The sequence below is a fragment of the Ammospiza caudacuta genome, chromosome 9, assembly GCF_027887145.1.
Source record: "Ammospiza caudacuta isolate bAmmCau1 chromosome 9, bAmmCau1.pri, whole genome shotgun sequence".
Taxonomy (NCBI): Eukaryota; Metazoa; Chordata; class Aves; order Passeriformes; family Passerellidae; genus Ammospiza; species Ammospiza caudacuta.
In genome coordinates, this window is record NC_080601.1 from 18,444,907 (window position 1) to 18,562,472 (window position 117,566).

At 43.7% G+C, this 117,566-nt stretch overlaps 1 protein-coding gene across 5 annotated transcripts; it reads left to right on the forward strand.

Annotated features, from left to right (window-relative positions):
- The first annotated feature begins 370 nt into the window (after positions 1-370).
- CAMK2G (calcium/calmodulin dependent protein kinase II gamma) lies at positions 371-116,169 on the forward strand. 5 transcript variants are annotated; one of them, XM_058810258.1, is made up of 23 exons: positions 371-599; positions 2,456-2,550; positions 52,584-52,643; positions 67,710-67,764; positions 68,334-68,399; positions 71,177-71,249; positions 74,405-74,507; positions 75,382-75,465; positions 76,337-76,431; positions 79,033-79,155; positions 81,440-81,523; positions 82,165-82,207; positions 90,045-90,085; positions 98,641-98,673; positions 102,539-102,607; positions 104,210-104,254; positions 104,900-104,948; positions 106,977-107,090; positions 108,758-108,883; positions 111,346-111,421; positions 111,906-112,000; positions 113,060-113,305; positions 115,818-116,169. In XM_058810258.1, exons 1-22 carry the CDS (start codon positions 535-537, stop codon positions 113,290-113,292), a joined length of 1,827 nt encoding a protein of 608 aa, XP_058666241.1. In that variant the 5' UTR covers positions 371-534; the 3' UTR covers positions 113,293-113,305; positions 115,818-116,169. The 5 variants fall into 5 exon arrangements, with proteins under 5 accessions (XP_058666241.1, XP_058666236.1, XP_058666238.1 ...); XM_058810253.1 differs by lacking the exons at positions 98,641-98,673; positions 108,758-108,883; XM_058810255.1 differs by lacking the exons at positions 98,641-98,673; positions 106,977-107,090; positions 108,758-108,883.
- Positions 116,170-117,566: the final 1,397 nt, after the last annotated feature.

Below are 117,566 nucleotides of genomic sequence, written 5' to 3' on the forward strand. Positions count from 1 at the left end.
GCCGCGGCTGGCCCGGCGCCCCTCGCGCGGGGAATTAAGAGAAATACCCGCGGTGCCCCCGGCCGGGGTCGGCTCCCGGCCGCTTGCGGAGCGCGTGGGGAGGGGGCGCGCCCGCCGCAGTCCGCCCGCCCTTGGCGCGGGGCGGGGGCGCTCACTGCAGTGCCCGCTCCGCGCCCGCGGGCGGGGGGAGCGGCCGCGCCCCGGCTGCAGCCCCCGGCGGGCGACGGCGCTGCGGGCGCCCCGGGAGCGCCCCCGGCGGCCACACCCCGCGGCGGGCCGGGGCCGGCGGAGGGAGGGGGCCGGCGCGGGGTGTCTCCGAGCCAGTTCTCGCGGTGCTGGCCAGGCTCAGCCTCCTTCCCCTCCCCGGCGAGCGGTGACTGTGCACGGCGGAGCCGGGAGCGCCTAGCCGGGCGCCGCGGGAGCCCGCGCCGCCCCGCCGAGCCAGGAGGAAGGCCGCCGAGCAGCGCGCCGCCCGGCCCGTCCCCGCCGCCCTGCCTCATGCCCCAGCGACGCTGAGCCTCCCGCAGCCCGAACATGGCCACCACGGCAACGTGCACCCGCTTCACCGACGAGTACCAGCTCTACGAGGAGCTTGGCAAGTACGGAGCCTGCTGTGCGCCCCGCGCCGCGCCCCGCCGCCCGCCCCGGCCCCGGGACCCACCGGCGCTGCTGGGAGCACTGTGCCGGCGACCCGGCTCTCCCGGGAGCCGGAGAAGGATTAGCTGTCGCGCTGTAATCCTGTTCTCCAGCCCCCCGTCCACCCCAGCGGCGTAGCCGCCGGAGGGGAAGGTGTTCCTGCCCTGCTGGGTCGCCCCGCCGCAGCGGGTGTCCCTGCAGCCTGTCTCGGGCTGCGCGCTCCTGTTGCACCCCGAGATTTTCTCTCTTCCCTCCTTTCCTTCCTCAGGACCCGACTGCCCCGTTCTCCTTCCCGCACCGTCTCCCAGCTGCACGTTGCCGTTCCCTGCAACTGTTTCTGCGCTGGGACGCGGCACTGTTACAGCCACTCCGCGATGCTTCAGTCCCCACTTCCTTGTCCCTGTGAAAGGACCAGGTGCTGCTGCACCGCGCTTCTCTTCCCTCCCCGCTTCCTCGCTTCTTCCCTCCCTCTCTCCGCACTTGTCTCCGCATTGGCAGACTTGCTGCTGCACCCTAGGACAGGGCTTTGCAGGGGAGCGCAGTTGGGCAGGAAAGCAGTGCGGAAAGGGCTAGAGTAGGATTATGGGGACAGTGCTTTCGTGGGTGCTACTGCTCGCTCCCTCCCTTCCTGCACCAACTGCTGGGCTCTGCTGCATCTCTTCTCTCCAGCCCGGTGTCCCTGTCCCTCCCAAGGCTGCTGCAGCTGTGTGTCACCAAGCCTGGGCCCGAGTGCTGGTGCTCACCTTGATGCTCATTGGTTTGTATGTAGAGGTTGAGGAAGGGGATAAAAAGGCAGGACTCCGCAGTATTGGAAGAATTCAAGCTATTTTAGGCTCCCTGTAGGACTGACTGACTGTGGGGCCCTTGTGCAGCTTCTGTTCCCCTCTCATAGTTGAAACGTGGACATTTGTCCCTAGACATGGGTTTGCATTCCTGATCTGAAGGACTTGGAATTTTCTGCTAGTTTTCTCATATTTGTCCTTTCCTCTTTTCAGATCTTTCCTGTAAAGCTAGTAGTTCTTTACCTGCCATGGTGGTTTTTGTTTTGTTTTGTTTTTAAAAAATAAGGGGCTGTTTCCAAGTGCTAATTGTGCAGTCGTGTAGATTTTCAGTCTGTCTTTCACCTTGGTCTCTTGTATTCACTCTTTTTCCTCACAGAAATCCTTTCCCCCCCTCTCTCAGACCTCTTCTCCAAGAGTAATTATCTTTGGAATAGTTATAATAATGTCAATAGTTCCAGCTTGAGGAAATGTAGAAAGCCTTATAGTTTTCTCCTCACTTCATTAATAGGTACATGTGTATCCCCATTTTGCAAGTGGGTTGAGGAATATAAGAGAACTAGTAACTTCTGCAAAGTGTTGTGATGATTTTGTGACAGCTTGCGCTTGAGCATGGGAGACACGAGTCCTGGGTTTGTGCTGTGATTGCTGGGGATGCTGTCTCTGGGAGATGGCCTTACCCCAGCTAGTGTTTGCAGCACTGTTCAGGGCTGTTGGTCTCTTGTTCATCAATCCCTTCATGTCCTGTTTCTGTGCCCATATGGTCTCTCTCTCACCACACAATGTGCTCTTCCTACTGCACTGTCTGTGAGGAGTGGAGCCCTGGATTGAGGAGTCTTCAGGAGGCTTGAGTACCATATAAACTTAAGTTTTATGCTTATCAGACAGCATACATTGTTCATCAGATTCTCAAGTGTTGTGTCCCTCCTCAGTATGTCTTCTGCCCTCTACTTAATCTGGTCCACTCTGAGAACAGGAATTGTTGCTATTATAGTTTCATTTTCAGTTTCATAGCACCTACCCTCTTTATTTTTTTCCAGGGGAGCCTTCTCTGTGGTCCGCAGATGTGTAAAGAAAAACTCTTCCCAGGAATATGCTGCAAAAATCATCAACACCAAAAAACTGTCAGCCAGAGGTTAGTGTCTCTATCTATCTTTCTTCCCAGTATTTGTAGGAAAATACTTCACTGGAGTTGAGGCTGTAATAAATTTAAGGGATCTGGAGTTGCTTGTTTCAGTCATTATTTTTAGGCATTTCAAAATAATTGAATTGTGTGGCAAAGAGTAGCTTGAAAGAAGGTAGTGTGGGATGATAGAAAAATCCCTGTGTTTGGAAATGGATACTCTGTAAAGTGATGTTGTCTTTTTTCTTCTTGAGATCTTTCTTCTTCAACCTGAGCTAGAGGTAGATTCATCTATGTGTGTGTCTGTACCAATCACTCATAATAAAGAGAAGTGTTGCAGACTTATTTTGCTGAATGTCTTTTTTACCTAGGAGATCTGTCTTACCAGAACAGATGTGATTATTTTTTTGAAAGATAGATGTTATATGCCTTGCTCCTTTCGTGCTGTAGTTAAAGGTGGTGTGTTTGGAAGCTAAAAAGTCTGCATTCAAAGGCAGAAATAGGATGGAGAAATCTTGCCAATTTGACTTCTCAGCATATTAGAACAAGGGGCTTGTGCTTTCATTACTCGTGGAGACTTACAAAACCTGAAGCTAGACTGTAGTGTTATGTAAAGAGAAAAATTCTAACTCTTCCAAGCTGTGAGTCTTTTGCTTTCCAGGGACACAGGTATGCATAAAGGGTAGTAGGCCATACAGAATGAGGGGAATGTGCATCCTCCAGTGTGTAGGGAATCACTACAGGGATTGCGTGGGTGGGGTGGAGGGGTGAGGGGGAGAATGAGGGAAATTGACCTGCAATGAAAGATGCTGAAAACAGGGAGTGCGACAAGTTGAGATGCCAGAGGCAACTCTTTCTAGAAAAGGTGAGCAAGGAGAGTTGTAAGTCTTTAGAGGCCTTTCAGATTTCACAAAATTAATGTATGAAGCCCTTGACTATCTTGCTAGTTGAGTGGAGGCCTTAGTAGGGGGGTTGACTGAGAAATGGAAGGGAAAAGCATGAGGAGAAAGCAAATGATTTTGAGAAATGGTTTAGAAGTGAATAATGTTTTACCTAATCCTTACAAAAAAGAAAAATAGAATATGTATTCTCCTTTTTGCCAGAACATGAAATGTGATGATAAGAGCAGAAGACAGCTTGAAGAATAGTGAAAAATTTCCATTTACTGTCGTTTGTGTGGTTTGTATGAAGAAGTAGTATCAGTGGTAGTGTGCTGTGAAGCAGTGATTTTTTTCTTTAGTGTTGTTGTTGTTTTTGTTGGTTTTTTGTGGAGTTTTTTTTTTTTTTTTTTTTTTTTTTTTTTTTTTTTTTACTTCTGGAAGCAAGCATATCTGCTAAGGTGTTTATTGTTTAGCCTGCGTGAGGTGGTTTTGGGGGCCAACCAGTGGAGCCCTGGATTGTTAATGAAGTGGCTGCAGATCTTCTGAGAATCAGTGTCCTCTCAATGGTCATGTGACAGTGCCTGCTGATGTAGGTGGGATATTCAATCTCTGGAGTTCAAAATTAGTTCAACTTAATATGGGAGAGGTCTGAGGTCTGAAGAGTGGCTTTGCTTTGCTGACGGCCATTAATGCCTTGTGTGCTCCCCAGACTTCCCTGTCCATCCTGTGGTGAGGACTAAAGCTCAGGAGAGCCATTTCTCAGACACTAGTGGACACCAGGCTGCTTGGAGAAGGGAAGGGCAGTTTGATAAACTGATCATCAAGGTTAAACCTTTATCGTACAAGGGATGGGGTATTGAAGTTAGCTGTGGAGATAAGAAAAATGGGAAAAAAATGCATGCTGAACATAGTGGAAAATTCAAAAATATGTTAGCTGAAGGCCAAAACTCTCGGAAAACCTGATTGAGTCAGTTTTTAAGTGTTTGGTCATTTAATGAGTTACAGAGGGAGAAATGCATAGATTCTAATTGTTTTTTGTAGTAAGGTGATGACAGTTTAATGACCCAACAAGTAGGAAAAGTAAGTATGGGTGAATATAGGCTATGTTTTGATCTATACTTACTATTTAGATTTCATACCCTCCTATAAATAAAATACATTGAGGCTGCTAGCCTGGTCCTTAGCTGCTCAACTCGAGGCAGCTGGCAATGATATACTTTAAAAGGTACTGGTTAGGTAAGGGTAAATGTGAGGAGAACCAAGAATGAAAATGTGTTTCTGCTACTACAGGGGAGTATCAGAAACAAGGTACTGGTCAGGTTATGTTGAAGTTTTAACTGAGAACTGAGGAATCTGTGAAAAGTGGATGGTGACTTTAGCTGAGTATGTGGGTTCCTCAGTTATTCCAGCTGTGTTTGCTGAGAGCTCAAGGGGTAAGAACAAAAAGTACTTATAGTAAAAGACTTTAGTATTTTGATAGGAAGTTAGTGAATTCACCTTGGAATAGGTCTTTAAAACATCGAAGGAGAAATGTGTGCTATTTAGACATTGCAGCTGTAGATCAGTGATTAGGGAGATTCAATTCAGCTACCTGAAAAAGAAAGTCTTGGGAAAAGGCGTTTTAGAAAGCTGTCTCCCTAAGGAGCAGAATTATGGTGTTAATTCTGCAGCATCTTGGATATGTGTTGTCTGATGTGTCCTTTCCCAAGCTGGCACTTCTCCTGGGCTGTCCATGTCTCTGCCCATCAGTACCTCTTTCCAGGGCTCTCCTGTGCACCCAGCTGCACGCTGTCCATTGTGCAGGGTAACCCACCCTTCTGACCTTCCTCCCACACTGCTGGTTTTCTTCTGGCTTCTCTAGAGAGCCAGAATATTCCCTTATTGTGGGGATAGCCAGCCCCTGTCCAATTTAAGCATAGGTACATTTAACATTTTATACTATCTGTAGCAGAATTTGAACCAGTATGGACACCTGATGCAGTAACTGCTACTTGAAGTGTCAGCATCTTGCTGCTGCTGCAAGGTATAGCCCATTGCTGCTTCACAGAAGTTTTGCCTGCTGTAGTGCTTTCCTTGAATCTGTTCAAGGCAATGGTAACAGAGCCTTGCTCTCCTCCTGCAGTACTTCTTGTTACCTTTGTTTTTCAAGACTTGTGATGAAGAAATACTAGATAACTAACTGGGAAGTGCTGAAAAGCTTACTGTATGTGGCTGAAAAGGAGGAAGAGGAATGCTTCAGGGTGAATTATATGCAATGAAAAACTTGAAGAGGTATGGTGTTTCTCTGTGAAAGCAAGGAGGATGGACAGAGTGCAGGTCTTAGCAGCTTCAGTCTAGTAAATGTCACTCACCAGAAAATGCCAAGTCAACAGTTGAGAGGAGTCTCTTTTATATTGTCTGTGATTTTTGGATGCCTATTCTCTCTTTTAATAAGTTTTGTCAGTAAGAGCTGGTCTAAATTAAAATTCATATTTTGGCTTTAGTGAAGTATTTGCTATTTTTCATGTTGTGTTGATGCTAAAGTCTGCCCAGGGAAGACCATGCCAAGAAGTGTAATGTTAAATAGGGTCCAAATGCTTGTGGAAAGGGAGAGGAACTTCACCTTAGTCAGCATTCAGCTGATACATAAGAGCAGTTGTTATTACACATGGAGGAAATACAATGCTTCGTTCATCTGAAATTCCTGTGGGATTGAATGCACAGACTTTTACCGGCACTACGGGTTGAGAGAAGTAATAACTGTAATTTTTTGAAAGTTGTCTTGTGGCTTTCACTAGAATACTTTCTGAACATGAAAATTCATAGCAAGTAGTGCTACAGTGAAGTTCAAATAAAGTAAAATTACTTGCAGTGATCAAAAGATCAAGAGAGAAGCAGCAGCTTCAGTAGCAGTAGGGAGATATCCCAAATTTAACTTGCTAGCATATACTTCAAGAGAGAGTATGGCTTTTGAAAGGGGTAGGCAGAGCTTTAGGATTTGATAATTTTTAGGATGTTTTTTATACCAAATAGTATTTAGTGATCCTGCCACCACCTGTAGTATTTCTGCCCTTTTTTTTAGGTGCGGAAGGAAAAATCTCTGTGTATTACCTCTATTGCTAAATTTAATTTACTGTTGAAAATCTCTATCTTTTAACTCTGGCAAGTGACATCTCTTGATGAATGAATTAAAAACAGCTGTCTTGTAAGTTAGTCCACTTCACTGTCCTTACTGTGGCTTTGCTTTTGACTGTGAAATAGAGGTGTTTTCTCTCCCTGTTTTTCATCTTTCCAAATTTGTAAACCAGATAAAAATTTGCAGTCTACCGAGTTATTTTGTTGTTGTTCCTGTAGGAGATTATATGGATTGTGGGAGGAGCAGGGAATTACTTCTGTGTATCAAACCCCAACAGGATAAAACCACTCTTTATACTTCCAACTCTGCTATTTTCCCACACCACTGTTGTCTGGGCTTTTGGTTCTGTAGTGGTTGCAGATTTGGGCTTTACAATATGTTTTGTTGAAAGTGTCAGCAGTAGTTCCCCTGGACGCTAAAACCTTGAGCTTGAATGCTGCAGAGGAAGTCTAGCAGCATCAGTCCCTAACATCTCTCTTGATCTGGTCTGTATGTGTTCCTAGCTGCTGCTTGCATTAAAACTCCGTTGGCCTGCTCTTGGGGCTGCCAGGTTTCCAGTGTCCGTGGAGCAGGGCAGGCTGCTGGAATTGCTGTGTGCAGGTGTGCAGGCTGCTGCACTGCAGCGGGGCCGCCGGCTCTGCCGGGGCAGCCGAGCCCAGCACCCGCTCACCGGGGGCTCAAGCGCAAAGCCAGACCGCAGAGAAATGTCCTGTCATGGGTGTCCTCTATGTGCTCCTGTGTTTGCAGGCTGAGGACAAATGTCCTGTCTTGCAGAGGATGGCAAATCAAACTGTCTGCTCAGCCGTCCTTGCTGAGCAGCCAAATCAGGTCCAGTCATTTGGTTTGGGAGAGAAGCTTTCCTTCCTGCAGCATGGGCTGAGTGAAGAGCTTCCCTGCGCCCCAGCTCCACCCCGTGCCTCCCCTTTGCTGTGTGCAGAAGTCTCAGAGATGCTGGGAGCATATATAGCAGACCAGCTGCAATGGGTTGGAAATTCTCTCCATGTCTTTGCACACATGGAGAGAAGCAGAGAGCAGAGTACTGCACACCCCCAGAGCAGTGTATGAGGCAGGGAACTGCCTGGTGAAGCAACTGTAAGAGTCTGGGTGCTTGGGATGGGGGCGGCAGGGGAGGAATCAGTTGGTGGAGTGGGCTTGCAGGTAACAAGCAGCTGAACTCTTCACTCTGCACCACAGCACACAAGTGTGGCAGGGGCTGGTGGTGAGGCTGCTCAGCTGATGTTAAGAGCAGCAGCCCTCTACCTCCCACCAGCTGCCTGCCTCCCCCTGTTCTTCCTACCTGCCTCTGCTTGCAGTCCCCTGCACAGGGGAAGAGGAGTTCAAATGGCATATATACACCAGTATGGGAAATTTCATTGGAAGAGGTGTTTGGAGGAGGGCTTGTGCCAAAGAGGAGGCCCTGACCTTGGAGGAGAGGCTGGACCTGGGAAATTAGTGGGGGCTGCTGAGGGTCGGCTTGGCTTTTTGCCTGCCCTAACATATCAGTACAGGCAGGAAAATGCCCTGGTGTGAGACCCAGCAGAGATTGTTGGGGTGGTGAGTGGTGGAAGCCTTGCTTTACTGTGGCTCACTATGGCTAGAAGCTGGCTTCCTCCCACTGTGGATGTTAGTGATGGTTGGGGTTACCCCAGGTTGCCTCTCAGTTTACGCTGTATATTTTATAAAGGAGCTGGAACAGAGCAGACAGGATTTCAGCTTGTGTCTGTCTTCTCAGTGGTCACATTGAGTATTAAATTTCCGGCATTAACAATGGGGGGGGGGGGAAGTGGGCACACAGATTGGGCAGGAATTCCTACTGCCTCTGCATGAGGTTAGAGAAAGGAGCTTGGTGAGAGAGTCAGGTTTCTTGTTTTCCCAATATAAACTGGATTTGTGTATGGCAGAAATGTGATTAGACTAACTCCTGCACGTGTCCCAAAGCCCTTGGCTCTAGAGCATTTACTCTGATCAGCCAGCCATGGTTGAAATATTTGTATTTATTTGTATATATGTAGATGTCCCTACGGTGAAGAGCAGGGTGTTGAGCAGCCTGTAGATATTTTGCGTAAGGGGAGCTACTTTGGGTTCTTGTAAGAAGGGTCCAGTGAAAAAACTATTTGCTTTGTTTGCAGTGTATCACAGAGATTTCACTGTCTCCAACTTTAATCCTTCTCTGGACAGTAGCAAAATCATCATTAGCAGACGACGATTCATCTGTGGATCAGAAAGAAATTTTTAGAGTGCCCTCCTTCCTAACAGTGGGTTAGCACCGTTGTTCACTGCTTTAAGGGAAGACTATAACAATATTTTTGTTCCTTTCCACGCCCTGCAAGTATTCTAGTTGTTCTTGCCCTCCAGATTGGGTGAAGACAGTTTTTAAAAGGGAAGCATGCTAATGCAAAAATTTCTCTCCACTGTGCTGTTTGTGAGCACAACCCTGACAATGAAGGCATCACCTCCCACTTTTTCTGACCTGTCACCTGTTTTGGGATTTCAGATGTTTCTTTTTGTGTCCTTTGTTCTTGAAATCCCCTGATTTCTACTAACATAACAGATGTAAAAAAACCTCACATTCATATGCCAGTGTTTGACTATAAAGTGAACTATTGCTGTTGGCTTGGTCGGGCGAAGAGGGCAATATTGCCTGGCACCAGGGTCACCAGCACAGGAAAGAAGCCTTGAATGCTGTAAAAAAGAAATGTGAAGTATCTCACATCATTGTGTGTTTGCCTGCAACTGAAGTGATGTCAGTGCTCAGAATAGTTATCTTCAAGACAACAGAGGTGCAATGATTTCTGATGGGCAAATGCATCCTTAAAATTTTGAGTTGCTTACTAGGTGTTTTGGGGTTTGTTTTAGTGTGTGGAGGAAATGTGACCCTGTAACTTCAACCGCAGTAGTTGCTGCTGATCCTTATGACAATAAGCTTTAAAAATTGGGGCCCTATGAATTAGGCTGACATAATGTTCCTTTTTATACCTTATTAAATTTAAATACCACTTTATACTTTGGTAACATCTCCCCAAACATTCTGGTATTGCTGCTTGCATGATTTTTGGAGAACAGTTGCAGAATACCTCTGAACAAATGGGCTGGCAGTATCTTAGAAGTAAGCTTTCTGAACACTAAGGGTAGCCAAAGATAGGTGGAGCATAGATTTAACTTTCTGCTGAAACTAAGTCTATAGTTGTTAGATTTTATTTCCTTGTAGCTTTTTTCACTTTTTACACTTCATCTGCCTTTCTTTCCTTTTTAATTTTGAGTTCAGTTTGAATGTTCATTTGTTTCTCATGGATCAGTTACTTTAACCTATAATTATATTAATTTATAATGCTTTGATTGAAAATAGCCCTTTAGTAATGCTGCTTTCCTCTCTTTCCCTCCCAGAGAATATTGTACAATTTCTGTTGCTCCCACAATTTAGATGACCAGACTGGGAAGTGTGGATGTTGGTGCAAACGGCTGATTACTCATGTCTGAGACTAATACAGAGATGCCAGGAGAGCTGGTCAATGTTGTACATTGCCTTTTTCTGATGGAATCAGGAGAGGAGGAGATGACCATGTGGCTTTACTTCTGGTGTCAGGATCTGTCTCACTCTGCTCCTGGCAGAGCCAGAGAGAGAATTCCCCATCTCTGAGATGTGAGTTGAGTAAATGCGATGACATTTCAGAGAATGTGTGCACGTATAACTTTTGCGTTCTGTTCCTGAGAGCACGAGTTACACGTCTTTCTGGTGACCCCCTGTCCTGCTGCTCTGTCCAAAGTTCCTGTCCTGACTTAGCTGTTGTCCAAGCCTCCACAGCCATGAGCCCTTGTCCTCCCTGTGCCTGGAGTGTGCTTACCTGTGATGCTGGGACAAGTCCAGGTTAGTGTGGTGCTTCAGAGAAGGTTGCTAGCTAATCTTGTCTCTTTGCTAGAAGCCACAGGTGATTTCACTGTTAAACACAAAACTTTTCTTTCTGGGACAGTAAAGGGAGCATCTCTTTTAGCAAAGCTATTATTTGTGTGATTCTGTCAAGAGTCCCAAAAATTGAGCGGAGAATTGTCTCAGGCATTGTGGGAATGAAGACACAGTTAATTTTAAAGAAAAACAAAGGCCATGCAAACTTATCTCTAAAGGAAGGACTGTGCTTGCGAGGATGAGCCTGGGAGCGGCCACAGCTCTTTGAAGGCCTAGGAGCCAAAGGCTAAATGGCAGATCAGGCAGGGAGTGGCAGCCTGCCTGCGGTGGCAGGGCTGCTGGGTTATCTCTGGGGGCTGTTGCCATGATGACAGTGGCAAACAGGGACTGAAAAATTTACCAGATGCATGTGAGCCAAAGGATTAAACTTTCTCATAGGAGAAAAGGGAGGGGAGGAGGTGAGTGATGAATTAACGGACAGTATCCTAGTGAGAAATACCAGGCTCACTTTCCTATACTACTGGGATGGCAGGGGGGAATGCAGGCTGGCATTCCTTCTCCAGTCTAAACTCTGAGCAACACTGCCCTGATAGATTTCCTCTTTGAAGAGAGGGTGAATGCACCCTCCTTTCACTGCATAAGTCATTGGGATTTGCATTGCTTTGGCAGGTGGAAAGTAAGAAGTGGAAAAAGATGGTCTCTCTTTTTTAGTCTTTTTTCTTCCTATTCCCTATACTTACAAGTAAGTCTAGTTCTTTACTTTGTTCTTAGAGATTTTCTGCACTAGAGTTCGTGGAAATCAAGTTTCAGTGTTGCCTGCAGGTTGCAGACTATCAAACATGGTTCTAACCAGCCTGCACTATTGTTATCAATGGCACAAGACTGTTGTCATTGAAAATGTCTGATGCAAAACCATACCAGCTAGTAGTGGTCTTGACCATGCATATGCTTTTGTTCCTTTCCCAGAGCTGTGGCAGTGTCCCTGCATAGCAGAGTTGATAGCATGGTGGGCAGGCAGTGCATGAGAGAGGCTAAGCTTGGCAGTTTTCCCTCCTGGAGTCTGAGGAAGTCCTGCTACAACCCTGTGCTGCAGCCTCCTTTGTGGAGGCTGACAGCAATAAGGACTGGTTCTAGAAGAATTAGTGATTTGCAGCTGGCTGGGGAGCACAGAGCTGGTGAGGGGGTCTCTGCACTCAGTGGCCAAAATCTCAGTGCTCTTATTTTGCTTAGCAAAATGTGGTATCACTTCGTTGTTTGCAGTACTGCAAATTATTATGATACCTACTTGCAGGCAGCTTCAGGAAAGACCTACTTGGCTGTGCCTGGAAAACTTCTGAACAGCAATATACTAGTATAAAATGTTTGTCTGAAGGCTTAGTAAGATAGAATTGTGGTAATAAAAACTAGTTTCATTCTAGAAAGCTTCTTCAACTTCAAACATTTATTTATAGAATGAAACACTAATATCTATGGAAATTATTGATATAGGTCTTTCCCACCTGGCCAAATCCCAGTGGACTTTTTAAGCTCCTGTGAATACAGGCCATATGTGAGGACAAGGATTTTAAGCCTCCAAAGCCAGTTCCTGAAAGCCTATGGAAAGGATTCTTTTCTTTCCTTCACTTCTACTCCTCTTCTAGGCACTTGAGTTAGCTGGTGTAGGCTGCAGCTTGTCTTATGAAGCAACTCAGTGTTTGGATGGGCTTTGTCTTCTGCAGTTACTGTGTCATCCTCGATAAGTCAGTTGGTGTAGACTGTGGTAAGTGATAGCTGTGAAGACGGAGATGTCATTTCTTGATGTCGAAGACTACTCTTTTTTGAAAGAGGTTTTCTCAATCCCAGGGGACCAGTGAGAAAGGGAGAAGCAGTCTGACATAGCCTCATGTCTGAGGTGAAAAAAAGGAGACTGAAGAGCTAAATCCTTCAACTTTAGCGTACTTCCTCTGTTCCCTGTTCTTTTACAGGCACCTCTCTTTCACAAGGGGTCTCCATGCCTGTGCAACAGAATTTAGTCTGTAAAGTTTCCTGCAGCTCTGGAGATGGGTGAGATATGTGTGTTTATCCAGCTCTGTTTGCTGCTACAGACCTGATCTCATACACCTGACTTGAAATGTGACTTCATAGGGGACAGTCCAGTGCTCTCTCTGCAATGCAATTTCAATATGCACATTTCAAATTACATGGGTACCCTGGAAGCTTTTTCAGGGAAAAAGCTGGTTAAAACTCATCCTATATTGGTCTCCAGTGCCAAATAAACTTTGTGTTTCTACTATATTAGGACAGCTGCCATTTTGAAAATGTCCATGTGTATCTTGGTTGGTTTTTTCATTTTTTAAAAAACTTTATTATTTCCTCATATTCTTTTATGTCAAAGCATATAACATTTCATGATTAATGGGCCAAGAAATTGCCCATTGACTGGAGGGAAAAAATAGATGTAAAAGGAGGAAGTTGTCTTTACTGGCCCCTGGAACGTTTTTCTTGAAGGCTGCTAGAGAGAATGGCCTGGTGATGCCAAGCAGGACTTTTCTGTTGTTTGCCAAAAGAATTGGTGTGCTGTTAAGTTTAATTTTGTCTGCCTCAGGGCCTATCCATGTAAGCTTTGGGTATCAAATGTCCTCTGTTGAGATTGTGTCAGAGAGATTAGGAGCACTGAAGTTGCACAGCTTTATGTTATAACTGGTGCCTGTGCAGAGACAAAGCTTGTGATTATGTGTTTCTTCACTACAAGTTAAAGTAGTGATTCATAGCTCCTGTGTTACTTTAAATATTCCTGATTTTTGGATTGCAGATTGAAAAGTGGCTTTCAGCTCTGCCCATTTTTGTTTGACTTGTGTGTCATCTGGCCTACAATCTGCCAGCTCTGCAGATTAGGATATTGTGTTGTGTCTGCCGCTTGTTATGAAGTTGCCTGGATTAAAATTTTCAATGCAGAGCAATGATCCACAGCCTTCTCTGTCTGTCTGAATTGCTCTTGCACTTAAGGATGATGTAGAGGACTCAAGTGTTGGTCAGCTTGTCCTTTGTGTGGAAGCACTTCTGCAGTAGTAGGCTGGGAGTTGAGCTCTCATTTGTCTTCTCCAGACAGCCAAGTTCAGCAAGAAGATATGAAAAAAGAGATCCAAGGCAGTTGGCTTTTTTGATAATCTTTATCAAATATTGCTAACAAGTTCAGGTGACTCTGGTTGCTGCTTGCAGTTTATGTTGCTGCAGACCTGGTTACAGTTTTAAGGAAGCACATTATGCCTTCTTAACTCTTTGTGGCTATGTACATTTAGTTTCTTCAGTAGTTCTGAAGCTGAGCTTAAAAAGCTTTCCCTCCCACCACTTCACAAATAGTCAAGAAATTTCTTATCTCCCTGATGAATTATGAAATGTTAATTGCTGAAGTTTTTTCTCAGCTAAAAGAAAGCACAGCTAAAATTTTTTCCCTGTCTTGAAAACAAAACTTGGGTCTCATGGTTGCAGTTACCTTATCTTAAAGGGTGGCAGGGGTTGGCTCAGGAACAAGGCAACGTGCAGCTCGATTGAGCCAGAGGAACTTAAATTCTTCCTTCTGCATCGTTGAATTCCTGGATCCTGCATTGCAGTGACTTGACACTGCTGAGATCAGCCTCCCTGTCACACTGTTACCTTGTCTGCTCACCAGCTGTAGTCTGATACTTACTGAGCTGCTTCATCCAAAACCACAACACCTGATGTGGTCAGCTGATGGGGAGAAGAAGGGAACTTATGTCCAGAAATAAGCTCACTTGGTGTGGTTTCCCTTTGTTAGGCTGTGTTCTTCAGGACCCTCTGTGCCTAGTAAGGCAGAGCTGCTGGAGCTCTTGCACATGTACAGTTGCTGTGAATGCAGCAGAGAAGGTGCTGATATGGCTGTGTTGCCTTTGGAGCAGCTCTGTGTCCTACTGTCTCACTGCGTGTCCACTTTAAGAGAGTTCATCTGCAATGCAGCTGTTAGCAGGGAACTTCTGTAAATCAAGAGGGAGTGAGTGCAACTGAGCCCAGTGTCTGCAGTTGTGGCTGGGTCCTCCCCAAAGCACAGGGAAACTTGTTCAGAAAGGACTTTTTGCAGGAGGAGAAAGGGATGGCAGCACAGTGCTGATGGTAGGAGCCCCTCCCTTCTGTGCCTGTGTATGCATCAGCTGCTCAGGAGCAGGAAAACATGCAAAAGCACAATGGGAAGCAATCCTAGAACTGGAAAAGCCTGTCATGCTTTTCCCCTCCTCACTCTGCCACAGTCTAACCAGGTATTTGCTTAGGGCCAGTCCTGTCAGGATGTCTTTACAGCACACTCCCTTCTTACACAGGATGTCCTGTTAGAATTTGGAGCTGGTTGTGAGCTTCTGCATGCCAGTCAGAAGTGCACAGAGGCCCCATGGGTTGCAGGTTTACAACTGTGTTGTCTTTTATTGCGTGGCTGTCAGAGAGACCGTGTGCTGGTGCAAAGGGACGATGGCAGGGAGAGAGCCCACAGGGGCAGTCAGCTGGAGTGCCCTGGCTGTGCGGGTGCTGCACCTGGCAGGCTGGCTCTGCTGCTGAGTGACTTGCTGTGAGGGGAAGGAGGAGGAGAGCCATGTGTGCAGTAGCCCTGCTACAAGGGGGGTAGATGAGCTGTCTGAGGGGAACTCTGAGAGGACTGCAGCCCCTCCAGCACATGTCAGGAAGGCTGGCTGGGGAGCTTGTGGCTTTATGCATGTGGCTGAGGAATGGACCACTTGTTCTGCTCTTCCCCTGCCTCTCCTCTGCTTCCCCAGGAATTAGAAGCTCCTCAAAAGACTGCCTGGCTATCAGCTATGATAGGAGCACTTGTACAATTGCTTCCTGGTTCCCCATCCACAAGTTTCTGAGGATTTTCTGGTGAAGAAATTCCTCTGTAGCTCACAGGGATTCCTAGGGCCCCTTAGGCCATTGCTGGAGAGGGCTCTAAAGGACCTTCCTCCAAGGTGGCTGCAGCTTATGGGGAGTGCATAATGCTTTTCATTCTGGTGCATTCTGGCAAGGCTTCCTCCTTCACTGTATTTAAAAGTATTCTGGGAAGACTTTGTTCTATATTTCTATTTCAATTTCTTTATTTCCACTTGGGAAATCATTTCCAATTGACAGTCATTGATGATGCAGAAAAAAATTGATGTATGATTCACCACCCGCTTTTCCTCCTCTGCTTCCTCTCTGCCTCTCCTGTTTTCTGGACATTTGTTGTCCCTCTCGTAATAACCAAATTGCTAACTGTGTGTAAGCAATGTTCCCTCCCCTTTTGCTGAGGGACCGTCTGACTTGTTGTAAGAAGTTATTTTTAGGGTTTGCTTCCTGGGATATTCTACCCGTGGCCAGTTATGGTGATGAAAATGTCACTGAGATGCAGAAAGGACTCCCAATTCATTGATAGCATGCCTGATCTTTCTTTTGTAAGGGTGCCCATGGAGATCATGAGTTCCTTACAAATACATTGCCAGCACTCAGGGACACAGCCCCAGTGACTGTACAGCATAACTCCCTGTTAAAAGTATAATGGGCTTCTGAATTAGCCCAGGGGAGAAGAAGAAAACAAGAAAAAATAAATTAAAAATAAGTAAAGCCTTTCTTTGGTTGCAGTGGAGTTTGTTTCTGTCCTTTTTATTTTTTCTATATAGGGATGTCAGTGCTGCAGAGCTGTGTGTCAGTGTATAGGCCAGTCCCTCACAGGCAATTTGCTCCTTGTACTGGATGTATTATGTTGCACTGAGTTGCTGCTGGTCTAGGCTAGAGGAGAAGGTGTGTGCTTACTCTTTTGAAACACCTCTCCCACCCCTCAGGTCTGTGGCTTGCAACACCCAAAAAAGTTGATCTTTATGGCAGCTAAAACTAACAAAGCGTGAATGTAATAGAGGCAGATTATAAAGCTCAACTGACCAAGGCTGTGTGCTGACAAATACTTGGCTCAAGGAGCACCTGTGTCTTCCTCTGAAGATGTCTGTTCCCTCTGTATTGCAGCACATTTCTTCTCCTTTTCAGTCTTATGCCTTGAATCGGGAAAACACGTTCATTAGAACCATTCAGTAAGGAATTATTGAAGTGGTGGGGATGGGCAGTTATTTGGTCCCTGGGTAGACTGGAGATCTGTTTAGATCTTCATATTTCTTGGAGCAACCGTAGAAGGGGCTGCTTTAGTGTAGCTCTGGAAACCAGGATCTTCTGCAGCTGGGTCTGAGAAAAGTGCATGTGGAGTGTTATGTTGGTGATGTCGAGATGTGGAAATACCTTTTGTGTGCCTGTATTGTGCTCCTGGAAGAGAGCATAGGAAGCAGAGCCCCTTGAGTGGCTTGGGATCAAGGTAACAGAGAAGTTAAACTTGGTCTTCAGGCCTGATGCTCTTGGGATCAGGCAGCTGTGTGTCTGCAGCACAGGGATGGTGGCAGCAGTCTCAAGTGGGTGGGTGCTGTGCCTGTGCAACACAGACACTTGTGAGCTGCCTGCAAGAAAAACCAGTTACAGAAAGATTGGGGGAGACTCCTCCCTGATTAGATAGCATCTTCAAAGTTATCAGTGCTTAGAAACTCCTCTTTATGCTTTTACATACAAGAGTTTCTTTCTATGTGTGTAACATACATGCATTACCCTGTGTATGTTTTTAAGTACCCTGACATTTGAAGTTGTTTTAGTGAGTGGTAGCTTTTATTATGTCGTCTTGCTTCCATACAATACCTTGAAGAGCCCGAGCACTTTAAATGAACAGGATGAAGTTCTTGGACTCTTCAGGAGTCAGAGGCAACCACGCTGTCTCTTTCCCTGCTGCCACATGGATTTACTGAGACATGGTGAGCTTTGCTCTTTGGTACAGAAGTATTTTGGTGGCTCTGCTACTACAGGTGGTATCTGCTGTGGCACATGTGTGCATTTTAAGTCTTCTCTCATTGAAATGTCTGGTTAGCTGCTCTGTATTTACTGCTTGCTCTGCTTAATTTAAAGTTCTCCTAGCATTGCTAGGGGAACTTAGCCTTAAAATAGAAGGTTTGACCTTTTTTTTTTTTTTAATTATTCTAATCCCCTGAGGCTTGATGTTCCTTCTTGTCAGAAGAGCGTATTTTAGCGGAGGTATTATCTCTTTCGGAGAGAAGTCATTCAGCACTGGGGTGCAGTGCCATTCATCTGTGCCTTTAAGAAGATTTTCTTTTTAGTTTACTTCTCTCATTCATGTCTCTCAAATATCAAATCAAGGCAGCATTTCCAGCATCCTTCCTTCTCCCAGCTGGCTGAAATAGCTAAAAAGAAGCAAAGGATGTAAACGTGGTGTTGCATGGACACAGGCCCCCCAGCGTCTCCTGCAGTGAAGGATGGCATTATGCATTGAGCAGTGATGCTCTGCTGAATACCAGTACTAGGAGTATGCAGAAATTCTGAGGTTTTGTTTCCCTCCTGAGTGTCTGTCATTTTCATTCAAGCATAAATTTCCTTGGTTCATTCAAAATAAATCCAGCTGTTTGGTGACCAGTGGCTGCATTATCATGTAGCATTTTATTCAATAGCCACATTGTACAGCTGTGTCATGGGAAAACTGGGACTGGATGCAGCAGATGTGCAGGCTAGGATAGCTGTGACAGTGATGGCAGAATTGGAGCACATTGGGTTTGAGAAGGAGCTTTTGTAGCCCCTTGTGCACAGGGGGAGCATTATGGTTTCTGTTCATATGTTGGTAAAGGTGGAGTCAGTGACAGGAACTTCCTCCTCCAAGTAGGGTTTCTCTCAGGGCGCTTTCACCTGTGGGTGTTTAGTCTTGTTTTCCAGGAGCTTGGTTCTCTTTGCCCCCACTGTTTTGTTCTTCTAAAATTTGTATTCCCCTACCTTTAGGAATGTCATCATTCCACTGCAATGTGCTCCTCTGCACCACCAGGAAAGAGTTCCCTCAACTTTTCTTAACCATGTACCCTCAGTCTTATTTTGTTGTTCTCCCTGTCAACTATGTAATACATCAACAGGTTTCATTAAGTATCCTTGATCCTCGTGGTACTACTACTGGGCAGGGAAGTATTAGCCCTGCTTTACACTTGGGAATACTGAGAAAGATGCACATTTTCAAGTGCTTTCCAGAACACTTGGCAATGAGCCATGATGAGTTAGGAAAAGAGTCCAAGTCATATTCTTTGCTGTAACAGTGATAGGAAGAGTGTAGGTAGAAAAAAACTTGTGGGCATTTGGCAGAAAATAACATGGGCTAAAGCATGAGTAGTATGAGGAGTTGTGGTATAGTTTGCTGGTTACAGGAATAATATTTTGATGTATTTTCTGTACTACTTTTCACTCTGATTTGCTTACTGTTTGTGTAATACAGCTTCAAAATATATTTGGTATGCCTTTGGACTCTCTCCCTTTCTGTGATTTTTCCAGGTGAAGAGGATTGAAAACTCAATCAGAACTAACTACTGTTGGTACAGAAGACTCTTACATGACAATAAACACACAATGGTTTTGTGTATGCATATGTGTGTGTGTGAGTTTGAAGACCAATCAGAAAAATTAAAGGAAGTCACTTAGATGTAAAATTATTACCTGGTATTAGTCATAACTACAGGGACAGTGCCATCTGCAATAGTTTATTTTCTGAAGTGTGTTAAAGTAAGGTGGCAGAAATGAAAACTTAAAGCTCTAAGATAAGCAACTGTACCTAAGAGTTAAGAAAACCCCAATTTCATGACAAGAATTTAGGTAAACTCTAAAATTGTCTGCATTTTGAGATCTAAGTAATTGATTTGGTTGTGAAAATTTGGATTATGGGGTGCTGTCAGGAAACTCTTCCTGCCCTGCTCTTGCTATGTCTTTTGCTAATAATCTGTCTGTTAGTCCAGAGGTTTCTGCCTTCCTGGAGAATTTAGAAGCCTCCATATTAATGCATGGTTTAGGCATTTGAAGTCTTTCCCCAGGAAACAGCTGTAGCTGCACAAGGTATACTACTGCAAGCCCTCTTGACCATATGATAATGTCAAACTAATATGAAGTCTTCAAGAGCAGAACATGCTTTACCACCCAGGGAGGAGTAAAATCTTGTGTGTGTTTAAGAAGATTACTGTTAGCTCATTGGAAGGAATAATGAGAAGTTATGGGACAGAGCTGAAGACCTGTCATTAACTGAAAGCCAGGCCAGGGGAAGGAATAAAAACCATGAGGGAATGACCAGAAAGCAATTCTACACTTAATAATGTGTGTGCTGGGGATGCTGCTTACTTTTCAAATAGGGTGATTCACGTTTTGTTTAGAAGACAGTTAGAAACCATACCAGGGCAGTGCTGCAAGGAATAGCCATATAAGAGTAGAGGGAAAAGGAAAATAGTAGGGAGAGGTGGAATGTGATTAAGGTTAATTAAAGTGTAGTGTGAAAACTAGTTAGAGGCTCTGGTCTGCCCTTTCTGTAATAAAAACAAACGTGGTTATGCAATGCATGGAAAATTTATCTTTTCAATAATTAATTTCAAACTTGTTGCCTTTAGACAAATATTGTAGATTAGAAAAAAAGAATGAAAAACTTGTGTGTAATTTAAGTCAGCATATTAGAAGAGGAATGCTTTTAAAAAAGGAAAGGGTTTACAGACTTATTTCTTCAGGTTGTGTTTTGGACTGTGAGATTCATCCGTTTTTCCATTGTACAGGATGACTGCCATCATCCTGAAACATGGATACTTGTCTTTTTTTTTCTTTTAATTGACAGTTGTTTTCATCATAACTTCAGCAAAGAATACAGGCTTCCCTTTGGAGAGAAAGGTGCTCTCCTAACACGAGAGCAGGAGAGTGAAAGATAGAGGAAGGGGTGGATGTTTGACTCCAGTGCTGGGAATGATTCATCCTATGTCTTTATACAAAAAAGCCCAAACAAACAAGCAAGAAAAACTGTGAAAACAAAACAAAACAACAACAGCAGAAAAAAAGCAGCAATGTACATCCAGACACTATCCTTTTTCAGTCTGTCCTTTCTGCCATCTGGCTGTCCCAATGTTCCGGCATGTTGCAAGTTGTATTGTTGCTATTGTACCTGAATTAGCAGGTTTCAGACACCATTGGTTACTGAACACAAGAGAAAATGAATTAGAGGTCTGGCAATGAGTGTATATTAAATTTAGGTACTGCCTGTCATGACTTGACTTTCTCCACTTTTGGAAATTGTATTTGTCTTTTTGTGCTTGAGCTTTGTTTTCATCTTTAGCAGGTTTGCATAGTGTGTACTGCTGCTGAGGACTAATGCTCATGCATGGACCTGTGCTAGCACTATTGCACATAATGTTTTGGCCTCCAGGTTGCAAAGAATTTTTCTGCTAGTTTGTTGGGTTTTTTGATGGAGGACAGAGGAGAAAAGAAAAGCCTCAAGAAAATGTAGCATTCCATGATGCTGTTTTTAGAAATTCTGTGTGGTGCAGGTTTATATAAAAGACACTTAAGAAGCATTTCCCTGCCACCCCCAGTTTTTTACCTCCTATGAATAAAAGAATGTTAATACTGTGAAGGAGGATGTGAAGCACTATTCTTCCAGGCTCAGTCCTGTGAACAACCTCGATGTGGTGCATGGTTGGAATTAACTTTTTACACTGGAGCTATAAACATTGTTCTGCTTCTCTGTGTGGATGATGTGTTGATCACCTCCAAACAGGGTGTCTGTTCATGATTAGAAATTCACTTTGAGTTAAGCATTATTTGAATTTAAAGTGTGAAGAGCATGATGTCAAGCCGTCTTCGTGGAAAATGATATTAAAAGTTGCTAGCTGTTTCAATGCACGAGTTGTAGTGGTGTCAGTTATATTACTAACTGAAAGCCCTGGTGATTCTAAAGTTTTGTGAAGCTCTGAAACACTACAACAAGTAGGGAAGGTGCTTCTCTGACTCTTGAGTGGGTTTCAACTTTCATGCAATCACAGAGTCATAGAATGGCCTGGGTTGGAAAGGACCCTAAAGATCATCTAGTTCTAGCCCTCCCCTGCCATGAACAGACACATCCATCAGAAGTCCAGGCTGTTCAGAATCCCATCCAACCTGGCCTCAAGCGCTCCCAGGGATGGGGCAGGCACAGCTTCTCTGGGCAACCTGTGCCAATGCCTCACCACCCTTACAGGGAAGAATTTCTTCTTAATATCTAATCTAAACCTCTTTCAGTTTGAAGACATTTCCCCTTGTCCTGTCACTACATGCCCTTGTAAATAGTCCCTCTGCATCTTTCTTGTATGAGCACCCTTCAGATGCTGGAAGGCTGCAGTTAGGTCACCCTGAAGCCTTCCCTTTTCCAGACTGAACAATCTCAGTTCTCTCAGCCTTTCCTCATAGGAGAAGTTGATTAGATCCCTCTAATCAACTTGCTGGCCCTCCTATGGACTGGTTCCAACCAATCAATGTCGTCCTTGTGCTGGGCGCTCCAGGGCTGAAGGCAGCACTCCAGGTGCATGCTGTTGGCTCATGTCCAGTGTCTCATCCACCAGCACCCCCAAGCTCTCGGCAGGGCTGCTCTGGATTGGTTCATACCCCAGCCTGGATTGATGCCTGGGTTGCCTCTGCCAGTGCAGCACCTTGCACTTGGACTTGTTAAACATAATGAGATTCCCATGGGCACACTTCTTGAACTTGTCCACGTCCCTCTGAAGGCCAGCCTAGGCTGGCTCTTCTAGAAAGAAGCCAACTTTCCCTGTCCTCAGTAGTTCTGTAGCTTCATAAAAGTGAAATTCTTATTCAGGCCTCTCTTTGGGCTTCCAAATACACATATTATTCCAGACTTCCAGCAGAAGTGAGAGTTCAGTGTTCTGTCTGTATGTGAGATGGGGGCAGGGGGGAAATATGTATTTCTTTCTTTAGGTTGCTTATGTGCCTGAAATTTAAGGGTGTGGTTGCATATCTTTATAATCCTTGATGTGATCATTAACCCCAGAAAGGTGTGTAAGTTTGGCTTGAGTAAAGCTTCTGTTTTAAAATGAAGTATTGTTCATCTTTAAGTCATGAGGTATAGCTTAAAAAAAAATTGCAAACTGGAGATCTTTAAAACCATCCTCTTAACTGTCTACTAATTTGAAGTAACTGTGAACCTAAATGAAGAAAAAATAGTGCTTGGGTTTGAATTATTGGTATTTATGGAAAGGCAAACTGTTTCCTTCCCTCCTGCCCTTGCTACAATAAGGGCATTGCTTTTGTGCAGTGTAAACTGCATTTAGTAATGGTCTTGTGCTTAAGAGCTTCTAGTTAATGAGACCTATTAACAATAATGAAAAATGGCATCCTTAAAGTGCAGAGCTAGTCAGAAAAATAATTCTTCAAGAATGACTGGATGGCTGTGTACTCTTTCTTGGCTTATTTAATTTAAGGGATGGGGGAGGAGCACAGTCTTGGCTCTGAAACTAATTATTCTTCTACATATGTGCCCGTGATCTGCGGTTGCTGCTGGGGATTTGCAGAGCTGGGGCTTCTAGAGCTGAAGAGCTTCCCAGACTGAGCCTAGCTGAGACTGGGGCATGTAGGCTTGGCTTTGCTTTCCCAAAAGCTCCCAGTGTGAGCAGCAGTAGTAAAACGCTTTTTTTTGTCTGCTCAAATGAACACATCTGAGTCAGCAACACAGAGCAGTTGCATGGAGTAGAAAAGTGATTTTTTTACATAATTATTCATCTGGCTATGTTTGTATTGTAGTGTGTTGCCACCTCCTCATCATGTGCTGTTTTAGTTAGACAGGATATACACTGCTTTTCAATATGTGAATAATCCTGCTTAAGGAAAGGGAAGGATTGGCAATGATTTTATTGGATTTGAGATACAAAAAGCCCTACATTCCTGCTTAGGAAAGGACACAGGGAGACTGCCTGCATGATGGCTGTTCGTATGAATAAATAGTAAGGCATTACAGGGAAAGTCTAGAGAAGTGAAAGCTACCTATATCTCTGCCTTGGTGTCCTCCCACTCAGTATTGCACTCCCATGTGCATTTTAGTAATTCCCTTTTCAGCCAGGACAGCCTGTCATGCCAGCCAGCAGACTTGGAATAGCTTCATTTAGTGTTGGACCACCTTGTCCATCTTTGCTGAAGAGGATTTCTCTGGTTCTGCTACTGCTCTGTTTGTGCTAAGATTTTCAGCTTTTTGTGGTTATAGCTTCTGTATATTGGGAGAACTTCCATGCTGTGGGACAAAGTGGGCACATTTTAGGACAAAGGAGAGATTTGCATGTAAAAGGGATGTTTCTTCTCCGCTTTGGGGTAGCGCTGATTAGTGAAGACAGACTTAATTTCTTGGTTCTGTACCCTGGCTGCCAACTAAAGCTAATGGTACCACACCCCTCAGGGTTTTAATTGAACATCTTCTAAGAAGGCACCATCCTATTAACTGCCATCTGTGGCAGGATCAGATGCTCAGAACAGTCCTAGATGGATAGACAGTGTCCAGCTCAGTGGCATTTCTTCTGTCTCTTTACCCTCTGGTACTAAGCAGAAAGGTGTCAGTGTCTGCTTACAGAGGAGCTGTTTCTGTGCTGTAAAGAAAGCATTTCAAACCATTTTGTCCTTGCTTCTAGCAGGTTTTGAGAGGTTCATGTAATTTTCCAGGAAATTTTATATGCTAATGTATGTGTCCTTTGTGGAAGAGAAGAGTTGGAGTGTTTGCCATAGAGCACTCAACCCCTACTGTAGAGACTGTTGAGCCATCTGGGGGAGACAATCACCTTCTTGAAAACAGGCTTCTGAAGCTGTTTCTGTGTGGAAATTGGAATCCAGTGGATACCTAGGGCATGTAGGAGCATTGGCTAGGAGCTTCCTTTAAAATGGAGCCAACAAATATGCTGTATGGTGAGCTGCTGCTTCCCCAGTGAAGCTGCAAGATTGTTAGACAGGAAGCAGGCCAGTGCATGGAGAAGGAGGTGGCTGGCAGTGAAGTGGGGAGCAGAGCACTTGTGGAGGTGTGCAGAGTGCTGCTCTGTAGGTGAGAGGAGAAATTAGTTCTTGGTGAAAAGTGTTTTGTGGCCTGATGGCCAAGGCCACTCACCAGTGCCGGTTTTGCATGCACATTTGGCCAGATTTTCTTTTCCAGATCATGCTCTCTCCTGCTGTACACTGCCACAAGTCCAAGATTTGTGAGTTTGACCCAGAATTGCAAGGATAAGTCTCTGCTCTGTTTTCTTAGACTGGTGTGTTTGAAAAGATTGGGATTTCCTTACAGAAAAATCAAAACAAAGATGATTTCCCCTGGAATTTCATATCTTCTAATAAGGTGTTAACAGAAGGAAGGGAAAAAGTAATTCAGCAAACCTGAATACCCTTATTTAAACTTGTGCTAAAACTTGGACTTTATTAATTGCCTCTTGCTCTCCTTAGCTTGTCTGTTTTTGAGGTGGAAGCACTGAGCACCCATGCTTCTACTGGGCATAATTTATCTTGACATTCCCATTGTCAAGCATTCCTTGGGATCAAACATCTGTTCATGCATTCTCTAATCACATCTATGATGTGGCATCACGACCAATTTGCATAGACAATGTTAATTCTGCTATTTTTTTAATTTCTAGGTATTTTGGAATAGAACTTAGGTATTCCATTTTTAAAAATATGTGTTTTGCCTACTGGATCTATGTAAATATTCTTCCTCTTTCTCTTAGTTGACTTGGTCATTCAGTGCTGCAATCCCATGTTTTATTATTCCCACCCCCAGGTTAACTGTTGGCTGGTAGGGAAAGAAGACTTCTACATCTATGAATCCTTTGCTGGGAGATCATGTCTTTTGCAGTACCTGCCACTTCTCCTTCTATCTCCCTTTCTATAGAGAGCAAAAGAGCATGGTGAACAAAGATGCAGTTTAACACAATCTGCCATCATTTCCAAGATGTCAGGAATGTCTTTTGACTACAGTGAATTGGGATAAATGGTTGGGTGCCACTTTAAAGTGCATTTAATGTTTGGATGTTAGAGCATAGTTTCTGTGTAGCTGGTATGAAAGAGGAGACACCAAGAAGTGCCCTTTATTAGAAGCACCTATAGCAAATGGGTATCTCTGGGGCAATATTGTCCTTTTCCTTAGAAACCTTACTCATAGCTTGTGTAATAAGGTGATTAGGCAGTCATTGCATTTTGGTGTCTGCTGAGGTTTGGTATTCAATTCAGACAGAAAGCCCAATACCTCCTCTTTTTTTTCATCCTTTTCTCTCCTGTCTCCATTCTTTCAGAAGTAGCTAATGTCTGGTCAAAGCAAGTCAGATTGTTGGGCAGGCATCATCTGTGGAAAAGCAGAGAGTCATACTGGGCCTCAACCTTTTAGAATGCAGACAATTTTGAGTCTTGGATTGTGTTTCTGTAAAATGGCGTAGTCTGTTATGGCTGGAGCTATTAGGTTAAGTTAATTGCTGTTCAAAGCATCTGAAAAACTAGTGCTGAAGTTGTCATAGGAAATGCTGAGTGTTCTTTGTGCAGCCAGTATGAAATGCTAGATCTGTATTTTGTTTGAAGGGTGTTTCAAATTCTTCTTGATGCTTTATCATCACCTGTCTATATGTTAACATCCATTTTCTACATAGTAAATACAGACTTAAACAATTTACGTGCTGAGCAGAAGGATCTTTCCTATAACATGAAATATTTGCTAATAAGCTGTCATGTTTTGGGTCATTCTGGTCTACTGAGGTAGATGATTAGAGCTCTTCTAGTGATGCCCTTAGAGCTTTGCTAATCAGAATCTTATGAACTGAACCAGGAGCAAATATTTTATCATTGTAATAAAATTTCATAAGCTGAGGGATCTCAAAGTTGACAGTGGTAGTGGGACCACTGAATTGCTCATAGGCTGGGAAATCACAGAACAAAGTTGTATCTTAAATGGGTGCTGAATCTGAATTCTCCTATTGCATAATTCAGACGTGGTGAAGACAGTTAACATGTTGGAAATATGATGGTTCAGCATAAAATCAGAATAAATAATAAAGCTTTTTTCTTGGAAGGGGGGCAGTGGTGATAGTTATTGCTCTTTTAAAAGTATGAGGAGCAGAGGGAAGCAGCCTTGCACTGACGAACACAGGAAGACGCAAAATAGAGATCTGGTGTATTTTTGCCAAAATATGACTCATTGTTTCTCTTGTCTGACTTATATTCCTGGGAGCATCTGATCACAGAGTTGCAAACTGATTTTGCCCGGTGGTTAAGACTAAAGGATGCATTTTGTTATTATGAAGGCAACCAAAAGTTCCTAAGGACTGTCTTTTGTCGGAATAGCTGGATATGCCAAAATATATTTACTCAGCAGGAGGCAGAGAAGACTGGAAAAGCACCTTAGAAGAGCAGACATCTGGTTTTCTGAGATATGTTGCCCTTTTCACCTCTGGTGGCAGGAAGCAAACTGCCCCAAGTTCTCCTATATGAGGACCTGCTTATTTGATAAACAAAGCAAACTCTTCAAAATCCCCTCTTTTCCTGGTAAAATGGGTGTTTTCCCTCTCAGGACTCTGCTTATCTTGTTTTCTGTCTGCTGCAGATCAGAGAGGCCAAGACAGGTTTATCTTAGCCCACAGCAGTGCAGCCTGCCATCAGTGAGTCTGGCACAGCACTTCCTGCCAGCCACGGCTCTTGGTGGTGTCACCTGGCTCTTCCTTCTGAAATGCCTTTCTCCCACATCTGCCTGGGCTGTTTGGTACCTGCTTTCCCCAGACATGTCTTCCTTTGTTCCTGTGGAGCCATCTTAATGATTTTTCTCTTAGTGTGCAGATTTATGTATAGGCTGTAGTAAAGAAGAGCTTCTCACAAAAGCAGTCACTGATGTGCTTTTCTGGATAAGTTGTTGTTCCCTTGAAGCTTCCATTTCTTTTAGTTGTGGAGTCAAGTGTCCTATTTCTCTAATATTTGAATAATTCTTCATGTGTGCCTCTGTTGTTGTCAGGCAAACTGGGAAGATTTAGCTGTCTCCAGTTTTAACTTTGGGTGCTGTAAATGCCTCAGTGCTCTGACCTGGTGGTTTCCTGACCATCTAGAGCTAGAGAGAGAATTGCTCTCTATGCTTATGGGCATAGGAGGAGATGCTGCTCCTTGCAAGCTTTCCAGTATATTTAATGAATGAGAGGGGGCTAAATGCAGATTCAGGAGTTGGTACACTGTAGTTTTCGCTGCTCTTGTTAAAGAGCAGTAGGCAATCTGAGGGATATCATGCAGTGTCTGTTCTCATGGGAGAGGTCCTTGGTTCTGACAGTAAGTAGCCAACTGCATAATTACTTCTTAGGAAATCACTGTGTTTCACTGACTGCTGAACAGCCCATCTCTAAGCACTGCTGTCTCAATAGCAATGTCCTATTTGCCTTGACACAATCCAGATTGCTTGTGATATCCTGGTATTCTGTGGATGGGGTTTTATTTCTTTCTTTTAGGCACAGGATCTGACTCCTTGCAAATTTCAAATAAATTGCTATATTCTCACTCTACTTTTTTGATCTCCAGAACTGAGTATTTTTCTTCACTACATGAAGTGGGGATGGCAAACATAGATATTCCCTTTGTACTTATAAAAATGATGGCCTCTTTATGAGTGGCAGAAGTGATGAAGGGTGAATATTAGGGGAGGTCTGAACAATTTTCTGTTATGATGGGTCAGAAACTAGGGGTAATTCAGTCAGGAGACTAGAACATCTCATGGTCTGATGTGAACTGTATGTGAGCAGTATCTTGGAGTATCACAGCAAAGGGTAGTTAACTGTCCCTCATAGCAACATGAGCAGTCTCAGCCAGCATATCTATTGCTGCTGAAAGAGGCAGCCTTTCTTCTGGCTGTTCCCTCCTTGCACTAGCACAAATTCTTTATATAGGTGTGTGGTGAACCAGGTTAATGATGGATCAGTTCAGTTATCCAGTTCAGTGCACTGCTGCACAAGTGCTTGCGTCAGCATCAAAAGTAAAGAGGATACAGGGCCATTAGCAAGAGGCAGGGGAAGGATGTGACTGCTGTGAGTGCCAGCTTTGCAACAAGGGGATCTCCTTTACCTGCTCTTGGACAAATCTGCACCACAGACAGTGCCAGAAGAGCGATTTCTTTTTTTCCTAGAGAGATTAAAAAAAGTCTGGCTTTATCTTATCTGTGGCCTTTCAGGGGAGGAAGTTGGGCTACTGCATCAGTGCTGTAGTGGGATGTTAACTACTGCAGCTATACCATTGAAACACTTCATTCCAGTAGCTTACATAAAGAATCTGAAATAGCTGAATTACTAAAATACTATCTGATGGGCTTTTTTGGAGGAAGTGTGATGTTCTTTAGGGTAAGCACTGTCTTGCTGTGGTGCTAGCTTTGCTGATATGCACTAGCCTTTGCTGAAGGAACTCTTCTAATGCAACATCCTGGAATTGCTTATGCCTATGAAATTTATTTACTGGTAGACATGATCCAGACAGAAAGGAAGACCAGCAGTGGTTAGTATCACCTCTAGCAGGGAATTTTAATGTTCTGGAAGCATAGTCTTGATGGTGCTTTCTATCCCCTCAAGCCTTTGTGTCAGGTGCTGAACCCAACATTTGGGTCTGAGATTGGTCTGATTATCTACTTAAAGCTACTGGTGGTTGAAGAGAATGTCATACAGTCTAAAGATCACTTGAATGAAGAGATCTCTGTGCAGTATGTCCTTTGTCCCTGTGGCGAGCCATTTCACACGGCAGAGGAGCTGGGCTGCGGGAGGGTTATCTGCGTGATCCCTCGCGGTGTCATTGCCCACACGGTGAGTCACTGGTAATGCCCGAGTTCTTATTTTTAGTCCTGTTGCTGCCATCGTGCTGAAACCATTGGCCGGTAAGAGACTTAAGCGAGGAGATAAACATGTTAATCTCCCTAGACCTTCCCCCTCAGCTGCTGCCTCTCTGCCTTTGTGCATCTCAAGATGTAGCCTTTCCTGGACTATTGGGCAGAATGATATCCCCTGTGTACCCTGGTGGGATGCCACTCAAATATTTTCACAATTAAGTGCTGGAGCTGGGAGGAATGCCTTCCATGCGCGTGGGTTTGCATGTGCAGCTTGCCACTGTGCTGTGTCAGCAAGCAAAGCAGGCTGGGCAGGCTATCACTGTTCACCCAAGCACCTTTGCCATCAGGGCTTTACAGGGAGCATCCACTTTTTCCTTGGGTTCTGTCACCCAAGGGCCTTTCCCTCAGTTCCCTCAGAAGAATTCTGAAACAAACTTAACAGGATTCTTTGTATAAGCTTGCTGTAACAATTAAGCAAGTCTGTACCTTTTGGTGAGTTTTTAAAGTATCCTGTTGAATTCTTGGGCAAGGCCACTGGTCTCTCTGATATTATTTTACTCTAATAACTGTTTTTGTGTTTATTCTTAGGCTTCCTATTTTACTTGCTTTCTTGACATGACAAGATAGAGGATATGGGAGTATGAGTGACTGCTTCTTTGCCCAGCAGTTCGCTGGTAGTGATGCAGACTGAATAGAATGTTTTCTTCTGTCCTGTCCTTCTTGTGCTCCCTTTCCTAGATAGGTCTGATCCTGCAAAATTAACTAGTTTGCAGATCCCTAGGGGTCCAGCTAGTTGTTTTCTGTGGTTAATTTTGTTAGCATGTGTGTCTCCAACTTCGAGGACTCTTAAACAGATTTACACCATGTGAATTTTAAGGGAAGAAAGGAGTGTGTTCAGCCGTTCTACAGTTTTGTTAGCAGGGTTGATTATTTCCTTAAATTATGTATTTTGAGAGTTTTGCTTGGTGAAGAGAAGTAGAGGAAATACAATCAACTGGTGGGAGCTTGCTCTTGTTCCAGCAATAACCTGAGCCCTCGTGGACCTCACTGTTCCAGAAGTCCCCAAACACACATCCATAGTTAGTAGCACTGTGTGGTTTTGGATGATCTGCTTCTCAGTTTCTTTAACTCAGTGGCCTTGGGTAGCCAGCTGCAGCTCGTAATTTGAGTATGGCTCAGACTCCTGAGCTCCTGGCAGCATGTTGGTGGTACAACAAGCGCATGCTTAACTGGGATGGAGTTCAGTCCTGTTGATGATGGCTCTGTTGGTGTCATTCTTCTGACCTTCCTGGTCCAAAGCCTCTTTGAGTTCTGTACTCTCATTTTTGTTCCTGTCTGTGTGCCTTTGAGGGTGGCCCGATCTTTTTAAAATTCAGAATGATAATTTTGAAAACCTCTTTTCTTTCTGATGCCTGCCTTTTGGAAGGAAAATAATGCAGTGCTGGGTGATTGAGGCCTGGCCTCTTGTTTGTTTGTTTGTTTGTTTGTTTGCAATTTTTTCTGTCAAACCTGGGAGAACATTAACTCAACCTAGGAAAAGCACACTCAAGTATACAGTTGAGCCATAAATTGAACACAGTAACTACCGGTGCTGTCCCATCCTGCTGGGTGACGCGATGTAGAAAGGCAAGTGAAGGGAGCGATCACAGTGAATGAGGAAGTAGTGCTGCCAGCATGCTGAGAGGGGGAACCAGTCCTGTGTGTGACTGAACTCACCTGCAGCTCCTCTGGAGGCTGCTCATTGCACTGAAAATTAAATTGACCATGGACAGTGGAGTTGAGAGACAGGAAGTGTAATCACTTCACCCACATGTGCCGTGAGTTCCTGGAGCTGCTCTTCATGTGTCTCTCCCTTTGGTGTGTTTTTATGTTATTATTTATTGATTTATACAATCACTATTCTTGTGTAATTTTGTTTCTGGATGTGCTCAGTGTTTGAGAGTGAAAATGCGCCGGACTGGACAAGCAAAGCACAATTATTAATACCTCGGTGTCTGTATTTTCTCTCAGTCTCTCCCTCTGTCCATTTCTTTTACTGTGCTACTCCTAGTCTAAACACAAGAACTAAACATCTGAAGCTGATGAAGAGAGAGCTGAGTTTCTGCTGGTAGTGTAGCAGAAGGTGTGACTGCAGCATGAAGGACGCAGTTCACTAACTTTATTCCCAGTGTTGTAGAGATAACAGCATTGCAGCCCCAGTGATATAGATTTCAGTGGAGGCTAGCAGCTTAGGCACATATGTAAGTCCCCAGCAGGCCTTACAATTTGTGTTCAAGTTTATGAATCCCACGATTACTAGTCTTGCTAGTGAGGACTAACATGTGCTAACATGGATATGTATGCTCATGCTGTGATTAAACCTTTGATTGTGGAGTAGACATCTCCATAAAGATTGGAGCTCTTTTACAAGGACAGAAGGTGCCCAGCAGGAACAATATCAGAAGCTGGGTGTCTGTCTCTTGCTCATGAGTGCCAGTTCCAGAGGAAATTGTTATGCAATTTGCTTATCACTTCAGTTTTACACCATCTCTCTCTCTGCTGCTGCTGTACTTTTAAAGTGAAGGTCTTGGCTTCTCAGAGGACAGCTGCTCATGATATCCCCTTGCACAGGGTCTTGTTCACTGAAGCCCAGCCTCCTGGAACTTCTCTTCTCTCTAACCCTATGGAGAAAAATCTGCATGATCACTGGAGTCCTTATAGGTAACAGCTTGTCCACGATGCTGGATTAATCATCATCATGGGATCCACGGGACGGCTGATTTCTGTCCCCTTAGTTGAGGTGAGGGAGCAGATGGATGGAAGACACTTCAAGAGCCATCCATCTGTCCTTTCATGGCACAGTAGCAGAGAGGGTTCTAGAAAGCCAAAGGATTTTGATAGCCTGTGTCTGTGCTAGCTGTGGTGTGGTAGGGATGCTGGTGTTTTTAATGTCCCGGAGACCATGAAAGTTAGTACTAATGCTGTAGTGTGCATGGGGAATTACCATGACTCTCATGGCTTATGAAATGTGAAAAAGGGATCTAAAAACTACGAAAGTGACCACAATGCCTAGTAACCTATGTGTGCTGCAGTATACCTTACTTTGCCTCTCCACTCACCTTTCCTGCCAAAGGAATGAAAATGCAACCATGGGAATTATTAGCTATGTTGGTGTCTAAGTTTCAGCAATGGGATTGTTGGGTTGTGGTTTGAAGAGGCCTTAGTTTTCGTTGTTTGTTTGGGGGTTTTTCTCCCTCCTCCCAAAGCTCCAGAGAAAACTGTGTTCTTGGAAAGGTGACTCAACTCCGCCCTGTGGAGTGGCCGTGTCAGCCCTAGAGCTCCCCAGGGCAGATGCCTTGAGCACTGCAGTAAATAGGGGAGAACTGTGGGGACGGCAAGGCTGAAACCAAGATTACCTGATTCTTGAAATCAAAATAAGAGATACCTGCTGCTTCCCTGCATGCTCTGGGTGATCTGTCAGATCTGGTGACAGGTTCTGTGAATTTCATTTTTCTGATGCTTGGCTCTTGACAGAAAGTTCAGCAGCAGTATTGACTGTGATCATTGCAGTCATGTCCATGCAGAAGTTACCCTGTTGTCCCTGCCAGAGACCTTTCCCTGCCACCTGGTCCTGTGTCTGTTATATGCTTCCTCCAGTTTGCCAAGCAATTTTCAGAATCTTTCCTCCTGTTCACTTGGAATCTCCCCAGCTGTAGATCTGTCAAGATGCTCTTCTGAATCAAGGTTGTTTCCCCACTCTAGATATCACCATGGATTCATGGATATATTCAAGGCTGCTGTTAGCATCTCAGGCTCTGTGGAGCAGGAAATGGACAGTGGCGGTCATTTATCATTGCTGGATGGGATGCAACTTTCCTGTGTCCCTAAGTGTGGTCAAGTAATCACTGTGAAAATCCTTGCTGACCTGTTCTTCAAGACTTGTGCAGCCTCTTTTTCTGGGTTAGACAGAGACTCACCCAGCTTGCATGTAAACTGATGGCTCAGTCACCTTCTGTTACTGCTTTGCAGTAGCCTTACCTCCGTTTGAGCGGCTGCTTCTGCTGGGCACTAGAGTGAAATCCTGTCCCTCATGGTGCAGTTTCCTCCCCCACTTACTCTTCCCCAGGCAGACATCCACAGATGCTCTATGCTGGCCATGCCATGCACTGCCTCTCTGAGCATTCACTTTTTCACTGTTCCTGCTGCTCCTCAGCTGGACACAACTCTGGATACACTGCCTGTGTTGTCCTTCTTTGTTGTGCTTTACAACTAGTTCTGTGCTCCAAACCTCAGTTGTACTGATGCAGGGAGTTCCTGTCTCTGTTCCTGTGAAGCTTTGTGGCAGGAGATGAGAATTATCATCCAGCTTCTGAATGAGGATTCAGGGTACAGCCAGAAGGGAATTAGCCTCTGACGTATGGTTGAAGGGACAGTGAACGCACAACATCACTGATGCCATGTGGGCATAGGTTAAGAAGGTCAGCAAAGCAACATCTGCATAATCCCTTTGCTATTTTGTGTGAAGATGAATGAGTGGCTGGGCAGGGGAAGGAGGCAGCAAAATCACTGTTGGCAGGGCAGACTAGAGTGTGGTTACAGGTTTGATTTTTGTGTTTGTTGGTTTTGGTGGGTTTTTTTGAGCAGGAATGAACAGGTTTTTGGTATAGTAGCAGTAAAACATGCACTGAGCTGGCAGCCCTCATCTCAGGAATTTGAGAACTTCCTAGAATTGCTGTGTGAACTGGAGGCAGATTCCCCACAGCTCAGAAACTCTTGAAGAGTTGATAACAGCTCAACATTTGAAGGGACAGCATACCTACTCTGTGACTATTCTTGCATTCCTCGGCCTGCCTGACCCTCCAGCCCTCTGGAATGGGAACCTCTCTGCAGGCGCTGGTGAAGCACAGCAGCAGCATTTCCTTGGTGCTCCCTTCACGCTGAGAGGCATGTCCTTCTTGCTGCAGCCTTCCTTGCTGGCTGCAGCCAACACAGAACAAGAAGGTGTGCAGGAAGAGATGATTCCTGTCTGGCTGCTGGGGAAAAGGTGTGCTCCAAAAGCTGGAGCAGGCACAGAAGCCGTGCACAAGTACAGTGTAGTTCAGACAACTCAAACTGCCCTGGCTAGGGGAGAGTCTCTGTGTATTTTGGGCTTTCTGCAGCATGCTGCAACTTTCGGCAGGAAAAGAGGAGTGGCTGTCTTTTCAAAACATGTGAATTGCTTGCCTTGCACTCTTCCTTTGTGGATGAGCTTTCATGAGAACAGTGACAGCTACTAGAGAAGCTGCAGCCTCAGGATTTTCCTGCGTCTTCCTCCCACCAGAGCTGGCGGTGTTGTTTTGATGTATGTTTAACAGACCAAGCCTTGAGACAGTGTGGGCCAATGCCAATTGGAAGGATCCATTTTCCAGCTGCATCTTCCTCGTCTGTGTCTGAGAGAGAGCAGAAGGCAGTGCCTAGATGAAGGGATATGGAGACCTTGTGGCATTATGAGCACTTTCTGGAAGGAAATGTGCAGCAGCTGCGCTTTGGGGCATGGAGGCCTTGTCTCCCATGGAAGCTGAGAAGATAGAGCCCTCCTCAGCTTCCTCTGGAAAAAAAAAACCAGTGGATAACTAATGCACTCTTTGTAAATACAACTTATCCTATCAGTGACTAATGAAGGCTTTTTTCTCCCTTCCCCTCCTATCTCACTAATATAAATGCAGTTACTCAGAGCTCTCTTTTTTCTTGTTTTGTTTTATTCTTATCAGTGGTGTAGCAGGTGATGCAGGTCTTTTACAAAAGGTAGTTTATTGCTCCTTTTTCTCATGTGATACTTAATTCTAGAAGGTACTTTCTGTATTCATTTTTAATGAGGGTCATGGTGCACTCCTGAAGTGAGTTTTTTGTTCCATATGCTGATCTTTATTTCTCATATTGGAACCTGTGTCATGTCTACAAAGCAGGAGAATCAACCCTTTCTTGAATTTTTTTGATTGGACGTGTGACAGCATGCCGTTAGTCCTGTACATTTGGACTGTGCTCAGACACTTGCTCCTGATTGCACACCTAATCCTTGTGATGGGGCAGCCTGTTTTTTTCCTGGCATTCTACTAACAGACAGCTGCCAGCCTGCAGGTTAGGAAGCCTGTGGGCTTGCTAAAAGCTCTTGGAGAAAGCTCACTGTGCTAGTGCCATGCTGTCTGGCCCTCGCAGATACACACAGTATGCTAACAAGCTACCCTAAAGAACCAGAAACAGTATTCACCAACATGTCTAGGGAGATACAACTCATGTGGTAAATGCATTATGAAAAAGAAGGACTTGTAATTCAATAGAAAGCTTAGTTTTAGGTGGAAATGGTATATCAAATAGAAAAATTGCACACAGAAGTTTTCTGAACCCTGCTCTGAATTTTCTCCATGGTCTCAAAGGTTATTCATCATTGGAGACAGATCTGTAAGGGACTTGGAACAATAATGTTCTTGAGTGCTGTCTTGGATTTGGCAAGCAGATTCCATAAAAGCCTATCTGACTTTGTCACATTGACCTTTTCTGAAAAGAAGTCTAGAAAACTGCTTGCAAGTTGGGTCAGGTTGTTTTGCACCTCAGATATATTTCTATTTTCAAGGCAGCAAGGACAGGAAAAGATATCTTAATGCTGTCAAATACCATCCTTCTAGCTCTGCCTTGTGAACCTTCTGGGAAGAGCAAAGAGGAGCAGCACTTGGAAGGGCCATGTGTTTTCTTTTGAGGAGGCCATGGAGTGTATCTTCTTCCTTCCCACTGTGCAAACCAGCCTGTGTAACAGTCCTCTAGCAGTTTTATGTTGCTAGAGTAGTTAAACTGTCACTGCAGTGTTACAAAGAAGAATTTTTCAGATTTTTTTCTTTTGTCCTTTGTCAGGCAGGATCATGCCTCATTTTCCTCTCTATTTTGCTCTGCACCTCCCATCCTGCCCTTCCCTCCACCAAATCATGACTTGTTCTCTTTGGTTGCTCTCTCTGCCTGTCCTGGTATGACACCAAGTCTTCACTGCAGCCTTTCCCCACCCTCTCTTTATATCCAGCTTATAACTGACCTCACTTGCTCCTCCTGTGGCAGGCTAGCTGCTTGCTCTTGCCTGCACTTGTACTCACAGGTCTCTGGGGTGCTTGTAGAAGTGAATCATAGAATCACTGAATATCCTGAGCTGGAAGGCGCCCACAAGGATCACTGAAGCCCAGCTGCTGGCACTCAACAGGACCATCCCCAAGAGTCTCACCAGGTGCCTGACAGCATTATCCAAAGACTCCTTTGACTCTGTCAGGCTGGTGTTGTGACCACTGCCCTGGGGAACGTGCTCCAGGGTCCAGCCACCTGCTAGGTGCAGAACCTTTTCCTATCCAACATAAACCTCCCCTCAGCTTCAGATCATTTCCTCAGGTCCTGTCACTGGTCACCAGAGAAGAAAGATCACTACCTGTCCCTTTGCTTCCCATCACAAAGAAGTTTGAATTGAAATGGGGTCTCTCCTCAGTCTCCTCCAGGCTGAACAGGCCAAGTGACCTCAGCCATTCTTCATAAGCCTTCCCCTCAAGGCCCTTTGCCATGTTCATAGTGCTTCTTTGGATGTTCTTTATATGTTTCCTTAAATGTGCCCAGAACTGCCCCCAGCACTCGAGGTGAGGAGGTGAGCAGAGCAGAGCAGGACAACCCCCTCCCTTGCCTGCTGGCCATGCTGTCCCTGATGCCCCCCAGGATGTACTTGGCTCTCCTGGCTGCCAGGGCACTGCTGACTCATGTTCAGCTTGCCACTGCCCAGGACCCTCAGATCTCTTTCTCTAGGGCTGCTCTCATTACCCAGTCTGTACAGACAAGTGGAGAAAGTGGAGATAGCCAAGTCTTATGCTCCTGTCTGACTTTCAGAGGTCACCACAGTGGCCCTCAGCTGTCTTTTGGGTACCTTCTAAATTAAGATTTATATGAAGTTACTTGCTACTTTACTATAAAGAGCCAAAGTATGGATTTTCTTCTATAAGCCTTTTGAGTTTGTTGTTTATATTTCAAAAGGAAAAATAGTTTTATTTATAAGCACAAGTCTATTGGTTAAAATGTGAAGTAAGGAAAGAGTCCACAATTACGGTGAGATGGAAGGAATATAAGAGGGGAAACTTGGACTTCAAAAGCAAGAAATCTGTGCTGGAGTCAATCACACGTTTATCCAAACTCCAGTCAAAATGGAAACACATTTGCCATATAAAAGCTAGCATAGTTGCTGGTAGCAGCAAGCTGTTTCTCCTAAAAATGTTTCTTTCTCCAAAGAACATAGACCCCTGCTTTATCCCACACAGGTTCAACAATCCTAGTGACTTCCTCCTCCCACAGACCTTTTATCTCTGAGTTCTTGGTCTCCTTGACAGCTCAGTGAGCAGTCTCTTGCCTTAGGCTTCACAGTTAGGCTAAAGAAATGCCACTCTTAAATATGACAAAGTGTGATTAATTGCACAAGCAGGACCTGAGCCAGTTGATATGAATCTGCTTAGGGAAGTTAAGCAGGGATTACTTTAGAATGGTATTGGGTGGACCAAGCTGACAGACAGAAGGAAATAAAGAAGTCTTCCCAGGTCTCCAAGTCCACTGGTTTATTTGTCCATTGCTGTACTTTTACATGAGCTCAGTATAATGGGAAGATGGTTTCCTCTGCCTCTCCATAGTTCATTGAGTCCCTGGACCATTTTATTCTAAAGCAAGGATTTGCTGTTTGAGGATACCTTTGCTAGGGCTGGGTGGAAGACAGAACTTTTTAAGGCAGGACATCTTGGCATTTTCAGGAGATTTTAGAATCCTCATGAATACATCAATATCTTGGGTTAGCCTGTTTTTTGGCACATTGGCATTGCTAGCCGGGTGTTTTCTTGGAACAGGCAGCAGCATTGGGTGCTTCAGAGGAACCAGTGTGCTGGAGTACCCAGCTGGAGACTGGACAGAGTGCTTGTGACTACTGTAAGTCAGTTTGCTTTGCCTGTCTTGGGGTACAATAGGCAGTACTTTGTGTCTTGACCACTCGTTTCATCCATTCTCTTGCTGTTTTTCACTGTGTGCTGTGTTGGTCTGAAGGCTGTAGAAATGAGCATCTCTTTCTTCTTCACTTCCAGTAGCGCAGTAAAGGAGCTCAGATATGCTTGTCTTGGCTGTTTCATTAGACAAACCTGGCATCAAAGCTTTGAAACAATTCCACCTGCACAGGGAGCAGATATAAAGACTGCACAAGTAGTTTAATCCATTGACCTTTTGTCAGTATTTAGTTATATTAGTGACCCTTTATGGAGCTATTGCAGGTGTGGGTACTTAGTAGGGTTTGTTGTTAACGTGCCCTGGGTTGAGGTGGGTGCCCTGTGCAGCACCTTACTTGCTGCCTTGTGCTGCTCTCTCTTCTTCCTATATTCCTTGCTTTTAACCATGTGTGGCAGCACTGTAGTCCCCCCATCCATGTGTCAAAAGTTGCAGGCAGGAAGTTTTACAGGTGCATCTAAAATGACTGGGGTTTTTTTGTGATAGGGAGTGGGAAAATCGCTGTAACATTATCTTCAGGCCCAAGGGAAAGATGAATTAGATGAAGGATAAGCTGTTCTTTTATTTCTTTGGATTCTATGAAATACTTATGATAATGATTTGGAGGAGACACCAGTGCAGTCTTGGTCAGTTTTAACTGTGGGTACAACTGTGTTTTTCCCAGGGTTCCATTTGTCTTGTAATTTCACAACCAAGAGTCATGAGGGAAGTTTTCAGAACTGTGTGACATAGAAAGTAGAATTTAGAAAATTGCAAAATGTAGCATCATTAGCCTGAAACTTGGAGTTTGTGGCCTGACCTTTTTTTCTTGGTATGAGTATCAGCTAGCCAGCTTCTGTTTCTGAAATCCTTAGCATCCAGTATGTACATCTGTAGATGCAGCTAATTGAGACTCTGCTCCTTCAAGGTTCTTTTCCTTTTCTTTCCGTGTTCCTTCTGGTATATTTGTACACTTGGGAAACCAGGGTAAAAAAATCTGTCACATTCTCAGGGCATGAGGACAGTTTAAACTTCAATAGCTGTGCCACAGGGATTGCACTGGGCACAGGACTTACTTAAACTCCTTCATTCTTAAAACAATGAATGACATACTGCAGAATTTGCAGCTGTGGTGCCTCAGTATTACAGCATTTAGGGCTTTGTCTTACACAGATCTAACTAGCTGGAGTGTTTTAGACCAGTTCCCTGACCTTGGTGCATCTGTAGTGGAGATGTTACATGTGGTATAGATTTGATATGATTTGCTCTTAATTCTGATGCATTTTGTGCTTTGGGTAATTCTGCCTTCGTCCTAAACTTCTGCATCAAGGTAAGGCAGTTCTGATATGATCCACTAGGACTTGTTGCTCAGATGGTACACGTGAGCATCCTGCACTGTAAACAAACTAATGCCAGTGCAGAGACTCAGAGCAACATCCTACACAGTGTCTTTTTTACTATTTTTATTATCTATTTGCTGTCACATTTCTTTCAGTATTTTCCTTGTCTAAATGGGCAAACTTTATAATGCATCCTCATCTGCCTGAGATCTCAGTCCTTGAGGGACAATTCCTGAAATCAGGAGCAAGGGCAAGAAGAGACATAAAGGTCAATCCTAGCCAAATGGGAACACCCGAGCCCTAATGGTGATTGCGACTACCTGTCTTGCTTGCCCACTTGCACAAGGATGGTGCTGTTCAGTGCAGGCTTTGTGCCCACCAGGAGATGAGCAGCAGGGATGCTGTGGGCTTAAGAGTCGGTTTGCAGCACCCATCACCGACTGGCAGCAGCGTTTATCTAGGCCAGCAGGGATGCAGGGAGCGAGTGACTCACTCGAGGATTCATGCGCGCTTTCCCCTCTCCTCCCCCACCCGGCGCAGCTGTGCCTTGGTCATCAGCCATTTGGGAACTAGCAGCTTTATTTGGTTGCTGTTTGCAGTGGGCAGTTTCTGTTAGGGTTGTTAATTTTATCAACTGCTTTCAAAGCTAACTGACTTCAGAGGAGACTTAAAATTGCCTTTGCTGCTCTCTTCTCCTTCCCTGCTCATAGGGCTGTCACCCAAACAGCTGATTTGGCACTGAACTTGGCAGAGGAGGTGAGAACAAGCAAATGGGCTGGAGGCAGAAACTTGCTGAGCTGATCTGCCAGCAGCATGGTCATTGTTTTGGATGGTGGCTCTTGTGGTTAGGCTGAGTGCCCTCTCCGGGCACCTCCTTGGCTGTGAGGACTGGAGGGTCTTATGGCTTTGCTCCAGCACAGAGAAATGTGTTTCAGTGTGTGGTGGAGGACTGAATATGGGTACAGTGTGAAGAACAGGAAGTTGTTTAAATAATTGTAAAATGAAAAACAGATTAATTTATGATTATACCAGTTGCTAATCAGAAGTTGCCAAACTTAATTTCTGTTGAACTGTGGGTGACATGGTCAGTAAGTCTGCTGATGGCTATGGCCCATGAAGGAGAGCAGCCTGCCCTGGGCATCCACTGTGCTGCCTTTTGCTCCCATTCACCAAGGCCAACAAATCACATCTCTGAGTTGGGCCTTCTCAGTTCACATAATCCCATTTTCCTTATGCTGCCCCTTTTGGTGGGTTCTCTGTCTTTCCCATGCTCCATACATGTGGCTTTGTCTTCCCTCTGGATACTTCTTTAGTTGTCTTTGTCTCCTGTCTCTCTTCCTGTCTACAAGTGCCATTAATGTTTTTCTTTTAGAAGCACATTTTATACTTGCATTTCCCAGGGCCTGGAGGACATGCTTCCTAGGCCTTCCTGCCCACTGGCTGCTGTCACTCCAGATCCTGGCTGTGTTAGATATAAGCAGCTTGGGAGACTTGCTGTCCCTAAGTCCTGAACACTGCTGCTTGCTCTGCCACTGCTCCCCTACTCTGCTGGGTCACAGAACCCAGGAGCCTCTTTTTCTGCAGAGACCAGTCCTACAGCACAGGTGACTATTTAGTTATTTATTTTAGGTAATGGGCCATACTGCTTTTTTCCGTGTTCCCCGTGTCTGTGAGCCTGTGAGCTACATATTTCTGTGCTGAGGCTGCAGCAGTATCTTCACAGTATTTACCTGTAGTTGTCCTCTGCCTGCTGTACTGGAGGACTGCACTATTTGGATAAACTTCTTGACAGAAGAACTGAAGAAAAGGAAAGAGGCTTAGGAAGGGGCAGGGATCACCTTTGCTAGCATTGCCCTTGAAACAAAGATGGCAGCTTCAGCGATAGGATGAGCAAGATCCCAAATCTTATTTTGCTAGACCAGCTGTCCAGGTAGAGATGGCAAAAAAGTGAGCATAAGGACACATTTTTTACTGTGCTGTCTGCTGCCAATGGTGCCTGTTCAGAAGCTGCTTCTACCAGGGAGTGCTGCAGTCTACAGCCCACCTTTGTGCTCCACAGATCTCATACTGGACTGTGAAGACTCCTCAGGCACTGGGCATAGACAAGACCATGATCTACTGTCTTTATTGGATTTGAAATTCAAACTCTTTGTGGAAATAACATTTGTAGGGCAGAAGTGTTCCTTTTAGGTCAAAGCTGAGGCTGCCTGGTGGGTAATGTGGAGAAGATTTTTCTGCCACTCTTCTCATTTATGTGTTCTGTAGACAAAGGAGGGTTTAGTCTTCAGACGTGTTGGCTTGACATCTTAACCACCACCTCGTTAAAACTGAATCTCAACAGAGAAAGTTCCTTTGTAGCCATCACTGTTAGTGCTTTAATAACTGTTTCACTGCATCTTCTTTCTCCATATGACGCACCCCCCTTTCCCCTCTCATTTTTTGCCTCAGATAGGCAGCAATTTACAGAACTGTGTGCTCTGAGATAACATGAGGGCTACGGTTTCAATCCCTCATGTTCAGTCTTTCTTTGGGGCGGGGTGGACTTCATCAGTGAGAATGTTCTGGGTGTGTTGCCTGTAATCAGCAAATCTGACCATCTCTTGAGATTCAGTAAGTGTCTGTTGACTTGATATGGTGCTGTGCAATTCAATGCCAAAATGTACCACATAATTTAGATCCAAATCACAGCAAAAGGCTTGGTGTGGGGGAGCTGTAGATGACCTTAAAATTGGTATTACGGTAATGGAGCAGCATTAAATGCCTCCAGGCAAACAAGATCTAAACTGATCTAGCCAAGAGCATTAAACATTGATCAAAACAAGAAATTAACTTAGCTGGAGAATAAATCAAAACTGTAGCATAGCAGCTGCTTTTTTGGAAAAAGGTGCAAGTCAGGTGCCTCATTCCCTGAGAATCTGAAAGCAAGCATGGTAATGGAACAGGGTGACCACTTTAAAGCTGTTGTGCACACCAGATTGTCCAAATCTGGAGCTTTCATGTGAAGGAAGCTATTTTCAGGCTGTGCTCTTGTCAAGTGCAATGCAGTCTTTGTTGGGTGGCTGTTCCCAAAGAGACTAAATGTGTATTTTTTTAAAATAAAAATATTTTTTTTCCAATTCTGAACACCAGACCTCATAATAAAAATTCCTTAGGTCCTAGCATGCCATTGAAGTCAGATTTCAGGCTTCCCAGAGTGAGACATGATGAGGTATCACAGCAGTACTAATGCTCCCCCTATCAATTTTTGCTTTGAGTATTCAAAATCCATTAGATCTGAACTGCATTGTTTCTATCTTCATTTCTCTTTCTGCAGAGGGATGAAAAACAGCATAGTGAAAGGCTCAGGTTCCAAAGATCTGAGTTTGTTCAGACTTGTCACTGACATTCTCTGGTTTCAGTACCTCTGCTTTTCTCCTCCAGCTCTTTAAGGTAGAGAAAGAAACCTCATGCTTCAAGGGTTTTCTGGCCTTATAGTAAATATTTGTTACATACCTAGAGATTCTCCAGAAAAAGATACTATGGAAGTAGTTGTTAATTTATGAGCATATTTTGTTTATTTTCTTACCTTTTTTCCCCCCCACCATTTCATTCTCTGGTTTTTAGAAATTTGCCAGAATTTCTGTTTTCCCAAATCTCTGCTTGTGCTGTGTAGGTTTAGGGGCAATTCAAGCGAGGTGTCTAAAGGGCACCTAAGGAAATACATTATTGTACAGCTCTATGTGAGCTAAGAGATGCTGCCATGCATATTATCCTGTCCATGTCATTGCAGAAAGCATATGGAACCCATGTAAAATTTAGACTGTGGATTTTTTTAAAAAATCAGTTATCCCCTTCCCATGTCTCTGTGAGAGCATGTTGGGATGCTCTTTATTTAAGCATGCATCCTACAGCCAGCCTCTTGGATCTAAAACATTCGCTCTCAACTTTCTAGCCAAGTATTGTGGTGTGTTTGTGCAAATTAGCATTGGTGCTGCAGCCTCCTGCCTCAGCGTCTCCTAAGCCACAACTTCTCCCTTTCTCTGTGTGGGAGCCATAACCTTGGTGGGAGAGATGAGCTCCTTCAATGTTTGCCTTCAGTGGGTCCACTGGGATGCAAAGCTGGTGTCCCACCTCTTTTAGGACTTGATGGTTGGCTGTAGGCATGTGAACTGCCAGATCCCCCTGTTGTGCCTTTGCTCTGCAGCTGTGCTGTGAGAGTGTCAGGGAGAAGGGGCTGTGGTAAAGGAGGGGTGTGGGTGGACTGACACTGCTCTTGGTCTTAGTGAAGCTTCTGGTAAGCCGGTCACATGAAACAAAAAATACATCAGCTCCCTTCCCCCATGCACCAGTGTTTCTTGGCTCTGCACCCAAACTAGCAGCTGATCACGTGATTTACTTGTAAAATGCAGTTTTTTAAAAAAAATGGTGCCCTTGCAGATGGGAAGCTAGGGATGGCAGAGCTGGGCTGGGGCTGCCTCTGTGCAGCTGGGGCTGCCATCAAAGGGAATGGGGACGTCTCCCTGCTGAGTTGCTGAAACTGGGGGATGTGGGGCTGCAGAGGAAAGTGCAAGCTGCAGGAGGCAAAATGGAGCAGAATGTGCTGAACCACAGCCTTACTGGGGAAGGAGGAGGGCGTGCTGCATGTGGGGCAGGCACCAGGAAAGGGAGGGATCTGTTGCACGTGGTGTGAGGGGCTGTGCTTTGAGAGTTGGGCTGCACAAGTTCTCTGAACTGAAGGTCTTCTTGCCAGAAACAGTCTGAAATGATTGTGACAGAGAGTTGTAGTCATTTTTGTTCTGGTTTGGTGCAAGAAAGGGAAATTTGTTTGACTATTCACAGCTGGGGAGCTCAGTGTTTTCTGTTTTGAAAACTTCATTCATTTTGCTAGTTGTGTTTGTACCCTACAGTTCTTCTTTTCTCTGGGATATAGGCTTTTGAAAGCTTTTTAAATTACACTAAGCTAATATACCCAAGAAGAGCTAAAATAAACTATCTCACACTTAGTGGGGACCTTCAAGCAAATGCCCCCAATATGCCAGGCTGGCCAGCAGGGCAATCACACCATTCTTAGGGGGTGTGCAATTGCACCACATTTCTTCCTGTGTCAGGGCTGTGATGGGTGCACTAATGCCCCCTGGCCACAGCAGATAATATTTGTGCCCTTTGCTATGCTTCTGTCAGCCTGACAGAATTTGTGGTTGGTGATCTTCATTGCTTCAGATTAGGAGGAAGGTGGCTGCATTTCTGTTCTTGTCAGCTGGAGGATGTATTCCTTCAGAAGGGAGCTACAATCTGCTGCTGTGGGAATGGTTGCCAGGATCTCCCACTGCAGCACTGATTTTCCTTGTGTTCCATCCCACCTGAGCAAGGAAGAAGTTCGTAAAGCAAGAAATGGCATTCTTTGCAGTAGCCAATGGAACAGGTGGAGTTGGTGAATGATGGGTAATTTTAATGGTCAGTTTGTAGAATTCTTAATTATTGCAGCAGACTGTAGGTCCCAACTTGGTGGCTGTAGGTGCTAATCTGGCACACAGCTTTGCAGGCAACCTCTGAGCTGAAATATTTCGTTCCTACTCATTCACCACCAACCCTGGAAGGGTACTTCCTTCTATGACTCGCCTCCATCGTGTTGACATGAAATAAACATGATGGTTAGCAGGAAAAAAGAGGAAGAATGAAATTCAAGTCAGAGGCTCTTGGAAATTCTTCATTGGTTTTTAACAACTAAAGTAAATATTTGATGGGAAAGGCAGATAATAAAGCAGAATAAAGCAGAGTTGGCACAGGCCTTGTGTATCCCACTGGTGGCATGGGAAAGGTGGCTGGGGAGATGGAGAGATGTTTATCTTGCCAGCAAGAGAGACTGATATGCCCTGAGAAATGTGGACCACAAACAGGGCTCGTGCATGAGATGGCATGTATGTCATGTCAGATTTTATTGAAGACTCTGACTGGGGTCTCAGTGGTGCTTTGGCTTCTGTCAGTTGTTCTGTAGGCAGGTATCCTGCACTCTCCTAATGCAGTCGTGCTGCTGGCTCATTTGTCAGTGGCTGCTTTGACACCAGGACTTCCAGCTGAATCCACTGGGCTCTGCTTGGCTTGTTGCACTTTGCTGAGTAAGACTGGGAACAGTAAAGCTTTTAAAACAGCCTGAAGAGCAGGGCTGCAGGAGCCTGTGGCTAGTGGGGAGGGGGCAGTGTGTGGTGTAGAGGGATGTCTCATGAAGGGGTTTACAAAATGCTTCCCTGAGTGCTGTAGAAAGGTCAGAAGGAGTTCCCTTGCCCAGATTCTGAGTTTATCTCAAGTTTGAAGCCAAGGACTATGTCTGCAGTGGATGGCTGGGGTGCTTGCTCCCTCCCCTTCCTGAATGCCCATGCTGTTGTATTTTGTATTGCTTTGCAATGCTGGCTTTGGTCAAACTGTGGGATCTTCTGGAGGTGAGAACCTGCAGAACCTGGTTATCATACTCTCTGAGGTAGTGAAACACACATATGGCTTTATCTCTGCCTTTGTAGGCAAAGAATGGCATGTTAGGCTTGAGCACACTTAATCTGCTCACATCATTAATTGTGACAGAGATCACTCTCACCTGTAGCAGTGACCCTGTGCTGATTCACTAATTTGACCTCCTTTGATTCTTGAAGTTCCTGGAAAGTTGCTGGTGGCTGTGAGAGCCCAAGCTCCCCACTTCCTCTTCATGTGCACATTGGTGTGCTGCTGGTTTGCTTTGTAAGGTGTGAAGTAGGTAATACTCAGGGTATGTGTTCCTGTTGAAAACAAGTGGATAGGAATTCTCTTTCTTTTACCAGGTCCACCTGCTGGATAATTCAAAGAAAAATTTTCGACAACTTGTTAGCTGATAAACTGAGAAATATACATGTGAATAGAAAAGGCAGCTTTGAGTGACACCAGGTGTAGAAATTGCAATGTCAAAGGTGCACACTATGACTTTTTTAAAAAGGTTCCTCTCTTCTAGGTATTTTTAATAGCTTTTTTGCTTTGGCCACTGTTGTACATATATTAATATCTGCCTTCAGTCAGATTATCTTTGCAAGGTAAGTACAAGGAAATGAAATGCAGGAAAAGAGAATAAATTGCCGTGGCCCACTCTTCAGGGTGCTCATTTGAGATACAAATAGAATTACTTAAACCATCTTGATTGTGAACACACACTCTGTGGTGTTCAAAGTCTAATTTCTGTGTTACTTGAAGAGAAAAGTAGAGACTGTGCTAAGTTTATGTAGGGTGTTTATTTTAATTTGTTTTAGTTTCTCTGTACAGTAATACCTAAGGGTTCACAGATACTGGTGTGTGTAAATAGAGCTTGTGACCAATGGTGTGGACTTAAGGTTGTCTTTAAGATCTGTTTGTATATGTACTGTTAGGGGTCACATTACACTTTTACACATGGAGTTGTTTGTTTCTGGGAAGTAGTGAGAGCATGGGAAAAGGCTGTTACAAGGTGTTGATGTTAGTGGTTTTACTGAAGGAAAGGCTTTCAGAAAATATGTTTGCCAGCATTTCTTGAAAGAAATCTTATATTTCTTTATTGTGTCATGTTGGCACTTGAACCTCCTCCTTCTGTCTGTAGCTGATGGCAAGAGATGAGGATTTTGCCACTGTCTTGTTTCTCTAGCTTTCGCTGGCTGAGAAAAGTGGAGCTTGGCTCTTTCATCCTCACATGTGGCTCCAGTCATGTGTTGCCCTTGGTGACTTTGTGACTCTTGCACAGTTGCTACCACAGAGGTGCTGGATGTGCTGTTTGGCTGTGGGAGCCCCTCTGCACTTGCACTTGGGACATGGTGGCACTGGGATCATTCTGCACTGAGAGGCTAGAAAACAGACTCTGGCTTTCAGAAATGTTGCCTGCAATGGCAGTAGTATGCTGCTACAGATTCATTAATTTGAGCTGGTCTTTGAAATGGCAGTGTAGAAACACTGAAATGAAAAGGAGAGAGGAAGGGGTCATTATATGCTTATTTTCTTTGCATTTCTTTTTAGGCATCTGCTCTTAGCTCTTGTCAGAAAGGATATACTGAATTGATGGGAGCCTCTAGTCATTCTTAAGGCCTAGGATGATTTTTATGTTTGTTTCTACTGATTCTGCAGATGGGGAAGTGGTGTCAGTGTAAGACTTGCTGGTATCCCTGTTTAAGGTGGTGGTTTGGTATGGCATAGTGTCCTCTGCTACCCTGTTGCAAATGCTGAGACATGTCAGTCATTCTGTAGTGCAGTCTTGCTGGAAAAAATGAGAGAATATGGGGTGAAGTCTGTGTCTCGAAGTGCAGGGTGAGGGAGCTAGTGCTTTTTTGCTGGGAATATCTCAGAGAGGAAGTTTAAATTTAAACAAGCATGAAGGAACCTGAAGGTTCACACTAGTCTCACACTACAAAATGTATTTGATGTAAATTCGATTTCTGTCTTGAAGCAACTCAAATGGTATCTTAGCAGCTGGCACCAATTGACTATCTCCCGGAATTGGCATGATGACAGCAATCAAACTGAATTTATTGCTTTGAGTTTGATTCTTCTTCCGGACTCTTCCCATTCTCAGAAATGTAATCTAGAATGTGTTCCCACAGGAATGATAGTTGTAAGCCTCCTTTAACAGCAAGGACAGAGCATGGTCCTAATGCAGGATGAAGACTGTTGGAGTGCAGTATTGAGCACCCAGATTGTATATTCCAGTTGAGAATAGAAATATTATGCATTTGTAAAGGGAGGAACACTTTTTTTTGTCTTCATGACATACATTCTTATCACAGAGCTGATTCACATCTAAGTGTTAGTTTTCTTGATGCTTCTTTTTACTGCTTTAGGAAAGAATCCGCCTTTCCACTAAAGTGGCTGAAATTTAGGCTACTAAAAGTTATCCCCTGCTCCTTTATCTTTTTCCTTTCTTAAGGCAGGTGTACTAAATAAAGAGTGAGCTTTAGCCACAAGACCTGCTGAACTTTGATGCATTGTAGAAAATCAGGACAAACTATGATGATTTTGGTCTTCTGTACTCAGGCAGGGTTGTTGTTTTACCTTCCCAGTTAGAGTTTCTTACAGCAGTGACTTTACTGGTTGTGCTGATTTACACCCGTTTGTGTCCATCCATTGTGCATTAAAAGTCCTGCCTCAGTGAGTGGACTGCATATTGTGTTGTGTGCTAACACAGCCATTCTTATTTTCTATTTAAGTTAATTTAAAATCAAAAGCCATCCCAAAGAAATCCCAGTGCTTTTAAAAAGCATTTTCTCGTCAGGTATGTTCTCAAGAAACCCAGGAGTAATGTCACTGAAGTGACAGTGCTATGTTTGCAGAGCAATGATGTTAAAGGTACTTGAGTTAAATGTAAGTTTACATGCTGAACAGAGATAGAAAAATCATACTATATAAAGGACTGATAAAGATAAATAGATATTCACACTTCAGTTTGTGTATCAAACACAAGTAAGTTTTGTCCTTTTTTTAAGCACCATCTTAAGCATTTACACTTCAAGTTTTGCTACAAAAGAGATACATAGACTGCACTTTCCTGTCTGTATAGATACTCATTGCTTCAGACTGCAGATAGAATAATTTTCCAAATAGCAAGATTATTTTTTTTTGGCTGGAAAACAGTAAATGAATATTAGATGAGTGTTTGTAATATCCTGTACTTAAGTTTTAAGCATCAGCTATTGTTCAGGGCTAGACAGCTCTGTAACGTAGCGGGAAAAGAGCTTAATGAAATCCAATATTTGGAAGCAGGAGGTAGATGAATTCAGACTTGGAACAGTAGTGCCGAATTTTAACAGGAAGGAGAGCTAACATTTGCAGTAATTTCTGTGGGTGTATGACTTTATTTATCACTTGTATTCTTGAATGTGAACCCTTATGCTTTCTAAAGGATATACTTTGTTTTAAGCAGATTATGGAAATTACTGGTTGAATGTCACAGTTTTGTGAAAGGTGAGAAATAGGCCCAACCTAGAATCCCAGGCCCAGAATCCTGCAAGGTAGGTCAGATGTGTTGTTGTGCTCCTGTTAGCTATGAGGTACAGTTCCACTGTGCATTAGGAATAAACACCTCCACTCCACAAATGACCTGCAGAAATAAGTTTTATCTTTAGGGCAGAGGGAGGAGAAATTATTTCTTTGCAAGCTCTTGGTAAGGAAGGGGTTTTTTAATTGTTATTTTAATACAGTTAGGACTAGTTTGCGTTTTCAAGTTAGACAGATCCTGTATGAGAAAAGTGTTAAAGCCAACCCATTCACTGCTCTGCTGGACTCAAAAAATACTGGATATTTTGTCTCCTACTGGGAATAAACCTTTGTTAGAGCAGATAAGGTAGAAAATTGAGGTTCTGTGTTTATTCATTATGCATTTGGGTACCAGGTTGTTCCCCATAAGTACTGAATTGACTCTGGTGCTGATTTGGTAAGAGTCAAATGTTTACACCGTGCCAAAGGCCACAAGGTGCTGAAGACCTTTGGGGATGGAGTGTTTACCAAGTCACTGGCTGGGCCGTGTGCTGGAGCTGCTGCAGGAGCGGGAGCTGTGATCCTGCAGGGCGGGCGGCAGGAAACCCGCCCAGCCTGACCTTTCGCTGCTCCCAGTTGTGGCGGCTGACTGCTGCGGGCTGGTGCTCCCAGGGCTGGAGTGTGCTTTTTCTCTGTGAGTTGTGCTTGAGTTGGCCTGTTTTGTTGCCCTGGAGACAGAAGAGTGTGGTATGCTTTCCCCTCGACCAGAAATAGTTTCCTGTACCTTGTGACCGGAGTGCTGTACTCCTCCTCTGGTCTCCGGCCAGGCTGTGTGGTGCTGGAGGGATGGAGTGTGGGGTGGTGACCTCTTGTCACAAGTTCTGGTGTGGCTGCTGCCCATGAACACTAGCTGCCCTGCCAGCTCCCCTCCCTCTGCACGACGGTGTAGTATTTCAGGGGAGCAATTGCTCTTGATTTACATCTCCCATGGCATTTTGATGGTTATGTCATTTTGTTTGAGCCTTGCTCCTGTCAGCTGTCTGTCCTGACTGTCAGGACTTGGGATCTGAATAGCACGTGGTGAGCTCTTGCCTCTTCTTCCCCCTTTGCTCAGCTGTTTTTGCTGTCTGCTTCTCTGTGTCCTTGTACTTGGGAACAGATTCTCAGCAAGTATAGCTGTGCACGAGGGCAACGTGATCTGAGCAGATGAAGGATCCCCTTCCGTAGGAGTTCCAAGTAGAGCTGAGAGGGAAAGTGGGGAATTTGTGAGGCCAAAGCACGCAAGCAGGCTGTGGATAGTTTATCTTAAACTGTTGTCCTGCTGTGAGAATCTATCCTGAGTGCAGAGTGTGCAGCACTTCTGTTACTTTGCTACTGTGTTTTGCAAAACTTCATTTGTGAGAGATGCTGCTAAAAGGGAAGCAAAGACACCCCCACCCCTCCCAACTAATGCAGGTGAGAAAGTGCTTGCACTGCACCAAGGCCTCAGGAGCATGGAAGCTCTCCAGGCTTTCTTGCTGCCTTGTGTTTTATTGGAGAGTGGTTCTGGCACAGAACTCTAAAATATATGCAACAACAACAATAATTTCCAGGACTGAGAAAGAAGGAGAGATGAAAGGAGTAATTTACCTTCCCCCATCCCTGAACAATAGCAGATGAGGATGTAAGCACATCTCAGCCCTATAATGTATTAATTGGGACATTTTCTATAGTTCTGCAGTGGAAAAGAAGACAGGAATCGTGCAATGCCCTGAGCTTCTATTCCCAGCCTGGGAGACAAAATTGTTCTGTGCTGAGATTTGGCTCAGTCTCAGTCTTCTGCTCATGGGGAAGAGAACAATTGCCCCAAGCCTCCTTTACAGAGAGAAGGGAAGATGATGCAGAGACCAAGTAGCTGAACAGTCAAATTTCAGGCCGAGTAGTGCAGTGTAGCTTTGTTGAAGTGGGTCTCCAGTGGGGTTCCTATAAATCAAAGGGTGCTGCATTCCTATCACTATTCCATTCCTATCACTACCAGTGATCTGCTGAGTAGTCCAACCAGACAAGGATCCTGCTTACTCCTGTGAAGGTCTGTTTGTTACAGGGATAGAGAGTCCCACCTGTGCTGAAGATCTGCTAGAGGGGAATTGTCAGGAGTGGGCAGGTTCTGCTACTTCCCTTTGCTATGTTCTTTAGGTGGCTGGAATGGGAAGTCCAAGGACTGGACATTCTTACTTGTCTTGTTCTAGGCATCTGCATCCACAAACATCTAGATTTTAGCAGCTGCCAGGGCTGCCTAAAATATTTTGTCTCTCTCAGTTCCTTTCAGTCAATCTGTGCTTGTCCAGTGTGAGCATTTCAAAGGAGAAGAAGGGGTTGTTGTAGTGTAAATTCAGGAGTCAACCACTGCTGTAGTGAAAAGTCTCAGTGGCTACAAAGCCTCCTGCTTCTTGGCTGAGGAAGGCAGTGTTGTTCTAAGTCCTTCTCCTTTCCTTGAACTCACACATGGGAAGAGAAACCATTTTTTACTCTCCTTGATATTTTTCTTTAATCCAGATGAATTTCGTGCTTGAACTGATATTGCCTTTGGGCTGGAATAAGCATACTTAGCATTTGAGCAGAATTTCTTGCCTGGAGATTCCTAAGTGCGTGATCAGCGTTTCACCAGCGAGTCTGTCCATGGGTACTGAAGTATGGTTACCTTTACAGTTCACTGAAGCTGGCAGAGTTCTCTACTTCATGTGATGGCTGTGCACTAGCAGGAGCTGTATTTCTCTCTCCTACTCTGCCCTTCTTTCGCAGTGTTTCTTTGGAGTGGAAGCAGTTCCTTTTCCCATTTCATGTGTGTTGTTTCTTCTGAGACTTTTTCTCCGACTCTCCAGCCTTGGAGAAAGAATACCTCCCAGAAAGGGTCTCACTGGAACTGGCTTTGCATATTTGAGAAGCTGATGGAAGAGCAGGGCCTTTCATTCTGCAGCTACTCACTTTGAATCAAAGGGTGCAATACCAGTTTAGTGCTGGCTCTGTAGTGTGAGCAGCAGTCCTAGTGCAGCCTCAGCTGCATAGCCCTCTCCTGAAGTGCCTGTGAAGTTTTGGGAGACAGACATGTTCCAGCAGTTCTCAGCCTTCAGGATATCTGCTGGGTCACTGTGTTCCTCTCTGTTGAATATGAGCAAGAGCTTAATTCAGAGTTGTGGTACCTAACACCTTGTTTCTTATTCTCTTTCAGATCACCAGAAACTGGAACGTGAAGCTCGAATTTGCCGACTTCTAAAGCATCCAAATATTGGTAAATTTATTTGGTCTCAGAGGGGTAGGGGTGAGACAAGAGTAGCAGTGTGTCTCAGCTAGCATGCTGTAAGAGAACAGATGTATTCTGAATGTTCACAACAGCTTGTCAAAGTTGAAATCACCTCACTAGTTTATCTCTCTGTCAAATTTTGCATCCAACCCTGTCCCATGCCTTAGCATCCTGCCCCAGGCGTTCACCAGAGAGTGCAGTGTTCCTGCCTGCTCCCCCTGCAGAGCTGTCCCTGCTCTTTGGGTGAGGCATGACTCTTGTCTGCTCATCTGACATTCTGCAATGGAAGTGAGGTGTTGTGTTTGTTTTCTCCACAAACATACTCTGTTTGTTCTCCTTGGCCCTTACTGACATGTCAGTTTAAATGCTGTACTCAGAGACAAGCATGGGCTAATACTTCAGCTCCTCTCATTGTAGTGGCCACTTACTCTGAAAACAAGGGACCAAGACCGAATTGCCTATGTTGAAGGGGGGAAAACAAAAGAGTACTGGAGCAAAGGGAACAGTTTGTCTAAATATAAAAAGGAAGGCAAAATAAGGCACAACATTTAAAAACCTAACTTATTTACTGAAATGTAAAGAGAGGGCATGGATTTTTATCTAGTTCCAAAGCACCATGGAAGCTTGGACCATTAATAATCCTCTTTTTAGCTTTTTTAAATAAATAAAGCCTCTAGGATCCTAGCTACAATCTGATTTGAGCTAATTTATTTAAGAAAACATTAGGAAATACCAAACTGCCACTTGTAACAAAACCACAGTTAAATATCAATTCCTGGGAAGACTGTGATTTATTACTTTGTATTACTTTTGCATAAATCAGTCAGTGGAGATAATACTTTAAGGGCATCTCTCTGGTCTTCTGACTTTCAGCTTTGTAATCATTTGCTCCTGCTCTGAAGCGCTGGGAGAGGAAAGGTGCCTTAGAGCATCCCCCATGGACTGGCATCTCTACTCTATTCCATGTGTGATCAACAAGCAATTTCCAGAAGCAAAGTTAACTTAATGCAAAGTTCCTTAGCAGCAGCTTGTAATCAGAAAGAGTTTTCTTGCATCTGAGTGTAGCTGTGATATAGGTATGGCTTGAGAGGACCAGGGGCCCCCTTCTGCAGTAATTTGCACTGATGAATATATTAGCCAGTAAGTTTATTGCTTGGCAGTACTCACACTGACTAAAACTCTAGTTATTGCATTTCATTTGCCCTGTAAGACTTGCTATACTTAGTTTAGTAGGTGATGTCACTTTATATTTTGACCTTAACTTCACTTCCATAATCTCTCCTTTTTATAATTTCTTACATCTTTTCTTTCCAAATCTCTCACAGAGTAAATTTGATACACAACAGGAAAGCCACTCTTATAAGTAAACAGCAGGGAGAGAGAAATATATCACATTCCTGTTTCAGTTCTGCAGTTGTAATGAGTGGCAGTGCTTGTCTTCTGTTGTGGTTTGGAAAAGGCAGTTTGGGGGAATGTCAGTGGTCCCTTGCATTTTCTACAGAGAATTTCCCACCTTCCTAGAAAGAAGAGATTTTCTTTTAAGAAAAGGAACTAGTCATTGTAAACTCAATGAGTGCTTACAAATAAAAATAAGGGAATCAATTTTTATGCCTACAACACAGAATCAAAGTGCATTGAGTAAGACCTCAAGAAGGCATATGGTTCATTCAGCAATCCTGTGAAAATCTTTTATACCTGGCTGGTTCCAGGCATGTTTGTACTTAAAAACCTTTAATCCTTTTACAGCCCCTGGTGGCAGTCTTTCAAATGTTTCATTTTTCTGTCAGTTAAACATTAAAAACATAATTTGCCTTTCTCTTAGCTTGTTGTTTCTAGTTGTATCTGGAGTATCTGGGGAAAGTAGTTTTTCTTTCTTGTAACAATCTTTTACATATTTGAAGACTGTTATCATGTCTCTTTTTAGTCTATTTTTTCAGACTAAACAAACCCAGTTCTTTCAATCTTTTCTCATATGTCATATTTTCTAGACCTCCAGTCCTTTTTTTTCCTTTTCCCCCTCCTCCTTCTCTGGACTCTCTCCAGTTGCTTCATATCTTTCTAGAAATGTGATGCCCAAAATTGGACATGACTGAGGTCATGTCAGTGTTGTCCAGAGGGGAAGGAATTGCTTCACCTGTCCCACCAAAGATGTTTGTTTTGTACATCAACCTTTGAAGCTTTCATTTAAATATATTGTTGATGCACATTTGTTTTTTGACACATTATTGGTCCAGACTAGTTTCTGCAAAACTTCTGGCAAGCACATATTTATATTTTTTTTCTTGTATAAATGAGAATCCCTATTGAACTGACTGTATATTACCTTTATCTTTATTTAAAAAGAGAGGAAAAAGAAGAAATCTGGTCTGGGGGTTCACCTCTCCCAATTTGTCAAAACCATTTTGATTTTTCTTCTGATAGTGTAAAAGGGTTTCAGGTCCCACAGGAATATGGTCTTTGATGACAGTGCCATGTATTGAATCATGTAGCTAGTTAATAACACTGTTGAGTACTGTTGGACTCCAGTCAAAATCTTGAAGATATCACTAGATTCATTGTTCCAGTTTGACAATGATAAAATGGGAGTATTTTTTTCAATGAGTTGTAAACACTGTTGTCAGCCAGTTCTGAATACACATTTTTTCTTAATTGCTTGTGGAAAGAGCGTGTAAGATGCTGTCAGAAGCCTTGCTGAAGTCCAGATGCTACATGCATTGCTGCTTCCATGTTCCTTGGACTTGTTAGTTTGTCATGGAAGCGAAACGTTGCTCTGATGTAGTGGTTTTTTTTTTTCCTCAAAATGTGTATTAGCAGTTAGTAATCACCAAGTTTCTGGTACTCCATGTTGTAAACTCTTCTGAGTGAGTACTTGGTGTGTTGCCTCAGTGTCAGCTATGTCAGTAACACTGCACAACCCAAAAAGAATTCTGCAGCTTTTGCACTTGCTTTCAATTTCAACTTCTGTTGTTACTGTTTTTGTTGCAAACTGTGTTGCAGCAAATCAACGGGGACCTGAGCCTGTAGCAAGTCTGGGCAGAAGACTGAAAGTTAGAACTCTGTGAGGCAGGCTGCTTTTCCCTCTTGCCTGTACACAGGATATAAAGCAAGCCTGCTGTTGAGTTTGTGGTCTTAAGCATTTACTGCAGGACAGTTGATTCTGAACTGCAATGCACTGACCATAACACTGCTACTCTGATAAAATAAAGATTTCTCTAGAGACAAAGTAGAAGTGATATTCCTATTTGCTGTTGGGTTTGTTTTTTAATGACTGCTTTCTGAGTTATCCTAACATGCCTTCATCAAATATCAGCTCTAATTAGAGGCTTTGGCTCTGTAGCTGGGTGTTTGGCTTGTCTTTAGATGCACATTATGGCCAAGGTAATCACAGTAGAGTAATCCTTCGAAAAGCTTGGTGTTGCAATAAGGGTTTTTTGTCTGGACAAAAGAAAGTTGACTTAAGGCAATTTTCTTCTGATTTCCATCTTATGGTATGCATGATATGGAATGTGTCATTATAGCTGGTCAGACTTCACTAGAGTAAGGATTTCTTTCCCTAAATTTCAGTTTGTTCTTTCTCCTTCTGACAACTACTAGAGAACTTTGCATTCTGGCCCAGAGAGACATTTGCCAGCCATGGTCATCAAATACAGCAGAATTGGACAGAGATCAGTCAGTGATCTGTTCTTTTCAAAAAAGGCACCCATTACTGAGGATATGGATGTGTAGAAGAGGCAGAAGACAACATCATTAAAACTCCACTGTCCATAAAGAGATAAAGTGCCTGTGGAAGTTGGCAAGAGTTATGGCTCTGTGGGAAATTCCACTTCTAGAACAACTTAGTGTTCAGTGATTCACTTAGGTATAGATCTTGTGACATTAGACATGGATGTATTTGTGAATGTGTACAAGAGAATGATACAGCTGCTTCCTCCTTAATCCCTGTTTTGCTGGAAAGAGGTAGATTTCTGTAAGAACAATCATAGCCCTGACTCTTCATTTGCAGATGCTTTGCTGGTTGTGCTATTGAAAATTGTGCAATTACTAAGATCAGAGCTAAACTTACAATGTCTTGAATATCAACTCCTGCTTAAAGGAAGAGCTGTTTGGTCTTCTGCTTAGTTGAAAACTTTAGTCAGTCTGAAAATCTGAATTTGATTTTAAGTCCTGTAGTTCATCCACTACAGACACTATCTTTGTGAAACATTCATTTTTCCCTCATACTTCCTGCTACCTATCAAAGGTTTAAAGCAGTAACAGAGCTGGGAACCCTAGAATATTCCTGCAGGTTTGTTCAATGCAGATATGAAGTTCAGAAACATGACCTTTCCTGTCTTATTTCCCAAAGCAATAATGATGCAAAATTCAAAGTCATCATTCATAGTTTTGAAAAGTCTTTTCTAGCATTCTCCTACAAAGGTAGGGTTGTGACTTGTTCAGTGTACAGAGCAGAAGTCTACTCTATGTGTGGGTTTTGTCCACTGTGTTGTTAGGTGTTGCTCTTCTCCTAAATTTTCTTTGTTATGGCAGTGTAAATATGGGCCTCTTTTCTGGATTTGTCACCACTTGATCTGTATTTTTTCTTAGAGGTTTTTAATCTAACTGTATAAAAGAAGTTCTTGAATATCTTTTGTTCATAGTTGGAACTGAGCACTTCTGGTTGGTCATTGTGCCCCAGCTCATGGCAGCCCATTGCTGTGAAGAACTGCATGCACTTAGGTCTAGAATAATAAAACCATATGTTTTAAGAGAAGTTGGTAGTAGCCCAAGAGCCAGAGCCAAAATATTTTCCTGATTTCTGCCTTTGTATCCTCTGCAGAATGCTTCAGAGTTAATTTCTTTGAGGGAATTTATAGCAGTGGTGAAATGCTGTCCTCAGCATCTATCAGAATTATTGCTTTTTCAGGTTTTTCCTACTTCAGACTTCTCCAAAATATGCTTGCACCTGAATTCTTCTTATTTTAACTGCTATCTGTTGGCTTTTCTCAGCACAAATCCACAATTTTGGGCATGTCCTTATTTAAAATGGGGAGAAAATGGTATAGAAATCTCCTGTGAATTAGAAGAATTTCTTTTGATCCAGTTGAATTCCATTTCCTTTGACAAGTGGTCTGTCCTCCTCCTACCTCTGAGTTGTGGGAGTGATTTTGATGGATGTGTATAAGAAAAGGGCTCCAGTTTGTGTGACCTTAAATGATGGTTATAGATGAGGTGTGAAGTGGGGCAAAGACAGAAAGAAGGATGCTGTGCTTCTATGTCCAGCCCAGCTGGATTATCCCACAATAGCAAACCTTTGTGGGAAACAGGGTGTGTGGGTCACATCTGCAGACTTAATACTGGACTTGTTGTCTTGGTGGTATCAGCCACAACTTCAGGTTCACTCATTCCTCATTTTAACATACTAGTCTTGATTAGAAAGCCTTCAGTATTTCTCCCCTGCTGCCATTTGAAATGTTTTCCTATCACCTTTTCCTTAACAAGAGATTTGAATTGCTTCCTTAGTGAACAAGAAAAAAAGTGTAGGCTGTGTTTTGCTGTAAACAGCAGATTTCCTTGTTTTCATTTGGCTGCAGGCATCCAGACTGCCTTTGCATTTGGGACAGAAAGGATGTAATGTGCAAAAAATAGTTAAAATGCAGGGGATTCTCCAGTGTTTTGGCCATGATTGCTCCCTATGGATACTCAGGGGTGTTCAAGTGGGATGCTCCCATGCATGGCTGGCTGTTTAAATCTGCTGCCCTGCAATTTATTGTTGAGGGACTGTTTCTGGTGCAGAGGGGATGGTATGGGGAAGGTAGAGTAGGGGGAAAAGAGACCTTGTAGTAAGAGTTATGCTTTGAGACTTTCTCAGTTACTGAGCAGCTTTTCCTTGGAAGTGTTATGGAGCTCTCTGAGAGGACAGCAACCTGCTGAGCTTCCTAAGAGGTCAAACAATAATATTCTTGGACTTAAACCTTTAACCTGCTCTCCTCCTACCCTGCCGAAACAAACAGAAAAAAACCAAAAAAACCCCGCCAACAAACTCTCAAAAATCCCTCAAACAGACTATCAGCTGAAGTGACTTCCTGCTACAAAGTTAGGGCCCTTGAGCTGCAAGTTACCATTTGTTATTTCTAGTTTCTGTACTGTTAGAGATTCAGGTGAGTTCTCATGCATGTTTGCCTGATGGAATGCTCTCCAAAACCCCAGGCAGTCCACCTTTTCATTTCTCATTCTGATTTTCACAGTTAATTATTTCACTACTATTTATATCTGCATATTTTCTTCTTTTACTGCTATCTCTTCTTATAGGTTTTCCTCTGATTTTAAGAAAACCGTTTCTACATAATCCATCTCAGTTTGGGAATAGAGTAATAATTGCATTTTTTTCCTTGCCAGGGGACATATTTATTCTTTATGTCTCTCTGGTCTATGCTAGAGACATATTTGGATTCCATTATTCATCTATTTAGCTGTGAGATTTATCTGTGTGCAAGCAATCCCTTAAAAAAATAAGTAGTGGGATGAGGGCCAGATTCTGTGCACTCAGAGGTACTGCAAAACTCAGAGGAGGATTCCCCTCCATTCTGCCTTCCCCCCCACACTGAGGAATGGAGAGAGCCTCTTTTGGGTCCCTCTGCCCAAGGCCTGATGGCAGCAGGGGGTGGCTGCACTCTGGTCAGATCCTGCAGGCGACAGGCGGCCGTGCCAGGGGCTCCTGGCTGCGCTGGGCAGTGCCAGGCAGAGCCGAGAACATCAGGCTGACACAGCAAGGTTTGGGGATGGCAGGCACAACACCTGCCTGCAGGGATTCAGCCCTCATGGCAGAAATGCCAGGATGCAGAGCATTGTGTGAGAGAGCTAAAATTTGTCGTGGCCACTATCTGTATTTTATTAATTTTAATAAAGTGGGTGTTCTCTGCTTATTTTCTTTGAGACACCAGTGAAGTTGGCTTGTTATTATTTTGGGGGATTTTTAGAAAAAGCTCTCATATAATACTAGTGGTTATCAGAAGTACTTTGCTTATCTGCTATGTGGCTAATAGGAAATTATTAATAACAATTCTGGATGGTCATGATTGCACTGTTATCAGGACAGCAGGAAATATTCCTGTGAAATATTCTTTTGGCTCATCTAATGTTTAACTAGGGCATTCTAGATGATATGTATTGTGTGCTGAACTTCAGCTTTTCAATACAGACATTTAAAATCAAAGGAAGAATAGCATTTAGTTGGCACTGAAATATTTTTTAAAAATACTTTGTGGGTTGTTTTTTTTTCTTTTTTACTTTTGCTTTTTACTTCTGCAGAAAGACAGGTTTCTTAACAGGAAAGGTACTGTTCTCCCTGCAGCTCCTTTCTAGGCTGTGAATTTCTGTGCATAAGGGAATTTCCCAACTGGGCACTACCTTAGTCTCATTTTTAGGGCTGGAGAGTTAAAAAGGTTACAGTGAGAACAGTGGTGAGGGGGACAGGAAATCCACCTCTGTGCTTGTGGGCCTTTTCATACTTCCTTAGCACTGTTCCTTGCCTTTCTTTGCAGAGCCTGCAGCAGCTTGGTTCTGCCTGAACCTGAGCAGAGTGTTAACAAATCCTCCTTCTCTTCCATTTTCCAAAGCTTTGGAAGTGCATTTGGTGTAAAATGCTGTGTGCTTGGGGGCTTTACAGCAAGCTGGTGTATGTCCAGCATACCCTGACCTCGCTGTGTCGGGTTTGGGAGAGGAGGGAAGGAGAGCACGTTTCAGAGGGGCTGGGGAACAGCAGCCTGCTGTGTCCTGTTAGCTAACTGTCCTGCTGCTGCTGGTCACTGCTCTGACAAAGCTGGGCATTAGCTGCTGGGACAGATGATTTCTAAAGGATTATTTGCATTACACAATTTAATGCTTTTTAATAGCAAATTTTTAATTAAAAGGAGAGTCCTTTTGGAAGCAGCCTAAGCAGCTGCAACTGAATTTTGCGTGTTCAATGTAATTAGAGAAACAGCTGGGGTGGGAGCTGAGCACCCAGCTCACTGGCAGGCACAGGTTGGTGGTGGCTCCTCGTGGGACAGACATCCTGAGTGATGTGAAGCGTGCAGGAAGTGTCCTGGCACACAGCCATGCTCGGAGATGGTGGGACAGTTCCCGTCTTGGCTGCCCAGGCTGCTGAGCAGCTGGGGAAGCAGGGAGTGTGGGTGGTAGCCATCTGCCTCAGTTCACTTGTCACTTGTGCTGCCATGGACAATAGTGCTCAGTTTGCAGGCTGTCGGGCCATGTGTGTTTGTAACAGTTTCAGTACCTCCTGGCACGTTGCAGAGTATCCATGGAAGAGGAATCAGGTAGACTTTACCCTCCAGTTTTATTCTGCTGCTTCTGGTATGCAGTGTGTCTTGAAATAAACCCTTGCAGCATCTTTAACCTCCTCCATTTCTCCATGATACAGGCAGATGTCTGATGTCTGGTTGAAAGTTGCTGAAAAGTGAAGCTGTGGTTTTTCCTAATGAGTGGCTGATGTTTAAATAACATGACTCAGTCCAGAAGATCCCAGAGCACTTTTGAGTTTGCACTACTAAGGCTGCATGGAAGAGTTCCTGGGTTGCAATTACCATGACCCAGGAGACAACCATAAACCTCTGCATTGTCTTTTATTGGCTCTGCAACACCAGCAACTTAATTTGTGAGCCCTAAATACTGCATTATGCACTTGATGTGTGTTGGTGCAGAGGTAGTTGGCTGATACTGTCCTTTATGTGCCCATAGTATCAAAAATTAAAGCTTTACACTTTGGAGCACCATTGAACCTAGATTTAGCAGACAAGATTACCTGTAGCTTGAACACTTTCCCTAAGGACAGGCAAAGACTACTGATACGTAGGAGCAAGCAGATTTCATCCTATGTTACCTTCTCCTGAGCAGAGATGAGTGATTACTGCATGAAGATAATGGGAATTGTCCTGTGAAATTCTGCTTCTGTACTTACTTTTGTTGCAACTTTGGAAGCTTCTTTGCTTTACGATATTTACTTGCAGCAGGTTGCCAGAAATCACTCTGTGTTAACAAGAGCCTGCCTGCCCCAGGCATGGGCTAAGCCCCTGTACAGCCCTGCTCTGCTGTTTCCTGTGGATATGGGATACAGGGAATGTTCATCCTGGGGCTTACGTGGCGGGCACAAATCCTCCTGGCCTGTTGTGCTTGACGTAAGAGTAAAAAGATAATAATATTCATCACACTGGACAGAGTGAAAGGGAGATGTGGGTCAGAACTGGGCTAGGCATATTCTGTGCTTGTGACCCCAATACCAATTAGCATTATAGATGTGACCTTTTAAAGACGAGATACCTGTTGCTTTTCAATGTCTTATGTTCTTGTAGTTGGGGTGGATTTTTACAAAATTTGATAGCTATTTTCTGATTTCTTCATTATTCACTTCAACTTTTGCATTCACAGAGCCTTGCTTTGTGTGACTCAGCAGGAATTTGCATTTGTTGTTAGGCTGGTGCAGTTTGTTATGAGGGAGATTTTCCTCTTATGTTGGTTTGTATCACACTCAGGCATCAGAGAGCTGAGGCTGTCTGTACTGGGTCGCTTTATTCAGGAATGGAATGCAAACCATATGGCACAACTGTTACTGCATTACTGCTGTTTTTTACAAAAATGCCAAATTTTCTCTCATTAATATAATAGCTTATTAGTATTATTTCTTTCTAAAATAAAAAAGGTAAGTGCACAAGGATTTTGGAACACTTTGAAGTAGCAGCTTGAAGTTCTGTTCTTGAGGCAAGATTTCCAGTGAGACTCTGAAGACAGCAGGCAGGGAAAAGTAATATTCACAGCAGATGTTCTTAGAAAGTGCCTGAACTCCAGACCACAGCTGCTGTGAGGTTCAGTGACCGCAGCATGTCCCCTTGAGCCACTCAGTGTGGTATCAGGCTCTGTGCAAATACCCTGGATTGCATTGGGGCCTTGGACCTTGCACGCACACCCACACAAGACAGAAAAAACTTGCCCTAACTTGCAGAGTGTGCTGAAGATCTGAGTTTTTGGGGAAAGGGAGCCATTTGGTATCTTTGTTTTTCTGTTGTTAGTTACTGTTCCAAAAGACCAGTCTTGTGGGAGATGCTTCCTGTACAGGTAAAATAAGTTTACATAGGATAAGGCTGAAGGGAAGACTGAGCAAAGAAAAGTGTGCTTAAAGCAGTTAGCTAGGTTGTGTCTTGTGTGTGTCTCACAGCTCTTTAACAGTGCAGTTACGTGTGTGCATTTAAAATTGGAGGGACAGCTTTGAGTAGCAGACCCTTGGTGTGGAGTACCACTGCAGTACCACATTCAGGAGATACTTTAAAAACCCATTAGGCTTTCTTTGTGGCTTGCTGAAAACATTGTTTCATCAAGATGCTGTATTGAAACCTCTGCTTATTCCTCCCAGAATCTATGTGCTTCTTGGCAATATCATCCAAGTGGTGATGCACACTTTTTCCTGACTGAGCAGCTGGTTTTGTTGGAAAGCTTTCTACCTACCAGTCTGTAATTGATGCTGCTCCTTTGGACAGCATTTGTTCTGGCAGTGCTTACTAGTGCTCTGTGGTTTTTTAGATATTATTTCAAAAGTTATCTGTAAGACTTGTCAGTCTTACAAAATTAGATGTGCTTGTGAACTCTACAAAACCTCTTTGTTTTTTTTTTTTTTGTGTGGATGGGACCTTTTTTTTTTCCCCTGAATAAAACTTTTGGTGAAGTCTTTCACCATATTCTGTAATTGATTTAGTGCCTTTTTGTCTGTCCTGCTTCTTTTTTCTTTTGTACTCCCTTCTCTCTCTGTTCCTGTGAACCTAACCATTGTAGTACATCCATCAGAGATCTTTGAATGGGAAGAGTCATCAGGTGACTCCAGCTGTGAGTGGTATTGGCAGGGTCTAATTTCCTACATCTAAAAGAATCCGTGTGTTAAAAGGGTTTGGCTAGGAAGGAAATACAGTTTGAATTGCTGCTTCTTGGTAACAGAATCAGCTGATAGAAATAATCTACCTCATCTTCTGGTGAATAGACTGAGATGAGCAAATACTGATCTCTTTTTTAGTTTGGTTGCATTTTGAAAGACGCTCTGTTACTGTTGTGCAATTTCCCTCTTACTGCAGCTTGAGACTCCTTTTGTAATGTGTGCATTTGTCTAGCCTACCCTGCTAGACACATGCTTCACTGGTCCCCTGATGACAGAAAAAAACATAGTACTGCAATATTTTTGAAGAAAGGTTTATCTGGATGAATACTTTTGTTTTTATTTCTCTGTTTTTCTTGTTATGGATAATCACATTTCAGGAGTACTTTGCACTCCAGTGTCTCCATATAATTATATTTTTCACTCTCTTGTAACCTCTGTCAACAGGTTATACAGATATGAGCAGCTTTTGTGGGCTCTGCTCAACCACTGTGTTAAAGCTGAATTTATGGTAGTAAAGGAGCTGATAGTGTGTCAGGACCAGCAGCCTGTGGAAGAAATGGGATCCTTTTTTCATGGGAAGATGTTTGAAACAGAGGACAGCCCAGTACTTGAGTTTTGTTCTTGGAACTGGGCCATTTGGGAACCTGTGTTTTGCCTTCAGGTGGAGGACATTTGCACAGGTTATCTTTAAGCAGAGAGGGCTCTATACTGTCTGGATGGTGCAGGTATCAGATGTTTGTGTTTCTTCACAGTGAAGATTCACACAATGTGGATCATATTTGTGAACCACCAAAGTGGAGAGAAGGCACAGAAACTTATACATGTTTTTTATCATTCAGATATTTCTAAATATATGCCATTTTGTGGACTAGATGAACAGTTTTGGAAAAGACAGGTCATGTTTTTTAGCTAATTATCCCTTAGTTAGGGATGTTAGCACTGTAGTAGAAAGCAGGGCATTTTAAATTTACATGTCAGCAGAGTGAACCATGGCTCAGAGCTGTCCATTGCAGACTCCTTGCTAGTCAGGAAAGCTCTTGAGGTTCTGCAGGAGGATAGGTAAGCAAAACTTTAGGATGAAAAGGACACTAGGTTTTATTTCTGTTCTGCTACTGTGTATTGCTTTTATTTCTTTGCATCAGTGTGAAGGGCTGGAATTGAGAGTCATGAGAGTTTTGGTATTTTCAGACTTTTATTTTGATCCTTTCTGACTCCCCTTGTTGCTGTCCCGCTCCACACTTAAAGCCTATTCTGAGCTGTCACTCATTATTCCTGTGCAAGGTGGTGGTGCCCAGTGTAGTTTTTCTGGATTTTGCTTTCCTACCATTACTCCCTGAGCTTCATTACCTCAGCAGATGAAGTCCCAGGCAGATTTTATTTCAGCATCATTGTGGGCTGTTGTGAGGAGGCAGCTCCCTTGTTAAGTTAATGACCTGTGTCCTCCTTCAAGGCCTTCTTTTGCTTGCAGCCCTGGGGTGGTGCACAACGTCAGTATTTATGAACTGTCTCTGCTGTCTTGTCATGGTTCCTCACCTAAGGACACAAGTAGTGTTTTACTGTCCTTGAAGGCTCTTTTTGCTGCCTCTGCCAGTCTCTGCCAGCTGAATTGCTACTTCCTTCCCTTTTCATAATGTAGCTGACAAAATTGCTTTCCTTGGGACAAAGGAATAGCACCAATCAGCTCATTTGTGTTCTATTTTCTGATGTAATTTGCTGTCCAAATCTTTGGATCAAAGTTTATCCTTCACCATTCCCCACTTCTACCTGCCAAGATGTTTACATGTCTTTTTCAAGGCTGCTGTTCTCAGCATGCTGGTGGCTGTACTTCTCCATTGTGATATCACTCATGCCACTCTCCTCTGTGCTTGGTGGTTCTTGCACTGCTTTGGTGACCATTCAGGTGCCAGAGGAAGGAGAATGCTTCTTCATGCCCACTGTGCATCACCAAACACGCCCTTGTTAGTACCTTCAGCTTTCCTTGAAGAATCTCCATCTGTTCATAACATCTCTCGGCAGACTTTTGCCTGTGTTCTGGGTTTCAGCTCTTGTTGATGTGCTTTGTCCTGGTTTCACCTCAAGCAGTCTTCACTGGAGTGCAAACTGCCCTGCGCTGGAAATCCAAGTGTCTCTTTCAGCTGCTTTCCATCCTGTTTCCAATCTTGAATGGAAATCTTCTCTCCTAGGAAATACCTTCTCACTTGTGTTTTTGTAATTCCGCCTCTGCTGCTTTCTGCCAAGTGCTCGGGAGGCAAGTTTTCTTGTAAACACAAATTTGCGTTACAATAAAGTTATTACAAACCCAACTAAAACTGCTTGCTTGGAAGACTCTTTTGTTTGCAGCAAGTGATTCACAGGACATAGTTGGTCAGGGTGAGGTGTCTGTTTCACACATTAGGAGCAGCATGTTGCACCTGAATGCTGCCCTGGCTTGTTCACAGCATTTTGGTGGATGGAGTGCTCCTCCCAAACCCCTGCAGTTAGGTATGCAGTAGAAATGCTAAGGAGAGGAAACTGGCCAAGGGACTAGGTCAGAGATAAAGGGAGAAAAAATATGGGAATCAGCAGGCAAAAAGAACAAGGAAATAATTAAATCCTCTGAAGAAGGGTACTGGTCTCTGCACGTCAGTGCTACTCTCTCTTCTGGGTTTGAGTGTGTTTGCATGCACATGGAAGGGTGCCTGAACAAAGGAGAGTTGCAAGGAATAAAGAAGAGCACTGACAACATGTGCAAAAGCTGTTCCAGTGTGCCCAGTGCTAGTTTGAAATCTTCCCAAGACAGTGATGATGGTAGCTGATGTCATGCACTAATAAGAGGTGCAAACTGACTTCTTGATACTGACAGAGAGAAAATCATGATGCTGGAAAAATCAAGGAAGGTCACCTACGATGTATGTGAAAGAGAATGGCAGATAGGGAAGAGAGGCAAAGGTACCATTGAAGTGACAGAGCAGGATAATGAGATTTTTCTTGTAATGATGAGAACAGTCAACTCTGCTTTGGTCAATACTCAATTACAAGGTGTTAAAGTGACTGAGACCCAGTCTTGTCTCAGCTAGTTGCTTTACTTGGGCGAATCAATAGACAAAGATTATAGATGGTCATATGAAGAAGACATCTTGTTCTAGTCAGGATGTGAAGGCTTAGGAATCAAGTGAAAGAGAATTGCTAACGTGTGGCTGATTGGCAGGGAAAGAGTGATGCTCTGCAGCAGAGGAAAAAAGCAAAAAGTATGGTTTCTGTAGCCATATGAAGTTTCTCCTCTTGGGTTACAATAGTGCCTAGGTATCCAAGAATGGTCAAAGAAATGGAGATTTTGAATCAGGCAAGAGGAAATGGCACTGTGCTGAATGCATAGATACAATAGTTACTGCCTATGTGTAACATGGGGAAAGGAGAACAGAACCTCAGAGATCAGAACCTCAGAGATCCTGAAATATTAGGGGATAGTGGCCCATCATGAGCCTGGGACATGGAACAGTAAAAGATGAAAGTTAATTTAGGTAATAGGAGCAGAATTAAGGAGGGATAGCTGAAGGTGGATGAAATTTTGAGAAGCGGAATGTGATCAGATATGCCTGTGGAAACAAGCGGGTCAGAAAAATGAGACAAGAAACTGGTTCTGAATTTTGGGTAAGGATTTGCAGTGTAAATCAGAATGAAGTGAGGAAAAAGAAATAACATAAGAGAACATAGTTAAGCCTTACAGATAAATGGCAGAAAGGAGACCGTTGTTAGTGATATGCCAGTACAGTCAGAGTTAATTTATGGATTGAGGGCTTGTTTCAGGACTTGGGAAAAAGGTTTGTTTTACGAAATAATGGATTGGGAGAAATGCCAAAATATGAGCATGTAGGATAAAGTTGGCAGATGTGAAAGGAGGGTACTGAAACATTAGAGAAGAAGAATGAACAGGAGATCAAAAATACTGAGAGCTTGTTTTGATGCTGGAGAGGGGTGAACGTGTGTACAGGACACCCATCTGTTTCTTTGAGATAACAGAAGAAAATAGGTCACTAAGGGAGCACACAGAGTAAAGGGCATGGGGAATTAATAGACTGAGTGGGCTGAGGGAGGACTTGGTTGTGTGCATGAGTTTGATTTGTGAAGTGTCATATTTGCTACATGCTCTGTAAATCTCCAATTCTTGATTGTTTTTGCAGTGCGACTCCATGACAGTATTTCAGAAGAAGGTTTCCATTACCTCGTCTTTGATCTGTAAGTGTCTGTCTCTGATGCTTCACCAGTGATGCAGTCACATTGGCGGTTGACTAAGAGTGGAATAAATTACTACTGCATTAGTAGCATTCTCCCCTTCTCTTTTGAGACCTGTAAATACCTCTAATAGACCTCTGGCCTATTTGACAAAAATCCATTGACTGTGTGGTGGGGACAGACCAGGAAAGCTCCTGGCTCCTGGCACCAGGTGTAAGTGTGGGATGGCAAAGAATGTCTATCCTGTGTATGGAGACTGATTTTTGTCTCTGAGGCAGCCCAACAGGGGTCCTTCCCAAGCTCAGCATGCACCTCTGCTCAGCAGGGGTGTGTGGGCAATTCGTGCACAGTGTGTCCACAGTGTCCTGTGCACTGCTGGTGCAAAGGCAGTCCAAGGGCTCAGTCATGTGGATGTAGCAGTGCTGGTGCCGTGGTGGTGGAGCTCTGCCCTGGTTCCCCTGGAAGGCAGTAACCCATGCAGGCTCTGGCCAAGGGCCCAGGTGGGTGGCCTATACATCCTTTAACTTTACAAGCATGGGCTCTGTAACATCCTTTGTTCTTTTGCACTCCAGGGTTACTGGAGGGGAGCTCTTTGAAGATATTGTTGCTAGAGAATACTACAGTGAAGCAGATGCCAGGTAAGACTGTTTCCAGACCCTTGCATGCATGTTCCTTGTACATGTACAAGTGGAATGAGTTTCCTGATCTGCGTGTGACTGTGTTCTAACACTCTTGCCCCTTGTCTGGATAAAACAAATCCTCTTTCTGCTATTAGCATGAACTTAATTGTCACCAGACAGCCTGACTCAGTACAGCTCTAGCCCTTGCCCACTTAGAGACATTGCTGTCTCTGCCACTTGCAGATGCTGTGCTCTTTGCTGGGAGATCCACTGTTAGCAGTTTTGTCTACCTGGCCTTTTTGGTGACAGAATGTCCTTACAGAGCAAACATAAGGGAGAGCTGGGAGGGTGCTGCCTGCTTGGCCCTTTTCTTCTTCTAGCAGGGTTTCCAGTGAAGTGCCACTGCTGTTGGGCAGATCCATTCAATTTGCCTGTGTCTAGGTAATGTTTACAAGACAGTGAGGAGAGGGGGCTTTGAAGGCTGTGTTTCTGTGGAAGTCCTCTCTGACTGTCAGCTGGTCAGTGCAGTGACAGAAGACACAACATGAGAGACCAGCCTTCATATTTTGATGTTAAAAAGATTCAGTTCTGTTCAGCCCTTCTGTTCCTGAATGTGTCCCCTCTCTCCCACTTGTGAGTTTCCTGAAGTGGCACGTGCATGTCCCTGTTTATACAGGGTGGATGTTATGTGCAGCAGTAGCTGAGGGTGTTGTCTGACCCATCCATCTGCTGGACATGCAGCATCTGGAATCAAAGCTGGGATTAGGCCACTCCTGCTCTGCTTTTGCATGGCCTCAGAGTGGCCCAATGGTGACATTTCACCATGTTCTTATCCCATAGTAACCCTTGCTGAAGCAGAAATCAGGGGAGCCATGAGAAGAGAGGACTAAGAAGGAAGTAGTGGGTACCATGGCAGGTTGAGCTTGGTAGGCAGTACTTTAAGGACAAAGATACTGAGTGCAGGGAGGGAAAGAGTGTGGCCTGGGGTGTTGGTGTAGGTACTGCTAATGGAGTCTGCAGGCACTTAAGTGCTTTCCCTGTGGTTCATTTACAGTGTGTGTCTTCTGGTCATTGCAGGCTTTCAAATGAGGCACTGCCCTGTGTGCTCTGCCAGGAGCCATCTGGTGATTGGGAAGGCCAGTGAACTCATCAGCTCTGCTGGAGCTCCTGGCAGAGAGGTCTGAGAGCCCCATAGGTGTTTTCAGTGGGGTGTACAGATCCTGTAGGCACAGCATCTCAGATGGATACACAGTCAATCATGCCGCTCTGCCTTGAAGTTGGGAAGTTTTGAGGTTATCAGTCACAATCCTTCCCCTGTTCCTCTTGCCAGTGCCTGCTCCCTGAAGTGCTCAAAAGCTGTCAGTGACTGACACTGCTCAGGAAAATTATGGCAGGGTTAGGGGAAAAGGAGGACTGTCTGTGAGCCTTCCTTAGGGTGCTCAGCCCTCTGACTGTCAGCTGCTCAGGTCTCCAAGTGCCCACAAGATGACAGAGTGAAACTCCTCCCTTTCTCTCCCCATGCTGTGCTGAATTCCAGAGCAGTCTGAGAGAGCGAGGGAGCGAGGTCTGTGCCAATGTGCCGTGTTTGGCTCGCCTGGGACACCTCACACTTTTGCCATTTTTGGCCAGAAAATCTCTCTCGCTCAGACTCAGCTCTGTTCTAATTATACATTTTTGTTTTGGGAGCAGGGAGATTTTCATGGATTCCAACCCTGAGGATCATACTGCCAGCTCCAGAGGGCGGGGGATAGCAAGTACTCTAGTCCTCTCCTCACCCTCTTCCCATCTTTTCCTGTAGCCTTTTTTCCTTTCCTCAAATATTTCACTTATTTCAAATTTCTTCCTCTGAGATTTGTAGAAGTCAGTGAAGGATCTGAGAGATCCTACAGTGAGGACATAGACCTCTCTGAGTTGTCCACATCTGCGTGCTTACTGCCCAGCCATAGTTGTCAAAATCCCTATTCTGTTCCACATGCACCCTTGGGAGCCAGTAAATGTTTAATGGGTGGGATGGTTCTGACCTGGAATCTCACTCATGGGTGGATTGTGCTGTTGTTATGCGACAGGTGTAAATAACATCTTGTTTTTGTCCCTATGGTTTACAGCAGTGGGAATGGCAGAGCCAGGGTTTTCTGTGAGCTGGGGGAGTGCAGCACGCTGCACTTAACGGACTGAGTCTGCTTTTCAGATTACTAACCCCTTAAGTGGGATCTGTACTTAAAAGGCACCCAGCAAGCGGGTGTGTGTGCACATTGTGTATATAAAGTGCTTGAGATGCTGCTCTGAAAGCTTTACAAACTGGCAGGCACCCAGGTGTCGTCATCCTGAATTTTCTGGGGGAGGCTGCTGCTCTCCCAAAGTTTATTCTTTGCTCAGGACTAGCCCGGTGGAATGTTTCCTGGAGTGATTTAGTCTTGCTTGCACAATTTTGGCTGCTGTTTGAAGATACTCAGATACCTTGGTTGTTCTGTGTGGGGTGGGCACTGTTGGCTGAAGGAGCAAGTGAGAGGCTTAGTATGATGGGAAGGGAAGGAAGGAAATGATGGGAGGTAGGAGAGAGGCTTTGTGGTCCTGCTACAGAAAGGATGTTTGGCATACTGTTGCTGGGTGGGCTGGGGTCGTTCAGCTGTGATGGTGCTGAGCTGTGGCATCCACTGCTCACGAGGAAGACATTCAGCATGAGATCTTGAATGCCCTGTAGTACAAATATAAAAGTTAGGGAGGTAGTTCTGGGACGAGATGAGATGTTAAATGTGTGTGCGTAACTTTGTGTGTCTCTCCCTTTTATCTTGCAGCCACTGTATTCATCAGATACTGGAGAGTGTGAATCACATTCACCAGCATGATATTGTGCACAGGGACTTGAAGGTAATGTTTCCTCTGTGCTGTAGTCTGAGGAGAGCAGCCAGGGGATCATTGGAAGAGGCAAGACAGGAATATTGTGTTGCCAGCTGGCAGAGTTTTTTGTGTGGGCTTTTTTTGAGTTTGGTTTTGTTGGTTTTGCTTTTTTTTTTCTTTACTTGAACTGGGTTCAGGGGTTCCTGAAGCACCAATTTGCTTCTTCAGAGTTTTCTAGAGGGCTAGAGGGTGTGATGACCTCCCAAGGAGGTTTTCAGTCTTTGTGAAACTTGCCAGCTCTCAGCTTCTCTGAGGCAGCTCCAGGATAGTTGTGAATCTTGGAGAGAAGTATGCTTCCAGAGAAACTTGGGTAGGATTCATTATAATGAAGGATACTTTCTAGTTTGTGATTGAAGAGATCTCTAGAGACCTGGAGCAATCTTTGTTCAATCTGCCAGGATGAGTTTGTCTGCACAGAGCATGTATATTTTTATTCTGCAGTGTTGCCAAATACATGCCACTGCGCTAGGGCAGAGATGTTCAACAAGAATTTTTTGTGTTGTTTCTTTCTTCTCTCATCAGTAGAAGCACTTCTAATCTAAAACCAAAACTGCTGGCCAGTTAAAGACTGGATGAATCAATCATTTGACACATTATAACACATTTATAGCCCCTAAGCCTCCACAGTAGAGTCTCCTAAACTCCTAAACTGGGCAGCTGTGCTGGGAGCTGGGCAGGCTCCAGAATGAAGAGATTTGTGCAGGAAAGTCTGCGTGCCCTGGAGCCTTCTCTGTCTAAAGTGGCAGTGGTGATGGTCACCAACAGTCCAGTTAAATTAATGCAGGATGACACCTGCTGCTAGTGTTGGTTTGGGCTTGTTAAACAATGTGTGAGGGGGAAGGTAGAAAAGTATTTTGCAGAGAGCAAGGTAAAAGCACACTGCAAGCTTGGTAGCAGTGTTCTTCTGGTGTTTTGATCTAGTGGAGAACCCTTTGTGTTTCTGACAAACTCCCATGCAACACTTTTGACCTTCTGCTTCACTACACTGTGAAAAAAAGCAAATGATCTACTGTGGACTGTGGCTGCTCCTGATTAGACCCAACACCAGCTCCTGAGAAAGCAGCATCCAAGAGGCACTAGTGCCCCAAATTAGGGAGTCTATGAAAATCAATAATGTTTCCAGAACAGAAGAAGCTTTCATTGTGTTCAAATATAATCTGGTTTTCTTCCATAAGTTTTGTTTGTAGGAAAGCTAGCAACGTGTTCAGAATTTATCAGCTTCTAGACACTCCCTGTTGTAATTAATATGTTTCTTCTGTTGCTTGCTCTGATTGTCTGAAACTATCCAGGCCTGAGGAGTAACCATTCCTTTTAGTAATGAAAGTTCCTATGCTTTTTATTTAACATTTAGCTCCTCTTCAAAAGCTTGGCCTTCAGGGTCAGTGTGTAATAACTGCAGAGCCAGCTTCAAGTAAGGTTTTGTCTTTTGCACCTCACTCTCATAAGCCTGTCTTTTGGCTGACATGCCATTAAAGAATGCCTATAGGGACTGTAAGAAATTAGGGGGTGCATTCACATCCTCACCAAAACGTATGTGAAACCCGAGACAGCCCATATGTTGGCAAACATGCACACGGATAAGCACCGTTAGCCTTAAGGTGTTTGCTTCTAAAATAGAGGTACAAAGTGCTTAACTAGCACAAGTCTGTCTTAAATGTTGCTCGTAGTCAAGCTAAGCCTAGGTGCAATCTGGAGTGGAGAGGGATGTTCAGAATATTTAATTCATCTTCTGCTTTAGGGTCTTGTTTATAGGGTGAATTTTCATTAGTGTAGCCTAATTACTACAATCTTTTCTTCTTGCCATATAGTGAAAAGCCAGTGGCATCCAAATGTACTCAGACCCAGCTGTCCTTCCTTACCTGCTGCTTATGGCAAGGACTGTGTTGAGGAAGGCTTTTCTCCTTTCATTCAAGGTGGAAATAGGCAGATGCCCAGTACTTCAGAGCGGATGAGCGAGCAAAGCATCTTGTGCCTCTCAGGCAGAACAGGGCTAAAGAGTTGCTATGGGGTGGAAATAGTGAACAGGCTACAAAAAAAACCCTTTTCAGATTTTTGAAACTGAGACAAGCTCCTGTTTCTGGATTTCCAAGTATTCATCCTGCTCTGTTAAAAAATCAACTTGATAACAAATTGCATAAAAGATGAGAAGAAGTTAGGATGAGAAACCACTGTTTCACCTGCCTATCATCAAGTTGATTTTCCTGCAAAGCCGTAATAGCCATCAGCTTAAAGACTTTGGGGTTTCAAGGGGTCCCACATAGCTAGCTGCTCTGGTACTTCAGAGGAAGCTGCCAATTCTCAGTCCACTTTTTGGAGCTGTGTAAAGCCTTCTGCTGAAGTCCTCTGCTGGAACACAAGAGAATTATGGTTTGAGTGAGATTCATTCAGGGTGGAAATAGGAGGGTCAAAAGTCTGTCTCCCTTTCCTAGCACATGGAAAAAGTGACATAGTTGCTTCTTGTATAGGTGATGGCAGCAGTAGCAAGACAGAATATTTTATGCTGCTGTAAATGTGTAGCATGAAAAAATTGCTTACAAGAATACTCACTGCTGTGCTGCTTATGCCAGTTTGAGGCTGAGGCTTTTTCTATAAGGGATGAAAACTACTGCCTAGCCAGATGATGCCTTCCCACATTACAGCAGTGTGTTTGGCAGCCCTTATTAGCATCATATTTACTTTTTCAGTGCCTTGGGGACTGTCTAATGTTCAAGGGGAGAAACATCACTGCAGATTGTATCTCCTGCATTGTCCCTCCCTTCTTCCCCCGCTTCCCTTTCCCCTCCTCCCAGTTATCCTCTCTGAGGAGGGCAGAAGAGAATTTTGGCTTAAGTGCTGCAGGAGCTGTACTGCCAGTGCCCTCTGGTGTCAGCATGTAATGTATGGGCTGGGTTGGAAGAGGCTCTGTCTCCCACGGAGGAGCCAGAGGATTTGTGTTAGACTTGACAATTTTCTGCCACTCTAGGTCAAGGCTATTCTTTGATGTTGCTGTGTCTTCTGAACAGGTTTAGTACTGCATGCTAAATTCAGTCAGCAGGTGCAATTTAGTGATGTGAATCCTAGGTAAAAGGTTTTAACAAGGATGTCAGTCTTTCATTCTTACTCTCTTTTTTCTTTCTTCTCCTCAGCCTGAGAATTTACTACTAGCGAGTAAATGTAAGGGTGCTGCTGTCAAACTGGCTGACTTCGGACTGGCTATAGAAGTCCAGGGAGAGCAGCAGGCTTGGTTTGGTAAGACTGTTTGAGCTTCCCCAACTTTGCTCCCTGTTTTCTGGTGGCTGATTGAGTTGCATCCTGAGTACTTTGTCTCAGCTCTTCCAGCACACTTCTCTGTATTTGGCTGTTTCTTTGCCAAGCACGACAGCCTCTGGGTCTTAGGCTCAAGCCTAGGTGAAATAGAGGAAAAACTAATAAAGAAAGAGAGAAAAAATGGCTATATGTTTCTCTATTTTTCTTCTCAGTTTACAGTAGATGCTAGTGTCAGAGATGAATGCAGCTGCTAAGTTTAGACCCTGATCTGAACTTTCCTACTACTCAGAAGTGTAGACATCTGGAATTTTGTTTGGTCACTTTACAGAAATGCATTTGACCCAGCCTTCCTCAGGCACATTTGGATCTGACTTTATCTTTGCTTAGCTAAAGCACATTTAGAAATGAGACCTTTTCAGGTTAAAAATCAGCTCTGATACTCTGCAATGCTGCAGATTCTGGAAAAAACTACTTCTTTTCCTGGTCTCCCCATACCGCTCTGCAATCAGACGTGTCCCATTTGTGTCTTGTGTTTTCAAACTCCAAGCCATTATATGTAACAATTATATAAGGCCTGGCATACAAGTTTGTGCCCAGGTGGTTGACATGGTCCTTCTTATTTGTCTGTTTTTTTTGCAGTACACGGGCACTGGATCCCATCTGATTTTCTGTTTTATTTTAGGGTTTCTTGCCTCCTTTTGCTTGTTTACCGAGAGACAGCTCTAGCAAATAAGAGATGAAGGGTGGGAGAGACAGGTTTTGGAATTTGTTAGTTACCACTAGTGGATTTTGTGATATGGCAGTCTCTCTTCTGCTTGGGTACTGTAAGTACTTCATGTCATCCATTTTCTGGCAGGGTTTGCTGGTACTCCAGGCTACCTCTCCCCTGAAGTCTTGAGAAAAGATCCTTATGGAAAACCAGTGGATATATGGGCATGTGGTAAGATTTGACAAATGTTTTACACTTAAACAACATCATTCCATGTAAAAGAATGATTTCTTGTAGCCTTTTGCTGGGAGGGTGCACAGTGCTCCTTCTTACTGGGTGGAGACATGAAGGCACAATTGAGGATAAGCACTTTGTGTAGATGGAATGAATACTGGAGCCTGAACTCACTTGATTCTGGCTCCTAATCTTTTCCTTGGGCCATCTATCAGATGTTTGAGACTCAAGAGATAGGACCTGTCTATGCTTTGCAGAGTCAGTTGTTTAGATAACTGTAGCAATTTCCTATTACACTAACTTTGTAAAAGATTAAATACTGAAGATGGATGATTTTTTAAAAGAAACTAAGTAAGTGTTAATATATCTGGGACAGATAAGTTTAAAGATTTGTGATATCAGTGTTGCCTGACATGGACTAAGTAGTTCTCTGCAGGCCAGGAGTGTCAGCTTTGTCAGTGTCATTTGTGTCCCAACACCATGCACAGTAAGCATCTGAAAACAGAGTCCTTCCTAAAACATCCCTTGCTGCCCAGGAACCCTAGGAGATGTGACTTCATCTTACTCTGAGAGCAGCTGGGGGTTGTGGCTCACCAGCCATGGTAGCCAGAGGAGGGTAGAAGGACATTATGCAGCTTGTTCTAGCTCCTGACACTGGCGTTAAGAGCTGAACATGAAGTGCCAGGGTGAGGTCCAGCAGGTGACAGATTTGTACTGTGCTTTGCTATCTCAGAAGGCTAAAAATGATGGCAAATGAATCTGTGGAGCAGTCATTGCCTTGGGGACTGTCAGGAGGGAAGGAAGAGGGGCTGAAGGAATAAATGGCATATTAGCCTAACCATAGTGTATCTGTGTCTCTCCCTCCCAGGAGTGATTCTGTACATATTACTAGTGGGGTACCCTCCCTTTTGGGATGAAGATCAGCACAAACTCTATCAGCAGATCAAGGCCGGAGCCTATGACGTAAGGGCACTTTCTTGCTGAGTACTGCATGGGTGTAGAAGCCATCCAGACATGGCACTGTTGTACCTGGTGTCCTGCAGCAGGCCAAGCTTCTGTGCCAAGTGATGTTTGATGTGCTCATACACCTCGCTGTCTTCACTGCCTGGGATACAGCCCTGGCTGGGGCTGCTGGAGGGATATGAAGGGAAAGCATCACAGTGGGCACTAGAACATTGGCACTTGTTAGGGAAATGCAGAGGTGGGAAATGGTGTCTTCTAGTAATGCTGATATTTTTCGTGGAGTAGAGGGAAGATAGAATAATGAAGGAGCTTGTCTTTGTCAAGGCCTAATAAAAAGTATGGGGATGTATTCTGTAGAATATTAGCTTCAGTTATGGTCTTGTACTTCTCTGTGCTGTAGTCCATGGAAAGCAAGGAGCCCAGTGAGAAGACTGAATGGTGGGGGACCATTGGAGGGGTGGCTTTGTGGTGGGGATCAGCATGGTGGATTGGGTTGGAGGCTCTTGTAAAAAACCAAGCAGATCATGGAACACTTCTTAGAGCACAGCAAAACTGAGGTGTAAAAAGTGCCTGGAAGAGGAATAGCAAGGAGGTTAGTACTGAGGAAAGCAAAGGTGGAATAAAATATAATTTGAGTAACCACAGCTTTAATGTTTGACATAAATTCTTACATGTAAGGAGAGGCTTGAGAGGGAAAAAGGAACTCCTGGAAATCCTAGCTCAAAGCCTGTGGGCATGAATATCAAGAGAAAGTTGGGGAGTTCTTTTTGTAGGCTGTCTTGTGGTTTGAATTAAACAAAATAAAACCCCCTAAGGTAAGGGTTCTGCTGGACTCCTTCTGCCAGTTACCTCCCAGCTTCTGTGCTTGAGACCATGAGAGCAGCTGTACTGGTGAGAACAAAAGTCTGCCTATGTCCTGGCTCTGTGGCTCTCCTGAGTGAAAGCAAAGTGATGTCTTTGTACTTGATAGCTTTAAATGGACTTGTGTTCCTCTCTTGCCTTGCTGCTCCTCCAGTTTTTGTGTTGGTTCTTCTTATTTGAAGCATTTTTCCAATAATTATATCAATGGGGATTTTCAAAGCACTTCAGGGATTAAATACCTCTTTCTATAAATCATGAAGAGTCAAGTGCCTGATTCCTCCTTACCCATCTATTGTTTTTGAATTCTTATCTATAGTGAACAAATTCTTATCTTTAGTAAACAAAAACTAGATCCTTCCCTCATTTGGCCTGATAGAAAATTGCTGCATTTTACTGATGCACCTGTCCCTGGTGTCCTTACCCAGCACCAAGGGGCTTGTTGGCACATGACCAGTCTGTTGTTCTCCCTTGACAAGACAGGAAGTGGCAACAGTGAAAACAATTTTTTTTTTTTCTAATTTTTTTTTTGTGCTGTTGGGCAGATGTTTTGCAAGACATTACCATGAATACTTCAGAGTTCAGGTGTGGGAAAATTGTCCTTGCTTGAAACTTCAGTATCATGATTTTTGAGTTATCCTCATGCAGTGTTTGCAGAACAAATTGTATAATGCCTTAGTGATGCCTGCAAATGCAGAAATGAGATTATATGCAAATCAAATACAGCAGGTGTATTGTTATGACCCAACATAAAATAAAGAATAAAGCAATAAAAAAGCGTGAGAAAAAAAAGATGGAATAAACTTTTTCTAAATTATGCATTACTGTAAGGAAATGTTTTCAGGATAAATCCATTTTTTTCTCCCACTTAAAGACAGGGAGCTTTACCCCAACAGCATATTTGTGTTCTGAAGTTCACCTCTATTTGTACAGTGGATTCATAGGATTTAATCTCAGCATGCGTCATCCATACCACATGCAAGCCTGTACCGGATGGTGTAAATATCTCATCTTTATCATTGCTGGAATTATAAGAGAGAACAGTTACCCTCATGGATGATCAGGAGCTGAAATACTTAAAATTATTTTCTTTGTTTAATGCTTCTGTATTCCCATCCACTGTTACATCTCTCTTGCCCCCCAAGTAAAGATATTGGTATGTTAGGTGGTTGCTAACAACTTGCTGGTAGGTTGCTACACCCAAGTGACTGGTTTTGTTCCAGGATATTGTGTTTTATGGTGGGAAAAGTGTACCTGTGAGATGTTCCCTGTTAGTGGGTTTTACTTTCATGCAGTTTTGCTGTAGTTAACTGCTTGTGATTTTTCATAAGCTGTTAGAGCTTTTAGTATGCTGTAGAAAGAGACGGGTGGGGTAAAAAAAGATAGCACCCGTGTTTTTCATGTAAGAACTTGGTTAAAAAGATCTGTGACTTTACTTTTTTGACTGAAAGAAATTCAAAGGTCTGAGTGATTCCTAAAAGGTTTTTAGACTCTTAATCTTCTTGCTTATGTCTGGTGAATGGTACAGGTGTGTTCTGCTGTCTGGTACCATTAATTTGTTGGATTCTGGATGATTTTTGTTCAGTATGAGTTTTCACAAAAACTACTGGGTTTTGCAAATGTGTTAGCCCTGGCATCAAAAGGGCAAAGGCTGGAATTTAGCTGTGTAGCAGGGAAGTATCTCTTCTGCTAGTAGAAGATATTTCTGTTCAGTTCATCATCTGTTCCTTCTTCCTCTTTTAGTTCCCATCACCTGAGTGGGACACTGTGACTCCCGAAGCCAAGAATTTGATCAACCAGATGCTGACGATAAACCCAGCGAAGCGCATCACAGCTGACCAGGCTCTCAAACACCCATGGGTTTGTGTAAGTGTTCTCCTTATTACAGGTTAATTTGTGCTTTGCCTTCAATGGACATGCTAGGAAGACTTGAAGGACCCAGTATATTTCTGTGGTGGCAAAACCACCACATTCCACCCCTCACTACAATTTCAAATATTTCAGATTATATTTTTTGGGGGGGATACTGACCTTCAACAAGCCAACTTTGTCAGGCTGTGGTGCTTTTATTGCCACAGTAGTAAAAAAAAATCCCTTGTTCTTTTAGAATTTTGTTAGTGTCCACAGTTTCTGGTTTTTTCCCCACATCTTTTCCAATCCATAGCATCCTAAATTATCAAATAGAGTTTGGCATCAGACAAAAATTTTAGGACCATTTTGTTCTTCATCTCTGCTTCAGTTTATGGCATAGCATCTTGGCAATATTTGGGAAATTTCTGCTATGCTGCAGCTTAACTCGCTGTAAACTTGAAATCGGCAAAAAATCTTTTGCTGTTCTGTGTATGTAGCTTCTACCTTGCCAGACCTCACACATAAGTATTTTTCATCTTTTTCAAAGTTGGCAAGGAAATCCCAGAACACGGCTGGGTGTAGGTGTCGGGGAGGGCAGCAGTGATGCACTTTTATCTCTGCACGATGAAATAGTTTGACCTAAGTCTTACCAGATGCTCTGGTAATATCAGAATATACTTCTGGGATGGATCTAGTGTGCTCCTTTGCCCATTTTCTCTTGAAAAACTGTGGTGGTGGTGTCCTTATACTACAAATCAACAGATAGCAATTTAAAGCTAATTATGTGAACATCTGTCTAACAGGATTGTCTGCTGTAACATGATGCAGTTCCTTGGAAGTCAAAACTTCACACTAGCTGAGACTGCATATATTTTTTTTCGTCCTTGCATGCTTATAATCAAGTTCCTGTGTATTAAACTTTCCTCCCAATGCTTGTAGCCAAAGTTGTATTATGATAGCCCACTCCCTGTGGCAACTTTCCTTCTCTGAGCTAGGGAGAGGCTGATTTCACTTCCCAGCCATGTCAGCCTCTCGCTGAAGCTGCCTCCTCTTGAGTCTGTTGTTTCCCTTTGCTTTGCAGTCCCTGTGTGCACAATGTGTTTTTTTCTGGATACGTGTGGCTCCTCTAAAGTAAATGTTGTAGGGAATCTAAAACAGTTTAAAAGTTTATCTGAGACACTGAGTGTCTTAGTACCACTGAACTTCTGAAATATGTGTTCTGATTCTTGTAAGTGCACAGTGAACAACTGGACATCACTGGCTGGAGGAACCAGCCAGAGTTGTTTGAGGACACTTTGGCTACGTTCTCCCCACACGCTGCCATGTGTACTGCAATAGATGACCAGCTTTGACAACAGGATCAAAGCAGAGACTTCCCATGAAACTAGCTGAATATGCACACAGTTTACAGTTCTTTTGGGTATTGCAGAATTTTTTCCAAGCAAGAGAAAGTTAGTGGAGATTTTATTCACACTTACCTGCCAGGTTAGAAATTCACCCACTGTCCTCATAAGGGGAATTCAGGCTTGGGGTTCTATGCAAGAGCAACAGCTCCTTTGGCATTAGTCAGTGGCTTCCTCATGTGCTCTAAATGCTTGGCAGTAACAGTCTCTGGTTTCCTTTTGTGGTCTTAATGGCTGCAACACTTCTGGTAACTTGTCTTTTAGCAGCTGATGGCATCCCAGTCTGCTGTGGATGACAGATGTGCATCACTGCATAGAGATTATGCTCATTTTTTTCCATTGGTACAATAGCAATACATGATCTTTTCTCTTACATGCTGAGAATCTGTTTCTGCAATACTGATATAAAGGTGCCAAGGCCTCTGCCAGTCAACCTCTTACATTCAAGGGGTTGCCATGTCCAAGAAGGCTGCTGCTCACAAGTATTCCCTTAGTGCTTGAAATTTCCCTTTCAAACTGTAGCTAATGCAGCCCAGGTCCTTTCTGTAGTGCCTCTAAGTCAGTTCCCCATGGGTATGCTTGTTCATCTGGCTTTGTCTTCACACTGTCTTAAATCCTATGTGTGCCTGAAAGGCAGGGAGCACTGATTCTCACCTTTACTTCACTCATAAATTTCTTGGGTGCAGTCCTGTCATAGCCCACACATTTAATCTTGATTAAATGTGTCTTGCTGGAAGTTCTCAGGTTATGAACCAGTTGCAGTACTTTGCGTCCATGCAATGGTGAGAGGCTTGGCCATGTCAGCCTGAATGTGTTGATTGTGTGCAAGTGGAATGAACTTCCCTGGCTGATTTGGTGTGGGTATGTTCTTGACCTTCTGCTGTTCTGTTTTTCAGCAACGATCCACTGTTGCATCAATGATGCACAGGCAGGAGACTGTGGAATGCTTGAGAAAGTTCAATGCTAGAAGGAAGCTAAAGGTAAGTACATCATAATTCACTTTAGGTTTGATTTTAGTTCTCTGAATTTGAGGTTAGTGCCTTCCTAGCAGCAATACTTCATTTCATGACTAGCACATTGTTAGAGAAGTACCTTATGTGATCCTCCAGTACAGGGCACTGAAGTAATGTACTGAAGAGCTGGATAGTTTCTTTCTCCAAGCTCTAAGCTTCCCATGCCTCCTCTGCTACATATTCACCTCTTCTTGTTTCTGCCAGTGAGTTGAAATAGAGCAGGTAGTTCTGGGACTTTTAGTTCTGAACACTCTGCACCTTCCAGTACTAGTGTTACCAGTTGCCTGCAGCTGGGGCAAAGCCTCTGGTCTATGCACAAAGCAGCTCTCTGCTGTGTGAAATCTAGGAAGCAGCTATGTGTTTAATTCTTAGTGCCATTTCAGATTTCCTAGGCTATCCTGCTTGGCATCTAGCTGCTGCTCTAGAAAGGCAGGACCATGAGAGGTCCTGTGTGGAGCCTAAGAGCCACATGTGGGAATCCTGGATACACTGGGGTTCTTCAGTGGGTACCTCTGCATTGGTAACTGATGCATTATGTCCTCCATGGGTCAGCCCAGCCTCTTTCTCAAGTGACACTTTCTGTAATCCCTGCTTTGTCTTCCCCACAGGGTGCAATCCTCACGACGATGCTTGTGTCTCGGAATTTTTCAGGTAAGTCCTCAGTGTTCCCATCCTTTTCTTGGTTTTGTTTTGTGTGAGTGAGCTGGTGAATATTGAAACCATTTTGGGGTCAAGTAGGAGGGGAGGAAACATGGTTTCAGTTCATCATGGTGTAATGGTGGTCACTTTGCCTGAGCTGGTGACCAGTGTGAAATAGGAAATGATTTGTTTGGAGAGGAGCACATGGTATTGTGGTCTGGCACAAAACAGAAGTAAAGTCAGCTTCCTAATTGTCTCATGATATTTTATTAGCAAATTACTGGTGAGAAATTCTAGCTGGTATGGTTAGCTTTCCCATCATAAACCAGGAGTGAAGAGCTCTTATTAGGTAGGAGTGTTTCCTTAAGACTTGAGGCAGGGACAAGGAAGTAATATTGGTGAGAATAGGGACAGGAGCTATTTGGATATTGTATTACTTGGACTCATCAAAAATGGGTCTGAAGTGTCTGGCTATTAGTTTTCCTTCTTGGAGTCTCAGAAGTGGTTTTCATCCTTTTAAATTTAATAGCTGGTAGTCTGGCTCCCGCCCAAGTGCATTATGTAGTGCATTTACTGAAAATGCAAATCTCAACATGTAAATCCATGCTTTTTGGAAGATTACTGTCTTGGCTCGGCACACCTAGGTGACGCGGTCTTATCTGGGCTCATTTTCATTTGGGTGGAAAACCTCTATTTGTAAGTGCTTTTGGTTTATGGGATCTTTTATTTTCTTTACCCTCTTTGTAATGTTCTTTCTCTTTTAAAAGAGCAGCCATTGAATGCATGAGTCAGATTTTTATTACACCTGACTACAGCTGCTTTCAAGTGGAAGTCTGCGGTGTGGATTATGTGATGATGGAAGTGTATTGATTTCATCTGGCCATTTTCTAATGGTGGATACCAATACTTATATTCTGGATGTTGTTACAATAAACTTGTAATTGGAATGAAAACCTCTGTGAAATGATCATCCCAACGCACATTCATGCATACATTCTTCTGTGAACTCAAGGCAGCGTTTTTCACCTTCTGTATGGTGATGTTAAAAAAAAAAAAAAAATATGTGAAACTATGCTACAATTAAGGGCCATCTCTCACCATCATCCAAACTTTTTTTCCTTGGTTCTTGCTTTCAGGTAGACCTGTGCCAATATGTCAGCATTACTTGTGACTACAACAATTTCTTTTTTCTGCATTTCTCATAGTTTGGCCTTAAAGAGACAGAGTAATTTTATCCATTCATCTGTCCCACAATTGTGCTGTTACAGAACTTTAAAATGTTATACTGTTTTCTGAGATCGATTCTGAAATAACTGTTTGAGGAGCTATGGCACAATGACAGGACTTCCACAGGCCTGTACAGAGCTAAACATTTTCTTGGGCCTTCTGCTGATGTGAACTGTTTTTGTTCTATTTACGCTGCTCATCTTTATTTCACTTAATTGATGATTCTGAAATAGCCAGGGGTTTTATTCCTTTTTTTATAAATAGAAGTTTTAGATAATTTTTAGTCTGCAAATGTTGTCACTTCTAATGAAGCTGCAGAAGTGCTTGGGTGAGAAAATCTCTTATGGGTAAGATTTTGAGTACATGAAATGCCAGAGAGAAGGGTTCTCCTTAATGGTGTGTGACCTATACATCCACTTAATCCCTGAGCTAGTACTGAGGAGGAAAGAGCTTGCTCTGCTCATTCTTCTCTGTGTCAAGGGCTGAAGCTGCTGGATCCACTTCAGTTAACAGCTGAAGAAAAGAAAATCCTAGGTGGCCCATAGCAAGTGCAGGGTTTGCAGTGTCACTGAGTTCTGCTTTGAATATAAACTGCGATTCCATGTATGAGACACTCAGAAAAACTGCCCAGAGGGAGATGTTGTGAATTTAGTTGCAAAGCCTCTGTTGAGAGTAGCAATTCCTTACCTTTTTATGTGTTTTTAGAGGGATGAGATCATCTACTCCTGTTTCCTTTGCAGGACTGTGTGTAATATGAGCTTGACTTCTTAAAATTGTAATTATTTTTAATTTACTTTGGTTTTCTAGTTGGCTGCAGTTGAAGTAGATACATCTGCTGAAATTAAAGAATAAGTGCATGCTAACTAAAAGTTATAAGTTTAAAAGTTTGTGTGGGAACTTCAGGTGGGCCTCAGACTTGAAGGGTTCTGCAGTAATATTTCTTTGTTTCTTTCCCTAAAGCCCTTAAGAGGTTTTTATTTTTCTCTAATTGAGTGACACTGTTTTGTGGATTTTTAAAAGTCCCATTTGCAGCAAACAGGGGACTAGATTTATGAAGAGAGAAGCTTCTTCCTGCCTGGGGATGAGATCTCCTAAAAGCTTCTTCCATAGATGTTTTGAACAAAGAGGAAAATAAAGGCTCATGTGACCCCAGTATCAATTAATTAGGCATGATTGTACTATCTGCAGGAAATATGAGAAGACTCCTTTAATCTCATTGCCATTACTATCTCCTGTGTCACATTTTGTAGTATGGAGCTCCTTCTCTGTATAGGCCCGTGACAAATTGTATTCCTAAAGAATCTGTAGCAGTACTTTCTCTCTCCTTAGCCCATCAAAAAATCTTGCTTTTTGCAAAGAAAACAAAAAGTTTCTGTTCTTTTGTGAGTAATTTGTTGCTTGCTGTGTGTCTTTTGCCCTCGGCCAGTTAAGTTAAAAGATATCTGGTTCCTTTCCCCAGTTATGATGTATTCAGCCATTTAATATTGGCTGCTTGTGGTTTTTTTAGAAGATTGCATCTCAGGCCAGCTGTAGGCTGTTTGGTTAAAGCAGGTACAGTTGCACTCCTTTCAGCATAAGTCAGGAAGAAGAAACCTGGTAACCATAAGGGATTTGTAGCTTCTCTTCACAGTCTGTAAGGTGTTAATTGAGCTGCAAGAGAGAACAATGAAATCTAAGTTTTGCTGTAGGATTGTTAGGGTCACACCAGGGTCATACAGGATTACTTGGGTGTTCACTTGGGGCTTCAGATGATCCAAGCAAGCCCTGATCTGATCTGCATTCCTTTACAGAATACAGAAGTGCAGTCTGTAAATCAACTGATTAGATCATGTGCAAGAAACTCCTAAATCATCTTCTGAGAAGTAAATGTAAATTTATTACTAGAAGAGAGTTGGCAAGGTTTTTAGAAACTCCTGCTATATTTAAGGATGCCTGGACTCATTTATGTAGATAAAACTCTGTAAATAGTCTTGCTATAAACTGAGTAAAAGGATGAAAAAAAGCTGGTTTTCATCTTAGGAGCAGCCATGGTGCCAGGAGGAGCATCACAAAATGCTGAGAAGTGGCTTTTCTCTGTAAGCCAATTTTTGTGCACAACTTACAAGTGGCCTCTGTGAAATTCTTAGTACTGTTTTCCTAAGTGGATTGCAACTGTTAATTTGGGGAGCTGTTCAACAAGCTTTCACACTGTAAAATTCATTTCTATCACGTGGTTCAGCACAAGTTCTCTGTTCAAAATAGATCCTAAAGCAGACATTGCAGGTAATTATGCTTTATGCCTGAAACCTCTATTTTTAACTGATGTTGAGCTTTCTTCTGGGTTGTCACTGCTTGCTCAAGTCAGTTTTGTGAGGGAACTATTGTGGCAGAGTGTGACAATAACTGGAATTCATTACATTCCTCTTACAGATCCTTATTAACACGCCAATGTGCAGGTTTGAGGTTTTGGCTAGATAGGTGAGGTTGAGAGAGGCTGGAGGCAGATTTGAGGAGCAGAGTTCTTTCTAACTAAGTAAAGAAGGCCTGAATATGCCTGTGTACATTTAGTGTAACCTATACAGAGACGTTTTTTTAGCTGACTAAAGAGCAAGGAGGAAATAATACAAATACTGAAATGGTACTGAAATATTTTGCTGTCTCGTTATACCTCCCTTCCAGAAGTGTGAAATTGAATTTTTGTTATTTTGTGCATGTGTGTGTATGTATATACATATACTTCTATACTCAGGTTGAAATTTGAGTTCTTTTCTTTAACTGAAAGGAGTAATTTATGTGACGTTTCTACTGTGTTGTGTTAGGTAGATATTGATTCAGGACCAGAAATTTGTACCTCCTGGTAGGAATCCAAAGGTATGAAAATGTGGAGGGGGAAAAAATTATTAAGGTATTTGTAGGACTTTGACTAAATAAGTATATCATCACTGGAAACTACATTTCCCAAGCAGAAGATGAAGTCACATTTAATGTAAGATTAAGTTGTTTTTAAGCGTTTTCTCTGTATCTACTAAATCTCTTAAGAAACAGTAAGGGTTTCAGTGAATGGTGCTCAGCTACTGCAGTGTGGACCTGCCAAAGCAGTGGATTGCAGTTAGTAACTTCCATTTACAACTTCCTAGAGTGATACAGATTTCATTACTGCATTTAACTGTTTATCACTATAGCCAGAGAGTCTAATTTATCATCAAAAGTGGAAAAGTGGATGCAAATTATTAGAGTAATTTCTTCTACTTCTACATTCCTCTCTCTAAAGTTCAGGAAAGCTCTGGGAATACTTTTTATTGTGGTGCTTGTCCTCAATAAATAGATATTCTTGAAGTTACACTGCATTCATGGTTATTGTGTGTGATGGTAGCCAAAAGTGCCTCTTGTGACTGCACACTGACTGTTGGCTCCTTTGTGGTGACCCCAGAAGTGTCATCAAGTTGAGAAATAGTTAATATTGTTTTCTTTTAACTGAGAATATGAGAATGACAAGCTGCAACTCTGTGTCATTGGGAAGTCTGTGTTGGTATGATACAATTTTTATTTTATGAAGTCTTAGTAAAGTCCAGAATTCTTCAGGTGTAAATGCTTGTGTTTAGAAGCCAGAACTTGGCTTGTTTGTCAGACTAGCATCATAAGTTAGTCAGACTTAATAAAAGCAATCTCTGTGTTCTTCCTGCATCCCAAAAAAGAATTCTCTGGAAGCTTAACTGAAGTGAGAAATGTGCCTGAGTTTTGGCAGTTGAGGACAGGGCAAACCCAGGGACAGGCTGGATGAAGGGTTGCTGTCTCTGGAAGAGGAGGAGTGGGGCTGGCAGTGGGGAAGGCACTATCCATGGCTGTCTTTGCAGTGAGTATTTCCTCATCAGTCCCCCCTTGGCTCTGGTACATCCAGAGTGCCTGGTGTTTATTGCTGATGAGTTCAGCATTAAGGATTTGTGTTTCTGCCAGGAGCACAGTCCAGAGCCCAGGCTGTTTACTATGGATGCCAGAACTGAAAAATGTGGGAAGAGGGAGGAGTATGTGCAGGAGAGGCTTTTGTGTTTCTCCTCAGAGTTTAACTGAAGAGTGTCTTGTTAAGCCAGGAACAGAATTGTGTTTTTAAGTTTACTGAGTTAGCAGCATGTGTTTTCATGTTTCTTTATTCTAGAAGAACTCTTAACTTCTAGAAGTTAAGAGAAGAGGGAATTTAATCCCTTTAATATGTAGAGGAAATGGGAAAGATAGAAAAAATTAGTCCTAGCATCTCACACCTGGAAAACCGTAGAGCATTGGTACAAGACTGTTTCAGGAACAGTAAAGAATCTGCCTGGATGTGTCTTTGGATATTTCCCCTCCTGTTGTCTCTTTGCTAATCTGCCTGTCTTCTAAAAGGATTATTGTTATATGAAGTCTTGTCTGTTGTTTGTGTAGAAAATCCTCTTGCATCTCCTTTTATTTGTGTCTCGTAATTTGTACGGGTTGATCTGTGGGTAGACCTGCATGTTTCCCTGTTGTCTGAGGTGTCTGAGTCATCTTTCTGTGTAAATGCATTTCACGGGCTCTCCAGCTCTTTATAAACACAGTATGGTGCATGAACCAAGTACACCACAGAGCAAGTTTCTTTCTACAGTCCTGGGATGCTGTCAGGGCTGTGGGAGAGCAGTGTGTGCCCTGCAGAGGTAGTCAGGGAAGGAGGCTGGATGGGCAGGCTGCACCAGGGAACACAGATCAGCATTACATAGTGCTGGGCTGCAGGGAGGGACTCTCAGCTGAATTTGTTCTAATGTTGTAGAACGTGATTTTAGCTGCCTTCTGTCCACAAAGATGAATGTGAGGTTGTGGGGAAACTGTAGAAAGTGTGAAAAATGTTGCTTCCCTGCTTGTTTCTGGGATATTCCCAGAACATATGGTGGTACTATTTTGCTTCTCTGATGGTGGCTTTTTTTTTCCCACTTCAAGGATGTCCCATTTGGCGTATTTGTTAAGTTGCAGAATCCTTTACTCCTTCCGAAGTGTTGTAAGGCTGTAACAGTTTCTTGTTTTCAGCAGTTGTTGTGTGAGATGCCTTCATGCATGGATGGCATGAATGCTGGATCCCTTTTGACCCCATAGTCACATTGTTCTCCTTCTCACTTGCATGTAGACTCAAGCTAGTCTTTGTCATGCCTTGAAGGTGGCAAGAACTTACTTGTCTTGCAGTCTTGCTATGCTTTAATATGTGTACACTCTGGAAAGAGACTGTTGCAGGGCAGATGAGTTGCTTTGCCCACCTTTATGTGTGCACATTGGGGCACTTTGTTTTGACACATCACATTTAGAAAACCTCTGCATGAGGTTCTTCCAATGTTCTTGGCTTCTGAGAGCTGGAATGAAAACAAAATTGTAATCTAGCTTTATACTTGCATTAGAGAGTAGAATTAGGAAACCAATTCAAAGATTCTAGTAAGCTTATATGGGGTACCACCTCTTTGTTGGAGGAGATCCTGTAGTCATTTGCACCAGCTCAGTTAATATTGTGTAGTTAATCCATGTCTGTGGGGTCTTGTAGAGAAGGCAGAATGGAAAATATGGTAGACATAAAATTTGAGCAGTTGCTTAGGTATTGCAAAAACCTTTTTTGCCTAATGTTGCTGCTTCTAGGGAGACTGATCACTCTGTGCAAGTTGGTCAGTATGTCTTTGAGAATTTCAACAGTATTGTCAGCATTGCCATAGGACTTGCCATTTCTCTAGGCCTCATCTTTGCTGCACCTAAAACCCCTGTGCCCAGTAGGAGAGCCATAGCATGTGTTGGTATAGTAGTTGTCTTGCATGCTGTTTACAGAAGTTGATACAACTGAATACATTCTTCATAAGTAGACAAGAAATGGTTTGTATCTGTTGAAGCTGTAGATGGGGTCTTGCTGTTGACAGTCATGGTTAATGCACCACTTTGCTGTAATAGAGGAAGCAGCTCCTTCATCACTTCCAAGTGGGCCTTTATTGTGGGCTCTCTGTGTGTGCTTATCATTGTCAGTTTCATTGGTAGTGCCAGTTGTTCAAGTTGAGCACAGCAGAGCATCTTTATCTTTCAATTAAGAAATTCAGCCTGGTTCCATCTTTTTGCCATTCTTCCTTTTTTTACCAGTTTTCAGATGCTGTCTTTTGCACTTTTAGCTATCCAGCTATGCCCAGAGAAACTGTGAATAACAGTAATTAAAAGGCTTCTGTATTATCAGCACCCCCTTTATAAACCATATCTGTTATGTGAATGGCTGTACTTACAGGTGCAGCCTTTATCCTGTTGCAAAAATCAGACAGGTTTCTTCTCCCCCTGTAACTGCTGACACTTCTGGATGGGGTCCCAGTGTGTGAGTGGGGGATTGACAGAGAAGCTCTAAATTACCATTTCAGACTTGGTCTTCTTGAGGTGCTGAAAGTGGTAGTATTTTGCCTGAATAGGTGAACAGTAGATAGGATAGATGACCCTCTGTTATCAGGATGAATTTGATGAGTGACTTGTCCTGTTTTCCAGGTCTCTTGCTGCTAGAGAGGAATTAGCAGGATGGTTGTCCTTCTGAAATTTTGTGCATTTTTGAGGGAATTGGGGGAGGGGGAGAGAGAGAGAGAGAAGGTAGTCTTGAAGCCAAAATGTGATCTACTTCTGCTTTTCTCCACAGCTGCCAAAAGCCTGCTGAACAAGAAGTCAGATGGAGTGAAGGTAAGTTCTTGCTTTGCCATTTCACTGTCTCTCACACCATCTGAACAGAAGGCAGCCAGTCTCTCTGGTGCCTGTCCCTTTCTAGGGTAAAACCACAGCCCTGTGTCTTGTTATGGAACCCTGGGTGGGATCTTAGTGTTCCTTACGTGCATAACTAGCTAAGTGCACTGTTGCAGCAGCAGGAGTTCCTTTTCCCCTTTCTGTGATGTATGGAGAACTGGTCAGCACTGGATTAGAAAGACCAAGGACTTGCTCAGTTGTTACACATGCCTCTGACAAGTCTGTTCTGTCCAGGGCTTCTGACTGTGAAAATTGCACAGAGTAATTGTGAGTGCCTGATGATACAGCCAGCAGACCCCATGGAAGTTTCTTGGTCTACTCACTTGGACAGATGCTGAAGGCTGAGCTGGGAAGAAGGGTGGGGAAGGAGGAGCCTCCAAATGTTCATGTTTGGACAGAATGGAAACTGAGGATTGTGTTAAAAGTTCCATTCATGTGCCTGAAGTTGAGGCACTCTCCTGTTCCCTTCTGAAGGGAATTATTTTTTCCCCACTTCAATGTCACTCTTTGTGTTGCATGGTCATCATTTATTTCTGGAGGTCACACAGGACCTTGCCAAGGCTCTGTTATTGCAGGCAGCAGCCCTTTATTGCCTGGTGCTGGAGGAGAGACAATTATAGGCTAGAGCTTGGTCCTCCCCTTATTGTTCTGAAGGATAAATGTCCTCCACATGGAAAAGAAGAGTTGGGTTCATTTGTCTGCATTTTCCTTTGAAGTCCAAACCTTTCTCCACAGCTGTTAGGTGGAACAGATCATCTCCTGGTTTAGCACTGTGGCATTCTTCATTCTCCCTGTGCTGGGGGGCTGACCTTCACACTGTAGGACCAGCACACTTGTTCTCTCCTGCTCTCTGAGCCCTTTTCCATTTATATGAGGCTTTGTTCCCAGAGGGCTCACAGTACAAGCAGGCTGCTGGAAAAAGAGGTGTTTTCAGAAGAGTTGTGTTGTTTTTGGGACTGCTCTAACAAAACATGCATTCTTACAGTTCTGCAGTATTCTGCCCTACTGACATCCAGGTTTTGGGGTTTGTTTATTTTTGGATCAAAATGCTCTGTGAAAATGGGGTTCCTGCCCTAGGATTCTTGTCTTTGATATGTGCCTGCAAGAGTGAGCTTTTGGCCATTGCACCAGCCTGCCTCTCGTACAGACATGCATTGAACACATGCACACTAATACAGCAAGTGTGGTAGAGTTGTTGCATCTGTTGATATTTAAAACATTACAGTAGAATGCCAGTGGAATAAGAATGGATTATCCCTGATGTTGTGAAATGAGAACCAACAAGTGCTTGCTTCAAAATCCCAGTGAGGCAGGGGAGAAGTAATTGGAAAACCAGTAGGTATCAACATATCATTATTACCTATCGAGATGAAAAATGGCTTTCTTCTTAGGATTCTTGATTTGTAACAGGCTTTCAGGGAGTGTCACATCTTGGGTTAAAATATTCAAAAAATGAACAAAGGATGTACATGTAAATCTTGAGGCACAACTTCCTGGTAATGTAGTTACAAGGAGAGCCTGTATGTTAGAACTTTCCAGCTCCATAGAAAGCTTGTGATGTTTGGTTCTTGGAGTACACAATGTCTTCCTCTGTGAAAAGGATAATTCTGGATTTACTTTTCTTCATCCCTTTGCAGTGTATGTTGCTCCTTGAATGTGTAATTGAATACTTTGATAAAGTGGAAGGTATATTAGAGAGCATAGCATTCTCTGATATGGTAAATGAGGTTGTCCTCAGGAAACTGCTGCTTCTGCAGGACACTGGAGACCTGCAGTCAAGAGTCCATGCAGCTTCCTCCCTCCAAAGGGTTACAGCAGTCTGGCTTTGCAGAGTGAGCCTCGGTGTTGTCCATGAGGTGCATTGCTCGTGTTCACCCTGGGCTGAGGGCCCCCAGGAGAGGTGTTTCAGCTTCCCATTTTCCCTAAATGGTGTCTACCTTCAGGTATGGATTTTGAGTCCTCATTTCTGTAAGTGTTAAAACTCAGAAATAAATAATGTGTTTCTTATTAAAGCTCCTGTTTGAGTTACTCTTCTGCTCAGTAATATAGACTTTTAAAAGTACAAGTTGTTTTCCCCCAAGCTAAGCCTGGACAAGACAGAGAATACATAATGCTCTGTGTGTGTTAGTAGGACATCCTTAACACTTCTGTTTTAGGATTTCTGTGTCTACCTGCTTATCTTTTTCTTTGCCCTACTGCAATGGGCACTGCGTCCCATTTGAAGTGTAGTCTTTTACCATGTCTGTTTGCTTGTTGGAGCAGTACTGGCCCATGGACTGCTGAGGACAATCTTTGTGCTGGTCACTGTCTGGTTGGTGGCCTTACCATTGTGACCAGCATACTTGTCACATGTTGCTCCTTATGCAGGGAACGTGTAATTTTAGCTCCTCACACTTTCTCATCCTGTACAGTTCTGACAAATGACTTGTGCCAGTGTCTGGCTGAGGTAACAGCATCTGGTGTTACTTGTGCCAAACAATGATTTTCTGCCTATTGCAGTAGTGCGGAGCACAAATACCATGGCTTGAACACCAACCACATTTTCAGGTTTTGTGGTATCCTTTTCACTCCCACTTCCTATATAAATTATTCTACATCCGGTGTAGGTTTAGAACAAGCACTACATGCTGTACTTCTAACTGGAGTCTGCTGCTGACCACATGCCATCTGGTTAGGCTGTTTCTCATGTTTCCTCCAGATAAGAAGACTGGTTTGATTGTAGAGTTTTCTGTTTGTCTCTTACAACCTTCTCGGAAATCAACTCTTTATGAAGATTTGAGAGGAAATATGTTTCGGTTTCTTCATTGGTTTTATCTGATCCAGGGTGACTGTGCACTATAAGACTGTTGTCACAGATATCCACAAAGTAGATAAGAATTGAAAGGGTATTTCTTCCACAAATAGATTATTACACTAGTGAAAAACTTAATGGCTTTAAAGACATTGAGAAAAAAGCACCACCAGTTTGTGTTTATTTATTTTCTGTTCAAGGTAACTTTCCCTTTTTTTGGCTGGCATTCAGAGCTGACTGTGCTAGAATTCCACATTGTTTGACAGGGATTCTATTACATAGTATTACACAAGCTTGAGTGAGACATACACATCTTTCTCTAGTTTTATTCCCAATAACTCCATGAAAATGTGTGTTGGTGAATTTCTGATGCAAGGTACAGCATGTACTTGCTGACTTAGCATAAATGAGAGAGGAATGATTTGATAGTCATACATGGTGATAGGAGCATCTACTGTGATTTGTGTTGAGCTGATACTAAAACAAAAAAGCACGATTATTGTTTCTCTAGCAATAGGCTCAAATCCTTTGCTGAAGACAGTTTAGCACTAGAGCAATGAGGATGCATGCATTTTACTTGGATCAGACCATTTTGGAAGGGAGTGGGAGAAGTTTAAATCAGGAGGGGAAGACAGGAAAGAAACTCTTTTTTAAAATTCCAATACTCGTGTGTCCACACGGGTTGTTTTGATAAATTTCCATAGATACGACTGCCTCCTCTAGCAAATTCCTTTCCGAATTTTATTTGAAGCATCCCTGGTTTTTATTTTGCACTGTTGCTTCTATTTCAAGTACTAATTCTGCTAATTGGTAGATATTTCATCAGCTTGGCACTTGAGAACTTTTCCATTATCTTAAATAATAAATGATTTAAACTGCCTTGAATCTTAAATTCTGCCTGCTCACCAAACCTTTGTAGTGCTGCACTCACTTTCTTCCAGCAGAATTTGGATCCAAGCTGTTGGAGTTGCAGCAGGAAGGGCCAAGTTTTCTCCCCAAGGAATATGGTTTTCTGCTTTCAAATTCAGAAAGTGAGCCTAGAAGATACTGAGCGACGAGTTGCAGAGCCCCTGTAAGATACCACCTATCTTGTGGTCATCTCTGTAGGTCCCAGGTATTTTTTTAAGATTCTAAATTTATGAGCAACATTGTGCATCTACCATTAAAAAATTTACTTTAGATATTTCAAATCAGATTTATTTGCTTTCTTGCTCCCCTTTATGACTGTTATGTGGAGTTGCCATCTGCTGCAAGGTGAGAGGGATTAAGGAGTGGGCTGGGGTAAACACCTGGATGAAGATCAAGGACACTTTATTCTGAGTGTCCTTCCTCTAAGCTTGTCAGGGTCTGGGCTCCCTGTAGTGAGTGTTACAGTCCTACTGCTGATTTTTTTTTGTCTCTGGGTAGCACTTCAAAGAATCATGTTCCCTTTTTTCCAAAGGGGTATTTCACTTCCTGCTGGTGTGAGAGGTTGTGTGTATTACCAGTTCTAGCAGGGCTTGTAAGACCCATTTCTATAGTTGGAATTTTTTAATGCACAAAGTCTTATTTTCAGTTAAGCATGTAATGGTAATTATTTTTTAATTGATCCTTCTCTAAGCTCTTTGTCAGTTTGTTTTTTTCTTTCTTTTGACCACTTGGGTTTGTGACTACAATTTACAAAATTATATCAATAATGTTCTTCAGGCCCACTGTAACACTATGTAGATAGTAAATTGTGGAGCATGCTGTGGGATGCAGGAGATTTTAACAGCATTCATTTGCAATGCTCTGCCAAGGCAGTTGATTTTCTGCCTTGTCTTTCTGCCACATGCACTCTGTTTTCTTTCCCAGTAAAAGCTGAGTAGCACAGCTGAAAAGAGAACTTGACTGAAAGAGGAAAAATCCATTCATTTGGTTTAACAAGGTTAATGTTCTAAAATCTGCCCTATATGTTACATAACTGCAAAGAGATACCAAATACCATTTGTTCTGCTGTTTGTAAGAAATATTGCAGTAAGTGTACATTTTATGCCTGATGTGTACCACTTTCCCTGCCCTTTGCCCAGTAAAGAGTATGTGGGGAAGGAAGGATGCTCTGTAAATTGGCATGGCTACTGGGAAGCAGTTGGTGAAAGCATGCCTTAAAAGAGAAGGCACAGTAGCAAGGTAAAGCAACCTATGAAATCTGCAAGGGTCAAGTAACATTCACACAGTGACCAACAGGAGTTAATGCTCCTATCTCTGTATCTGGACTTGTTATAATCTTAAAGCCATACTGTTTAAAGTATAACTGATTGTTTATGGTGAAGCTAAACAGGGAGAGCCCAAGTTCATCTGAGCAGCAGAGTTTTTGTGCTGAACTGTGTTATGCAAGACGCCTGGGGAGTGCTTTAGATCTGTTTAAGTGCTGACATCCAGTAGCACATTATATCCATCTTTGAGGCAGTCATTTTTTTCACTGCATTGTTGTAATGCCTGGAAACACCAACTGAGATCAGGGTCCAGTGTGCTTAGCTAGTGGTGGCTAAGCAGAAAATCCCTGCCTCTTAGCTTACAATTTAAATAGACAAGCTGACAAAAGGGCAAGAGAGAAGATGGATTGACAAAGATTAAATGATTTGCTCAGCATCACACAAAAGGGCTGAAGCAGAAGTAGAAAATAGGACCTCAAATTTGCTGGTTCAAGATGACTCTCACTATGATGATCTGCCTTTAGTTCAGCATTTTTTTCCTACCTTAAGTTCTAAAATGACTGTCTTCTCCATAGGAATGTGAGTTGCTGCAAGCATGATATTTTAACATAAATACTGCCAGTATTAGACTGGGGGACAACTGCATGTAGAAGATGGAAACACAGAAAGCTGTCATAAAAATAACATAGCCATGTTAAGTTCCTGGGACTGTGAATGGGACCTTGCTTGAAATCACTCTGCTTATTTTAGTATGTTTTAGTATGTGAGTATGTGCTATGGAATGATTTACACTCACCATTTTTAGTATTGCTGCCATGCTGAAGAGAAAGTGATTCTTCAGATTATCTTCTGTCACCTGCTGACTTCTGTTGATTACTACCTAAAGCAAGACTGTTTCTTATGTTTCACTGTAGAGAATCTGCTCCTCTTTGAGAGATGAACACCTAAAATTCACACACGTAGTAAAAATAGAACTGTAACAAACATTCATCCCTAGGTTTGTTGTCTGTAGTGCTTAGGGAGAATGTTTTGTCACTCAGGTGTAAGGAAACCCTTAAAGTGATCAGTGAGGTGCTTTACCATAGGCTGTGTCTGCCTTTAACAAGTTTTTTCATTCCCTGGGACATCTCTGCCCTGCCTAGTAGTTCTTAGAGGGTTTTGTGTTATAGAAGGGAAAGAGAACTCTATAACTAAACTTCTGTTATCTTATTTACTTTGCTAAGTTGCAGTCACATGAGAAGAAGAACAAAAAGCTTTGCTCACTCAGCTAGTCACCTTGGGAAAGTAACAATAGATGGTTCTGATGCAGCTGTTAAGATGTACTGGGAGATTGATCTGGTTTAGTACTTCCTTGTGTATGATTTGACTAAATAAATTTTGATGCTTTAGCACTTCCTGCCACTGTCTCATGTTGGCATTATCTAACCTGTCTTGTGTTTCAGTAGTACTTTGATGCTCTAGTCATAACACAGACCTCACTCCCTGCCCTTCTCATACTGCCAACCTAGCTGTTCTTTCCTGTGTTATTATAGTACCCAGGAATAATGTCCTTTCTGGGATTTCTGCACTACACCATGCCCTGTAATAGACTAACACTGTGTTAAATTTAACTTGTACTCTGATTAAATTCTGATCTGTAGAGGGTTCTGTTTCCTCCTGTGTCAGTGTTTACTTGTGCCTCTGTGTAGGAGGGTGTTTGTTTTCCACATGGTTTAGTTGATTCTTTTCCTATTGAACCTTATGCTTGTATCTTAACATTTTCTGTCCCTTTTTTCTTTTGTAACTTACTGGAAGTCTGTATGAATTTCAAATGAGATTGTCTTTCTTAGGGACAGGTTTACCTCAGTATCCATATAGTTCCTTTTTGTCTGCTGCAACTTACAGGATGCATTAAAAGTAAAACCAGTAGTTTTCCATTGTTGTGAATTTCCACAAATTCCCTGTTGAGATGGGGTACAAGGATTTCTCTGTGTTGATGGCAGACTAAGAATTATATTCATGCACTGGTAGTAGATGCTATTGTAGTTCTAGCTTGAGGAAAAGCCTGTGGAGAAGCTAAATTGTCCTGAAAGAAATGAGAGGAAACACAAATTTGTACACCATGTAATGGCAAGCCCTGTGTTGTGCCTCCATGAAATGGAAGATCTGTGAGCCAAATGGTGAACAGATCAGAGACTGTCTGTTCTGGAATTAAAGATCGGATGAGGCAGAAGCTTTGCCAGTTTGAGCCTGTTCATGCAGTGCCTATGTGACTGTGTATGGTGTGATTAGGAATGGGGTTCTGGGTATGAGGGGAACATGGGCACTTCTGCTTTCAAACACATGCCAGTGTGCGTGTGTGCTTGAGCTCTGATGTGAGGACAGCAGGGATGAAGGCAATATTCAAGGTAAGAGCTGGGAAGGCTCAGTAAGTGTATGAAGTGGGGAGCCACAGCTCCATGGCCTGTTCTGTGCTCACAGGCTGCTCCAGGGGGTGCTGTGGTAGTGTGCAGGAGTCCAGAGCTACAGAACTGAGCCCACACCATCGTGGGTTTTGTCTGGCATGAGGTGTGCTCTGCTATACCACTCTGTGGGCTAGACTGTAGTAAGCAGCAGAGAATAGCCTAGATAGTACCAAAGGAGGAGGGCAGATGGAGAATGTACATGGAGACAGCAAGGGGAAGGAATAACATTGTAATGCTGAATGACCTGCCAGGCTCAGCTTGAAGTGCATGACTCCAAGAGTTTAGTGAAAAAGGCAGGAACTGCATGCTGAGCCTCATTTACTGGAGAGTGCAATTTGGTGTGAGGGTGTTTTTGAAGATGACTGAAAATGCCATTAAACAAGAGTAGAGTCCAAGAAGGTTGAGTAGTGTTTGAACCTGTTTGTTCTGCTCCCAATATCTGAAAGTGCCAAGTGCTCTGGCTGTTGAGTGCTTCTGTCTTACTTGTTTGAGCATTACCTCTCCAATCAAGTCCAAATTTGATATGAGGGAGCACTTCTCCTCCCCATGCTATGCACACAAGTTCCCTCTTCTTTCTTTAGTCCTTGTGTGTGCCTTTCTGTTGTGGCCTCCTCTCCGCTCTCTAATTTGAGTTGCAAACACATTCTGCATTCTCCAAATGTGAACACACAGGGGGTTTCTGCCTACCTCTTCAGTTTGACTGGGGGAGCTGCCCCATTTTCAGAGGTGGGAGCACACAGAGAGACACCCCCTTGTATCCCATATCTTGTGCACATATATTGCTCTCTCTTCTTCTCCCCTTATATCAGTGTGTGGGGCACCTATGTTCTGACCTCAGTGTTTGAGGAGATGGGGGTCTTCAGCCCTGCCCTTTTCTCTGGTGTGTAGTTGTGTGCTTTAATGGTGACTTTTCTCTCTGTTCCTTTTTTCCGTGTCTGTGCATTTCTGCTGCTGCTTATACCTGCCTCAGGGGAGCATTATTGGCAGGGGGGCCCTTGCTGGCACACTAATGTGTGAATAGTTTCTGTGCTTTTCTTCTCATCTCCTCTCTTCCCTTCTCTTTCCCTCTCTCAATGATGTGTCCAGAAAAGGAAGTCGAGCTCCAGTGTGCATTTGATGGTGAGCACCTCCCGTAAGCTGCCTGCGATTCGTGCCTCCGCCATTCTCCATGCCATGCACGCTCGGCTTGTGCTCATCACCCTACATAGCATGTCCGTGCCAGGGGGTGGCCGGGGGGGTCAGTGTGCACCCAGGGGTCCATGTCCTCACAAAAAGGGCTCTGTGATCCTCTGGCCACATACAGCTCCCATTTTGTGCAGAAAATCCAGCTGCTGGCAACTCAGTTTGACTTTGCCTGCTCTGAGTGTGAAATGAAAAAAGACAGTGGTCTCCTGGGCTCAGCAGAGCAGGTGTGTGCCTTCCTGGACAGGAGGCTTTGTCATTCTGTTGCAGAGGTGCCAAAAAGAGGAACAGGTGCTTTGCCTGGTGTTGGTGGTGCCATCCTTGATAGGAGTCTTGCAGTGTAGAACAAACTGGGAGTCACTCCAAATGTGGCAGAGACTGATGGGGCTCCACTGTTCAGATGAAATGTGTGGGCACAGCACCACTGCGCAGCTCAGAGCTGCCTGGTCACTTCTTTTTTTAGCATACTTACTGAAAAGGTTTGTTCAGAGCCTTTATAATCCAAAACTTCCTTTTGTCCTGATCTTGTTTATGTATCCCAGCATGACCAAATACCCAGTAACTGCCCCCCTGTCCTGTTCATTTCCTTTTTCATCCATCAAGGTGTTTGACATTTATAGAATTTGTTAAAAAAATAGTCAAATCCACTCTTCAAGGGTTCAAAGAGGAAATTGGCCAGTGTCATATTGTCAGAAGTCATACACAGCCCAATGGCACACTTTGACACCAAGATATGAGCAGCAACCAAAGGACAAGAATTAGTTATTTTATTATCTCCTATGCACAGAAAAATAACAGAAAGAATTTCTCCCATTTCAGATAGAGATGGGCATGTTACAGTACCAGGACAGCAGAATAATTGTTTTTGCATTACTACCTGGAAGATATTTCTCCTCTTCCTCCTTCAATGACACCTTAAAACTGTGTTAAAAAAACCCACAAAAAAAGTAATTCCAAAGTACTGCTTTGAAAATCTGAAGTGAGTGACTAACTTTTCACCAGCCCTGCCTTTATGCAGGGCAGAAGTTCACTTTGCCTTTCTTGCCCTTCTGCCATCAATACTTAAATTTTCCTACTGCCAGCAATACTTAAATTTGCCTACTGCCAGCAATGCTTAAATTCCCTTTGCATATTGTTTTAAAGCAGTTGGGATATGTAAACCATGTAAGCATCAGCCTCTGAAAACATGGAAGCAGTGAAAGTGGCTGAATAACCAGACACAGCCCATGTATTGGTAGTTTCTTTTAGTTGGCTATGTGTGTGTGTCCCTACGATATGAGCACTGGTCTGTTTTCTTTCTCTTGCACCCTCTGTGTTGCTCGTGCCTGTCTGTCTGTCTGTCTCTTGTCGAGCTCAGGAAATGTTGCCAACTGCTGTGCCAAAATGAATTGTGTTACAGATCTTCAGAAGGACCTAACACCTTTTTTAGGTGAATGGGCCTCTTTTAGCTTGAGTTGTACAGAATTACCAAGGATTGTACCCTGGCCAGTGACTGATGTTGGCTGGCAGCAGGGGGGAAGGAGGGGTAAGAGTTGGCTGTGCTGCCTGCACCCCTGGGAAGGAAAGGCTGCCTTGTTCCAGGGAAGAGCACATGGTGAGATGGCCACAGGATGTCAGTGTGTGCAGGAAGCTCAATATGTCAGATACATTCCTTCATCTGAGAAAGAGCTGTGAAAAACGTGCAGGCTAAGCTGCCTCCAATTTCATTGGGACACTATCCTGCAGTAAAATGCTGTCCAATTCTGGACTGGCAAACTTGGTTGTCTTCAGCCCACTGGATGGGGAAGAATATTGTGGGTGAGCTGGGTGCTCAGTGCAGACTGGAGGGTAGGCTGTGTGCTTTGAGTATGTGGGGCTTTGCACTTTATAAGGCAACATAACACTCCTAGCAGGCTGTTGTCAACTTTTTATTTGGAACAGTGGCTTTGTGGATGTTTGTTTAGGTTTTGGTTGTTTCGTTGGGTTTTTTTCTCATTTGGCCTTTTAGTTATAAAGCCTTCCAAAACAGCGGAGTTATTTTTGTATAGCTCTTCCGTGCTAATTTTGTCTTCTTATCCCAGTGGGCTAAGAAAAATGGGTTACCTTCCTCTCACTGGAAGAGGTTTGAAAGATAGATCTCTGCATTAGGTTGACTGTTGCTGAAGAAGTACAAGAGCCTCAGTGCTGTGTGGAGAGGTGGACCATTGTCAGAAGTTTGTGCCATAAAATAGCTCGGGATTAACTTTTTCAGGTTGATCTGTCTCTTTGACATCTACACTGAGCTGTCATCTCTTCTGCCATCAGGCTGGAAAGACATGCATGAAACAAAACTCTTGGAAGGCCAGAGTCTTAGGACAATGCAGGGATGTATAGAAAGACGCAGCAAACCATAATTTCTGTGGTATTTCTCCTTTCTTAGGTTGGAGTTTGAGTGTAAATGTTTGGGGTTTTTTTCCCACAGACTTCTAAAGAGTTAATTTCTGCCTCTCTTTCTTGTACTTCCTCCCCCCTCCATGTGCCCCATATTCCTCTTTTGTTTCTCCTCTCTCCCTCTCCAAAATGGATGGTTAAGCCAAGACCTGTTGCTTGTGAAGAAAAGCTGAATTAGTAGGTGTTTGTTAAGTCTCAGTCTTATAAGATCTGTCACTGGTTGACATAATTATACCTTTGGCAGATGTTTTCCAGCTTAGCATTTCACTTTTTGATTCTTTGTGGTGTGGTGATGAGGACCTGATGTTTTGCAGTATGAGTTTGCACTCCCTGAGTGGGATAGAGACCCACTGCAGTGGGGGCACACTGCTGTGAGCTCCCATCAGGTGCCCTGATCTGTAAACTGAGGAGTGTGAGTGAGGCTCCTGCAGAAACAAATTTGACCTTGCTGCTGGCGTTCAGAGGCAAAAGAGACGTAGCCTGGTGTGGGGGTCACATGTGGGCTAGATTTGTGGGCCAGGAACCCTGTACTTATGCATAGGTTTGGCTTCCTACAAACATAGACTTGCTTCATTCCTGACATACGTGACCCAATGGGATGATTCTTTTCAGCAAGCTGGTGATGGCCTCACTGTTGTGCTGTATGAATGCAGAAAATGCAGATTTTATTCTTCTGCCTCAGCTACAAGAGAGTCTGAAGAGGGGAAAGATGAAAAGCTGCTGGGCATCATCCAGAGAACTTCCTACTTGTGGAACCTATGTGGCCTTTTCCTTATGTCCCAGTCCCATTCCTTTCAATATTTTGGTCCTGAAGTCTCTTTGTTCAGGTTACAACAGGGATACAACATATCATACATTACTTTTTCTCTACTTTTTCTAGGCTCACCACACTTTTACTTGGCTCAATAGATTCTCTGGAACTCTCACCTAGAACTGTTTCTGTACACTTTGGGACACCTCAGACTTGACTCCCAGTTGTGCCCTGTTTGAGACCATGACTACTGTGTGTTTCTCACTTTTGTAGTCTCTTTCTCTCAGGACAGCTGCCATGTCTCATTTTCCTTCACCAGATTTTTTTTGTTAGCGCTCATTGCAGGATTCTCCCCACCCCTTTGGGCTGCTGCCTTTTTGCCTTCTGTTTTCCTTCCTTATAGCTCTAGCAGTCCATTAGCATTTGAATTTTGGTACACCCCTTACAACTTCTATTGCCTCTGAGGGAAGGATGATGTCCAGCAACTGGGGCAGCACTCCTCCTTCCTCCCTCTTCTTGGTGACTGAGATTGTGGGGAGGGTCGGGTCTGAGGAGAGATGGTGGGGGTTGAAGCAATACTGTCATTTTCTTGCTGCCTCTGCTGCCCAGCATGGAAACTAAAACCATGTTTTTCTGTCTCAGCCACAGAGCAACAACAAAACCAGTATAGTAAGCACTGCAAAAGAAACACCCCCAGTGCAGACGTCCATGGTATCTTCCCCAACCACTATTTTTTTTCCCTGTTTGGTTTAATTTTGATTCTGTCCTCTCCCCTTCTCCTCCCAAATCCCTTCCCGAGTGCTGCTTGTGCCACTCTGTTTCAGCTTATGTTTTGGCTTCGGTCTGTCTGTGTCCCTGTGCTGCTGTGGGGGCTGATCACAGCCTCACAGGCTTCGGGATGGGGGTGCTGAGCAGAGCTGTGGTTGGATGTGGGGATCGCAGCTTGCCTGGACTTCCCCGTGTGCCACCCCTGTATAGTTCTGTGTGTCCCGTTCAACCGTTCCTGCTGGCTTTGGGGAGGATGGTTTTGAAGAAGAGAGTGTCAAGCTCCATCCACTCTCCAACACTTAGGAAATGGAGGATGGATTTCAGGACACAGAGAGGAAAGGGCAGACAAAGGGTTTTTAGAAGAATCCTTTGCTGGCCTATTTGGCCTGCTCAGTTGAGTGGCTGATCTCCTGCAGCTCACTGACTTGCTTGGCTGGCACTTTCTGTTTGGCCTGTGTGCAAGCTCTGCAGTGCCAGCACAGTGCCAGTGCCAAGTCCATTGAATGGCACAGCTTGGGTGTGTGGCCTGCCTCAGTACCCATGGAACCAGGCAGCAGGGCAGCGGGTGGCAGAGGCAGGTGGGAGAGTGTGCAGCACTGCCCAGCACTGTCCCTGATGCCCTTGCTGAGCCACCCAGCAACAACAGCAGTGGGAGGAGATGGTGCAAGATCCTGAAGTCTTGTCCTGGTAATGAAGGGATGAGTGCAGGAGCTAGTTAGCACCCATAGGCCTGGTAGCTGCTCTTTGTTGTCTGTCTCTGGAGAGCTGGATTTGGCATTTTTGGGGCATGGGAGGGTGGGATTTGGTGTGGGGGTTTTTTTGTTGTAGAATGAAGGATTCTTGGGACACTTCATAATTTTCTGCTTTCCTTTCACTAGCTTTTTCATTATGTTTTTGATATGGAGAGATCCTTTCTAAATTATTAAATATGGTTATTATTGAAATTGGAGCTCATTTCAGAGGCTTTTAGAAAAATGTGCCTTTTTTCACAGTTCCTTAGCAACTCCTCTCTAAGAGGCATTGAGGTGGTCTTGGCTCATCCTATTTTTATTATGAAAATTATGAATGTCCTTTTTTTAGGGTAAAATACCCAGCAACCTTTCCAAAAAACTGGGAGACAAAGGCCCCAGCCCAGTATTATCCTTTCCTTCCCCTTTCCTCTTCTGAAGCATTTTCGAGTGAGGATGCTGCGGAGGGGTCATTACCTCATGAATGGCTGCAGACGGTGCAGACTGGCTGCTTGGTTGCCCCCTGGTGTCTGTGGCAGCCTGGTTGACTGGCAGCGAATTGGGAATTAGGGGCAGTTGCAGGGAAGCTGGGGGCTTTGTCTCCTTGTGACTGTAGCTTTAGTGCAGCCTCTCTCTTAATGAAACCTGTGCAGGAAGTGTGTGCGCACGCACGCAGGCACATGTGTGCTGTTTGGAGTTTGTGGTTTGATTTGACTTTTTTTAATGTCAGTCTCCTTTTCTCCACTTGCTGGGGAGTGAAAGTAAATTAGAGAATGCTTTGGAACTAGAGTTTAATGATTCTTCCATCCTTTCCTAGGAGCCTCAAACAACTGTTGTCCATAATGCTACAGATGGCATAAAGGTAAGGGATGGGAGTGTTGTTAGAAAAACCTCTGCTTCTCTCTTGTTCCTGTCTTCATGTGTCTTAATTCAGTTTCTACTTTTCCAATATCTGGTTTGTAGCATGCTCCTGAATACTGCTGACAATAGACTAGGAGGGTTGTGTTATATGGCTGTGGATCTCTGGAAGAGGCTAAGTAAAAACAACTGTTCAGATAGTAACACATCTTTCCTATTATGGTGTATAACCACCACTCTTTCATATGTGGGATGGAAGAGGAGATATAGGCACTTAGGCAATTTTTTTTTTAATTCTACAAATGGACACTTCCTCTGAGAAAGTCTAGGAGCCCTTCTTTAGCTTCTTGTGGCTATTCTTCCAAACAGAAGCAACTATCATTAGATTTAATTGGACAGAGTTTGGTAACTTCCACACTTGTAAAAGTTCTGGGTTAAGAGCTCAAACATGCAAAAGCTGAGCAGAGATGCTGTTATGTTATGCTTTGTATTTGGCCTGCTAACATTCAAATCTTCCTTGTATCATCCTCTCCCTTCCATCCCTGCAAACGTTTTTGTGCTTTTCCCCATCTTTCTTCACAAAGAAATCAAACTATTTGCTCATTCTCCCAACTGCTGATGCCTGGTAATGCTCTCTTCTGCCGTGCAGGGTTCCACAGAGAGCTGTAACACCACAACTGAAGATGAGGATCTGAAAGGTAGGTATTTTGTCTGTAATTTCTAATACAGCTAAGTGTAGGCAAGGGATTCTACAGATTCAGTCATTGCCTTGAACTAGCTTCCCAGATTTCTGTGTCTGACTCAGTTCATAAATGCACCATGACGCTGTCATTCCTGTCACAGTGGGACCATGCATTGGGGAACCGTCTGACTTGGCCTCTGTGGTATATAAACACTGAGCTAATTTGTTTTTGTCTCAGAGTTGGAATTCTTTTCTTGCATATATCATAATCTGTTCATCTCCAGTCCATTTCTAGGTGTGGAAAATCCCTACCAGTCCCTTGAGGTTTGAACTCTGCTTGTGTTTTTCTGCTTCCCTGTAGATTACAGAGAGTTGAAATCTCTCTGTTACTACTCAGACTCCCTTTTCACCCCTTTCTGGGAATATCTTCCGTGACATGTAATGACTTTCCTTGTTATTTTTTCTCTTTGGGTCTGTTTTTTTTTAAAATGAAGATCATTCTCAGCCTGTTGTCCTTGACTGAGATATCAGTAGAGGGAGAGGCCGAGAAGAGATTTCATATCTTTCAGTGACCATATCATAAATATCCTGTGCTTGTAAACCTCTGAAATGAAGGAGCTCCAAGTTCCATATCTGCTCATGTTGTTTGAGCAGCTATCTTTTGCCTAACCTGCCTAATGAAGGATGAGCAGACATCTTCCTGAATAAACAAGTTTGAGATGGGTGAAGGTAGTTTGCATTCTGAGACAAATGTGTTAATAACTTGCATTTTGAGGCAGAGGTATTCTCATTCTCTGTGTAGTTTATCTGAGTTACATATCCAGGGAAAAATCAGTGCTGACCCTGTGATGTAGCAGCAATGTCACCTCTGTCAGTGGGCTAATTCCTGATGCTTTTCCTGTGGCTTGTCACAAGCTGCTGGCTGCTCTTTTGCAGAACCACAGGGAGCAGAAACACATGCCAGTGAGTGAATGAGCTCTGCAATAGAGATTGTTTGAGATAAGACCTGGCCTCATTATAGGACAGTGTTCTAGCTCCCACCTTTTTGCCAAAGAGTAAGCTGTGGGTTAGGAATCTAGCTTTGAGTGACAGGAACTGGATGGGTTTCATAGTGCAGTTATAAATTTCATTTATCAGCTCTTCTGGATAGCCGTCCAGAACGGGTATTTGTCCAGAACCTTGTCTCCTGTGGCACTTTTTATTCTGGAGAGGTTTCATGGTTGAGCTGACTGAGCCAATGGGTGTTGTAAGTCAGGAATAAAAATGCTGCAAGGAAAAGAAGTCTAGGACTGCAACAGAAGGTGGGTAGGAAGGAAGGCAGCTGGTCAGTGTACAGAGTTGTATATGGCTACATTGCTACAGATCAAAACTGTGTTTTGGTTTTCTTTGGCAGAGGTTAGAAAATTTTGTTATGATTTAATAGAAGGGAGCATTTGAATGGTGATTGGGAGGGAAAGAGTTTGCACACTAGTGGTTTGTACTGTGGCCAGCTCTGGTAATTTTAGTCCTCCAGTTTTAAGTGTAGCTGTGTTCACCAGTGTTCTTTTTCCATTCCTGCCCCTCCACATTTTAAGATAAGCAAGTACTTGGGCAAAACTAAGTAGACCAAAAGGTTTGGGAGTGTTGAAGTTCTCAGTGTTCTGCATAGCCATGACTCTCGGAAAAGGGAAGTGTTTGTGCAGTTCCTCTGCCAGCTTCTTGTTTTAAATAGCCACCAGGATACACAGATCAGCTCTGCTGTGCTGTAGGGGACTTTATCCATCAGCGGCAGTTGCCTCAGGGATATGTTGTTTCCACTGTGGTGAGGCTAAAGGCAGTGCGTGTCTTGTTCTTCCTCCGCCCCCCTGCCCTTGTGTCATTCTAAATTGCACAGCAGGTTCATGTTGTCGAGCTGTCTACTTGGCTTTGCCCTGGAGGATACTCCTGCATGTTTTGTGCCCAGCATTGTGGTTTCTTTAATGTTCTCCTATTTACTTTCTCTTTTTTTATTTACTGAACTTGCGTGTTTTGTTTGTGTTTGTGTTTTAATTCCCTGCCATGCTAGCTCCCCCTCTCTCCACCGGGGACGGCAGCTCAGTGCTTGAAGGACGGAGGCACAGTGAGAGCAAAACACAGACTGAGTCCATGCAGTCCCAGCTTTCTCTCTGTTTCTCAGCCAGTAAGTCCAGGGGTGCAGTGCTTCACAGCATCTTTTTCTCACCCCTTCCTCCACCCTTCCCATTTCTCCTTACCTAAGATTTTTCCTTTCCTCAACTTCCTTCCAATGTGTTGATTTTCCATTTCCAGTGTTCCAGAATACAAAGAAATCATCTCCCTTCCTGCAAAATACCCTCCTTTGCACACTGAAATTTTCCAAACATTTCCTTCCCTTTCTGAAAAAAAAAACAAAACCAAAAAACAGCCAAAAACCAGAACCTCATCCTAGCTAATTTCATTACCTTGCTTTCATCTGGGTGAGATGTGGAGTTCCGTGCAGAGACACTGCCTTTTGGGGTTTCCTTGGGGAAGTCACTGCATCTCTTAGTTTTCCTTGTGGTAAACGGGGTCAGTGGTGCAGGTCTGCTTATGTGCTTATGGAGGGGATGCATGAGACTGAATTCAGTCACACTGCTCAGAACTTCTGAGCACTTCTGACATGGATGATGCTCAGAAGTACCAAAGGAACAAATACAATTTTTTTCAGGCTAAGGTGCTTTGAAAGGGAGGCTGTGGTCCTAAAAGACCCCAAAGCATTTTTTAATCCATTATCAGGTGCTTTGAGTGAAAATTCTGGGATAATGTTGACTGTGAAGAGCATTTGTCTGTCACGAGCTTTACTTTGTGTGCTTGTCTTTAGCTCAGTTAGCTGGTACTATGGTTAGTCTGTGAGTTATGGTAAGTTCTGCCTGATAGCTCCTGAACTTGCTCTGTAGAGGAGCCTGTGCCTGAAAAACTCCGAAAAATGCATATGAAAAAGGCTATTAGGTTGGAGAAAATCTAGGTGGAATTCAAAGCCTTTCTCCTACACACATGTTGTACTAGCTGCCTGACTTTAAAGCAATAGTAGAAGGATCTTTAGTGTGAGCTGGGAGCATCTGGAATATTTGATTCTGTTCAGGTCAGTCTAGGAAGGAAGAACCAGGTGTGTCCTCTTCTGTCTTTTCCCATGGTATTTCCCTGGTTTTCTATACACAGCACCAGTATCTCATATACCGCAGCAGCTGGAGTGTCTCTGTTAGTAGCTCAAAGTATGAAGTAGCTCAAAGGATGTCAGACCGCTGGTTTGTAAGGTGCAATAGGAAAGGTGTTTTGCCTAGCCAGAATAGAAGGGAAATGATCTCTTCTGAAGTCCTTTTTGCTGTGAGCTGTCCATCACTGCTCTCTTATTAATTCCTTCCTCTTGCTCATAGCAAGGCCCTGCTGCTTGGTACACTGAGGAGTGCTGAATCACCTCTCTGCCAAGTGGGTCAGTGTTCTCCCACTTCACTTCCCTCCAAGTTGAGATGTGCAGTGGTTTGGATATCCCTGCTTTCTTTAACCCCATCTTGTACTTGCCCTTGTGCTGCTGTCACTACGCCGACCACTGTTTTAGGTCGCCCTCAAACTTCCTCCAGGCGCAATTCCTGCTGTGCTTTTTGCACCAGTGCCCGGGTGGGCTCTGCCAAGCAGTGTGTGGCCCAAGTGATGTGACAGAGGCGGGAGAGCAGGTAGAAGTTATTGGGATATGGATGTGTCTGTGTGCTGACCGGGGCTGGGGCTGTGTGTGTCTGTATTTCTTTGTTGGTTTTTATTTTACTTTCTAATTTTTGTCTGTTTATTATTTTAACGCTTACATTTGTTTTGCAGCTACACAGTCTTGTGAAGAGAAGCTCCATGCCTGGGACAGCCCAGGGCAGACATTGGAGTTAGAGCGTGCTCGGTCGGAGCCTTTGCTAACTCCAGTAGTTCCCTTTGTACTTAACCGAGCACCGTGTAAGTTAGCAGCTGGGTAGCAGTAGTGGAGTAGTGCAACTCACGCTAGTTACCCTAGATGTAGAGTTCCCTCCTCTCTCCCCCGTCCCTCACCCCGCCCGTCCGACCCGGGCCGGGGCCGGGCGCTCGGAGCTGGCGCCATGGGGCCCGGCGGGGGCGCGGCCTCAGGAGCGGGTGCGGGGAGCGGCGGCGGCCGCCGGGGGGCGCCACGCGCGGGGAGCGGGGCCACCCTCAGCCCGTCCTGCCCTCAGCCCGGCCCTGCCCGGCCCCAGCCCTGCCCCGGCCGTGAACGGGGCTCGCTGAACGCGCCCGCAGCGCTCCCCGGCCAGCGGTGTAGTTGCTGCGGCGGGGCTGCCTCCTGGGCTCGCACAAAGCAGGGTGGAGCAGCCGCGGGCCACGCTCGATGGCCGTGCTGGTGCGTGTCGCCTCCCGCTTGTGCCTCTGCCGTGCCAGTTTGGAGGAGCCGCGGATTCATCGGGAGCGGCAGGCGCCAATGCCGCCCCCTGGACATCCCGAGGCTCTCTGTCCTTCCGACAGAGCAGTCACCTCCCGTGTGCCGGTTCTAGCTCGGGACATGTAGTGAGAGCCAGGAGACGAGCACAGTCGGAGGGGATGGACTAGTGTGTGTTGAAGGACAGGCCTGATGGCACTGCATCAAGGCGCCTCGGAAGGAAATGCAGATTTCCTTAAGATGAGCCAGCACACCGTGACTGTGGACTGCAGACTCCCTCACTCATCCCAAATGCAGCCTTTGCCATGCACTCCATCTTCTGGACATGGGTAGTGCATGGTTTGGAGGTCCAAAAAGCAGCCCTTTTTCATGTGAAAGTTATCCCAGACAACTTGCTTGTAAGGACATTTTTTACAACAGATATAGCCCACTGTATCGTTTTGACCCATTCCCTGTGTACATCTTTTCACATGTGGAAGTGTATACAGCCTGCATAGTAAAACCAGCCAACTTATTGTTATGAACCAGATGTCCCCTATCTGAGGGGTTTCTGAGGCTGGCTCAGTAGTAAAATTCTCTTGAGTGATTTCCAGAGTGGGTATGGACATCTTTCATGGCCAGTGAGATTATCATCTTGTTGCTCTTTGGGTGCACTTACCAGTGGTGGGATGAGGTGCATGGGCAAGGGGGGAGCAGTTCAGAGTAGCATCTTCTGGCATTTAGGTTGGAATTCAGTTCCCCTGACTTGAACATCTAAGGGTAGTAGGTCAGTAGGTCCTGATTTAAACACCATCCCTCTAATGATAGGCATCTAAGATGCCTATATGAGACTTCCCAGAAGTCCCAGCACAATTTGCTTCAGGGCCCAAAGGGAGAACAGTCAGGGGACTGGTTCCATTTCAGACATGTATATTTTAGGTGCTGAAGGGCACAAGAATGGCACTTCTAGTGGTAGGAATTGTATATTATCTGATAACATGGAAAAGAATGCTAGGGAACCTCTTAAATGCCTGTATAATGTGCAGAAGAGTCTACCTACAGGTGTGGGGAAGGCTGAAGAGATATGTGCATATAGGCTCAGGCATAGGTATGGTGCACGCAGTAGTCATAGACTATAACTGTGTTGTTTAACAGACCTAATAGAAACTTTGTAAATGTTATTAATTCAGGACATCAGCATGGATGATGGAGCAGTGCAGAGGGGATGGGGCCTGGGCAAGAGAAGAGAGTGCAGAGGTATTGGCCACATGGGGCCCAAACAACAATAGACAGACAGCCCTTGTCTTCATTCATCTTGAAGTCCAGTGCGCTGGGTTGGATTAATGGCAGTGCTGTCAGAGTGCTGTAAAGAATTGTGCCATAGGGATTGGCAGAAGGTAACTGCCTGAGGAACAGTGTGCACTCTCAGACATAGCTAGGACCTGCTAATCCCACCCATCCATCCTGCTGCTGTCATCCTTCTAGCTTGCACAAGCCATCCCTACATGTCCCAGTTGCTTGTTTGCAGCATTCACAATAGCTGAGGTGTTGATGATGGTGATAGGCAAGTTGTTGGGAGACTCTTTCCAATTGGCTTGATCTGTGTGGTGGCCATTTGTATATGGCTACTGTGGTGAGGGTTTTCCACGTCTTAAGCTGCCAAACTACTTCACATGGGTGGGGCCACTGGCATTCATTGGTCAGACTCCCCAGAAGCAGCTCTGGCTGTCTTTTAGGAGACACCTCTGGTGCCTTAGACCTTTCTAGAAGAAAAAAAAAAAGAAAATTAATATGGTCTCTTTATTTCCTTTCTCCCTGCATTATGGGATCACCATTTCCCTTTCATACCACTGCCCCCCTACTCTGATGTGGATGGCTGCCTTAACTGCATATCTCCAGAATGCAGGGAGCAGCATCCTATGAGATCTAGACTAATGGTGCTCTACAGATTGCTTGTAGGAAGCACCCACTAGCCTCATATTTCTACTGAACTCTTCAGCACAGCTAAATTGCTCTTTCTTCTTGTTCACAGTGCGTAAGCAAGAGATCATTAAGATAACAGAGCAGCTGATAGAGGCCATCAACAATGGAGATTTTGAGGCTTATACGTAAGTAGAGATGCTTTCTGACAGGTTGTTTATCAGTTTGTGTGCAAGTGATGCTCTCGCTCCTGGGTATGAGGAGCTGTCACACAGTCAGGGATGGTAAAAGGTTTTATCCTTCTTGGCCTACATCAGTTAGGATGGAGTAGTAGAGCTCTAAATGAATATCAAGTCAGGTAGCAAACAGCAGCAGGAGCAACAATAAGAAAATGTCCTAGGTTTGTAAGAAAAGTGCACGGGAGGGCAACGAGAAGAGCAGAAAGAGAATAAAAGGAAAGTCAGTAACCTAGAAATTTATTTCATGTGAAACGCCATCTAGTTGGCTCCTTGAGTTATGGTAGGGCTGAGTCTTCAGGAACTTACTTCTTGTAGTAGGGAGATGTAATTAGGTGGACACAGGGTGTGAGTCAAATGGCATACCAGCACTTCACTGTGTGAATAGCCTTGGGCTCAAATGCAAGCTGTAAACCTGTGCTGCTTTTCTTTGCAGAAAGATCTGTGATCCTGGCTTGACCTCATTTGAACCCGAAGCACTGGGGAACCTGGTTGAAGGAATGGATTTCCATAAGTTTTACTTTGAAAATTGTGAGTGGGTAGATTTGGTAACTCCAACACCTTTCTCTCTCCTCTTCCTTTATGTCACGTTTAGGGAGGAAAATTTGCCTTGTTGTTACTGATTATCAGAGTAAGCAGGAACTTGATTGTGCTTGGGTTATGATGCATTCATAAAAGCCAGCAGCCTTTCTGTCAAAAAGCCTGTTCAGCAACAATTTCAATTCTAACCCCCACATCCCTTCACTCTAGGCATACAATCTGCCAGGTGGAAATGTTTTGTACCTGGCACAGACTGTAGGAGTTTTAAAAGTTTTACTCCCTGGAGTTCTTACTGATGAAAATGGAAAAAATGGTCAGATTTTGGTGGAAGCAACATGTATGTTTGGGGTAGACATACTGAATGGTCAGACATAAAGATGCTTTTGCTTTGAACTTTCCCTGGATGGTTTCAGCTCTCTAACACCTAATGAACCTTTTACATAGACAAGAGTCACCTTGTCAGTCTGGGGCAAGAAAGAGTTGGGAGAAATGCTATCATTTATACTATGGGATTTGTCTCCCTTCCTGGATGTCTCCACAGGATGAGATAATTGAAATTTAAATCCTGAGCTGTTCAATCTGTTTTATTTTGGGGGTTAGGTCAAGGTCCTTAGTATGGGCAAATGTAGTTCTCTAAGTATGCAGAGACTTTGTCTCTCTCAACAGGCTATTTATGGAGTGATTCTAACACTTCTCTGAGGTTTGTTCATATTTAATGCTGTCCTAGCTTAAAGATGTCCTGATTACTGACTCCTTTGCAATGATATTCTGTCAGTGAAAGTTCTTTCCCCATAACTGAAGACACAGCAGCAGAGGAAGTGGGGGCAAAGGGGCCAGGGGATTCCTGGCAGTAAGTGTACAGTTCGTAGCGAGAACAAGAGCTGATGGGGTAAGAATTGCTTGGACTTTTCCTGAAAAATTGCAGGACCAATTTTTGTGGTATTCCAGAATGCAGTGAAAGGTGAGTAGAATATAGAAGAGGTTGGAGAATGTGGGACGCTGTTCCTCCTTAGCTGTAAAAGAACCCGATGGTTTTGCATGTCGTGGCAGTACTGTCGAAGAACAGCAAGCCAATCCACACGACCATCCTGAACCCGCACGTGCACGTCATCGGGGAGGACGCGGCGTGCATCGCCTACATCCGCCTGACGCAGTACATCGACGGGCAGGGCCGGCCCCGCACCACGCAGTCCGAGGAGACGCGCGTCTGGCACCGCCGCGACGGCAAGTGGCTCAACGTGCACTACCACTGCTCTGGAGCTCCTGCAGCACCTCTCCAGTGAGGATCACATACGGGTATGAGTACATCGCACACGGCTGAGGCTGCTCTCTGTGGGAATTCAGCATTCAGGGCCGTTTAGCTGGCTGTCAGAGAACCATCTTTAGCTGTCTGTACGGCTGAACACTTTGGCTTGTCGATGGTGTTCCTTTAAGTCCTGTCCTCTGGACTCAGTAGGGTTATCTGCCACTCCTGACAAATGGGAGTCATGTGCCAGACAGCTGTTCCTGGGCATAGGTACCCTTGTAGCAGCTGTGCTTCCTCCCAGGTGCTCAGGTCTGTGCTTGGACAAATGGCTAGTCTGGAGCAGAGAGGAAGAATATCTCATGCTGTGCACAGGTTGGCCCTTTCACATTTACCTTTCGATGCTGGGGGTCATTTCAGAGGACTTTTTTGATGATTATGTCATCTTCTAGAAAGGATATTGTAGAGTCCATACAGAACAATTTCTGTGCCATAAGGGGTAAGGGTTTATTCATATAAATTTTACTACTGATTTTCCGATAAGTAAAAAGTATTTAATGTACCACCTTGAGAAAACTCAGAGGGGAAAAGAATCTAAAGAAACAGTAATATCAGAGGATTTAAAATATCCCCCAATTAACTTGCCACAATTCATAATTGGAAGAAACTTTGGCTCAAAAATATGTCGTGACAAAATGATTGTTGCTTGCTCCTGAAGGACATCAGATCAAATTACTTCTTCAGCATTAAGGCATTCTTGTTTATTGCCTTAATGTAGATGTACAAACTCTTTCTGCATCCTTTTGTTTTATGCTGAAATACATGTTACATCCATTTTATAGTCCAAAGTTTCCTAATCTTAGGACCTTTCTACTAAATATTTTCTATTTAAGGGCAAACACAACAAACATTTCCAACTGGGAGGCAACCTTTTTTTAATGTGGTCATTTAAGGATGAACCACTCAAGTATAGCTGCTACTTGAGTCCTAGTTCTGTGAACAACTTGGTACTAAGCCAGGAGCAGTTTATATTCATGTGTTGTGAGGGATTCAATCCTACTGAAGGCAATGGGAAGGAATGTGAACTATCACAAGCAAGCTGGAGAGGTCACAGATGGAATTTGAAAAGCAGAAGCCAGTTGGGGGCACCAGAAGCAGGGAAGCTTCAAGGGAGCTGGAAAATCAGCTGAATTTCCAGGGAGTAAGACAGTGAGAAGGAAAAAGCCTTTGCAGGAAAACAAAAAAAAATCTTGCATCAGATTTCATCACAGAAATGTTGAGAGAGATGTCTGTCCAAAAAAATGATGCAGAAGAAATTATTAAATTAAAGATCAGTATGGCTCAGTGACTATGCCTATGACTTCTGAGGAAATTTAGGAATGGAAAGTCTGCTGCAGAAGAGTATGTTTCTTGGCTGTGGAAATGCTGAAGCCCTCCAAAAGTATCTGCTGGAGGGTTTCTGAAAACTGCCGAGCAGAAAGTATTTCCAAACCACAAAATGTTGGTTAAAACAATATTTAAAAATACCCTGTAAACTAATAGAAGTTGAAGTATTTGCATGCATTTCTGGGTTCTGGAGGAGGTATACCCACAAGCAATTACAAATGGGGTCAGTGTGGGTAGCCCCCATCTGAATGCACTGAATCATTTTGGAGTAGTGAAAGCTAAGAATGAAGAATGAATGAGGTGAGTAAGAATGCTTAAATAGAAAGTAGTGGTTTCTTCTCACCTGGAAGGCAGAGTTCAGCTCTGGGTAAATCATCTGAAAAGGAAACTGCAGCCAGAAAAAAAGTTTGATATTAATCAGAGGACTTCTGTGTAAGGAGAGAATGGGAACCAAGTGAGGAGAAGACTTATAAGGGAGATTCTGCTAAGATTTGCAAACTAAGAAATGGTAGAAGAAAGAGTTTGGCTACACTTTCATGACAGGATAGTGCTAAACAGACATGAAAAAACCCCAGTCTTAAAACTGATCAAAATAAATCCAGTAATTTGGCACATGAGGGTTAACTAGGAAAGACCTTTGCTAAAAGCAGTCACAAGGACTACAATTTCACAAAACTGTGGAGAAGCTTGTACATTTGTTTAAATATTAAGTAAGTTCAGAGACAAAATCACTGATGATTTGAAAAAGGAAAACCCTAACAAAAATGTAATTATCTTTCCGTTCAAGGCAAAAGCCAATGGAAAGTGAGGCAGAAAATGTTCCTTAGGACCAGAGCTTTTGAGCACTCCTTAGGAAACTCCTTCAGCTTCTGGGTCATGGCTATGAGAGGGTGGGCTCAGGGCTGTCCAAAGCAGCATGAAATACATTTTAGCAATTACTTGATTTTCACTGGCACTCTCAGCCCCCTGGAAGGGGAAGTGAGTGCCTCTTACCTTTAGAAGTCTCCTCGTGAGCTGCAGTTTGTCTTGTGTTAGGGGTTTCTACCTACACCAAATAACCTGTAGAAAACGTGTTTTTTTTTAATTGTGTGCAGCTAATATATGGCTTTATTTCCTTCCATCTTCCATCCTGTTCTCCCCTCTCCTTTCTGGGTGGACACTACCTCTTCCTGACTGCAGCAACTTGTGGAGATACTCAGCTGGAGGGCAATATCTTCTTAGCAAGCAGCTCTGGAGTGCCTGAGTGACAGCAATGGTCATGTCTGTTTTGACATTAAAAAATAAATACAAATTACAAACAGGCAGCAGCCAAATGCACGAAACCCTGCATGCATCTGATGCTCCGGGCACTGCCTTTCTGTTGTTTTCCATGGATCCATCGTGTCTGTTTCTGCTGTACGAAGGTGTTTTTAAATCTAAAAAAAAAAAAAGACATGTTGTTTGTATAAAAGAATAAAAAAACAGGAATAATGCTAAATAAATGACAGATTATCCAACATGCCCCCTCCCCCAGGGCTAAGAAAGTGGCAGCAGCCAGAACATCTTTCAGAAATGAAGTGAGGGGGAAAGCAAAAGTGAAGGAGAGAAAGAGAGAAGGAGAGCAAGAAAGGAGGCGGCTTGAACAGCGGATGGCTGAACTGTGCTCCGCAGAGCGATGTGGAAGTTGATACCACAGTCGGGCTGCGCTGCAGCTACAGTCGGTGAGAGGTGGCAAGGAGACCCCAGAGGAGCCAGTGTGAAGACTGGGGTTCAAGAGAGAGGAGGTGCTTCTCTTCCTGTTGCCCAGCAGTCTGACTTCAGCCTGTTTCTTCTTCAGTTTCTGCACAGCAAGAACGCTATGGAGACTTGGTTGCTCGGCTGCTGGATCCCAAAACAGACTTTTCTTTCTTTTTTTTTCCTTTTTTTTTTTTTTTTTAAGAAATAAAACAAAATGGAATGTTGTTTTAAAACTAAAGATGGAAGTAGGGATTTAAAAATGGGTTTAAGTAACCCATTATTAACCCAATTAATTAACTTGAATAGAAGCTCGCTCTTTAGTGATACTGGTTTTAGAAACAGCCACTACCTGGACAAACATGGAGTTTTGAAGCCAGCTTATTTAATTTAAAAAACCATTTCATTAAAAGCAGAGATTTTAGAGGAAGAGGGTATTTGTATGGGATTTTCTATTTTTTTTCTTTTTAGTAGCATAGTTGGGATCCACAGTGCTGCAGAACACATGTTCCTTAGGAAGCAGACAAAAAACTTAGTGTTATGTTCTTCATGAAAACTTGCACATACACTCCTATATGAGGCATAAATAGCGTGTGTTTTTTATACTGAAATATATGCACCCGTAGAATTAAAGGGGTTACCTGGCCTCCTGTATGATTTGTTGGTCTCCGGTAAAATAGCAGTGGGAGCCAGCAGCCCCAGCCAGGTGCTTCTCCCCACCACTAACCCATCTGATGTTTGTAAGTGTCATGTTTCCTAGTGTTTATTTGAGTAATTTTTCTATTTTTTACAGTGATGTTGTAACACAGAAAACTGTCAGATCAGAACCTCAAAAGCTGTAGCTGAAGGACTCCAGGCCACCCCCCACCCCGTGTTGCCTCTGGGTGTTAGAGGATACCTCATGAAGCAGAGGGGAAAGGGAATGAACATGTGATCTGATGTTTGTCCTTTGGGCCAATTCATTTTCCTTTCTTTTCTTTGCTGCAAAAGGAGTTCAGTTCCTTTATTCATTGGGGGGGGAGATATGGAAGTGTTTTGTTGACCTTACCAAGGAGGGAGCCTAGCCCCAAGAAGAAAATGGCCTTTCTGGCAGACCTGATGGGATTTGTCTTGACCAAGGGAAGGCATCACTTGCAGAAGTTGGAATGGGCTTTTACCTGAATTTATCTACCCCTAATAAGTTTTTGGATCTCTAGAGTGAGTTAAAATGATTTC

Bases quoted from the DNA above. Each gene is read 5' to 3' on its own strand.
- CAMK2G (XM_058810258.1), top strand. From the start codon at position 535: ATGGCCACCACGGCAACGTGCACCCGCTTCACCGACGAGTACCAGCTC. The intron at 71,250-74,404 runs GTAATGTTTCCT...TCTTCTCCTCAG, and splicing joins TTGTGCACAGGGACTTGAAG to CCTGAGAATTTACTACTAGC. The intron at 108,884-111,345 runs GTAAGTTAGCAG...TCTTGTTCACAG, and splicing joins TGTACTTAACCGAGCACCGT to TGCGTAAGCAAGAGATCATT.